This window comes from Neodiprion fabricii, chromosome 3 (genome assembly GCF_021155785.1).
Source record: "Neodiprion fabricii isolate iyNeoFabr1 chromosome 3, iyNeoFabr1.1, whole genome shotgun sequence".
Lineage (NCBI taxonomy): Eukaryota > Metazoa > Arthropoda > Insecta > Hymenoptera > Diprionidae > Neodiprion > Neodiprion fabricii.
Window position 1 is genome coordinate 5,771,933 of NC_060241.1, and position 144,179 is coordinate 5,916,111.

Below are 144,179 nucleotides of genomic sequence, written 5' to 3' on the forward strand. Positions count from 1 at the left end.
TTAAATTGGTTGTCGGTAGTCCGATGAACACGTGTTGAATGTATTAATTTCAATTTCGTCACCGAATTTTTACATTTATACTCAGAAACTTCGTTGTCCGTAGTGCGCTGCGAAAATTCGATTCATTCATTCTCAATGAGAATAGAACGTAAATAAAAAGCAAAACAACTTAGCTGTAGCCACTAGCCACGGATGAATTTTCCCGATGTTTCATATTCCAGCTCCTATATAATAATAGTGAAATAACAAAACAGTGCGAAAAAGTTGGGGTACGATAGTGTTTATAATTCCATTACGTACTTCAACATAAAAAAAACCGTTGCCAATATTCCACATTGGGTCTTGAACAAATCAACATAGGGCTATGAAATTATCTGGGGACCGTTATACGCCAGTCAATACGTACCACGAGTCAGCCGATACTTAACATGTACACCATGCTTTCTGAAACACATTCATTCTTCACTGTGTTACGTGTCCATCGGTTGCTAAATCGGTCGTACAAGTAATACGATTCGTATATACGATATCGTATTTTACAATGTTTCCATCATTACCGCTGTTTCGTTTGTGACATTACTTTTCCTTTTTCTTTCTCAAAGATCCTCAACGCAATTTGCGTTACTATCGACGTTACGAAGAAATCGTATGTCTTTCGATTGTTAATTGATTATGGTTAACTGGCTTGATAATATTATAGTTGGCAGTAACTTTTCTGATCTAAAATGAAAACTCATGGTTAGTTTGATTCAGAAGTCGTACAGCAGACCGAGTGATCAGTGTAAGTCATGCCTCGAGGATAGTGACTGTCATAATTGGGTTATTTGAAGGCACTTGATCATCCAAAAACGAATACTCGATAGATCTTTGAGGAATTTGCAAGTTTTCATACCAGACGAAAAAGATACTCCGTGATTTGTCGCTCCTGTAATCACTCAAAGAATAACAGGCATGCATTTCACGCTGGACTGGAGATCCTCAGTGGAGGACTTGCACCTGGGTGGAGAGGTTCAAACACCTGTTGAAAGATGGCAGCAGAGACACGCCTCAGGACGGTCTCTGCGCTGCTGTATTTATCCGCTATCCTGCATTGCCTTTCCTTTTGCATCGCGGCTCCTGTCGCAGACTCCTGCTAAATCGAATGATCATGCAGCGAAATACATCCTAGCTTACCGCAGACGCACCTGCGAAGCACTTGAAAATTAATCTCTAAACAACTGGCGGGAAATGTCTTGTGTGGAGTGGAAGGAAAGAGCCGTTAGCCGCACGGCTATTCTCGTACTGTAGCAATAAGCGTTGGCCAATGGGGAGCGAGTGCGTTTTGATTCAATCAAGACTGCCGTTGAGGATCATTGTACAATCGGGAACGGTCGATCTCGAGACTCGTTGTGAAACTGCGTGGGGAAATGAGGAACGGAATTATCGATTTGAAAAAGGAAGAGCGGCTGATTTGTGATTCACGAGGAGAACGCGGCGCGAGATATGAGCGGAATAGCGATGAGAGGGGAGCCGAGAGGACGGAACGGTGCATGATGGGAGGGGAACGGTTTCGACGGAGGAATGCCACCCAGCTAAAAATTAATAAATCCTACTCTTAAACAAACAAACTCCACCCACCGTCGATCGGATAAGCCGGAGCATTGATTTATTAATTTAGAGCTGCCCATTCTAAGATCCACGGCCAAGAAAACCCGGCGCTCTTGCCCGGCGAGACCTTCCTCTTCGGCTCAGGAACGGATCCGCTATCCGGCGTGGTATCGGTAATTATAGTCCTCCGGAGCACGCGCGCGTCTGTTATGTTCATTACTGAATTATCGGCTCCGCTTGGCAAACAATGCGCCTCGTCCACCCCGGCTCACCCCCAGCAACGTACCCTTATCTGATGGCCCAGAGGCTCACCCGAACCGACCTTGTCTTCGAGACCCGCGCTCCTCCACCGAACCGGAGCAGTAGGAAGAAATCATCAAAATTCATGATGGTCAGAATTTGGGTTCATCTATTGGATCGAATTTGAGTAGTTGTAAGGGATGAATTGTTCGAATTTCGGAAAGCTTCTAAAGTCAGTTTGAGATTCATTGGTTCGATCTGCACATTCGGAGTGTTCATCACGAAGTGATTTGAACGATTCAAACTCTTAACCACTCCGATTTGTAACGACACTCAGAATGTTCCAATGTCTTGACCAATTCGGGTCAACTGACCATCGGAAGACTAACAATAAGACCATTTAGAGTGTGGACCATTCAAAAATGCTTAACGTTTGGCAGTTTGAGTATTCAGAGTTCTGATCCTTTACACCGATACGGTTCGGAAATGTAGTCCAATTACGAATGTTGGCTGTTCGGAATACCGACCAACGGTCGTTCCCAATGCACAAAGGTATTCTCGATTTCTTGAAAAACATTATGCTCCTTTTTCCAGATCGCCGTGGGCATTCATACGTATCCACCTTGAGGCCAGGAAGCGGCGGTGAATCCCGGCATCATCAGTGCCCGGTGGTACTCGAGTTGTTCAGACCTAATGCGCGTTCTTGCATCGGTTCTGCGCCTGGATGACACAGCAGTGTACGACGTGGCCAGGCACACATGCACGCGATCATTCCGCGACTTCTTCACCAAAGCTGTGCCAGCGTTTGGACCGTTCTCGAACGTCTCTCCGGAGCCTGGAGGCAGAAGTCTCCGTCTCTCTTGGAAGATCCCGTGTCGAAACGGGTCTATGGCAATTCATCCTGGAATGCTAGGCCATGCTCTCGTGAAGGACGGAGAAGAACGCTTGTTGAGAGCAGGTCGCGAGCTGCTCGCGTTTCCTGCAAAACGATAATGTGGAACCGCGAGCCAACCACCCGACTGTAAATCATTCCCCCGTGATACTCAGCTCTGATTTCCACTCCGTCCGCAGACGCTAATGCCGCAATTCACTCCTCGAGGAAGTCGACTATGATACAGCTCTTCGAGTCGTTCCTCTTCGTCCCGACAGATGTGAATAACAATTTCCCCCATCATTCTCATCCTCTTTTTCGATCGTTCATAATCGATTCCTGACAGCGATATCGCGCAGTTTATTTTCTCCAAGGTCACCGGTGACGATCGCTCCGAAATAGCGTTCCGCGAAACCTCGTTCAATCAAATAAATTACATTTTTCAGAACTTGCTCGGAATATGGGCGGGTTGCATATATCAGTTGGGCGTAGAAATGCACGAACGTAAATCATCCTCCGGTGGCACATCATAACTCGATGCAGTCCACTACAGCTACGTTGCAACGACCCATAAAATCGTGGTCTACAAAATCACTGTTTCCCTTCCCAGAAGCATAAGAGTCAACTTTTCAAGGCTCTCATCTTTCGCACGACGATCGTCGATATTCAGTCATCTTGCAGTAGAAACTGATCCGAAACTCTCGTCGACAACGAATTGTTTCTCTACGGTTAGAAATTGACCAACCGCAGAGTCGAAGCACCAAATTACTCTTACACAACGAATGCTCGTTATGCAGCTTTTGTCAACAATGACGTGTATCGAGTCTTGGCTGCAGCCTCGTCGCGCATTACAATGTCCGTGGGTCGTGTTCGCCGCTTGTTCGGCTATCTCGGTATAACAAAGTGCTTGTTACGGGAAGACCTTTCGGTTTATCAGATAAACTGTGCGATTCTGGTTCAGGAACAGCTAGTTTGCCACGACGGTACGGCATGATCGATAATTACAATAATTAGCCAATAATGCGATAATTAATGAAGATACTAATTGCGGATTATACCTTCACCCAGACAATACCGCAATACTGCAGCAGCGGCAGCCTGCATTATCTGACAGAAGACGAGTGTGGGAAGCTCATGGGTCGAGCATAGGCCGTACTAGAAAGTTAAAGGTCAAAATTTCGCACTCTTATTTCTCGTCCGAGTTCCTCGATAGCATGGCAGAGGCGAAAAACGAGAATCGCCGATCGTTGCAGGTTGCAGTTCTGCGATGAAATCATCGGAAAGGGGGAAGAATTTGACTCGATCCTCCCCCCTCTCCAAACCCTCCTTCACCCTCCTCGTTTTGCAACTTATCTGCCGCACTGATTCGCCACCTTACAATAACCGGTATACGTAGGTATACATATTTTATCGACCTTTTCCGTTCAGCCGACTGAATAAAACCACTTGGCGCCACAAAGATTCGATATCTTTTAAGAGCATCATCGCTAGTTCGTTGTGTATGCGCTTTCGTGTATCAGACGATTCTCGAGACTGCGGGATGGCCTGTAGTGGGAGTGGCCGATGGTAGATACGAGGGTCGACCTAACTTTATTGTGTTTAATTAATTACTCCGCCCGATACCCGATCCTGCAATTTGTCCCCTTCGACCCCCCCGTCGAATTATTATAAATTCAGCAGACTTTTCGCATCCAGACGCGTGGTTTCCACCTCACGTTCCGTCAGATCCTCCCTAAAATCCAGTCAAATCTTCCCCTCTCTCTCTCTCTTTCACTCTCTTTCGCTCTCTCGGAGAGCGTATCCGTCGATCTTAACCCAACAACAATGCACTGAGAAAAATATCATTTGTCACAGTAACTAGAAAAATTGAGTAAAACAGGTATCGTTAAAAAAACTGTTTGAACATTGTTGGAATTACGAAAAACAAGGTAGGCGTAAACATTTTGCGCTATTGTCGATGCAACAGTGATCGTAATAAGAAATAATAGTAACGGATACCAGACTCTCCGGTAACAGCTAGAAAACTAATTTTCATTTTTTACCTAGAACTATATTTTCCGATCGTGGTGAAACAATGAAAAAAGTTAAGGACTGAGCGATAACCGGAACTAAAAATTTCTTTCAGTATAATTTCCTTTCGACGCAGCTTGTCGGTATCCTGATAATAATCCGTTACTCCTTGCCGGAGAGTTATGGTTCGAGTGTCGCGGCGTACGTCAGGTTGTCGACTAGTCTGGTGGGCGAAACCATTAGGCGACACACGTGGTAGCGAGTCCATGACCCCCGTGATCACGTGAAGTGAGCTTTCATTTTTATTTCCTCCCTGTATTTCCAATATATATATATATATATTGTTTTTTTCTTTTTGTTTTCTCACCATTCAACTTTCTTCCTCTCTCTATCTCTCTCTCTTTCTCTCTCTCTCTCTCTCTCTCTCTCTCTCTCTCTTGGACGTGGGGGAAAGTTTGAGGCAATAAACTGCGGCGTGCAAGCTGCAACAATAATACGCGTTCGTCTTACATCTCGCACTTACCACGCGGAGGCCGAGCGTCCTGCGGGGTCTGCGAAACATCGTTTCATCGTTTCGCCTACCTATATGCAGAGGAACGATACATACTTGAAACGTATAAATCAGCGTTAGCCATTCCTGATCCTCTCGGGAGGCCTGCAGCTGTTATCCCGCACCATGCGGTGCATAATCGCAACGCGTGAGACGCGTGTTTCGCACTTTTGTAATACCAATCATAATGTGATTCTCATAATGCTAATTGACGCGTGTTAGTCCCGTGTAATAATCACTATTTGATGTATGTCGTACGGACCCCCCCTGCCTATAAATATATATAATAATTATATACATTTTAACTACGAGTGTATGCAAAAAGATTCATCCAAGGAACGGACAATTTTATACTTGTATATATACAAGATTCGCGATCGAGGAATCCTTCTCAATATTTCGGCTAATCCCAAGCTTCTCGATCATTCGAATCCTCCACTTTATACACTTCTGCCCACAGAACGAAGTAGCGTGACCAAGTGCAGGTTATACACTCAGTCACGAATAGGACCAGTCCGAGATGCGTTATTGGAAATCGAAAGCATCAATCAGCCGCTTGGAACCGGTTATGCCAATAACGACTGCGATCCTGTCGTATAAATTTTCGAAATCATCGTATTTGCCCGGTAACGATTACAGTTGTCCGAGAGCGATCCTGTAAAACTGTTAAAATAAAGAAAAAATTATAAATTTAATAACCGAAGCGATGTAGCTTGGCTATGCGTATATACGTATACGTAATATATTAAATACGAATCGGTGAAGAGGCGATCAGGTTGTTTTTCTAGTTTGGAGAAAGAGAGAGAGAGAAAGAGAGAAAAACAAAAACGAAAAGAAAAAAACGTAAATAAGTCTAAGAAATTGGGAATATCGTTCCACGAGTTAAAAGTTACGAGTATAACCGGTGCATATTCAGGTATCGATAATAAATAATCCACAAACCTCCGTGTAGCCGAATGTTAATCCTTTTTTAACGGCTTCATTGCACGCTATATCTTGCAACTCGGCTTTGCCATGTAATCTACCGATCCTATTGAATATCACGTATTATATATAACGTATTCAGCATGTGTCTCCAAGATACTGGAAAGTTTGATCTACCGATTTATCGGCGTTCAATGACGAAGCCGTGATATTTTTGTCGAAAGTTTCTAAAGGCAATCGACGACTCTCACAAGGAAGTTCGAGACTGCTCTGCCATCCAGATTTCAGGTCTAGAAACATATTTACAGTTGGTAGTAAAGTCGTTCGTTACCGAATGCGTGTGAAACAGAAATAACTCCGCTTATGCTGGGGATTTTAACTACTGTTTATAGTCGGTAATCGAGTCGGACTATTATCTGGAATACCTATGATTACCTCAGCTAAACTGTATTCGAAATGACTCGATGATTTCAATAAAATACTATTGAAAGCTCGGGTCAAAACTTGTAAAGCTGCTAATCATGACCGTAATATACGTAATGAAATCTATATAGTAAATGGTTGATGCACCTTCGGAATAGATTCGCACTGGTTCAAGATTACGATTCGAAAGGGTATTTCGAAGTGAACTGGTTCGATACTGTTTAATTGGTTGACAGCTCGCAGATAAAATTTCACTTGCCGATCTCTTGATCATTTATTTTTACCGATAAATTAGTAAACTTAAACGTCTCAATTTGTCAGAATGATGTACGATAAAATACATGCTTATAGTAACGAGAAATGTGTTAACAGCCGATTTCACCGAACGAACACGCTAAAAATAATTACTTGTGCCAACCGTCCGAATTTGTGTGCGCGGTCTTTTTCGATTCTCAAATTCAGTGATCGGTCCGTTATTTAAGTGAGAAAGTACCTCTGTTGAAAGTGCAGTCTTTACTGTTCAAACAATCGGATTGTCTTGAGAAATCAATAGAAACTACCCGTTACGAAGACTTCGGACGTTGGATAACCAAACGGTTGGTATGCGCAACTAATTATGTTTTCTACAAAGAAAACAGTGCAGAAATGAATTCGATACTCGATTGTGATCTCGGTATGTTTTACAGGTTAGACTACCAGTGAAATCACATCCAATAGTCAAACTATGAGCACTGTTTATGAATAAGAATTTTCAAGTGATTGAATTCATTCATGTTTTCGATCCAATCACTCTGGATGAAGGAACCGAATCAACGAACCATGGACCACCATATTGATCACAACTAACGGTCAAACTATGAGTACTGTGCATGAATAAAAATTTTCAAGTGAGTGAATTCCATGACATTTTCGACCCAATCACCATGCTCTAAGTGAAAGAACCGAATCAACGAACTGTAGACCACCATAGCGATTACAACTAATAGTTGAACTATGTGCTCCATGTATGAATCCGAATTTTCAAGTGATTTCATTCCTGGATGTTTTCGACCCAATCACTCTGGATGAAGGAACCGAACGAAACAACGAACCCTGGACCACCATAGCGATCACAACTAACGGTCAACCTATGAAAACTGTGTATGAATAAGAATTTTCAAGCGAGTGAATTCCATGACATTTTCGACCCAATCACCATGCTCTAAGTGAAAGAACCGAATCAACGAACTCTACACCACCATAGCGATCACAAGTAATTGGTCAAACTATAAGCTCCACGTGTGAATCCGAATTTTCGAGTGACTGCATTCCTGGACGCTTTCGACCCGATCACGATGCTCTGAACGAGGAAACTGAATCAGAGGACTCTGGACCACCATAGCGAGCACCGGTCGTCATTAGCACCGATTGACGATCACCCCGGTCCGAGAACGAAGTGCGGCAGTGGATAGTCACGAGTGTTAACGTCAATCCGAGCGAAGGCGACTACCATAAGATAATGAATTTTAAAGCTAGGAAGGCAACGGCACTACTCCAAGTTCCCCGCGTGCAGCGGGCTCTGAAGGATGAGGACGAGATGACGCGGTGCAAGTCACTACACGGTAACCGTATCGTGGGAAATCTAAACATCACGTTGGTCTCTTCGAGATGAGAGGAAAGGAGAGGAGACGAGAGGAGAGATGCAGCGGGACTTCTGCTGGCGCACTCCTGCTTACAGGTGAAGTTTTGAGGAACATAGACGCCTTACCGACTTTCACGTTCAAGCATTCACGCATGTTGAACCTACGTCGTCTTCCATTGGTGGTTGGATTACACTATTGCAGTATCACGTGTCGTGCATGTGGATGAATCAATTCGTTTTAATATTCGGCAACGATTCTAATACCATGCGCCTAAATTAGTCGTTCAGAATTTTATGAGAATAACCGAGTATACGTATCTCTATATCTGCATGTTTAACCATAACATTAATGTGTAATCAGCCGAAATATCCAAAATATTACCAAATTATTCGTCAAACCATTATCGCATTTAAAGCTTTGCGCAACTATAACGGTTACATTTCAACGATGTATACAGTGTGAATGCGTGTATGATAATTTTATATAGTCAAATTTGACAAATGGGGAAATATACTGTCGTCGTTAATTGTTATTCGTTTTTTTGGGAAATCAGTGATTTGAACGATTTTTCAAGATACTTAAATCTCGGATCAATTTATTCATAACCCGTAGTAATTGATGAATTATATTTAAAAAAAGCGTCTACATATTTCCTAGGAAAGTGTAAAATCTTGATTAAAATGTTAAAAATATTTGAAAATGAATCTTGATATATCGTATGCATTTGTATAAAGTAGAAAATTATTTTCGCAGAATATTTTCCCCTGTAACATTATTCAATGTATAAATTTCAAAGTTTTTTACATTTTGAAAAAAATTCAGAAAAATATTCTACATTTCATGGACTGTTTTTAATTCTTAGCTGGCAACTTGGGGTCGTTCGTGACCTAAAGGTTTCAAATCGAGGTGTGACTTATATAATATTACTACCTAAAAATTAAGAATCATATTGTTCTGTCCTATTATCTTGTAAAAGACACTTATAGCAATTTTCGATTCGGGGTCTTCAACGACCCCGACGTGCCAGCTTCAGTTTAATTCGAATCTAATACTTCGGATTCAGTGTTATATCGCGTGTGAATTTTTCTCTTCTATTTTAGAGTCGATAAAGTTTTTCAAAAATAACAACAGTGGTTAAAAAAAATTAAAAACCATATTTATTTTGATTCGATCAAGTCTAATTTTTGTGTTGCATCAGTTTCCACTAAAGCCGCATGTTGATCATTTTGACTGACCTTTTTCGATTCAGGATCTTTTGTTTATTTACTATAAACGATAATAACGATTCATTTTTTTCAGACCAATATCTTAGGTGAAACGAACGAGATCAAACGGTGTAACGAATGCGAATTTAACCGATCGAGGTCCTTCCGTGCGAGGGGCGACACCTGATACCTCGACGAAGGATCTTCCGGAGCGGATGCGCGTCCTTCGAAGACCGGGACGCCTGACTTACGCCCACGCAGGTGCTTGGAGAACGCGTCGCTGGGGGATATTAACATTATAAATCGAGCGGGACGAAGTCACGCCCGGGGCGGGGCTCCGATCGTATCCGTCGTCGATGCTTCTACCCCTCTCCATTAACCGGTCCCCACGGGGTCCGATATCGATTACAAGTCCGTGATTGGCAGGATTCGTAACACGCTTCGCTGGAGTCCCACACCGCTTTCCGTATCATTTTGCTCCTGCTGTGTTCGTAGTTCGATATCCAGTCCCGATTTCTTCACAAGAGCGATAAATTTTCGCATCAATCTATTTGAAAAAAAAGCTGTTCGATTTGCTGAGATTAATCAAAATTATACAGCGATACAAAATTTTTCTTCGAAAACTGCCAACTTTTTAAATTTTCGTACGAATCTATTAAAGAATAATGTTCAGTTTCCTGAGATTGATCAAAATTATACAACGATGTCAAATTTTTCTTTTCAAACTGCTAACTTTTCAAACTTTTGCACGAATCTATCGAAGAAAACTGTCGATTTCCTGAGATTGATCAAAATTGTACAGCGATGCAAAATTTTTCTTCAGAAACCGCTAAACGGATGAGATGGTGTATTTTAGACGTATTGCTGCTTCGTAAAGTAGAGTGAAAAGAAATGTATGTTTGACCTATCAAATGACACGCTAAATTTTGATAAACAATACCATGTCTGCAAAAAACCATAAAATATATTTTTAAACCGAAAAATTCATATTTTCCACGTTTATCAAAAAAAAATCTTACTCAAATAACAACTTAAGTGGTACACTTTGACATATGAAATCCAAATTTTTAACATACTCAACATTAATTAATTCATTCAGCAGTTTCTTGAGAAAGTTGCAGGTCTGTGTTATTATCAATTATTATAATATTTACATGTTACCTTGATCTTTCAATAAATACAAGTACCCTCATTCACTTTACAAAATTTTTAAATCCACATCACTCTTTTTTGATATTCGTTTTATATTATAGATTACGTTGAACAGAAACTTGTCAATATATATAAGAATTTTCATCAAGTACGTATAGTTTTAAATAAAGTAGTAAAATGTGTTCAATAATTGTGAATAATTGCTTCAACCTAAAATTCTGGTAACGGATAAAACTAATTTTTCGTTTCAGAATCATTTTTCAGTTCGAATAATTTCGGTTCACTGTTCACCCTTTGATTCAACAATATTCAATTTTCTTGTTCAAATTTAGTCCAAATTTTATGTCTAGATTTTTACGATATTGCAAGTTAAAATTTGATCAAATTTCACATAAAATTCTGTATGATCTAGTGAAAATATTCTACGCATTTGGAAAACGATTGGTATATAATTCCAACTGGCGAACGAAAACTCTTGTAATTTTTACACACTTCAAACTATTAATGCGCCATAAGATATGACAGTTGAAGATTTTTAACCGTGTGTGTTTTACCTCGAAGAGCTTGCAGAATCGTAAGAGGTTTGAAGTACGTAACTTTGGCATGAAATTATGCATCCTGAAAAATCCTGACGAAGGATGGTCGTAAGGTGACGAAGAATGGCTGATCAGGATTCCTGGGACGGTGGATCAGTAAAACGCTAACCGTTAGGACAGTTGTTCGCATCGGTTGCCGATTTTATAGTCACCGAAGTCCGATGGCGGAGTCGTCGAAGAAGCGCAAGGAGAAATAGAAAACAAAGTGTTGGTATACCGGAGGCTTGACTGACGTTAAAGACACGCGACGGCTATAAAAGTCAGGAATATTGATGCACGCGCTTATTTTCGCCCGGAATGAACTGCAGCCACACATTTGCCAACCCCCTGATCACCGTAATCGCCTTCTAACAAAATTCTGGCCTTCGGCTCGCTTGTTTGTATTCACCTTGTTGTAACTCTTCCTACGAGCGATAAAGTTTCGACTCGTTGACGTGGGAAATAAATGGTAAAAACAAAGCGCAGAAAAAGTCAAATTTCAATTTACAGATTCAAATTAGGGCCAAAGTTCGTTGGATTTAATTTCACAGAGGTTTTTGCAGCGAGTTTGATTATTTTGAGAAACACTTCGAAATCATCGTTTATAAGATAGAAGCAGTTTCAGCCAGTTTAAAAGGTAGAAGTAATTATTTTTTATGGACGAATTGTGTAAATCATCGGATTCCAAATAATTTCTAACAGCAAATCAACTCGCTGATTTTTTTTCTCAATTCGATTGATTTTATTTTGAAATTCAGGTTGAAATTTCCAACAATCTGAAATGAAAATAACACGGTATCAAGGCACTGAACTTTTTTTTTTTTTTTTTTTCTTTTTTCTTTTCTCTCTTTACGAAACGTTCTACCTACGATTGTAAAGACAAGATACGCGTTCCAGCGTCTCGCACGTATATACGAAGGTGAGTTCGAACTCGTATCTGCGGATGGTTGAGGCATTACGGCTTGGCTGGTGGTGCGTTTGCGTTTGCGTTGCTGCCATAACTCTACCACTGTAAATCACACCGGGCGCCTCGTGAGCGCCCATATAGAAATATTCATATTCAGTATCTTCGCGCGTATATTTACGTGTGTATAAAATCGGTGGCCACCGCGACGACGACGCTATATTTTAATAGTAACGATAAATAATACGGGAGAGGAGTGGAAGAAACTAAACCGAAATAAAACTGTTGTGGAGGGGGGGGGGGGAAGAAATGTTAAAAGAAGAATAAAACTACGACTTCACGCACGGCAAACTTCTCTGGGAGAAATTGGAATAATCTGGAAAGATTGTGAAACTAAAGGGAGAAGCGGATGAAAAATAAAACTACGAATCATCCGAATTGCGAAAGGGATGGAGTGTTCGAATTTCAGAAATCAGTTTATGAATATGTACTTTTATAACTTTATGTAATAAAGTTGACTTTACGACGATCAGAAGATGATTATTATGAGAAATAAAAGCGAATTCGTTTATCTGTAATTTTGCACATTACATTAATTTTGCTGTTCTATTTTCCTCATGTTTTTCCCATATCGGAAGTTTATTATGATTTTTTAGGATAATTCATGTACTTGATACAAGTATCAGGATTATAAGAAAAAAAGGTTCGTTTTTTCTTTGTTGCGTTTTCAGCTTCCTCTGGTTACATATTAATTTTTTCTCGTAAAACTTAGATCTTTATAAATATATTATTAGCCTCTGTCAAGTAATTAATTGACAATTTTTCATTCAGACCTAAGACACCGAGAACCTTCATCCACAGAGGAAACTTACATTAAAAAGTTTTCAAGCTCTCGATGTCTATAAAAAATAACTTTGCCGCAAGAATCATTCGAGAATATTACACTGAGAGAAACTTTTAATTCCGGTTGCTATTTTCATTTTTTACCACATTCGAAAAATATAGTACTAAAAAAGTAGAGTAAACCTCACAAACTGATTTTACGTTGCAATAACCAAAAAAGGATCGACGATAGCGCAAAATGGTTAGGCGTACCTCGTTTTTCGTAATTCCAACAATATTCGAACAGTTTTTTTCAACGATAGCTGTTTTACTGAAATTTTCTATTTACCGTAACAAATGAAATTTTGCTCATTGTAGCAATCGGAGCCGCGACTAGCTGCGAGTTCTGCACGCAATTGAAAATCAACGTTGCTACCATGATCTGAACTTTTCCTCCATCCCCACACCATCGGTTCACCAGCCACGTCATAATGCGTTTCTCTAATCCGAGCCTCGTTGTAATCGTAAAGATCTGGTGAGGTTATCGAGGAATTTCGTTATGCCCGGTTGGTAGGTGGCGATGGTGATGGTGGTGGTGGTGGTGGTCACACCGGCGGTACGGTGGCCCGGGCAAGTGAACCCGGTGAACGTGTCCAACGGCCATTATAACACCTCTTCGGGCAGCTTGCGCAAGCCGCGCCCACGCCGCTGCAAGGTGGTCCCTGGTCCTCCAGGCCTTCTTCGCTCCTCTTCGCCTTGCCTCCTCGGCTCTTTGGACACTTTTATGCCCTTAGCACGAGCCACGGCGACACGAAGCGTGGGACGCGTGGGAATTCGTCCCCGTCATCCCGGCGATCCGATATTAATTGTTCCTCTTTCCATAATCGTGCGCAGTCTGCTTTCATTTCCGACGATTTCTTCTATTCCGCCTATTTCTTCTATTTTTTTTTTTTTTTTGTTTTTTTTTTTTATCTTTTATTCTTATAATTAATCAAGAGACGCAAAAGTTTGTGTAAACCTGCAGAATTAACGTTTAGAATTTTATGGGTCATTCGTTTACTCACGGGAAGTTGGTCTTTGAATCGGTATTATTTTTTGAAAACTTTTTTCAGGAGAATATGGTAATTTGTGAGAAATTTTTTATAGTTTGAAATTCAAGTGCCGAAAGGTAGGCTGAAAGAATGTTTGTTGACTCTGTTTAAACCTGGCGATGTCGAGTGTTAGTCGGATCGGATGTGATATTTTACGGTCTAATTGACACGAATTCAATATTTTGTTATTTTTACGAAAGACACGCGATGTCTTTGGAGTTGTTGTTATATTTCGTCGGTACGTTGTTGGGAAGAATAAATTCTCCGAGATATAGAATAAATATAATCGAGTGTTGATTCAACGGTAATCGATATGTCGGAGAGCTTATGTATAAATTATTGTCATGTAAATTTATAGCCACTTGTCTTGCTGGTTAGAAGCATGATCCCGTACCGGAATAAGATAAATGCCTACAGGGCAAAGTTCATTTCAAACCAATCCCGCATTGAAAGTTGCAAAGCGAAATCGGTACTGGATGAAATCACATATGCAAATTTCAGTCAGTGTTGACGTATTTTTTGGTTTCTCTCAAGAGAGTTAAATAGAAATTCGAGTTCTTTAGTCTGGCGAAAAATCTTTCGAAACGCATCAGGCACTAAGAATTCAAAAACTTTCATCCAATTCATCAACCTCTAAATTATATGGAATTAAAATGCCTGCGAAATTCTTAATAAAATCCATGAAATATACAGTATATGTATACTTGATTGCGTGGGAAATTGAGATTTTATATCTTTCTCAGATGAAAAATTCGATCACATTCAGGATTCAGTCACTCTACGGTCAATGGTATCCATTTCTTACTTTTATTTTTCGTCTTTCACTCTTTACGTTTCTATTAGTTTTACTCTACCTGTTACATCTTACTTTAATTCAATTTTGCCTCACCTTATCTTAATCTACCATTGTACTCTCCACTGTAACCTACTTTATAGTTCGTACTCTTTGTTTTTGTTTTTTTCTTTCATTTGATTTTGCCTACTTTAAGTCATTTTTCCTGTCTGTTCACTTGCTCTTTCTGTTTTTGTTGTATCCTGTATTAATTTTCTGCCATTAAGTATTTGTCCAACATCGCTACGAACATAATAAACCTCGATCTATCTATCTATCTACCGTCTATCTATTTATCGTCTATCTATTTGTCGTCCATCTATTTATCGTCCATCTGTGTATCCTCTATCTGTCTATTTATATTCTGAAAATTGAACCAACGATGAAAATCACCATCGGACTTGAACCTTTGAACTTGAAGTTGCAGAGAGGATGAATAAAGGAGGTTAAAGTCAAAGTCGGAGTAGGAGGGCGAAGAGCGGTGGTGTCGAGATAGGTTGGAGCAGTTAAAGATAACTTTGAAGCTAATCCCAGGCATCAGAACCCCTTAGATACCGTCGTAACTTACTCCTAGCGTATCCTGCTCGACATTTTTTAGTGGCCATATATCATCTCTAGGTTACACTCGCCCTTGCGGGTTGTTCTTGTTTTCTGGGTACCAACGGCTCTACGTAGTCGCGATACCGTACATCCATGTTTCCGTGGCCGTTTGAGACAGCGGCGGTAATGTGCAGCGAAGCGAGCGGATCGAGACGCCTAATGAGTGTATTTCCCAATTTGTTCCCGCCAGATTAGCCTTTCGGACCTGCGGATGAAATATACCTTATGCTTTCCAAAGTCTCGGTCTTAGTTTCATTACGTTTTTATGGATCGTAACTCGTCCTCGAACCGTGCCGCGCCGCGTTATACGTGTGTGTATATATATATATATACACATATGTATCCACCTCCTCGAGAAATTTCAAACTAGTTCAAAAGCCGGCCTTGCTCATCCGTACGGAATTGGGAACAGGGGAACCCAGAATCGGGACTCTCGGGCCCCGTTCGCGCTCACGTTCAACGATTATGACCCTGGATGGTTAGAAATTTCCGTTACACATTCCTAACCGCCTCCTTTAACCCCCGTCCCTGAATAATAATATATAGATCTGTCTCCCACCGCGCAACCGTCTCGCTTGCATTTGATAAATCCGTGAGCATTTGAATTACGAGCCTCCGGTTCTCATGCCTCGATATATCGCCCCCGGAGATTAACCGTACGCGGTTTTGGAAACTGGGTAACGATTTTCGGTACGGATTTCGGTGTGAACCGATTTAATGATATTACGGTATATAACGGAATCGCGATGTTTCGATATTGACAGCCGATTTCCATACCGATGCATTTCGAGGAAGGAAAAACGATATTTCAAAATATCACGCACCCTCAACGGAGATCCGACGGTGACGCTCAATTCGCACCGCCAGCTATTTCGCTCAAGCCCTGGAAAGAAAAAAAGCACACGACCCAAGAGTAGAGATCTAAATTTGTTGAATTTATCAAGTTTGACGAAAGAAATATTTTACTGACTCGATAACCCAAATTATTTTCCTGACCACAAACAGTGTGACCTGACCTAACCCAAGGCAATAAAATAGAATTTTTTCTAATCGAGATGAAAAATGTAACTTTAGTGGGGTAGGTTAGGTTGGGTGATACGAGGTTGGGTTAGGTTAATCAATTCATGAAATAATGTATAAAAAAATAAATTGTGTGACCTAACCTAGCCTAAACTAATGTAACCCAATTTCAAAAAGTTGTCTTTTTTTTGTGCATTATTTCATAAGTTGTGTAACCTAACTTAACCTGACCCAGTAACGTAACAGATGTTTTTTAATCAAGAAAAAAAAAAAGAAATCTATTTATCTCCGCATTTTTGATCACCATGTTTGGCGAATTGAAGAAACCCTTTCTCTGCGTGTGGGCCGCAAGATATGATTGACGTTTATTCAGTCGACGCTGTGCAGCGTATAAGGATACAAATATCGGATTGGCGAGACGGCAGGCCGATTCGATTACCCACAGATCGGTGACAGATCCAATAAATCGGGCTTCTTTATCATTGCTTGGCTTAATTTGTTCGGCGGCGAAGGCTTCTTCTCTCATTCGCCGCATCTCCGCTCGGTCGCAACCGGTTTTTTTTTTTTCGCTCGTCTCGTACAAACTCGAGTTTTGACACATTTTGACAACGGGACCACACAACGTGCCCTCCAAGATCGTCAGAAAACATGTAAGTCTCGCATGTATCGTCAAACCATACCTATACCTGCACTTTATGCGGATTAAGCACACGTCTCCTCACCTTCCACTTCTTGCATCCTCTCGGTCTTAGACTCGCAAGAAATGTTCGAGAACGATCGCAGCTTGTTCCACTTCGGTATCGATTATACTCTGTCGCAATAATAATACACAACGTTGTTTAGCCTCGAAACAAAAGTTGAAAAAATGTCATACGTACCCAATTACTGCGTAATTAGTTTCTGCAAAAAGATATGGCCAAATCGTAACGTTATTTTCAAATGTTCGCCATTTTAAACAGTTTTCATTGTAAACAACGCGACGGCAATCGCTGGTTCCAGAAAAACAGACAAATCATTTGAATATAAAATTTTTCTGATTCCTTCAAATTTTGCAACCTGAACGTGAATGAAAAACAAGAAAAAAAAAAAAAACAATTCAACCACTGAGAAGAACAGCTTGTTCATAAAATTGAAAGAATATCGGATCGAATAGTTTCACGGATTAGCATTAAAATTCAGTAATTTCTAAAACACATCTCAGAGGCTGATTAAAAACGTGGATCAGTTGAACGAAAAGTCTTCACATCGAGAAGCTAGCATAAAATTGAGCTACATCTGCGCAAAAATCTGTGATTATTGTATGAGAAAGAATTTCAAAATGTTTTGTCAGCAAGCTCCACAAAATCACAGTTTATTTTCACTTCGCCTATCTGCGATAAATCAGCGACGAATGTGCGAAAATCTTATTCGAGACGGCACGTTATAATGCTTTGACAAATATTGTGTCCAAACTCTGTACAAGTTTGAAAATTTTTTACAAACGTAGAACATGACACGACTCACGGCGTCGGGTTCCATGCAGGTATTGCAATACCCGGTTCGAACCAACGACGCACAAAACGTTTTGTTCTTTAGAAAATCAACCGCACGATTCTACGCAACAATGCGCCTCTCATACATTTGTGCGGTTTGTTGCGGCGATCTTATCTGGATCGATGTGCTTATTATGAACCGTGCCGTCGATCCTTGAACAGGATACCCTCGAGTTCGTTGAGTATGTCTGAAGAGGAGGTAAGAATACACCCGCAAAAGGATAAATAACGAAAATTTACTGTTGCCAGGGGATAATGTCGTCCGGAAGTTAAGCGATCGCTATCGTTAATTGTACAACCTTTTACTATACATCAAGATCTCTGTGATTATACAAAATTCAGCGATGCTTTTCATCCCCGTAAGGTACCGCTTAAGCTGCATGAAAGTGTTGCGTTTGTGCCATTCTTCAGCGCACGGAAAGCGTTGAAAAAACGTTCTGATCAATGCGTGAATTTTAAAAATTGAATGTTGCGCAAATTTCAAACATCTTATATCATTTCTACGTTAAAAAAAAAAAAAAAAAACAAAAAGAAAAGCAGATTATTGACCACATAATTTTCTTAATTTCTGAAACACTGTAAATGGATACGGCACGTTAAGTAAACAAAGATGTCGTATAAAAAAAAACGAAAAAGCTCGCGCACTGTTCAAATGACGCGTCTGAAAGTGTATCTTGATTTGTTCACACAAGCTCACCGAGCGATGAAAAATAGTGAGAATGATGTGTATCGAATCGACGACGGCGTTGGGTTGATCGTGAAAACGGTTTTAACGCCGTATGTGAGTATTTTTATTGCTCGTGGTTGAGCGCAGCAGACATCGAAGCGTAGAATACTGACGTTGGATGTTTTATGGAATGTTAAAGCGCGGATGGATGGATGGCCCAGGAGTAGTAGAAGGAGGAATCTAGTAAATATCTCAGCTTTCTACTGGCCGTAGTATTAATCTGGCATCTTGTACACGTCGACTAGAAACAAGCGCGAGGTATCGTGCCTACAATAGCCGAAGGAAAATCGTTTTGATGTAAAACAGTTTAGCCGAAAGTTAACGCCATAAATATGCGCCCACACACCTGTGATCGGCCAGCCTCTCGACACCCGTTACCAAACGATTTTAACTCGCAATAAAATTCGTATACAAGTACGCGTGTTCGATACCGGGTATAAATTAAAGTCGTAAACAATTTACACGCACTCACCGCTTCCAGGGTCAATTCCATTTTAACAATGATGCAAACGCCGTACAACTGGCAAAGCCATCGCGTGTCATCGGCTCGGATGTGAAAATGAAAGGTGTCAAAAGTCACAACAGCGATTCTGATGCAATTCGATGCAGGACTTGTAAACTGTTCTTCTTCGACGAATCCTTCAGTTCTCACTGCGCATCCTGTCTTACTGAGTCGAAATTTCGATTTTTCAAAGTAGGTTCTATTTAAATCCAACGTCAGATTCTACCTTGACGCTAAAAATGTCCGACATTTGCCGATTCAACAAGTTTAGGCTCAAAGTAAAGTTTGCTTAGAATCTTCTTTAACCCACCACAGTGTGCTTGCTTAAAACCATCCTTTAACATTCCAAATCCTACCCCGCTGATAAAAACCCGTCAATTCTGATTGGTTATGATTGAAATACAAAAAATACGATTAAAACGTATGAAATGAAATTAAAATCTCAATAAATAGAAATTTGTTTACAAAAGCGTTTAATCGTATTTTCTGGATATTCAATCAGTTGAAACGCAACATTTAATTTTCAAATGCTCACTTATTGAGAATACTTGATTATCGCTGTAATAATACATCTATAAAAAAGGAGTTACAGGTCCAATAGAACAGCTGTAGATTGAATAGCGTCAAAATACGTTGTTAAATCGTCTACTGAGAGAGTTTGGTACTTTAATTATTAGGAGCTGGAGGTTCAACGTAGAATTTGTTTTTAAATTTCTAAGAGTTATAAAAGCAATGTAGGATTTCTAGGTTCAGTGTCCCTCAAAGTATGCTTACATGAACCTTGTTATTGTCAAATAGAGGCGCTAAATTTGGACTCGGGTTTGTTCACAGTTTTAAAATTCTGACCCGTTCTCAATCCCAGATAAAAGCCACGAGAATCGACGAGTTACAGCGAAACCAGGACAAAGGATTTCTGTCTATAAGATACGGTACCAAAACCGTAAAAAGCTTGTCGAATCAAATTGAACCTGTTAAACGAACATGTATCAGACGGTATTATGATTGATCTAAGAATAAGATACGATATCGACAACGAGATTTTCGTGCCAAAATCTCAGTGATTGACTGTCCTAATTCGATACCACGTGTCGTTACACGTAGAACATTGATCCGTGGTTCCTAATTATAAAAAGTAATGTGCCTCCAATGGAGGAGGCTGAAAAGGTAATTTGGTCCGGTGTACCTAACGTTTTGTACAAAGTTCTCCGTGGATGTGAAATAATGATTGATACCCTAATCGTTCTAGCATCGTTCGGTGTACCAATTCTGTTAATATGTGGAAGCTTGGACCGTCGGTTGATTGAGCACATGTAACATGTTCTAGCTCCAAATTACTTTTTCGCTGGAATGTCTTTTTATACCATTTATGTTTTCCTTGGTTACCCATTTCTTTTTTCAGGAGCGGACTTGTGTGTGGTGTTGTGTTTTTTTTTTTTTTTATTTTTCAATTTCTTTCTTTTGTTCTTTCTTAACTTTATTCTTCTTCTTCCACTCGGCCACTGCACCGGCAGGATATTACGATTAAGTACAATTCTCACGCTACCATCGTCCGTCTTCCGTTCTTAGGTTGTATACCTTCTACCGAATGACACCTCAGCTGTTACGCTAAATTGCTGCAATTTCGACTAACTGCCGTCCTCTTACTCAGTTTATCCCATTATTACAAACAAACTAACTGGGTTACGGTTCACGTCTTTTTTTCTCTCTTCTTTTTCTTCTACTTCTTCTTCACACTTTTTCTACACCCGCGTTACTGTATAATACTCGAGAAGTCAGCCGTTATGAAAAATGATACTATAATATAACCCAGCATGAGAATCTACTTTGATGCATCATTAAGAAATTGCAATCTGGCAATTTTGAACAGATTTTCATCTCAACTAATAGCGGCAGATTATTTTTCTTCCACATTACGAGATTGTAATTCTTAATGAAACTTCATTAAATTCATTTAATTAATATGCATGTGTAAATAATTCAAAATAATCAGTGTCACATTCTTGTGCAAATAAACGTGAAATAAAATTATGCGAACAAAAGTTGACGGGAAAATAACTCCCTTCAGGCATATTTAGATACAAAGTTTCTAGTTCATTAGCGATGCTTTCATCACTCAGGCTGAAATTGATTCTTATTAATTATTCTCAAGGATTTTTTTCTTCGGGCAATAATTCCTGACGTTGACAGAGATCCCACTGTAACACGAAAGTGACGTATTCTGAAGACCACTTCGTAACGCTTACATTCCAGATGTAAATATAATTTTGAGAAAAATTTTTCGATACAGTGTTTTAAGTACACTTTAGAAACGTCAGTGCATAAATAAACAGTACTCGAGACTGAAGATTCAGGAAGAAAAATTACCATACTCACTGTGTTACAAATCTTGTGTACCCATAGAGCATAATGTAAAAACGAGTCACGGAATGAAAATTAGTACAACAAGATAGTCGAAAATATTACCTAATCAGAACTATGCGCCGCAAGTAACCTCTCGACTTTATTAATACTTGAAACAGTGTGACTCTAAACAACACTTGAAGTAACTAATTATGGAAAGAGTTGAGAGCAGTAGTTGAAAGAGTGACTCGATGATCCTTGAAATAAACTAAAAAAAAAAAGAAAAGTTACTGATTAGTTCAACGATCAGAATTTGAGAATTTAATGAAGAGTTTTCAATATCATGGGAAATCAGTGTACTTTAGAAACGCGAGGAGGACGTCACGAGTACCGAACAAAGTTGAGAATGAGCTTGAAAGAGAAAAGCTGCGCGGATAAAGTGTAAAGACGCTAGAATTGGTGATTGACAGAAGTACCAGAATATTCAACATTCGCAGACGCGAAAATCTTATTCGTAGAATTTAAAAGTGTGGATAGTTCAAGTACAGAAAATTGAAAACATGGAAAGTCGAAATATAGAAAGGGGATCTCTATACGATTCTACGTTATCAAGAGGAATTTCCAAGATTCTACAGTTTGGCATTTTATGTTCTGACCTTTCTAATCTTTTACTTCTCCAATTTTCGACATTTGAACATTTTAATCTCTGTATACCGTGACAATTTCTTGAAACTTGAAAATCAACCGCGCATGCGCCAAATAGTTAAATCTCATTGGTCGGCGAAATCTTTCCGCAGCGATATTCTTGTCCGCGACGCAGGTTGGCCAGCCTACGCGAAATGTGTACGTTTGAATTTTCAAAGAGCATAAGCATTAAATTCCGACCGTTCTTTGAAGAATCAACTTTCCGACCCAATAACAAACGCTTCCGAAACCTTTCCGAGTCACTGTCTCAATTATTCGAGATTCTAACCTCGAAAATTCGTATCAACTGCATCGCCGCCAGAAACATTTTGACGGCTGAAAACTCGGGTTGGCCAACCTGCGCGAACAGCCGATAAAACTCGCGCATGCGCGGTCGATTTTCGAGTTTCAAGAGATCGTCTCGGTACATATTAAGTTTTTGTTTCTTGAAAGATTCGACGTTCCGGCCCTTTGGTTTCTGATCCTTTTCCATCTCACCCCTACCGAGCTACGCGACTAAAACTCTGAAACAAGAAACAAAGACGGAGTGTCTCGAGCGGTATATTTGTCTACAATAGAATACCTGAGTCCACCGTGTGAATCCGTTCGAAGGTATAATTTAGCGCGTCCGAACTGGGCGCTGACTCTTGAATGGATAGAAAGAGTGGCTCTCTCTTGTAAAGAGGGTAGGATGCAACCTGCAGGATCAAGCCTATGGTCCCCGATGGACCCGGCGAGTCTCAATGGGCGGTACTATATTCGTATCGGATAAAAAATTCAATTTATCGGCTAGAATTCCCCGCGATAAACCATCCGGCCGTTCCGATGCAGAGTCCGGCGCGTTTATGGGGAATTTTAAACTCGCATAAGTATTGGACCCCTTGATTAGCCGACCGCTGTCCTTGGTGCCCATTAACTAACGACTATTCTTAACCGGCTCATACGCTCAACTCTCCGCGCATCTCCTACGCGGAACGATGTTAAGAAGATTGTTACATCTTCCGTAGGTTGCGGCCGCTAAAGGCAATCTTAAATTGGCATTTCGCTAAGCGATTTACCCTCCCCCAACCCCTCCCTTCTTCCCGACGTCTACCCTACAGGTCTGCAATCGCTGTGCAATTATACTACTTTTTGGTGTCTTTCGGTAATTGCTGCTATCTTTCATTTATGTACATACCGACTTCTATCTACGGAATTTCGTCGATTGGTTAGGACGAAACTATTGCGAAACGAGGATTTGAAAGGTGGAACTGAGGTTGATCGTGTGAAATATTTGTAAATTGCAAATTTTAACGTTTTCTTACCAAACTTCAGCGGCTGAATGTTGTTTGGCCGAAAATCTGTACTCGTTACTAAATTTTATGTGGAATAGTCGTACGTCTAGTATTTGGCAAATTATTGTATTTCCGTAGTAAGTACGAAGATTTCTTCAAAAGTTAATAAAATAGAAAATACTAGAATTACGTAGAATTATTTCGAATCATTTCAAAATAGTTTCAAGTCTGATAGATTCGTTTAATTTCACTGAAGGACTGACGGCTTATTTTTTTTTCCGAAGATTCCATTCCGTGAAATAATTTTTTTCGCAGTAGTAAAATCAACGTTTATGTTAATCGTCGATCGTGTTCAATATCGGTGTAATGTTGTAAAATTGATTACTCAATGATCCCAACACGAGAAGAAAAAGACGTTGACCATTTTCGAACGAACTCAAAATGTTGTTGCCTTATCATATGGTTGAAATAAATCTTCATTGATTCAGCTGGAACTAAATCAACTAAATGAAATCTTCTTTGATTAAAGAAACGCCGACTACCTGAAGGATGAAAAGATTTCGAATCAATCTCTTTGTAAAGAAAATCTCTAAATAGGAAGTTTGCCACGATCCTCGTTTTAATGTTACGAAATTTCGACGTAAGGTTTTTACACACTGTACGAATGCGGGTAGCTGCTATATACGGATTTGAACAGCGTCAAAGAGGAAAGATTAATTTGTTTCGACGCGCCGACTTACGTCAGTCCTCGAGGATTATTGTACGGATCCGTAATGGATCACGGTACACGTTTGGTTATCTAGACCGCTTCGCCCGGCCGATAGTGATTCATGGTATCCAGATCTCGACTGGCGTGACATTGATCCGAAAAGGTGTGATCTTGATCGGGATCCATTTAATAATTCTACCTGTTGACATCATCGGCTGAATCGTAAACCAGTTCGAGATGTATCCTAGATGTAAGCCGTTTATTCATGGTGAACAGTATAATGCCCACACGTACGTATCGCAGCTCCGTTTACAGATTGGCAATTTCCCGTAAGTCTGGAACAACGATTTTTACTATTTTTTATTATAATTTTATTTCCTCGATCCAAAGAGCACGGCGAATGATTGAAAACACGGAGGACTAGGCTAAGAAGAAGACGAAGAAGAAGAAGAAGAAGAAGAGGAAGGAGAAGAAGATAGAGAAGGAAGTAAAATTGTGTATTCAAAGCGTGTGTGAATACACGTTGAAAAACAAACAACTTGAGCATGAGCTGCATCAACTGACGTGGATCTCAAGAGCATAGATCAAGCCGGACAATAAAACTCGTATTTCATACAACCTGACGTGTAATAGTTGGCCAGGAGTGATTATATGTAGGTGCACCTCGATCGTGAATAGAGTGATTAGTGATTAGACGGGGATAATTGGGTAGGAAATTCTTCCAGCATCTTGAAGATATTTAATCACGATATCGAAAGAAGGATCGCGGGTTGTTGAGCAACTTTGACGAGTCCGAGCTTATACCTTCATGCCCATAGAAGCTGCAACTCGATACGCTGATGCGAGTTCTTTCCGCGGGTGTGTAAATAATCGTAAATTGTTGCAGATTTAATTATCTACGTGTTTTGAAAGGTCACACCTTGCCTGCCAAGTCGTATCTGTACCGTACCCCGGGAACTATATTAATACAGAATTACGATGTCCTTTTACGCTTCTGCTTCTTCCTGTTATTTATACTTGCACTACCTGCCGCAGACTCCGTTTATACGGAGCCAGAAGTGATAGATCGCGACTACAAAAGCTTTAACGCGACAGCAAACAATTACGGAATAACAAATGATTCTGTGCTTGTAGTGTATATACGCATATGAAGCCTGAAAACAGGTTTCATCCTCGGTCAAATCAGGAGTGCCAGATCCAGTCGGACTGTGCAGCATTATCGCTGATTAGTTCTGTACCAGCATGAAATCCTGCTCTGAAACCGAGATTACAGACTTGCACCGAAGCTTCTCTCTTGGCACATGTCACACACTTGACGAAGTGTTTCTGAAGGACCGCGTGGCTTCTCTTGGATAAATTTTCTCAAGCGGCTCAGACACCATCTCAAGTACAATCGGTATCCCGATGTTGTCTCTCGGGGAATTATATAAGACGTGTACGTTACGAGGTCGGAGTAGAATGATTCAATTTGGAGGGAAAGAAGGTGTTGCGAAAGGGGCTAAGGCATCTGTTATACGTTCCGTGAATGGACAAGGAGGACACGGAATTTAGCCCGAAATAATATTGTCGTTGAATATTTGAAAGCTCCTTATGACCACTGGTTCTAAGTGGCCAGATCTCACGTGTGAAAATTTTCTGACTCTAAGATCACAACTGCAAAGACCGACTACCATGACAGTTCAACCAGTGGAGAAGAGATCTTCTAGAAGAGCAGCAAGACTTTTCCTTCGAGATGAATATATGTGGAAATGTAGCGAAGATATTATGGAAAATTACAAATTACAGTTCGCTCATTGGAATATAATAATTTTCCTGTAACATTTTGACATCGCGTGCAGCGCTGTTCATGGTTCATGAAGAATACATACATCGAGCAAAACAGATTCCACCTTGCTTATTTTTTTAGAATACTCGTTCGTCCATGTCCTAAATCCTTGATTGGAAATTCCTGAACTCTTCCCCACCTGTTTTTTTCTCTTGGATAAAAATTTTCCGACCAACACCGTGTCTTTTATATGAATATACTGAGAACTGAGGATGATGTAAAAAAACAAACGAACTTGAATGCAAGTCCGTGTGATTTACAGGTCGGTTGGAAAAAAAAGAGATAGAGAGAGGAGCCGGGATGTTCGCGTCCTTGGTTGTCGCTAATCTCATCTCCGTATTACACACCGCATGCATCTGAATAGAATTGATATAATATGCGAGGTGAGAAGGCGTCGTCGTTTGCACGTGCGAGTTTATGAAGTACACCTAGCATGAACGGCGTATCACAAATCAATGAAACGTAATTAAAATTAATTCCATAGCCACGTCATGCGGATACCTGCATTCGTGTAATGGATATGCTGCGTAGTTATTCCCACTAATTCCCACCATAAACACAATCCAAATCATCATGGGCTACGCTCTCCGTTCCGTTGTCTTAAGTACAGTGTCAAATGCATATAATGTGACATTGTATTCGAGGACGAAACGTCAGCCGGAAAAAGAACCTCATGAATTTTCGTCGGTTGAATTCTTGCAGACAATTTTATACCGATGACTAAATCATATCCAATAATTACTAGCCTTCGAGATGGCTCATGAATCAACCACGAAAAGAATGGACGGCCTGGGTCCATCAGCCACATATCCGTATACGAATTAGCTTGGATCGTAAACCAGGTATTAAGCGATTGTCGCGATTGGCTCATGTCGTTGTTTCAATCCCTTGCATAACCGCGACTCCATTAGTCATGGAATTGATTAAACTCACGCTTCTCGAAGCCCGGTTATCGGTCTTCAACGATCGCACGATGCGCGCCGATTTCGTTGATCTTTGAGAGAACCGTAAGTCCCAGTCAGCGTAACCCAATGCTTGTACTTCCAACGAACTATCCGTAATGATGAAACATGATTATGTTTGTCAACAACACTTAAAATTACCATTATCTTTTACTTTTGACCAGGAATCCTTTTACTCGGGAGCTTCCTACACGTACTTCCATAGATTTGATACATAGCAATTTACGTTATCATCATCATCATCATCATCATCATCATCATCATCGTTAACGTGCTGTCTACGATTCGGACAATCTATCGAGGAAGCAGATGCGAGATATTGTGAACAGGGTTATAGGCAGTTACTTCTGGGGTGGGGTGCGAAAATTCTTCCCTTCAACTAAGGGCAGCCAATGGTGCAACACTGCGGCCAGATGTTCCGGGTGTCTGCGACAAAGAGAAATTGTAATCCCCACCCAAGATGGCGCCGACATATTCTTCCCCTTTCCGGGTAAAAATGAAACTATTCAGTGAATCGTATAATAATATTTTTTTATTTGCTCATTTATGAGTTGATTAGTGTACCGACGTGCCTAAAAAACCTTTTTAACCTACCTGGAGTAGTAAAAATTAAAAGCATCAAGGCCCGACATTTTTTCCCGTTGCTTCAGATCGCAACAAATATTTCTCAACAGTTTGTCATCAGCATCTGTGATTTAAATCTGGCCTGATACTCGGATCAGGTTCTAATTAATTCTGAATTTTTAAAAAAATCACTTTTAAACAGTTCCGGACGCCGATCATACTGTGAAAGATAAAAAAAAAGTATCCACAGACTTCCCGAAGTTGTCAGAGAGTATCGACGGTGGGAGAAAAAACGCGAGAGGAATGAAAAGAGCAGGAATAATGGGAGAAAAAAATGTGTAAAGAACACATTCGAGATGCCGAGAACGTGAATGGACGGTAGAATGGGGAATAATAAGAGCTGAAGGAGATCGTCGTTGCCGGGGCAATTTATCAATAAGTATCTCAGCGGACGTGGACCACTCGTTCCCTCCTCTTTACTGACCGTCCAGAGTCCCTCAGAGACGAGGGCCGGTTGACCGTTGAATTTATTTCTGAATACTCGAGAATTGCTCACTTCTAGTTTTCACAAGGAATTTACTACCGTCGCCGCCATCCGGACCATCCGCGATAGCAAAAATACTGAAAGAAGACTCGCGCTGCAGGCTGCGCGCAGCACTCGACGCGTCAAAGCGCATTCATCGAAACCAAAACACGTCCATTGAAGCAAAACGGTCCATTCAACGAGCTCAATAGGGTCAGCACAGCGCTGAAAGAACCTGCTTGACCAATATACTGACCCTGGACTAGATCAGAGATAAATTTTCCTCCACCATTGTCAAAACTCTTCAGAATTATGTATCACAATGTGGTTTGTACTGGTTTTCAGGATAAATCAAAGCACAAAGCACTTGTTCGGTCCTTTCCACCCTCGCTCTTGAAATATTCGTTTGATTTCCCGTGTTTTGACTCGAGCTGCAATATCGGCGATAATTGGCGAGCGAGACGGTGCGACAGGAACTAAAGATTTGGTGATTTTTACTGACTGAGTCCAACTTGTAATTACGCACTGAATGAACTCGCTTGACTTCTTCATTACAGTCAAAACGATCAACTATAGATATTTTCAAAGTTGACTTTGAAAAGATCGACTTTCCGAATGTCAAAGCTTGAAATTTGAATTTTACACAAGGAGTCTAACCTGCAACAAAAATGTCTAATTGCACACTAAATGAGCTATCTTCACTTCTCGATGACAGTCAATACGATCAACTACAGATATCTAACATGTATAAAAAGTTGTATTTGGCTCAAATTGCCTTCCGGAATATGAATTCCGAAAGTAAAATTCCTCAAGAGTGATTTTAATTCTGACAAAGATGAAACAGAACCGAGTGTTTCAACTGATACCATGGACAAAAGAACATCGTTAGCATGTTTTCGAACTTCGTGGGTACCTAAAACGAAACTTTGAGAGTTGGGGGATTGAAAGCCCTTCCAACTCGGCACGGTCTGCTGCCCGGACTGTATTCAGCGTTAAATTGACAAACCTACCTTCCTGCAGTGCTGATGCTCAAGAGAGGCATTGAGAGGTAGTTGGACCCCCGTCCAGGGTTGTCTGGCACAGGCTATTCATCACGACCTTGTTAATTTGTTGTTAGGAATCGAAGAGCTAGAGCCGACTACCGTCGCGTCTTCACGTAAGCTGCTAGTAGTTTAATATAAAGGCCGTTTAAGTGTGCGGCAGCCTGGAGAAGAGCCAGTACACAACAGAAGTCTACCTCTCTGGTGTACTCGGTGAATACACGTCTAAGCGATGCGTAAGTTTGTACGGAAAACGCATACATTCGTGCGTCCATAAAGGCGAGAGATACAGATTATATCTGATTGTGATGAAGCGAGCGATTAATCAGTCGCGGACGAACAGATCCATGCCCTTCAAGACTTCAATATGCAATCAACGGGTGCATGTATACATTCTCGTACGTGGTAGATGGTAAGAAAACGGCGAATCTTCTAGTTAATAGACAAATGGATTCCTTCTATCGAATTCTAACCCGTACCAACCTTCACGAAACCCGCCAAGGACGGTTCGTAGAGGTGAGATTGTTCGATGAACGCGTAATACCGGATCATTCGATCCTAACGAATGTAGTTCGTTTTGATAACCTTCGCTTCGATCACTATCGTCGTTCTTTATATTTGATTGAATATCAACTTGGGCGTGAGAATAGTTAGAACGGAACAAAGTTACGGAAATTCGCTCTAGCCGCAATCACTTGCGATGCAGAGAATAAGATAAAAAAAGACACTGGTACCAGAAGTTCGTGAGAATGCGATATGGGAAAGTATTCCTTCGCTCATCTCGAGTTGAAAAACCTGGTCACATCTGTCTTCCAACCGAATAAATACGAACCACCACATTGTATACCGTTGGGTACACGGCGATCGCGTAACGATTAATAAGCGAGCTGATGGTGTTGATCTCATTAAGCGTAACCGAACAAACGGGAAATCCATACAATGAAAGGATTGCGAATGAAAAAGAAAAAAAGAAAAACGTTGTTCTTAATCTGACGGAGGACATAAATTGGCGGGAACGAGTCTGTTCTCCTTCGTGTATGCAGAGGGTTACTTTCTACAAAATGCCGAACCGCGACTAAAAGGATTTGCCAGATGTTCTCTTCCGCGCAGCTTTGCGGTTCGCGTCGTTCGCGACGAGGTGAAAATAAAAAATGGGCAAAATTGAATCTCGCGATTGAATTGAACGCTAATTCCGAGTCTTAACGGCGACCAGCACTGCGACCGATCGGCGGTGAATAAATCGGCGAGAGTGCGCAGCGGAGAAAAAGAGAGAGGAGTCCTGGCCGATCGTGGTACCGCATTACATATCTTGCCCCCGACCAACGAGTCTCATCGCCTCGTCAGAGCGATCCGCACTGTGCACAAGCTGCACCGCGGTGGCAAGATCTTGTGCACGAATTACCGACGGACGGTAAAGAGGGCAGAGTGCATCGCGGTCGCCGGCAATATGGCGCCTGTTCTAAATTCAAAACAAGCATCGCTACTTAGCATATACATATCCGTACCTGAGCCTGACCGGCACGCTATGACATTCGCAATTCAAATTCAACATATCTATTACCATTTTAATTTGAGGGGAATTGCGCTCCTTTGGTTCATGCATCTCGCGTTTGTGTTCTGGTCTCAACTTAACCTGACCCGACCTGATCTCGACCCACGATACGTATCCGCGTATAATTTATCCGCTCGATTCCGCGGTACGAGTTCCGATTCGATTTCCCGGTTATTTTTCCCTCCGCGTTTATATCAAACACGAGACCGAACCTCCGGCGGTGTCTCGGACAGATTTGAACACCTGAGGATAATTTAACGTAGGGGAAAACGAAGGGGCCAAACTTTACGGTGCAACGGTCGTAATAACGGGAAACGAAAGCGCGGGTGCAGACGCCTCGGCGCTAAGCGGCGTAACTAATTTCCAGGTTTCGCCTGGAAAAAAGTGACGGCAAAAAACGGCACAATGAGAAACGGAACCGTATCAGAACCGGCGCGACATGTGTCACATTTTTTTTTTTTACTCCCGCTTGATCACGGTGCCCTGTGTACTAAATTGGGCGTAATCTACCCTCGGGGAATTTTTAATACGAGCTTTGCAGCGCGGCAAGAAAAAGGGTTGAATCATGCAACCGCCGGCGCTTCCGGAGGATCCAAAATTTCCCGATTCAGGGAGGTGGACATAATGAGAGCACACGATAGGGCTGAAGAGGAGTTCTTCGAGGCGTTGGATTTCCACGTCCTACTCGTTTGACTGATTTAAAAAATCCGTTGTTTGCTTAGGATCGTCCATCTAGAAAATACGCCTCAAAGTGACGCGTTGGACAGTTGAAATGTCGAGAAAAGGTCCGAGGCTGGAGAGGCGGGACTTACTGCGCAGCCTCTTCTTAACCCAAGAAGCCCGTTTTTGACAGAAATAGATTTTATTTACACGGGACGAGCTCACCTTATACATACACTTACGCCTCTGCTTCACAGCAATAGCGCACCATCTCTCTTACCGGGAACCATATCCTAATTGGCTGAGCCTCGACCGACGGCCAATTTCGAGAAACAATTTTTAACTCCCTGTGTCCAGCCTGACAAAAGTTGGACAGCTTAAGCTCCTTTGGGAGGGCCTAAAAAGGTCGGCAATGCAGCTACCTGTCGCCACCGATGCTGCGGTCCTTTATTTTCCCTGCCCTCTACCTGCTGACGTGTCCTGCGAATAATTGAACAGGGAATCAAGGAGTTAGCAAAGAATGGTTTACGTCAAGTGACCTGATCTCAGTATCTCAGGATTGAACCCTCCGTGATTGAATTTCCGATCCAGAAGTGAATAATTCTTCCGGTAAAAGTCGGGCTGACCAAATTTCGACTCCTAAATCAGCCTGAAGTTATTGTGCAGCCTGCAGAGTTTTTCTCCGAGAGCATGTCACGAATAGTGAAATTTCCTGCTCCAAAGACGACGAAGGTTGGTACTAATACAGCAGGAGACCAGATCCGTCCGCGATCTCCGGGACGCGTCATGTAGCTCCAGTGCAGTCGGTGGGCCCCGTGTGTGGAGCGTTGTTCACGATCAATAGATCGCTGTACGTGAATCAGTGATCCGCTGATCTAGCAGCGGGATATCATGTCCCGATCATTTGTTCTACGAGACTGTGTATACACGTATATACGCATGCGGCGTGTATCCAGGCATTCCCGTTTCGTCCTGGACTTATACGACGATGGCCTACGCGACGTACGGTGACTTGGTACCATTTCAAATCCGTGAGAAATAACGATATTTCTTCACACACGCGTGGTTTCCGATCGTTCCGGCGCGTCAAGTATAAGACTCGCGACTCATATACCGCATGAACAATGCTGCGTGACTTTGTGCGAGTTCGGTCGTCTCTTGTACCGATATTCATCCATCGAGCCATTATTACACAATCGTCTCCACCGCCGCATACTCCTCAAACCGTATGACCCACACAACGAAACTCGGTGATCGCGCGGGATGCTGCAGCTGTTGTTCGCTGATATGAAAAGATCTGCTGATTCAGCACCGGAGCAATACATGTATACCGGTATCCGTACAATGTAGCAGGGATCAACCCGCAGCAAAACATGGAAAGAAAAAAGTCCGGCCTGTGATTGATCGTCGAGGGGGCGGTCCTCGATCCAGATCCACGTCTCGAAATCATCTCCTATGTCACCGAGTCCCCGATTTCCCTTAGAGGATACCAGATCGTAAAATAAATTTATACTCGTTTCCTTCGACAAGGTAAACTAAGGCACGATTTTATTCCTCCACTTATGAAAGTCGATCTTATATCGACTTTGGACGCTCTTGTGAGTCGCGAAATGATCCTGAATTGTAGATTGTCTGTAATAAATCAATTGTTCCGAAGGACAACGTCATCAGAATTTCCTCGATACTACATTCAGTCGTCCCCGAGATCCCAGTCGCACATTCACTCAATCGCTGTCTCTTTGCACCAAAGTAACGGACGAAACGAAGATCGCGATCAAGAACTGTGAAAAGATCATGTGTCGTCGGGTGGTCAAAGCGTGCGAACCCTTACACGCCGATTTGCTTGAATTTGAGTACTTCGGATTGGGTTGAATAAGGACCTTTATACGACTTTCGAATAAACTGGAATCAAGTCGTCGAAAACATTGAACACTTGGAAGTATTCCTCGTCCCAGGAAAGCTTTCAGAGAACGTTTAGCACTTCGTTCGTAACGCTGTTGCAGGTATAATTTCGTTTCGTTATTGTTGGTCGTAAAATTTTAGCGACCTTTTTTTATTCCACGGATATTTCGGCTGTTTATTTTTCTGTTTTTCGTTTTCTTCGAGTGATAACGATGTATACTCGGTGTATTGAACTTTGTACCAACAACACTCCAAGTGGGCATTTCATTTCCAATAACGGGGAACAAAGGACTGCGTATCGCAACATCTGAAACGATAGGAGATAGAAGGATAGGAGAAGTTTGCAGGTCAGATAACGTTGATGCACGGAGTGTTTTCGGAGTGGTAAGGAATCCCGAGTTTTATTGGCCCCCCGATCCATCAATCCGGTGAAAAAGGTGAGCGTCTTGACGCGCGGCAACGGAGTTGGAGAAAAAGGATCTAAAAAGTATCTCGAGCGACTTTCTCAGTCCTGTGTTTTGTTGCGAGGGTGGGTAGTTTTTTATTTTATTTTTTTTTTTTTTCTCTTCTAACCTGTCCTCCCGCAGCTTGCCGTCCCACCTGCTGGGAAAACGTTCTTGCCTCAGCCGGTTATTCGCTTCATCAATCAGGCAAAAATTCCTCCCGCGCCATCCCCGTTCTGTCCCAGCAACCCCCGATCTCTGTATGCTCGCATTGTTGAGGGCGTAGGTGATATTTTATTGACTTTATGACGTCATTAATCTGCTCCGGGACACACCCACGACTTCAATCGAGGTGCGACCCGCAGCTATCCCGCAACTTGATCCCATTTATTCTCTTCTCCGAGTTCTCCTCTGACCTGCGTCGATCTTGTCTTTGACTCGGTGAACTCGTTTCGCACGGAGAAACGGATTTCTTGAATTTCAACAGCGATATTTTTATGACGTGAAAGTAAGGAGAACTGTTACCGAACGGTTCATATTTTACTCGGTAAATGAATAAACCGAACTAACTATGAATACGAATCAGTCGACTATTCGTTCGTTCTTTTTTTGGACACAAGAATATTATAATAGATTCAGCAAATTGGGAGAAATTTTTGTTTCAACTTCATTCGAGTAAAATATGCGCTTCGACTCGATCTCGATTCTTGAGTTTACCTTGGTTGTATCATTCTTCAGTTCACTGAATTTTGATCGGCATTATGATATTACCGGATCGTTAATTTGCCACGTCTTTATCGCCATTTTGTAATAGACATTCATACGTCAGAGTTAGACAGTAGAAACGTTTGCGTCAGTCAATCGGTAATACGAGGTGATTATTTTTAGAACGATTAATTTTCTTCCTGGCCTCGAGGTTTCAGATACCTACATGGACAGAAAGCAAGAAGGAAGGAGATATGCACAGACGGGAAGAGAGAGAGAGAGGGGGGGGAGAGAAAGAGCGAAGCTTTCCGTCATACTGAGAGTAGTACGGACATATACAATGAGGCACTTGTTTATTACAGGTGTAATTATCACGGCCACCGAGCACCTCGTTTCCTCTTCCACCGAGCGGTGGGCTAAGTACTTTGTTAATGCGAATGATCTAACGTTTAATTAATTCCACGGCTCATTACTATCTGGTATTGAGTATAATTATTGGCTGAACAATACAGGAACTAAATTACTTTCAGAAATATTTGTATGAGCAATAAAAAAAAAAAACGTGTTCCTTTTTAAAAATGATGAATAAAACATTAGTCGAATCTGGTTTCGTGTCTGAACTCACGTGTTCGTTACCTATTCTTCTCAAACTTGAGTGGTAGACGTTATTGTAATAAGTGCATTGGTGAAATTTGCGAAATAATCGTAAAAAGTTTTTTTTTTTTTTTTTCATTATCGATACATCTTGATATTGAATCAAATCTTAGGTTTTAATTAACCATTTTTTAACTAACGAGCGAATGCAAGTATGTAAGTAAATTGATCAACGCCGATTTCACTTCACAAGACGATTGCACATCTTTTACAGAAATGGGAATAATAAAAACGTCGGTGTCACGAGATGAGCGAAAATTTTTCACAGACAGTTGCCAGTGGATGTAACATGTGTATACATATAGATGGTGTAACGTAACCGTAGAATCGTGAAAGTTTTTCTTTTTTTTTTTATCGTTAAAGGAAATCGGAGGAACATTCACAATACGAAATTAAGATAGAAATCGGCGACGCGAGGCGAACGGATGGTAGATAATAATAATAGGTGTGTATATTCGTGTAAGCCGCGGCATCAATACGCAATCGGAGATGTATTGACGAGCCAACGCCCGTTTCGTTGGGTAAATAAATGGCTGTGAAGCAAAATGAAAGAAAAAGAAATATTGTAATAAAAATCTAGGGGGTGAAGCGAGAGGAAGAGAAAGAAGAAAATGAACGGGGGTTGCGCTACGACTTGACAAAAGGAATTGAAAAGGGATATAAATAAATTCAAGCATTCCCTTCCTAGGGATGTGAAAATGTCGTCTCGTTACCGGGGCTGCAAGATGATTCGTGGATGCGAAACGGAGATAAACGGACCCTGCCGATTTTACCGAATGATAAAACGAACCAAAGGGTTTCCAAATTATCTCGCTTCCGGGAACCGATCATCCGAATCGAAATAAAGAGAAGAAATACAGGTTAGAAAATCTCCAACAACGTTATTTGAGTTAACTGCATTTTAGTGAACACCGAATGAAGTGATATCTTTACTACATAATTGCAATTTGAGAAAAGATTATTTAATTGACACGTTCAAGATCATTAAATTTTGGGATTCTTGATACGATTCAAATATTTTTTAGCTAATTTTCTTCGCTGATCTTTCTGACTGTACACTTTCAAGAAAATCTTACGATAAAGTACAACCAGTGTCCGAAAATTTAATTTTTCACAGTCATCTGCTATACATTATAAAAAATCTATTTTATCAACTCTGAAGATAACCGTCAAGTTTTTATTGCAAGAGTTCTGTGAAAATTATTACGATCTACACAATCGATTAAAAATATTATAATCTGTTCAAAAACAGCCGAGAGTTTAGTCATTTTCAACCTTCGAATAATGAGACCTTTTCTAAAATCTCCGACGTCGAAAGTTTCTCTGCAGATTTGCAGTTCCATTTTATAGTTGAAGCTCAGCAAGGATATTGTTTTATTAATGTTTACCTTCGTCGATTGGAGTACATATTACGTTGACGACATTTTTTTTTTTTTTATACATATTTCTTTCTTTTTCTAATCTGTTATTCGTACAGTCCGGCCAATTGACCCTCAAGTTTGGCCCCTCGGATAAATTTCTCAAGTGAAATGGCACCGAGGTCCCTTGAAAAACAAAGAGCCATGCAGGCAAGAAAGCATGACGTTTCTACGGAATGACACAGCAGCTGAGAGTGCCAGTCTCGCTTGTTCTTGATGAGCAGGACGCGAGACGTTTGTCGATTCGAGATATCGATACGCCTGACCTTCGACCCTCCATCCAGACACGAACCGCTGCTGCAGGCCTGATTGCGTCATGGGGGTGACAGATATTCGATTGGACGAAAATTTGTCAGGGAGCCGAGAGGCTGGACTGACGTGATTGTACGTGAACGATCTATAGATCCTGCGTGTTTTTTATTCCCCGTCCTTAGCTTTGAAACGAAACGAAAACGAAAATCCACGTTAAACGTGAATGTGATTTCTAAAAAAACAATATATTTATAACTCTTTGTCGAAATGAACCTCATTTCTAGGAGGATTATGTACTGAAACGAATTATCAAAATAAAAAAATACACCCCGTTCTTTTCGCCCGTACCGCCACTTGTAAAAATTCTCGGGCATTTTCTTCCATCAGCAGCTTCTACATAATCTCATCCGTGACTAAGATTTATCGCAACAGCGTCAGACCACCAAGGCGAGAGACCTCAGATCTATAATGACTGTTAATAATAATGATGAATAAATTTATACTCCGCTGCCTTTCACTAGAATTGCTCATATATGGGACCTCGCGTGCCACAGATGTAACGAATAAACCGATTAATTGATCGGTAGTCGAAGCGGAAGATCTGCGGGAAGAAGAAAAATAATTCGAATAACTCCGAGGTCCTTCGATCATAGCCAAGTGTAACGTATGTCGCTTTGTAATTCTTGCGTGTGTTTTGCACAGCCTCAGGTTTCAAAGAATGATTTTATTTTCTCACCGCGAGTGCTTCGTTCCATCCGGCAACAGTAATCGAAGGCCGATAATACACGTTAATTACCGTGAAATTCTGATCATTGTATGTTTCACCCGTGCTTTGAAACACGATTATTATTAAGCTAATTGGCTCAATTGCCTAAACCGAAATCGGGGTTCAAGGTGATATTTTGTCTGATCTTGGCCGTCTTAATTCTTACACAACTGCATTGGAGAATTTTTCGAATATTTCATTGTTGTATGAGGGATTTTTTTTTTTCTACCTTGAAGGATATTTTCAGAGCAATGAAGAGCGTACATGATTAGATTCTCAAGTCTGATGACTGAGTTTTTAAGCCTCGATCCAACGATATGAAACGTCAAATTCTTCACGTTGAAGAAAAGTTTTCTTTCAAGAACGTTGTACATCTAGAGAAGTACAAGATTTCTTTGAAACTCTGAGTAGGGATGAAAAAACAACAGTGAAAGCGCGAAGTGCCCTTGGAACCCCTTCTGGAGTTTTAAAGTTTTTGGCCTGGTGTCCCAAATTTTTTCAAATCACGGAAAACTTTCCCCTGAAAGGAACCATAAATATGGGAAAAATCGTGCCGAGCGTCTCGACTGTTAAAAAAGAATTTACCGTTGCAAAATACGAAGCACCGTTAGCCCCTAAAAATCGAGAGAAATTTTTATGTTTACAATGTTATGTCGGAGCGTTTACAAACACGCGTACAAAATTCGTGCGGGTCGAAGCTAGACTTTGACGTTTTACGACACCCGGTGCGAAAAACTCACTTTCGTAACCGATAATCTGAAAAAATTGTGTTTTTAAGGAATCCCCTACGGCTAGGGGGCGAAAAAACGAACCTCTCACTTCGTCGCGCCTTGTCCCAAGTCTGGTTACCTGATGTTTCGGGTTTTATGACGGGCTGCTCGTTCGGTCGCTGTAAAACTGTCATTAATACGTCAAACAATGAATGACAATGAAGTACTCGATTGGGTCGTTATCGATTCAAATTTTATTGGGTCTTGCGTTACCCGGAAATGTGTTTTAGGGACGATCTTGCAAGTTTTCATATTTTACGCGCCGCAAGTTTACCCGCTTATTAGGGTTAGCGATGTTATTGCACGGTCCTCAGCAGATTGGAATATTAGAGTGTCCGTAAGCCGGGTTCTTTTCGTCCTCGTAAAACAGATTGAATTTTATGTTCCAAAATTATTTTTTAAAACATTCGGTATACGCTTACCTTCGCTTGCAAAAAATTTTATCAAACGAAACGACTAACAATAAGTATGACCCTAACAATTATTGACGCGGGTTTTCCTAAAATCGGGGAAACACCGACCCACGTTGTTTGGACACACCATTTTTTTTCATTTAGTAAAAATCTCAGTTCCCTCGGATGGAAGAATAGAACATCAATAATATACGTACATCAGTCTCTAAGCTATTCTAGTGGTAGATTTAATGGGATGGGGTTGAATTTCCGAAATTAAAAAGTTCCGGAAGCGTCTAATTCCGAATTATTTTTGTGGCGAAAGTTGAAGCGAAGAAATCAAGTTTTACGAAATAACGTTTCGAATCGATGGAAACCCGACGAATCAAACTTACGACAAGTAAAATTCCGACAGAGAAAAATTCCGAAGATTAAAATACACTCACATAGCGTAGTTTACTCAACGAGTGGATGGTAAAAATCAGAAAAACTGAAAATCAGAATGACCAGGATTCCGAAAATGAAGATATTGCAAATCCAAAACAACAGAGGATCAAAATGGTGAAATTTCACCAAGCCAGCAATTCGTTAACCTGAAAATCTTCGATCCTTTTAAATTTAGATGTTTAAAATTTTTGAATGTTCTTATTCTCGCACTTTCGGAACTTTGATTCATTGAAATTGCGTTCTTTTGGTATTTGGCGCTTTCGGAACTTCTTAAATTCGGAATTTCATCCCCGCCCCGACTTAAATTCGTTCACATATACACTGTGAGAAATTTTTAGTTCCGGTTAGCGCTTAGTCCTTAACTATTTTCATTCTTTACCACAATCGAAAAATATAGTTCTAGGTATAAAATAAAAATTAGTTTTCTAGCTGTTACCGGAAAGTCTAGTATCCGTTACTATTCCTTCTCATTACGATCACTGTTGCTAGATTTTCTTGCAACCGTTGCGAAAATTTAACGCTAGTGCAAGAATAAATTGCCGTTAAATCCTTTTTCAACTAAAAAAGTAGAGTAAACCGCGGAAACTGATTTTGCGTTGCAATAACGAAAAAAGGATCGACGATAGCGCAAAATGGTTACGCGTACCTCTTTTTTCGTAATTCCAACAATATTCAAACAGTTTTTTCAACGATACCTGTTTTACTAAATTTTTCTAGTTATAACAAAAAATGAAATCTTTCTCACCGTGACGAATTTAAACCCTGACCGTCGTGCAACGAGATCAAAAAACTGTCGTGGAATGAGAACGTGATAAGATTCCTAAAATTCTCCGGTCTTTCCGGAAGACTGCAATGCGTTATAAATCACGATTTATCCCAGAAGGATTGACGAAAAACTTAAAATACACCGTCTGTACGATTGAAAAATCGTCGCCCCTTTACGAGGGCATGTTCAGACGTTGTACCAAGTGTAAATATAAAGAGGACGGTGAAACGACGAGCTAACGATGGCATTCAGGCCTCCGCAATATTCGGGCCCGTTTGCCCACGTGACACGCAAATTCTTCCCTATCCAAATCGGGATGACTGGTTCAATTTGAGAAAATCTCGACGACGGACTAATTCGAGCAGCTCGTTGGCCGCCGGAGAAGATCGAAAGAGCGGAGGAGAAAAGGAAAGGAAAGGCAAAGGATCAGCACCCGGCGGAGCTGAGGACCGTTTACGTGCTTTTTGCATACTTGCCGAGTCATTCCGTTTTTCGTAGCAAAGCGTCCATTGTACGGCTGGCCCCGACCCGCTTTATTTGTTACCGGGTCGATTTTCATCCTCTTCTTTTTTTTAACATCATTCCCATTCTTCCCGTTGCTCTCGGTTCGAGAGGGCGCGAGCACATGGGACCCCATTGAATTCGTCGGGCCCACCAACTCTCTCTCTCTCTCTCTCTCTTTCTCTCCTTTTTTCTATCTCTCCACGTGTACTCAGCCAAAATCCGAGCAGCTATTTCGCGTTTGGTTTTGGTTCGCGAGATTTTTTATTCATGTGTTTTTTTTTTATTTTTTTTTTTTTGTTTTCACCGATCAAAACCGTAGGCGTAACCGCAACCCGTAGGTGATGTATTACCCTGAAGATGAGACAAAACTACTCACACGCAACGCGAGTCGTGGGACGTTTTTAAAGAGAGTGTCCAACGCCTCTAGCGATCGGCGAGATAATAATTGTCGGTTAACCTCTTCACAGACTTTCTTACCCGTAGATACACGCTCGGGTCTCAGTTTTTAACTGATCGAGTGCTTCGGGCTCACCAGAAGTGAGACGCCCGCTGCGTTTCGACTCGAGAAGAGCCAATCGATTTTTTTCGCAAGTCAAAAAATCCTTACAGTCATTATACTCGGTCTGTCAATCAGTTCTGACGGCTCTCTGTCTTCCTCGGTTCTTATCCGCGGGCAAAATATCTACAGACATTGTTATCCATCAAGATATTAGGCGATTCGATCGTGTAATTTTTTCCTTCCGAAATATTGTCGTGGAAGCCAAAAGACTCGCAACGCGATGCTTGGAGTGCCGGAAGCTTGAGAAAAACGATGAATTATTTATAGTTTCGCAAACTTTCGAGAATAGTCGCAAAACATGTACAAAACGTACCAAAAGACGAATCGTTAAAGCGTGCAGAATTACGCCTGGCATCCGAAAGAACGCGCTTTAGGTATGGTATATGGTGGGTAAAGGTAAGGAGGACTGTCTCCGTGTATAGAAAGTGTCCATAAAATACAGTACAATTAAGACGACGTTGCTGTAGCAAAAGTTTCACATTTAAAAGGAACACGCCCATCGTTGCAACCTAATTGGGGTCGATACATCGGTGAAAAAAAAAATTAAGGTTGAATGATGAATTGGAATTTTTCAACTTGATTAATTTATGAAAAATAAATTTTACACTTTAAATTGTCCTACAAATAACACAAAATTATATTAATATACCGTTGGTTGAAAAAAAGACGATATGTTGCGGTATTTTTCATTTCCTTTTTACTCTTACATACACTCGAGCAACTTTTTACCGCACAAACTTTAACAATATTGATAATTGCGAAGTAAAAAAACTTTTTCTAAAAACTTTGATTGTGTATTGAAATTTTCTTTAAAAACGATGGCGTATCAACAACGTCTAAATTGGCAAGTTCCTATGGTACATTGGGTACATTTTCAGTTTACTACGTTAGCAATTGACCGTGCATTTACGGCTAAAAAGTGTAATAAAATTCAACTAATCTAGTCTTTGCGACTACTTCTAATTTTACTACCTCCCTTTGACATACTTCGCTTCATCTATATACACACACACATATATATATATATATATATATATATATATATATATATATAAATATATATATATAAATATATTTTTCAATTGTGGTAAAAAGTGAAAATAGTTAAGGGGGGGGTACACCATGCAAGCAAAAAAAAATACTGCAACTTTGCGATTTTTTTTTGAAAAAACGGATTTATTTATGAACATGCGGTCTTGAATACATTAATATATAAGTCTTTGAGAACTTTAAAAAATTTTTTTATTGTCGATAAATTTCAAAATGGCGTCGTGACAGTTGGATCCCCAAAGCCGCTCGGAAAAATGGGGTGCGAGATTTGGTGGAGTCGTGGATAGTCCTAGAACACACAAATTACAAAAAATTAGTTGTATATTATGTTTTCTTGTCCACTACGTACCACTTTTTTGATATCTAGTCTCAAAAATTTTTTATGATTGTTTAAGTGACGATTTTTTTTTTTTCAATTTTTCGACCACGTTTTTGCGACTTCAAACGGTCACAAAAAAATTTTCAGACTAGATATCAAAAAAGTGGTACGTAGTGGACAAGAAAACATAATATACAACTAATTTTTTGTAATTTGTGTGTTCTAGGACTATCCACGACTCCACCAAATCTCGCACCCCATTTTTCCGAGCGGCTTTGGGGATCCAACTGTCACGACACCATTTTGAAATTTTTCGACAATAAAAAAATTTTTTAAAGTTCTCAAAGACTTATATATTAATGTATTCAAGACCGCATGTTCATAAATAAATCCGTTTTTTCAAAAAAAAATCGCAAAGTTGCAGTATTTTTTTTTGCTTGCATGGTGTACCCCCCCCTTAAGGACTGAGCGATAGCCGGAACTAAAAATTCTCTTAGTGTATGTTTCGAATCAGTAAATTCAGTAGATTACTTTCTTTGTGAAAATGTGTCAATTTTCGAAGACGACTCATCACGAACACGTTGTGGCAATTATTGGTAATGAATAAAAATTACCTTAAAAACACCTTTGAGAACTTTGGCACAGTGTTTGGTTGGTTAGTCGAAGTCGAGCTTCGGTTCATCCGCAGGTCGCTTCGGGCCGTTTTGCGTTTAGTCGCAGCTATCGTGGAAAACAACGCGTATCACTTTCACAAACGTCGAGTGAAACCACAGAAATTCACACATAAATTTTAATCGTTTGCATCGCGAATCCGAACAACGTGTAATCACCGCGCCGCGTCTACCGATCGACTGACTCTGAATCGACGCTGAATCGTCAGCCCTTATTTACCCAAGATCTCAAAGTCGCTTCGGACGCCTTGTTTCCAAAACAAATGGGTCGTGTCCCGAATAACCGGATACGCAGATTATCTAAGCTTGTGTTCCTAGAGTCGAATTTCGCGCTACTACGTCAATTCCTCACAGGTTAAAGTCGGAACTGATTCGTTTGAGTTAAAAATATGCCTGTAGAAAGTGTCGAATGAAAATGAAACAAAGTGTCATTTTCTGTCACCTGTATTCTGACTTTCGGACGATAAAAAAAAATTTGATCGAGTTTGTAACAGAGAATTGACAAGTGTTTAGTGAAAATCTGTTAGCATGATTAACACACTGAGAAAAATATCGTTTGTTATAGTAACTAGAAAAATTCAGTAACACAGGTATCGTTAAAAAACACTCTTTGAATATTGTTGGAATTACGAAAAACGAGCTACGCGTAACTATTTTGCGTTACTGTCGATCCTTTTTTTGATAATTGCAACGCAAAATCAGTTTGTTCGGCTTACTCTACTTTTTTAGTTGAATAAGGCTTTAACGTCAATTTATTTTTGCACAGGCATTAAATTTTTGCAACAGTTACAAGAAAATTTAGTAACAGTGATCGTAATTAGAAAGAATGGTAACGGATACCAGACTTTGCGGTCACAGCTAGAAAACCGATTTTCATTTTCTACGTAGAACTATGTTTTTCGATTGTGGTAAAAAATGAAAATAGTTAAGGACCGAGCGGTAACCGGAATTAAAAATTTTTCTCGGTGTACATCCGCCTTCCATAGAATGGTCGAATCGAGGATACATAACTCTGCTCGCCATAATTTGAGGGATTGTTTGCAGCGGGGTGAAGAATGAAGCATCAGCCCCGCTGGTCTCACGGTGTGAGTCGGGCTCTCTCCTCTTTCCCTCTCTCTCTCTTCGGCGCAGTAGGAGCCTAATAAGATGTAACTAAATTATGATTGGATTCATCATTGCTGTTCACCGTTCAGGAATTGGCAATCTTACCGGTGAAACTAATACGTCGTAGTTATCGTACCGACGGACAGTAGATTGCCGGCTGATGGGTCATTTTATGTGAAGCGTGATACAAACTGTATGGTAGTCAATGAGTTATTGCTAACTGTACAACAAAACAGAAGTCACAAGCTATGCTTTCGGTCCGACTAACTGCCCCATGCAGATACGTGCACGCGATAAGAAAAAAGAGAGGAAATAAAAAAAAAAAAGACGGCATGCGTGTTTCTTCCATTTTCTTTCTTCTGGTTTTTTTATTCTGCATTTATACTCTCACGCGGAGGGTACGGATGCTGAATTAGCGGACGATACTGCTTTTTTCTGATTCGGTACCGAGGAAGGTGGGAAATGAAGGCGTGAATGTATTGTAAGAAAAAACAAAAAAAAAAAATTTGGTGCGGACTTCTACGGAATATTTTTCTCTTGTCAATCCAACACTATCTGACGTTCAAGTTCTCGGTCACTGTTGGTCAATTTTAACTCGGCTAATTTTTTACAGTATTAGCTTTTAAACAAAAGATGAAAAACCCTGATCCGTTGATCCCTTGATCATAGTTGTAACGCCTCGTGACGAGTGCAAGAAACGAAATAATCGAGCTTCCGCTTCTCTGTTTCGCCACATCCTTTTGTGCGGTTTTCATCCTCCACCCATTTCTCTTTCTTTCTCTCTCTGGCATTACGGGTCTAGTGGTTTTCTATGCAAAGAGACAAAGTGGAGAACGGAGATCGAGACGAGGAATGAAAGGAGAAAAAAAACTTTTCACCCGTAATGATAAGGTTACCCTGAAATCAGAAGCTGGTTGCCAGACCGCAGACGAGCGCAGGGACCACCCCGGAGGATAATTGTCTTCCGTCTGTTGCAGACACCAAGGATGATTCAAACGGCCAAGAGATGCGCGCGGGTTGTGACAGGACGAAGTTTGAGGGACCCCAAATCTTCCACGGCGTTTGACGATAAGAGAACGGGCCGGGCAGGTCCTTCAGATTCTGGGCAAGATTCGCCTTTTCGCTTCCCAAATTTTCTGATCGATCACCCGTCGCGTTCTGGTAGCTCTTTCCCCTTCGTCCAAGGGTTGCCAGGGGTGATGATACCGTTTTGTTTCACCCAAGCCCACCCAGGTCACGACGCGTAGGACAGGTATAAATATAAGGACTCGCGACCTACCGCACATCCCGCCTTTTTTCTAGTAAATCGGGGCTAAGGACACGGAAACGTCGACACGAAAGGTGACGATTGTGAAAGGGCCCCGCAAGTAGGCGTTGACGCTATTAACGGGGGGTTATTTTAATCAAACCTCGCCTCAACAAAGATTGAGGCGAGTTTTTTGGCCTCGTGTTAATTACATATAGAGAGACGATCCTCAAGTGTCGTGGTGTCAATTAATCACCGTCTCGTACGTGTAATGCACGGCTTATAATAATCTATCGTGCATGGTTAACGACGTTATACCGTTCCGCTTGTGTCAATGCGAGTAGGTGGCAGCGGTCATGGTGGTTATGTGAATTGGGACTTGGAATTCGTGACGCGAGATCGGCTGATGGGCTCGATTAGTTCGCCTAGCCGTATTTTTATACGTCACACTGAGAAGAATTTCATTTCGTGCAGTAACCAGAAAAATTCAGTAAAACAGGTATCGTTAATAAAACTGTTTGAATATCGTTGGAATTACGAAAAACGAGGTACGCGTAAACATTTTTCGCTATTGTCGATCCTTTTTTAGCATGAAATTTTTAGCATCAAATTTTCGCAAAGGTTGCAAAAAAATATATAACAGTGATCGTAAGGAGAAAGAATAGTAACGGATACTAGACTTTTTGGTAACAGCTAGAAAACTAATTTTCATTTTCTACCTAGAACTATATTTTTCGATTGTGGTAAAAAATGAAAATAGTCAAGGACTGAGCGGTAACCGGGAATAAAAATTTCTCTCAGTGCATTCATGAAAATCAAGCCGAAAAATCTCTTCACGCTTTTAACCCTGGTACGGTGCCACAAATACGAAAGTTTATCGAATGGAAAGGAAATACGAGTGAGAAGTGGAAGGAATATTAAATGCTAGAAGTAACGTTAGCTAGACCCAAAAATTAATCAAACACAAGGCACAAGACGTTCACTTCTAACGATAAATTGTCAATCATACTCAATGCCAGGTAATAATCATCGAATCGATTTCATCCACACTAGATTCAGAATCAACTGAGTAGAAAATCAATTAAGGATCCGCTTACCTTGTTTCATCGGCGTGTCTAATACGGTTAATGTTTTTTTTTTTTTGCTTGCGTTTTTTTTTTTTTTTTCTTCAATCGATTAAAGGACATTCGAACGATGCCGAGAATACCTTGTGTTCGCCTAATTTCTTTGTCTGGGATATTAAGCTGCAGGCTTTTTCATTTTTACTATTTGCAATCACGGTCATTTGTTATAAATAAGCATATAGGTTAAGATGGTTGAAAAAAAAAAAAAATTTCTAGCTTTTACCACTTCAAATATTGGTGTTTGATAGAAAAAAGATCTTCCCGAAAGATGAACTTTATACCTCAAGTGTAACAGGTCACTTCTTCAATTCTTATTTCCCATAACCCATGAAAGTTAAAATACTCGTAAACTATTTAATATTCTTCAATTTTATGCATTGATCTTTGAAGCCGACCTTCGAAACTTTCCTAACTTCTATAACAAATCATGGATGTCATAATTAGAAAACTACCGATTTTCTCTTTCTCGGTTAAAATCGGTACTTTTCAGATGACCGTAATCAACGTATGTTCTAGCGATAATAACTATGCTTTATTGTAGAAAATTGGAAAGCTTGAAGAATCAGCTTCAAGGACCCACGCATGAATTTGAAAGATATTAAACAATTTACGAGTCTTTCAACTTTTCAGCAAAACGTAAAATCTTACCACGATAAAGGTATGAGAAATTAAAACTAAAGGAGCGACTTATTAGACTTGAGCTAGAGAGCCCATCTTTTGGAAGGATCTTTATTCCATCATATACTAAAATTTGAGAGAGTATGCGCGAAACAAACTGTGTTTTTTTTTTTAAATCACCCCAATATAAGTATATATGTATTTATGTATAAATTCATTACCCAGGAAATGTCGAACGCCTGCAGCAGGTTCAATCCTTGGACGAGGAAGGGGTTCAGCAGGGCACCGATCATCCGGGTTCGGTGAAGCTCTGCACGATCGCCGGGGCACATAATGATCCGAACTGATCGTACAATCATTTCCTCTGATTGATCTGATTAGTCCGTCCGAGGTAGGTCGACCGGTAAATGATCCGAGCGATCTCAATCAGCTTCTGAAAAAAAATCAGATGAAATAAATAAAGCACAATATTACCTTCGCAATCTCGCCCGCACCTCCCACGAAGAAATGAATTTCTTCGGCTCGATACAGAAGAAGAAATAAAAGGATATCGAGTATAAATTTTGGTCAACGATCCAGAGGGAAATTCGCACGAATCAAATCAGTGATTGAAATTTTTCTGATCGTATTTTTGTATCTGCTGACAATCTTGTTATATGATGAAATAATAAAACCGAAGTGAGAATTATGCTATCATATTTTTTCTAATTTTATTAATTCACTCTTCGTAGAACGAAACGGATGGGGGTAAGAGATCAGAAAAACCGAACATCACAATGGCCAGAATTCCGAATTTAATAAACCAGAATAACAAATATGAGAGAACAGATACTGTCAGAAATTTTAAATCCCGAATGGTGCCCAATAAAAAGCTGCAGCTTACCTAAAATGTATTTGGTAGAGTTTTCATTATTATCCGAACCCACTTACTTCAGAAAACGTTGATCCAAGAATTCAGAGATCCAAAATTTAATAATATATAGAGTCAATATTCTAGAGAACGAATTTATATAAAGTTTCATATTCTCAAATGACCAAATATTATAAAAATAAAAGTTAGAACTTGATCATCTAGAAACGGCGGAAAACAGATATCCGGAATGTAGAAGGGTCATTATTCAGAATCGTACAATTCAGAAAGATCGATATTCCGAAAGTAACCGACTAATCTATTTTGACTTGCAAAATGTTTTATATAAAGAATCAAACAAATTCTTAGGTGCATCGGGCGTATCTTTTCATCTGCAATATTTTTGTCTCATTAAAAGATTGAATACGACTTTTGATATGGTAAACTTATATTTCTTGGCTTCCAATACGATATGAGTTATCGACTCTTCCGATGTATTGCGATTCTTCATTCCGACGATTCTGACATACTGCAATTCTATATTCCGAGCCTTCTGTGAGATTACGACTCGGAGTTCTAACCATTCTGATTCTTGATCCTTCGCATTTATGAATTCGAGTAGACGAAAATTGTACTTTATGATCCATCCGAAAGTTATTTGTTTGTGTTTGCCTCATTCCGCTGATGGCCTTTCGGAATTATCACCAGTTGTGTATTCTAAATTGTATAACTTCAAATTTCGATACTTTTATATTCTATTTCCATTATTTCTGGCTTAATGAAGATTCACCATTTTATTCTTTCGCGATTGTGAGTTTTCGATTTATTTATTTTCAGAATTCTGACCATTCTGATTTTTGGTCTTTCTGATTTTTTACCGGCACCCGAATGAAACGTATTTCTAGCGTTAATGAATCGGGCAAAGAAGTATGAATGACGGTTGACGGCTGCCCGTTTGTTTCATATGCGTCCAATTACACCCAGCTGCCCGTATTGCACGCGTGCACGTGCGTGAGAAGCTGGCACGCGATCATCGCTGTCACGCTAACGCCTTCCTCGACGATTAGCGAGGAAGAATCGTACCGGACAAAATTCCAGTGGTCATCGAGGAAGCCGATAGAAAAGTATATTTCTCAAACCACGACGCAGATTTCTCAATAATAATTCACGTAACATGGTTTGTTGGAAGGTGTACGACCGAGCAGAGGTCGATTGTGAAATGGCAAATCCTGTTCGAAGGCCCGCGTTTTGAGTGGGATTAAATTATTAAACGACGAAGAGAGGCGACGCGGTGATTGCCGGAGAGCCTAAGAGCATTTCGATATCTAATTGTTAGCTCTGTCCATCGCTCTCGGCCATCGCACATATATATCTGACATGTTGAACGCGGATAGAAACGCGCGTAGAAGCGCATTGGACCGTTAAAGTAGAAATGGACTATTTACGTACAGGGAGGAGGAGCCGAGGCGTTTTGTTTCACGTTTCCCACAATTAATCATTTACTGGTCCGAAACAATTAGCCCGCTCATTAGGTGTACCAGAGGCGGGCGAACATCAGTCTCTCCGTCCTACGGATAGCCGGCAACTCAACCTGTTCGCGTTTACCACTCGAATTATAAACCGTCCGAGTCAAAGTTCAAATACGAAGTGCAAGATCCTCCTACGCTCTGCCCGAAGATCGTTTCCTTCCGGCGTTTTTCACTTGGTTCGAAATAAAAAACAACAAGAAACTGAACGAATCACTCTGCGGCAATCAAAAGTTCCGTTCGAACATTAGCTACCGCTACACGGTGCAAAACCCGTCAGGATAATGTCCCGCTGCAAAACGATCCTCGACTGATTATTCGCCTTCTTCCGGTCCGCGCTGTTGGTGGTCCGAGCGGATGATACTCGATGGAGAGGAAACAGATAGGCGAGTGGAAGTTCGGCGATATTTTCAGACCCGGTAATCATCATCCGCAGTCGAGAGACTCGCCATCTCACATCTGCTTCGATATCGAAGGTACCGCGACCCAAGGACCAAAAGCTCGAACGCGTCCCGATCAAAGGAAGGGAGGCTTACCTGAGGAAATCGTCGGCCACACCCCCCGCGCCCTGTGGGTCGAAGGGACGAACGTCTCGTGTGAAAGTCCTGGTGAAATGCCTGCTCCTTTGTCACCGTGCAGAGTCGAGAAGCGTTTTTGCCATTCCCTCTTTGCTCGTTCGACTTTCTTTTACCGACCCGAGGCACCGGATTGCTTGTCTAGATTTCGGCCGAGCATTGGAAGTCGAAAATCGAAAGCGACTTCTCCTCCGGATCGAGGAATCAACTCGACTTCTCGAAGATCTCGTGGGTGTGGAAGGCGAGCATGTGAAGGCTCTGGCACACATGCTCCCGAGGTGAACCCTAACCCGTCACGATTCAACCTTATACTTGAAACACCGCGCTACTTGGCCTGGAAACTACTGTCCACCCATCAAACGTCTCGCGATGTTTTTATACGTCGAAGGATCCTCTGGTTACCTCCAAAAGTTTATCCTCCGGTACGGTTTTGCGCGGAGAACGAAACGTACCGTGACTCCGGACCTTGCGCCACCTCGGGGAAGCTCGTGGTGAGCTTTTCAGAATAGAGTTGAGAGTCCGCCGTGCGGACACGATCATGGACACGAGAGTCGAGGTTCGGTCTCGTGCATATATGAGCCACGCCGGTTACAGGATCATTTTGATTGATCGGGCAATATGGCGCTGGAACCCCCCGTCGTTCCTGCATTACTGGCTACGACGTGGAAAAATGATCGGATTGAGACGCACTCATCAATCGCACGCCTCGAGGCTCGACTCCGACCGGCCTCACGTTCACGATCATCGGGACCTCGGTATAACACCACGTATGCCATCAACCGCGTTCCTTCTTCCTCCCTCTGCATCCCCCGTTACCTAGCTACAAATTATCAACTGAGGTCTATATTAGACGAGCCGAAAATCCTTCGGCTGTGAAGCCGTTTGTGCGTCAACTTTTCAACGGAGCTTTTAACATGGTATTATAAATGGAATGACACTTGTAAATACATTGCGATATCCTTGGTCCTGTATTATCGACGGCTTGACGGCTCGAGCAACTATTTAGAACATACAGCAATTCTTAGTCAAAATACCAAGGTATCATGCGAACATTCCATCTTGTGACCACGAGCCACTCTACGGAAATAAGCCGGGGCGATGAGTCGGCTAAATACCTCGTAGAAATCGTGCCATTATATTTTTTTTCCTATCAATTTCTTAATTTCGTTATTGATATTGTACAAAATGTAACCGGTATCAATATAATCAACATCGTCTGCGAACCTTGTGGGAATATTTTCAACAACATTAACTCAACTTTAAACATCGATCTACCGTCTTCGGAACCAGGGAAATCATCGAGAACCGAAATCGGAAATTAACGAATTCGTAATCCTACCGTGTCACTATTCGTTAATTAATTTCATAAAACAAGACGAGGGCCAAAAATCGCGTAAATCACATGTAATTTTCGATGCCTTTTGCTTTTTCAATCAAAATCTTATAAATTTAGCGTCAACAATTTTTTTAAATAATTTGGAATCTCCCGTAGAAAATTTAATTATTTTTTAGAGCTACGTAGATTATTTTCTGTTTCAACTTGTAGGCCGACAGGCGTATTTTATGCATACGAATGGTGTGTGAATGCATGTGTTGTGTCCGTCCTTTTTTCTGTTTTTTTTTTTTTTTTTGATCCTGAAATAAGCAGTATTTCTGCCAAGGCTTTTTGAATAAATCGATAAAACTCATTATTAATAAGATTGTGTGTAAAGAATTTCAAATTGTTAACCTGTATCCCCATTTAAATTATAATCATCTCCTTTCTTCACGGCTTCGCATTTACTCAAATAAAGAACATATCGTTACAAGCTGTTGGTTCTACAGGAAGAGCCAGCGGCTTTTATTTTTTATTCCTACTCCTTTAGCAACATCTGAACTAAGATCCTGGTTTAATGTTTAAAAGACTACAGTGTCGAGTCCGATTGAATTTTCCATGAAACATGGTGAAGTGTTGAACCCTCGAAGTCAAAGGACTTGGAACGCGAGGAGGATTGCTTGGAGGTATGGTAGAAAAATCGTAGTCAGAGTTCTTGGAATGGGGATAATCTCTTTTGCAAAAATTTCGCAACCATTGCCGAAGATTGCTGTATGAGCTATTACTCATAAATTGCAACAAGTTCGCGACACTGTGGAGTACGTAGGATGCCAGGATTGCTTCTTTCATACATCTGAGGTCACGAGTGAGTCGAGTGAGCGAAAAGCGCAAGTTGGTTCCGAGCCCGCGTCCGTTAAGAGCCCTTGAACGGTCTTAATACCTTTTGATTTATCTTAGCTGGGTCATGGCGTTTCGCCCCCATGCGAAGGCAGTCATATGGGCGGGCCAATCCGTTTTTAAATAACCATAACTCGTGTTTTTATGTCCGAAACAGTGTAGTTAGGCAAGTAGAGAGTCTATACTTACCCGTATTGGCCTGAGTTGCACAAGCAACCGGAGTGTAATTAACCAAGTAATCAGTGAAAGCTTTTTCAATAGCGAAGTTGTCGGGTGCACAGATGGTGCGCGTAACAGCCGGTGTGAAAAGCCTCGAAAATTTTTTACTCTATCCAAAGCCATTATCCGCCGCAAGCTCGAAATTCGCATCAATCTCGAACCTTCTTACCTACTCCTATTATTTAAAGGGTACCTTACACGTAATGCACTCCCATGCTTCCCGTCCGTGGAAGCAAGGCTTGAACCAACCGCATGATTTAAACTTATTGGGTGCCACAGTCGTGCATTTATGCACGCGCGCAAGTTCCCGCAGCCCCGAGATATTTATACTTGTATAAATGTGCGTGTGTGAGACTCGGCAGGATACGCAGACACAGTGCACCGGCTGTTTTACACCAATCAGCCGGTGCCTCGGTATTAAAGTAGCGAGCTATTAAGCCGAGTCGTCCTGCACCATGTACGCCCGGCTTCGTACAATTCCAACGTGTATCCGTTCTTCCCTGAGCTTTGAACTTTCCCGGCAGCTGGGTGTTCAGGATGTGCCGTATACCATGCATTCGCCGCCCCGTCGAGGAGAACCTCCTCGAATAGCGTCCTAAACACCGTAAGAGCTCCTCGGTAGTCGAGTGCTCGAGTCGAGCAGAGCGTGCGGCCACACAAATGTGAAACGAGCATGCGGAGTCGTGATACGCACGAACGTTCGCCACTTCTTGTAACAGACGTTGGCAACAGCAGCGGAATGGATAAACCAAGAAATTGACATTATATTCAATATATTATTGAACATCGCTCTGTCATATTGATGGATAAGGTTGTTTTGCGCCCGCAACTGCATCGTCGATCCGTGCAGCAATATTTCAGTAGCTGATCGTCTGTCAGGGGAAATCTATTCCTCGCTTTCTTCAACCTCGGGTATATATCTACACAGCTGTTTGCAGCGTTAGCGGTAGCAGAAGCAGCAGCACCGAGAGTTGTTCAGAAAACGTGATCACAGATCGCGATAAATCAATTAACGACTTTCCGTCGCGTGATATTTGCTTCACGAGCGATTCCGCGGACCAGCCACAAGCGATTTGTCGAATCGTAACGAGTGGGAGACTTCGGGTCTGTGCAGCCTGCAGTTCACAACGCAACGGCCAGCTCTGGCCGAAAGTTCGTCAGGCGAATGGAATCCGGCTGATTAATTGTCCCGTTATGAATTATTCAGATGACCGAACGGTGACCAATTCTTATCCGTCATTTTCAACAAAGGGTATACCATCTTCATTGTCGATTCCGGAACCATGGCCTCGTGACCTTGCCATTGAACCGTGCGATCAAGTCTGGAGTATGGAGCTGGTTTGGGAGCAATGTCCATTTTCGTACGAATTAACGATGGAACGGGGCCGAATGCCCATGACGAAATGGTTCTCCAAACGTGCAGGAGTCGTGTAGCCATTACGGAATGGAAGCTAGAACATTCAAGTGTCGTTTATTTTATTCGGAAGACATTCGGCCTCGTGTTGCCCGGCGTGTAGCAGGAGCTCTCCTGCCAAGCTACGGCATTGTTCTAGGCGCCCCATGATGGACGACAGTCATTTGTTATATGGCCACTCGCGGGCATATATCACGCAAGAAGCCTACTCCACACAAAATGCTCTTTTAGTTACCCACTGTGGCCGCGTTGCTTGGATCATGCTTCGTAGTCACCGTACATGCCTCCTTCTTCTTCTTCTCCTCCTCATCCTCCTCTTCGGCCCCTTTTTTTGACCCGGTAATATCCTATTTAGAATTTTACACGTCTGTCGCGTCACCTTCGTGGCTTGCTTGGAGTCGCGGAGCTGCGAATTCAGCACCCAGCTTGAAGTGCTCCGCAGGTAGGTAATATTCGCGAGGTGAACACGTTCAGGTTCAGAGTTGAGCAAAACCGAGATGTGAACTGCGAGGGGTAGGTTGAGCTGTTAAAATAATATTAAGAGAGTAAGTTAAGTGAGTATGGCAACCTCGATAGCTTCATTCTCCCGCACTTCTTCCTCTTCTTCACGTTCTTCTTCTTTCCTCGTTTTTTTCTTTTTTTCTTACCCGCTTGCGTTGAGTAAGTCGAGTCAAGCCAGTCTACTTATTTCAAGGAGGCCCAGAGGCGCATATAAATAAGTTAGCCTTTGAACTTGAACGCCGTGCACACACACACACGCACTTATACCCACCGCTCATCCTGAAAACAAACAAAACCAGCAATTTGGTCGTTAGTTCGGCTCGCAACACGCAGTGATAAGTTCATCCTAACGAACGATCTTCCATACGCCCAATTATACCTCCTGATCCTGACGTGAAATTCGTTCTAACAGGTATGTTTCAGGGTAATTGAACCGCGAGTGGTAACGGATGATCAAATATGACGTACCCCTTCAATCTGGCCTAGTCGTGGAGGCCAAGCTTATAGGATCGCTCTCGAGTGACGCGTTCTTCCGGTTCTCACCGACCTAATCAGGGTCTTTCCTTAATCCTAATAAATCGAATCCGTAACCGTCGTGATCTCGGTCACCCGTCGAATGGGAGAATAAAAAGCTCTTGCCAGGTGCCCAGTGCGACAGCGAGGAAGAGGACGTCACCGTCCCGTGGTAGACGTCATTAGAGGATGAAAGACGTGACAAATGACGAACGTCGTGGACTGAATGCGGAAAGGCGCCCCATAACGCCGCCGCCCGTTTGTTTGTGGTCACATTGTTGTGACGTTGCGACGGTGCAGGACTGTGATCTTCTCCTCCTCGTTGGAGACTGCCTGTGAGAATGGCCTCAAGATTCAAAATCATTCGGCATGGATCCTCGGGGCGTCCGTCGGGTTGTTTTGACTTCTGACGCACGGTTGACGAGCGATTGTCCTTTTCAAGTGTGTTCGTTTTATTATTATAACCGCTATTTCTCCGCGGTTCGCTTTTCAGAACTACCCCAAGGGATTTCCTCCTGCCCAAAGTGACACGCACGCACATCGCACCATGAGAACGTTGCAAATCGCGTTTAATCAATCACTCCCATGATCGACCGAATTAACGAGGTACCATCCCCGTCCATTCCCCAATACTCGCCATTCGAGTGCACCTCGGGACAAACGATCAGTTCCACCCACTGAGAGAAATTTTTAGTTTCGGTTACCGCTCTGTCCTCAACTATTTTCATTTTTTACCACAATCAAAAAATATAGTTCTAGGTAGAAAATGAAAATTAGTTTTCTAGTTGTTACCAGAAAGTCTAGTATCCGTTACTATTCTTTCTCGTTACGATCAATGTTTCTAGATTTTCTTGCAGCTGTTGCGAAAATTTAATGCTCGTGCAAGAATAAATTGACGTTAAAGCCTTATTTAACTAAAAAAGTCGAGTACACCTCACAGACTGATTTTGCGTTGCAATTACAAGAAAAGGATCGACGATAGCGCAAAATGGTTAGGCGTACCTCGTTTTTCGTAATTTCAACAATATGCAAACAATTTTTTCAACGATACCTGTTTTACTGAATCTTTCTAGTTACTGTAACAAATGAAATTTTTCTCAATACCAAAGCAACTTATTTTCCTAACCATAAGTCTTGAATAAAAGCCCATCACTCGGAGTCCTGATTAATTTCCAAACAATCAGCCGTACTACTGAAATCACAGCGATCGCAACAGTGTTTGCTCAAGGATCGAACAATCGGCCGTAATTCGTACATCCTTCCCATCGGAATCACCAACGCGTCTCGATTCACAGACAGTGTTGGGATTTGATCCCGCGGCTTGGCGTTGGTGCTAAAAACGCGGACCACACGGGAGCCCGGATTTATTGAATTGCCGTCTCAATCTGCCGACATTTTGCAATCACATTGGAGGGACTGGCGCCCATACGGTTGCGGCGTCGGGCCCCGAAGAGACCGCTGGGCCCGTGACTTCCCACGTCGGCTTGGCGGCTTAGGGGCGGATGTGGCCGAGATCCATGTAAACATAGCCGGGTGCTAATCGTTCACGTTTTCGCCATAAGGTCTGATTCACTGCCAACGGGAGTTTCTTTACGGCATTGTTCCCGTCCCGAGTAACCGAGGGATCGCTATCTTAACTAGCCTCGTGTCTGCTGGTAGCTAGAAGATGTTCCGTTGTTTCACCAGGACTGGCATACCCGCTCTCAGTTACACTCTGGAGCCCGTTCGAACGGTTGGGTTGTAAACTAAACGCTGCCCAGAGCAACTCAGAAAATGTTAGATCGAGTCGCGATAGCTGGTAGCCAAGGTGTGAACTGATGGCTCGTCGAGGAGACGCGAGGAATCGATGCTCTAAACTCACTACTCTATACCCGACACGTAACACACACACACACAACCACTTCCACCGCATCTTCTCGTTTTCTCTCTGATTTGCCGCATGTATGTCCTACCTGCGTGCACCGCACTGACTTCCAGCTGTTGCTTTGCACTCCTGCATTTCCCGTTCCTCAAAGCACTTATCACAGCTTCTTCTTCTTCTTCTTCTTCTTTTTATGCTTCCACTTCCACGACTTCTTCTTTTGCTTCATATTTCCGTACATTTCAACTAATTAGTCTCGCCAGCAGAAGATCTCCGGCTATTTTCACACTTTGATTTTTTTTTCGTTTTCTCTCGCAGTTCATGATCTGATAACGCCGCGCCTTATGGGCTGCGATCTTCAAACTAGTCTCGGCTGTCTCTTCTTGTTCTCGAGCGTATGCAATGTATACGCTATATAATACTAATAGTAAAATATCTAACGCTCGTTCCTTTCTTACCGAGCTAAGTAGACTTTAATACGACGTTGTCCGCGCTTCATTCCACTTCTCCTACGTACGAATAGATGGATGGTCCATGGACTGACGGACATCAAAGGCGAACAGACGGACGACGACCGGATCACGTTCACCGGTAAGGCCAGTTTCCTGAATACCTGCGAAGAAGTTGAGCGGACCCTGTGTCTGATCGTCGGTCCTTACGAGCTTTTAACCGTGAATTATCAGGGCTGTTTGTTGACTCAACAACAAAACAAGCCCAGTGAAAACGGAAGATAGATGGCCGCTGAACGTCAATCGATTGAGATCGATACCCTCCGTATATCCGCGTTGAGTCCGGTGTCCCATTCGTGTCTCGTTGTTCGTCAATTTTTGCCTTTCAACACTTTGTGCGGCTTATGGTGATATAAAAAAAGCTTAATGCGCTTGGCATGATGGAAAGCCTGCAGTGCAAACACCATCAGGAATGAAGATTGATCTGACTCATAATTTGAATCGTGGGTTATCCGTGAAGTGGTAACGCAATCTTTCATTTTTTCATAAACTTTCGGTGGAAGTGGTTGACCTTGATTTAGGATCGAGACTCCATCGGCTTCGTATATCCGCAATGTAACTTGAATTAGAGCAACAATTTACTGCCTCTAGAGATTCGCACGTTTAGGTGCGTGCGATCAAGGCGAACGTAAAGACGGGCACGAGAACAAAATGAAGAGTTTCCTGAACTGGCATGTGACGCTGGTTACGCGAAACAGAAGGCAAGGTACCGTTCGCTTTCTTCGAAACAAAATTGGGACCTTCACGCAAGATACGATATGATAATCGTAAATCAAGGTACACTCGAAGCGATTTCAGTAGCTGGAAAAGGGTTGTAAACAAATTGTAACAAATTGTTGCGACCGCTAGAAGTTACCGTTAACCAAACGTCCCTCCACCCAAATCGAAGTGAGCGGATCGGGCCAGGCAATATAGGGTAAAGGACAGAGAGAGAGAGAGAGAGAAAAAGAGAGCCCTAAATAACTGGGTGCGCATGTGCATACATAATGGAATTAGTGTCACAAAGTGAATTTACTGCCTCTGCACGTTGCATCGTTCGAAACTATTGCCGTACCGCCACAGTGCTTAAGCATTACGGTTCATAAGCACTGGCGGTAAATCCGAAAGTGTTCAAGCAGCGTGACAATGGGGTTGACATGGACGACACGACCGCGGAGAACAAGAAACTGCAGTCAGTGACTGGTAGGCGGAGCAGGCCCTCTCGGACTTGCTGGAGTACTGTAATTTTTCGGTATATTTGCCAGTACCGAGGATAATCCCATTTGGGCGGTTGGAAAAATCATGGAATTTTTGCCCCTTTTCGAATACAGATAACATTCCGTTTCCGCTTTGAGACCCGGAAAACCGGTCCACCGATCCCAGGAGAGGCAATTCCAAAGGCGAAACCTTCCGTGCACTGCTGTTTGGATGGATGATATTCTTCCTCTGTTCATGGACGACGGACTGGCCGAGGATTCTTTCGGGGGCGGTAATCTTACTGTACCAAATAATGACAAACGAAACGGGCACGAATAATGGACGGCTAATCGTTCACTGACGATGAAAAACTTCAAGTTTTTAAACCGCTGGACAGACCAAACTATCAGACGAGATGAGGCGTAACTTTTGTATCTTGTGACGATAATACGTAATTTTAAAAGTTTGCGCTAAACTTGACCCATCGTGATAGCTGATGTTGACTAGCTGCGTCACACAGCCACCTTGCGCTCAGAGAAATTTTTAGTACCGGTTACCGCTCACGATCACTGTTGCTATATTTTCTTGTGACTGTTGCGAAAATTTAATGCTCGTGCAAAGATAAATTGACGTTAAAGCCTTATTTAACTAAAAAAGTAGAGTAAGCCGAACAAACTGATTTTGCGTTGCAATTATCAAAAAAGAATCGACGATAGCGCAAAATGGTTACGCGTACCTCGGTTTTCGTAATTCCAACGATATTCAAACAGTTTTTTTTAACGATATCTGTTTTACTGAAATTTTCTAGTCACCGTGAGAAATGAAATTTTTCTCAATGTGATTCAGATGTCAGGCGGGAGAAAAGGCCGAAAATACGAAACAATCTACGAGAAGACGCCTGATTATACACACCAATTTCGTTTCCTCGTAGCAGTGGGAAATTTGATAGGTCATTTCTATAATTTGAAACTAATTTCCATGCTAATTTATGTAAACGAACATCACACGTAAGGAACAATCTAACGAGACGCACATCGGAAAGAAAACTATTAGTGGATTTTACATCGATAACGGAATCTGTTGGGTTAAACTACATGGATAAGTGATAAAACCGTTAATGTAATAACAAAAAACCGTTGAGAATGATTGGGAATTGACAACCAAATTAAAATATAAAAAACAATTGATACAAAGGAATTAATCAATTAACTATAAGGCGTATTTTACTTTCTGTATGATTGCGTGCACGAATGTATGAGCGTGTGATTTTAGCTGTAATGATATAAATTATCTAATGTCCATATATTTATATGATCAGAGAGTTAGAGAAGCGAAATTCAATGAAATGAATGATTAAAAGATTTCTATTGTTATTTATATCTTATTTATTTAATTCAACGTCAGATGTAACTGTCGTATTCATCAATCGTTCTTCTTTTTTTTTTTTTTTTTTTTATGTCCTTGCATTTTATTATGTAATCTCTTGATCATCTGATTCTGTTGTGTTCTGAGTGATGATTTTTTATCGCAAAAAATTATTAATTTTAATTATAAATATATAATTACAATTTTGAAAAATCCTTGATTTTAAACTGCAGTATTTTGAGTAACGATTTATTGCATCGAAGAGTTTCGAACTTCGTCGTTATCGGACGATGGATAAACTTATAAGATTAAGAAAAGGCGTGCATAATCGCTGGAAGCATGTTGTGGTCCGAAAGACCAGTAATGCATTTAGCTAGCACGCGCTAATGTTATGTTTTAATCCGTTGCTTAGCCTTAATCTCGAGGCAATATTGAAAATCCGTTATTGAAAACGAATAGAACAGTGTTATTCCGAAAATCCAGGTTTAACTAGATCACAGAAAGCAGCCTACAGGTTGAAAAGGCCGAACCAGCCAAAGGTAAAGCTGGACTAACCTTAATCGTCAGGATTAGCTTCGGGCACGTTGGACAGAATCACAGGGTGGCCTTAGGCTTGGCCGACTGAATACAAAAGAAACGTATCTCTAAAGGGTTAAGCAAGCCCGGAAGACCCGATTCGCAACTAAAACCTCCTCGGCACAATCGGTGTGTCGATGCATGATAGCAGCTTAAGTGCTCGGCTTGGTAGTCCTGCGATTCCGCAATGAATGAATTTCTCACTTTCTCAACCCTTTCGCGCCTTCACCCGGCATAGGCTCAGCCCCTGAAAGCACCGTCTCCTTGGCTCTACCTGCCGTCCCTTCATGGTTTGTAATTTATGACCTGCCATTTTGTCGAGTATGGCAATAGCACGGCTGTGGCTGACTGAAGTACGCGGCAATATACCGTCTCTGGAAAGGACTGTAAATTATACCAACCATCGGCTCTTCACCGCATCGCGCATCGGCAGGAATTAAGCGTTAGTTCGACGCGCGTCGAGCTTCCGCCCTCGAATCGCGACGCGATTGCCTTGCCTTGCATCAAGTGCCGCCGATAATTACTCACCGCGCTGCGCAATCTGCGCAACCGCGAGCTTGCGGAATGCGATTTCCTACGACTGACAACCGGCGAACTCTCGTGAGTTATTGTGAATTTGCGAATGACGCGCGCTATGTGTGTAATCACTAATTACCCATATCGGCTTATCGGCTTCGCATCTCCGTTTCGTTTAACGCCTCTGTGGAAGTCACTGATAATCCCTGATTACCCGGCGCCCGTCTCATTCCCGGCTTCTAATTAACCCGCTTCGTTTCCCTCTATCTCTATCTCTCTGCCTCTCTGTCGCTATCTAGGAATTTTTCCATCGCATCTCACTCGCCGCTGCTGGATTACTGGATGGGTTGACTACTGTAATAAACCAGCTGATGTAAGCTGCTCTCGCACTATAACGCCGCTTTACGAGCCCAACTCGATATTTATTGCTTGTTTACTTACTTAGTAGACGCCATGCTTCGAGATCCGCACTCTCACGTCGTGCGATATGCCGCGATGATTTCTAACGCTGGTAAATTACCAAATTTTATCAACCCATCCATCGTCCATATTAAAAGATTCGATTTCACAAATTCATCACGATTATTTAATTCGTTGCAATTGATATATTTTCGCTATTTATTTTCACGACTAATAATAAATGATAAGATTTTTTTTTCTCTCGCCATTTTATTACAGAGTTTTGTTTAATAATTTCACGGTTCTTGTTGCCTGATAATTCTCCCATTCGTTTGTTCAAATTTCGAGAAAATTTGTCCACTCCAATATTAATTTTGAAGCCAATGCCTGCCAGCTCACTGAAAAATTATTTAAAAAATTTATTTCGCCGTTTTGATGGGTTATAAATTGAAATTTAATAAATATTATAGATCGATTCCGCAAACAATTCCAAAATTTCGTCTTATCCTTCTGAGAAATCATTATAGTCCCCAAAAGTTTCAAATTCCATAATCGAAGACTGTTTAAAATTACAGATTCATTCCTACGTCGGTTGGATAAATATTTCCACGATGAAGGCAAAATCGTTAATTTCTGTAATTAAGTTGCCAGTTTACAAGTGACTACTGCAGAAAATGATCGAGTCCTTGGGTGTTATTTTTGGAGAAACCCATGATCCACATACGCGTTAACGACTTTTGGTCTTTCGATTGAACGCGATAGCGCCATGCAGCGTGAGCCATGGGCGAACATTACGACATGTCAAAGTTTTAACGACGTGGCTTGTGGTAGAACTGTAAAATTCTTCGAGGACACTCGGGAGGTGGTTATTTTACACGGAGCGACGAGATCCGGTCGAGGTGAAAAAACACAGGCGTTCAGTTTTTAAAAACGTCGTTAAACCACGCAGGAAGCGCGGTAATTTACGAGACGACCAGCGAAGGAAACTGGGCCGAGTACCCAACGAAATTTACTCGCTTTGCAATCTTCCCGGGCAGCAGTCGCCTTTTTCTTTGCACTGAGAAAAATTTCATTTGTTACAGTAACTGAAAAAATTCAGTAAAACAGGTATCGTTGAAAAAACTGTTCAAATATTGTTGGAATTGCGAAAAACGAGGTACGCGTAAACATTTTGACTACTTTTTTAGTTAAATAAGGCTTTAACGTCAATTTATTCTTGCACTAGCATTAAATTTTCGCAACAGTTGCAAGAAAATCTAGTAACAGTGATAGTAATGAGAAAGAATAGTAACGGATACTAGACTTTCCGGTAACAGCTAGAAAACTAATTTTCATTTTCTACCTAGAACTGTATTTTTCGATTGTGGTATAAAATGAAAGTAGTTAAGGACTGAGCGGTAACCGGAACTATAAATTTCTCTCACTGTGCGAATATGTATGCACATATGAATGTGTCTAATGTATAAATGGTACATAAAAGCCGATGAATACAGAATCGTTGCTAGAATTTCATCGAAAATGGCTCCCAAGATAGTCGCGCAAAGGACGAGGGTGAGGCAACTCCCTCAATATTTTGACTAGGTTGCCAACAAGGTTTCATTGAGGATGATCGGTGGCGCGTGACGCTATTCATTCCGCGCTGTTCTCCACCCTGCAAAGATTTATCGAGCCTCGTTGTTGCTCAACTGTGTCCGTGCGAGTTGAACGACTCCGCGCTCTTTCAATGCGGTTAGATTTGTGGCTTCTTGCAGTTTTGTCACCATTGTCACAGCCCGGGAAGACTCTTCCGATAATTAATCGCCGTCATCGGGGATTATTATTACTCCAACTTTCATCATATGTGCTCAGATGTACCCAATGCAACGCCTTGTGATCGTGCAATGGACTCGGCACAGCTGCGCTGTAACACAGGATCGAGGACCCAGAAGTTTCCTACCGAAAAAGTCCTTTTTCATTCACGTTATTTCTTGGATGAGGTGTATTTTTTTACTGACATTTACACTGAGAAAAATTTTATTTGTTACGGTAGCCAAAAAAAATTCAGTCAAACAGGTATCGTTAAAAAAGACTGTTTGAATATTGTTGGAATTACGAAAAACGAGGTACGCTGAACCACTTTGCGCTATTTTCGATTGTTTTTTTGGTAATTGCAACACAGAATCAGTTTCTGAGGTTTATTCTATTCTTTTAGTTGAATAACATCGATTTATTGTTGCACAAACAGTTGCAAAAAAATATAGTTACAATGATCGTAATGAGAAGGAATAGTAACGGATACTAGACTTTCTACCTAGAACTATATTTTTCGATTGTGGTAAAAAATGAAAATAGTTAAGGACTGAGCGGTAACCGGAACTAAAAATTTCTCTCGGTGTAGAAAAAATCTTTTTTTCGAAGTCTGGAAGTTATTTTAAATTTGGTAAAGAAGTTAAAATATTTTGGAACATCAACTCTTCAAAATTATTCTAAAACGGAAATATTACAGTGATTTGTATTTCAACACTCGCGTCGATAATTTTCGGTAGAATATCAAAACGTAAAATTGTGTAAAGGAGACTACGAGTTCAATAACCAAAATCGAAGAAAGAAAAAAAAAATTAAGAATTAAAACTAATCGAAAGTTGTTTAAAAATTATTATTTTCATTCGTTTCGTTAGAGGTAAGTAACAAGTATCGATTTCCGTTCAAACGCAAGCTTTTCAATCTAGACACAAACACATTTTTCCAAAAATCAAACACTCCGAATCTCCTATAGTACGATTAATCGAGACCAAAGGTGGCGTTAACTTTAAAGTTCTCCCACAATCCACAGGCTGCCAAAATCTTCGAGACTCTTTCATCTGATCGATTCCTTGTCCAAATGATTTCACTATTTGATCTTTATACAGGATTCCGATCACAGGATAATTTAGTGATCGTTGAACTACGATTCTCGCAATCATCATTCTCAAAGAGATTTTTATCTCCTCTTCAAAGCTGCAATTCGGTATTCCTGATAGTGTGAATATTTGTACAAGCAGCGAACATAAATTGTAACGATTATTGATATTTACATAATTATGTCTGAATCGATCAATGAACATTTCCCCTAGATTGTCAACTTCGTCGGCAATAAATCCCCCTCCCCAATACAGAGAACGTCGTGATTTATTTGTTTCGACTCTCGTGTCCAAAGTCAACAAACGTTCAAACGGATCTTCGTGACCGCAGAAGCGTCATCGGCTGCGTAACGAATGTAAGGATGTCAGTTAACCCTTGGTTGACCAAAATTTAAAGGCATGACAGTATGATACAAGAACGGGTTCCACAGCAATCGGCTTTCGTCCGGTGGTCAGAAACAATGAACGAGGGGTGTGGCAGGGATCGGAACCCCCAAAGGACCCGGGGTCCCCGGTCCTAAAGTTAAATTTCACGCAGTGCGGTCAATGGCCCGGAACGACATGCACGACTCGGGGTGAAGCGACACGACCGAGTCCGACTGCTTTATCGACGTCGTTCATTTGCGGTTCGCTACAAACTACCTTTATAAACGATCAGGATGGAAGACCGAAGCGTCGAGGACGAAGGGTTGGTCCTGAAAATCCTCCGGAGTCCCGCGGGAAGAAGTCCAAAGCACTGGGACTCGTTGCGTGGCACAGAAGCGTAGAGTACCTGAGATCCCTTGACCCACGGTAATTAAATACCCGGCTACGGGGTCGGAGGGCAGAAATTTATCGACGTAGCCGGTGCCGAGATTTGATATTAAATTTCAGATAGTCCGATCAACCAGGACTGCGGGGAACCAGGTGCACCTTGTGTATTTGGTTTCAATCGGATTGCTGAATCGAGTGTACGTGATGGGATCGTGTAAACGGCGAGGTTCGCGGCATCCTTACCACATCCCAAAGACTGGACCTCGATCCTTCACGTATACTAGTGCCTGTACCTACCCTGACTTCGACTTTGTGTCAGCCTTGTTCATTTCTAATAAACCAGCTCCGCGTCTGAGGCAGGTAATTATATTTGATTTGTGACGCAATGGAGCGTGGTTCGTACGGCTAGACGCTTGTGCAGCCTATCCTCGATGATCCTTATACTCGTCGAACGTTTTTGATTTACCGACTTCGTTAGGGTGATCTTCTCACAGACGCTGGGCGGCAGAACGTGGCGTGGAACTGGGGCAGTATGAGGTGGCTTTATGAAAACCCCGAAGAATAAGAGCAAGAAGAAGAAAACGAACGAGACGAAGGATGAAGATTCGTTCTGGTGAACGGTACGCGAAACCGAACCCTGGATCAATGACGCGTGCACTTTTTACCGATCCTCTTCTCCCCTTGCGATTCTAAAAACTATTTCAACCATCCGATCCACTTGAGCTGTACCGATCCTCCTGACCGCAGAGAGTCTCATTAACGTCATTGAACGATTGTCCACGGTTTCGATTTTCCAAGTGATACCTTTTGCCACGGTGAAACCCTGACGCCTAAGCCTATCGAACGACCGGGGACCCATGAATGATCCCGGAACAAATTGACAGATGTCGAAGTCTCGTTAGAGGTTGTTTAAGCCAATGGTTTTGTCACCGATCATGTCGCCTCGATATATATGGGCTACAAATAAACCGGGGTGAATCACGGTGATCCATTGCGGACCCAAATTGCAACAGTATTGCGGAGGATTATCGGAACTCGTTGAATTCACTTTGATCCATACTCCCGTTAGCGAGTCGTTGTAACCATGGAACTGTGTTTCAGCTGTTCCATTAACGTTGTGACCAACCGCGACAATCGAAGGACATCGTTGTAAGCAATGATCACGATGATCGATTGTCGACCCAAAATGTGGACCCAAATTGCAACAGTATTGTGGAGAATTTTCTGAACTTGTTGAATTCACTTTGGTCGGTATTCCAGTTAACGAGTCGTTGAAACCATGGAACGGTGTTTCAGCTGTTCTATTATCAACGTTGTGACTAACCGGTAAAATCAAAAAAGATCGTTGCAGGCGATGATCTACCAGCAGGTACGTCTAATCCGTTTCCCGCAGCATCTTTGGATCCCGTGAAATAACGTCAGCTCTTCGATCCTCCGGGCGTTAAGGTGAGCCTTAAAATTCCTCGGATAGTGAGCAAGGACAAAGCTCAGGATTCCGAATGCAAAATCGATTCCTGCAGCTGGGGGATAGTCGAGGTTGCCTCAAGTTCCAGTTGTGTATGTATGTATTCCACGACGCGGAAGAGCCACCAACACCCGCGGAGGAAAGGATGTGCCCAAGTTGCTTTGGAGCGGGACGTGCAAACCCGTGAAATACGTAGGTGAGCGACACACTTGCACGCGCAATATCATTGATCATTGAAACAAATCTACGGTGTGTACACCCGGTACCTACTACCTGAGCTGCGGTCGGTTCGCGGCCGAGAGACATAAACCAGATTCGAGATAGGTTCGCTCCCAGTTCCCGCAGGGTCGACACCGCGGGTTGACTCTCTCCCTGCAGCAGCCGAGATCCAAGCCCGATTCGCCCACGCCCCACGGTATATTCCTGGGTGGTGGATTCCTCGGGATATATAATATTCTGCAATTCTAAAATACGCCTCGTGTACTAACCCTGGTGTCTGCCAACGGACCGATCACCGAGGGCAAAGGTCACCGGAGATACCTCCCGAACGTTCGTCTTCGAACGATCAGCTGTACAACCTCACTGATTTCATTTTTTTTTTTTTTCTACTTTTGTATTTTTGTTTGTCTCTTTGGAACGAGAGCTTGCACAAGACTGAATGTGCCAATGCGCGACTCAGGGTTCACCTTTTTCATCTCTTGTTCGGGCAACTCATTTTTCAACTTGACTTATAACCGTTTCTCTGAAAATCAGTTTTTTGAAAGATTAAAAACTGGAGATCGATGTAGAATTTTTACGCTATTGTCAATGGGCTTTGAAACTTCAACGAGCATTTCTATTCAACTTGTTACGCTGTGAAGGAAAATTTTAAAGAAACCTTTAACAACTCGATCGTCACCGTGGTCTTGAACAATTTAACGATAGTTCTTTTATTCTACAGGCATTTGGAGTCCAAAATCGATTTATTCATAAAATTTTTTACCTCAATTGTGTTTATAAAATAGAAAATATTTGCCGACGAGAAAACAAAACCTTCGATCAAGGGTTTAAAAATATATTCACAAAGTTTGGGTAAAAATTTGAAGACTGATCGGTTAAGCCGCTTATGATAAATCTTGTTCACCGCCTTTGAAAACATAGTTTCAAAATTTCGAAAGCACTTTCGAACGCTCTACGGGGCGTCTTTGCAAATATGCGCGTAACTTCGAGAATATTTGTGAGATCGGCATGAAACTTTCTGTGTAAGTACTTGAATGTACGTACATTGCAAAAATGAAATTTTAAAAAAAGATCGATTTTTTTTTACTAGTTCAACGGGGGTTAAGCCTTTCTCAGAGACAACAAAGAATCACGAAATAACCATAATCGTAATGTCATCGTATATAAAAACATGTAACAAAAAATGAGAATATAATGTAATATAATAAAAATAAAGATAGTACAACAAGAAATACAAACAAAGAATACCGCCTGAGAGAAATTTTAGTTTCGGTTACTGCTCAGTCCTGGACTATTTTAATTTTTTACCACAATCGAAAAATGTAGTTCTAGGTAAAAAATGAAAATTAGTTTTTTAGCTGTTACCGGAAAGTCTAGTATCCGTTGCTATTCTCTCTGATTACGATCACTGTTGCTAGATTTTCTTGCAACTGTTGCGAAAATTTAATGCCCGTGCAAGAATGAATTGACGTTAAAGCCTTAATTAACTAAAAAAGTAGAGTAAACCTCGGAAACTGATTTTGCGTTGCAATCACCAAAAAAGGATCGAGAATAGCGCAAAATACTTAGGCGTACCTCGTTTTTCGTAATACCGACAATATTCAAACACTTTTTTCAACGACACCTGTTTGACTGAATTTTTCTGGTTACTATAACAAATGAAATTTTTCTCAGTGCATAAACATAGTATACATACAGGCCAATTAAAAATATAGAGTAGTAAAATAGAAAAAGATAAGAGACACCACATCAAGCGTACATAAGCAGCAAGCTACGAACTTTGGTTGTAGAAGAACCCAACGAATCAATTTTTTTTTTTCTATAAATTTTCCAAAAATTCCGACCTCGTGTAAGCCCTCGAGACCGTTAGAGTATTTAATACACAATCCGTCACGGAGGAAGTGTCGTACCACTTTGGCCGTTGAACTACTTGACCACTTTCCAGTTCCTCCTGCGCCCTGCGCTCACCACGGAAGACGAAATCGCGTGTAGCCTTATACGAGAGCCGAGTTAACGAGCGTGGGTGTGTATCCTCTTTGTCCGGGTCGGTTCCACGCTGAGATTTTAAACGCCTCGCTATTTCGTACGTTTTCAGAGGGTTTTGCTCAGCAGGTAACCCGCTGGTCGCGTCGCATTAAAGGCACAGCCATGATATTGCAGCTTTCTCCGATCTCTTGCATAATATATAGAGTTGTGTCTGATGAGAACGCACATGATACGTTTCTAAATTTCATTACACTACACGCCACAAAACCAAAGTCGGACGTTACCCGGTTATACTATCTTTCGACACGGCTGATCCTTGACCAAGAGAAATACGTTCTCGACTACTTTATCTTTCTTCGCCTCTCTGTTCTTCTCTCTCTCTCTCTGCCTCTCTCTCTGTCTCACTCTCGAGCGTGTCGTCGGCTCGTTATTCCCATTTCGTTTATTTTGCTCATTTTAATAGGGTTATATTTCAGAAATTTTAATCACTGGGATCACCGATCTTCCCGACAGTGAATTTCAACAATGTCGAAACTGGACTTATTATATTCACTCGCGTTGTGCTTTAGCGACGGATGTGCTTGACGACATTCAAATACCGGTGTAATTTCCGTTTGGTACTAAAACCAGGCGATGGGTTTACAAGCTGAATTTCGAGTCACGAGATAAAAATTCAATCACGTTTCGGCCTGATTAAACGTTAGTAAACAATTCTACAATATTTTATGAGACGGATTTGGTCTTATCATTAGTTACGTTATACGAAAACGTCGACTCGCCACATAATTTGGTCGCAAAGAAAATGGTATCGTAAACGATCACTTGAAATTAACACTGAATTTTTCTGTCTTGGTTAAGCTCGTGTCGAGAGGAAATGAGCTTTTGTAATAAACGAGTGCCGTTCGCTTTGCGTTGATTTTTGACTATCCGTTCTAGATTTGAAACTCAAAAACTAAACGTTTACTCAAATACTTGGTTTTACACAAAAATTTACATGCATATGATTTAAAAATTAGATTATATACACTCGCAATAACACCTTTAACTTGATTGAAGAGGGGCGCAAGTTTTAAGTGTACGAGACAATTTTGAACTGCACTATTCGAATGAAGAAGTGGAATTGAAGTTTGTTATTGAACAAGGCTTCCTTTAAAATTTGGAAAAATATAATGAATTCCCTGATTGGCTCCCCACCATTTATGGAAAACTAGACCAATGAAAAAGAAGCAAAAGTGCCTCGCCCCTTTTAATTTGCTCATTCATTTATAACCCCTGGGCTCGGTAAAACGGGGCAAATGATAAGAATCCCCTATTCTCTATTGTTCATACTTATTCTATTGTGCGCCTGCCTACCCGAAACGATGTCTCCTTGTTGGTGGTTTATTGCACTGGACACGGGCTCAAGGTGTCATAATCTCAAAATACTTTCCGTCATTTTCAGGCATTTATTCGATCCTCAGCATATATTTAAAAGATCCTTCTGACGTACGAGGTAAAAAAAAGTGTGAAACAATTCAGAATAAACTGTGGGGTCTACCTGACATCTAGAGCCAGAGGACATCGAGGATGTGACAAATAATAACCCGAGAAATAAATAAACTGGAATTGGTCAAATGTCATAAAAATGGATCATAAAAATGTTATTTTCTTTACAATACAACATGGTTCAAGTGAATTTCGATTCGGAACAACTACACAATCTTTTTATACTCTTCGAACAGTCTCTTTGACAATGAGTATGATAAATATACAAATTGATCACCTGTCGACAAAGTAGTCCGTCGTCTACTGTGATTTAATTGCGCATGCGCTAAGATCCGATAGCAGTTGTTCGCCAGGATGACCAACCGTCACGAACATAACCTAAAAAATTTCAATGCAGTGTTTTTCGCACTGGTAAACAACTGCTCTCGAATTCTAGGGCATGCGCGTTAAACCGAATGATCAGTCCGTGTACTAGTGAAAACAACGATTCCAAGAAAGCGAAAATGGCGATAAACCCAGTTTGAGGAAGACGCCGGTGGCTCGGTATAAAGTTTAAAAAGATACGAGATTCTAGAAGGACGGTCTCTTTCCTGCAGCCTCCGGTACCACGAATGGGAGCATTGAATCATCCTCGTAAGGAATGCGCGTTGCACAACGAGCGCGGGACCCAAGATGCTCCGTCAGCGTCCGCGTCCTCCAGATTTTATGAGTCCTAAATCCTACGGGGGACCAAAACTGGTCCCGGTACCCGGGGGCCCGTATACCTAGTCCCATGCGAAGAGACTCGAATTTGTGCACCAAAATCTAACATCTCATCTCTCGTCTATACGAGCCCGGTTATTTGATCGCGAAGGATCGCGGTTCGAACTGACCATCGTAAAACCTTTCGAGGTTTAATAAAAACCGATAACCACTCGGGGAAAAAGGCTAAAAATATATCCGCGGCAGCGGGAATCCTCTCGGCAATAAAAACGATCCGATTTATTTGGTAACTGGGGCCCTATTTTTGCCCGAGAATATTTCCAGTTCCTCTACTCCCTGAAGGTGTAACCCAAACCTCTAACCATCCACCGTCATAATGCGCGCACCCTTGTATCTGTGATTGGGTTTACACCTTTCGGCTTCTGCGGCACAGGTATAAATCCTCCCGTTGGAACATATTCGTTCGTTCATGGACAAACACCTTCGTTACACACGTGTGGACGAACGCACCAATTTACCATTCACCCCTTTTTGCCGGTGTGGTCAAACATTGTTTGGACACGGTCACTTCGGTCAAATGCCCACTCGGTTACTCGTTGGCCACCACTTGTAACTGTGCTTCACGATTCATCGACCAGGGGAATCAGGGGATCATCTCTTTCGCCATCCCTCTCACTCTCTATTTTTTTTTTTTTTTTTTTTGTTTGTAACTTCCCTCTCACCCACCGTGACGAATTAATACATCCATGCATGTGTGGCGAAACAACAAACAGTGCAGGGGTCGATGGCGATTTCAATGCAAGTCAGTTGCTATGGTTCGTTGAATCTCAAGTGGATCAGGATCGTTAGAAAGTTAGCATTCAGGATTACGTATTGACCGAGCAGAAACGATTTTTCAATTATCACTCGCAACGATGGGCAAGTTTGATGAGACTTTTTGTATACTGTTGGTAAGAAAAATTCGATGTTTCGATATTTCTTGTATGGAAAAATGGATGCGTTTGAAATTTTTTTTAAGATAATTATTTATTATAGAAAAATGTATATTATAAAAAGAGTGTCTGTGGCTATTTTGCAAGAAATTTAATGCTCTGCAAAAAAAAAACTTTGGCAAAATTTTCCTAAATTACATATTTACCACGTTGTTAGCGAAAATTTTACAAAAGATCTTATTTGTAGAGAATTGAATTTTTTTTTCTTATAATGTACAGTTTTAAAGTAATCAACGGTTTTCTTGGAAAAAAAATTTCAATTATATGCATTTTTCCGTATAAATATTTGACTGCTTGCCGGGCGTGTCAGATTTTTCGGAAAAATTCGAGAACTTGGCCAAATATTTTTACAAATATGTTGATAACTTTTAAGGAGTGAGCGCGAAGGTATTCCTACGTGACAAAAATAAGAACGGCTCTAATCTGCAGCATTACTTATACGTTTCAGTATTTACAGCGTTTGCTTTCCAAAAGAATACGATCAAGCAAAAATATTCATCACTTTTCCAATTGCTTCGAAATGCGGAATCACGGTATTTTTCTGAAAATCGTACCACGTCTCGCGGAGGATCCAACCAGAGTATCGATCAGGCGAGAGACCAACAACACGGTCGTTGAAAACGTGGGATTAATGGCAGTAACTCATGCGAATCAGCACAGAAGGGATGTACTCTATGTTATTTATTGGGGCCAGGTCGCGTCGAATGAAAGGGCCCGATATATACACAAATAAATCTATCTCGAGGTTCGAGATGTGTGCCAACACGCAAGTGGCGCGCCTCTCTCGCCTTCCAGATTCGTGGTCAATTGGCCGTGGTTAACACGCCAAGCGCGAAGCTCTCCAAGGTATCCGGGGTGTTTAGTGTTTGATCGTTGATGCAGAAACGGCGTTCCTGAGGGCAGATGGGCCTGATATTGACTCGGCCCTCCGCCGATGAACTCATTCTTCGAAACGCTGCGGCAAGCTAGATCCTCTCTTCCTGTTCACCAGTCCGGAATTTGAGAAGACAAATACTCTCGCCGTTGCGAAAATCGACAAGAAGCGTTGAAATCGATGAGAAATTCGCAACGATCGATATCGCGAATCGATGTGCACCCGAATCTACGCTGCGTTGGTTCACAGCTGATTGTCAGTCCATAGCCGGAGGCTGTGACGCGGGACCGAAACCTGTTTCTTCATTCCGTATAATTTCAACCGGCGTCCCGGCCCAGGACATCTTCGCTAATTTATCACCGGTCCAACATTAAACCCTACCGTTATACCCGGAGTGAACGCATTTCGACATTCTACTGCCGCCGATCTTCCCGTTTGTAATGCCCCAATGGCGACTGGATACGTCTACGTTATATAAACATATATATATATATATATATATACACATATATATTATACTCTGATCACGATAATTTCGAAATTAAATACACCGTCTCCTTTATTCAATTTTTCAATTGTTATACGTAATAACTGAGAAAAATTTCATTCGTTACAGTAACTAGAAAAATTGAGTAAAACAGGTATCGTTAAAAAAACTGTTTGAATGTTGTTGGAATTACGAAAAACGAGGTACTCGTAACCATTTTGCGCTATCGTCGATCCTTTTTTGGTAATTCCAATGCAAAATTAGTTTGTGAGGTTTACTCTACTTTTTTAGTTAAACACGGCAATTATTGTTGCACAAGCATTAAATTTTCGCGACAGTTACGAGAAAATATAGCAACAGTGATCGTAATGAGAAAGAATAGTAACGGATACTGGACTTTCCGGTAACGGCTATAAAACTAATTTTAATTTTTTACCTAGAGCTATATTTTTCGATTGTGGTAAAAAATGAAAATAGTTAAGGACTGAGCGGTAACCGCAACTAAAAATTCCTCTCAGTAATATGTTGATTTTGAATTTTACAATCTTAGGGTTGCGAGTCCCGACTGCTTTTTAAGATGGAGAAAATGATGTTTTCACTTTTCGGAACATCGCTGAGAACCTTCTTCCGCTACAAATAATAGTATGATCGTTTGTAACGCGGTTTGAAATTCTGTTTTTGTTTGCCGGTAAACATACACACTGCATACAACATAGATTAAGTAGAAGAAAAAGGATCAGGGACAATAAGTAGCTTACCAAAGGGGCAAAACCATTTTGTGGTTTCTGACTTTGGCCGGCGTGAGTTGAACCGATTTAATAGATGCGTACGAAATAGGTTTAAGCTGTTATATATCCGGAGTGGTTGTAACTGCTGTCCGCAGATGGTTTGGGGAACGGGCCGTCGGTCCCCACCAGAACGAGGGGTAAGGCCCCGAACCGAGTCCGGCAAAATCGGCACCAACCGTTGGCGGAAAGGCAGCGATCGGCGGACGGCGATTGGTCGATACGATGATGGGCGGTCCCGATGGGCGTGTCGTACCCCCACCACTGGGCCGATTCACCTGGATAGCACCTTGTGCGGCCCAACAGGTCGGCGATCTAAACAAGCCAGTCTTCTCCCGTCCACCGACGTGGTCGCACCGATTCCGCGCCACTATCGGTAGCAAGGAAAAAAGAAAAAAGAAAAAAGAAAAAAAAAAACAAAAAAACAAAAACAATAACATTAAAAATAGAATTAAACCGTCGATACAAAGCGAAACGACTAAACAAAGGAAATAAATCAACGGGAAAGAAAACTCGGGTAGGTCGAATAATGGAACGGTAAAACCTGAACGAGGAAAGACGAAAACACGAGATCACGGATACGGGTAAAAAAAAATCAACATCAAAAAGTAAATTAGATGTACAACATCGATCGGACGCAGCCACGAGAAGTTCGTAAAAACCGAACGGTTCGTTGTCGAAAATCGGATCAACGTAGACACGGTGCTGTTTATTCATCGGTTGGACGTATTCGAGTCGGCGTAAAATTTTTCCCGTTCCGCAACTCGCTCGACTTGACGCGAGGATTACATGCGCTTAAGGATCGTCGCATCCTGCGCGCTTTGGATTAAAATATTACAACCGGAAATCAACGTCATCGGTGCACGCGCACAAACACGCGTGCCCAGACGTGCGTCATCGTGACACTTGGATATTGTTGCACGCACACGCGTGCACGCGGGTCATCTGCAGTGACCACCTGGAGTATCGTCGTTTTTAATCGGGGTGGGGGTGGGGTGGGGGTGGGGGGGAGTGGGAGGGGGGAGGGGGAGGAAATCGGAATTCTCAAACGGAGGCGATATATAAAACAGAGTTTTCACGATTGTACGAGACTGTTTTTTCGTTTTTGCGTGTGTTGTATTTTTTTTTTTTTATTTGTACACAGTTCCGTTGTTTGTTTTTCTAATTTTAAACATTGTTCGCTCTTGTGCTTGGAAGAGAGAAAACTCTTCGAGGAGAGTTTTTAATAACCGGTGAAGAAAAAAACCGTGCAGGGTTGGTCAACGACTGTTGCAGTGTTTATTTAGAATGATATTTTTAAACCGTAACGAAAAAGTTCAACTAATAATTGCTCATTATTTGTGGGTGAAAATCGGGTGATAATAATCGGAAGAAAGCTTGTTCGGAGCTACGTAAGTGGCGGATATTGATGAGGCGAGATGTTTTTATAGACGATATTTCCAATGACTTGATGATTTGGTTGGGTGTCTAATAGAACGAGACAGACTGTTCAGTGTGTTGTTACCGGTGAATATAATATCCCAAGTCAGACGCCATCGGAATACGTGTCGTTAAAGGTCGGTGAAATTGTTTTAAATATCTAATAGTCGTTAGATAACGTCGATAATTTGTAACGACGAAACCAAAAAATATCTTGTAATCCCTTTTTCTCAAGATCGCGACTCGATCGTGCGGCGCGTGTCTTATTATAAGCGAGCATTAAAGTCTCCAGTTTTCCCGATGGAATCCCGTTCCAAGCGAGCTTTTCACCGTCGTTACTTCGAATCGTTCTCTCTTTCGTGTTTTGCGAAATTCATTCTCTTCATTTTCTCCTCATTGTTTAAATAATTTCCTCCCCGCCTCTCTGTCGTCCCAATTTTTTTTTTTTTCTCCATTTTCTTTCTTTCCAACACGTGAATATTCGCGACGCACTTTACACACAGCTTTTGTTCTCAAGACACAATGCCGAATGATTGAAAGTACCGTTCGCGTTATTTCAGCTGAAACGTATTCCACCGATTTACATAGTTGAAAGAAATGTCGTCGGGTGTATAAAGAACTCGACGTAAATTTGGAAAAAAAATTCATACTTCGCAACTTTCTAACATTGTTATTGGTCGAAATTTTCTTCATTCTTTGAGAAAAAAAAAAAAAAAAAAAAAAAAACAAAAAACAAAAAACATTGCATACATATTTGCGAATCGATCGTAAATTTCAATAACATGCAATTAATCGCGAACGTAATTTGTACGGCGTGGCGTATACTTTTCTTTTTCACAATAATTTTTTTTTTTTTTTGTGTTTTTTTTTCAACTCTTTTTCGAAACGTCACACCGCGTAACATATAACGACAGAGACGAAAACGTAATAAAAACATATCGCGATATTTATCACCATCCGCACAACGTATAATCCCCATAATATTTTCATCTTATTCTCACATTGTGGAGCCCCCCCCCCCCCATAAAAGCCCTGCATCTGATGACAATGCAGTCCACTCAACCTCGGGCGTTGCCTACTAGTCAAAACGAAATTGTAGCACCGCACGGATGCTATGAATAAGGATCACGGACGGTGCGTATATAGAACCCCGTAATAAATAAAAAAAAAAAACAACTTGGCGAGGAAATGAATAAGAATAAGCCGTGCATGATTTCGCCGCTATGTAACACAGAGAGAGAGTATTCTTACTACGGCGTCTAGTCTCCCATGTCAAAATATATTTATTGCCCCCCCCCCCCCCCCCCGTTCCCTGTTTTTTGGCGCGCGCCCCAAAGTCTGCGGTATGTCAAGAACCATTGTCGACCTTTCTTACGGTTTATTACGTACCTACCGGTGTTATTCTCCTCCTCGTGTGCTTGACTGCGGATAGAATAATTCCTGCGGCGTTGATACAGACGTTGGTAACGAGTCCTCGGGGCAAATCGGGCGCAGAACAATCAACCGGGTGACGTTTAGGGTCGTGGTACTGAGCAAAGGGCGCCAAGGGTTCGGATACGCCGATTAACTCCTTCGGTCACCACTTTTTCGAGTCAATATTATGGTCGGAATTTTGTTATTCGACGGCTGTCGGGCTCGTTGATCGCGAATTCGAAATCCGAATTTGATCATTTCTAAATCCAAGACGATGGATGCAATATGGCGGATGTGAAATATAAAAAATCAATCGAAATTCGATGATTTTTTGAGGCTATACGGAGTAACGAAGATCGTTTCAAGTTGGAAATAAACTGTGATTAAGGTAGGACACGAACGTTGATAATTCCGCCGGTTTTCCAACCAAGGGTGGTAAAATCGAGGCGTTTAAACGTAGGAGAAACGTGAAGAAACAAGGACGAGTGCGACGTGACGAACGGACAGAGACTCGCCGATCGTTATATCAACTGGGGTTCCTAATCATCATCCACGGGAGAATTCCGTAACGATGCGATAGGTCGGACGGCGATCGCGATTAATCCGGAGATCGATTTCGATTCACAACCGATATCCGATTTCAGGCTGCCGGGGGTGAAGCGATCGGTTTCAGTGGTCGGTTGTTATTTTTGAGAACGTGAATTCGACGCGCCCCGAAATTCGAATTCCTCTCGAGTATTCGGTACGAGGAAAATGTTGCGCGGTTATTCCCACAAGTGAATAAAGCGGCTGAGCTAAAGGGTGCATCGTCGTAGTTTCTTTGGTAGGAGATCGGTTGCGTTAAAAATAGGATCGGTCATGCCGCGCGGATAGGAATAAAGCGGGTTTGTCGTCCTTGCAGCGACGGGAGCTTAAACGGCGGGTATAAATGATCCTTCGGAAGGATATTAATTGTCTTTAGACTCCCGGCAGCAGGGGTATTGTGCAGATTGCGAAAACATTAACTTGAAGAAGTCCCGCGTGTCCCTGGGGAGCTGAGGATCATTTTTCAAGGACTTTGTATGAACCGAGTCTTAGAGATTCTAGGTATAACTTTACCGTACCGAGAAACCGAGGGACCTCTTCTTCTCCGCTCCTCGGAACCCGCCTTGGTCCGCGATCATCAATCAGGCTGATCGTTAAAACCGAATCCCAGAATACAAATTGCGCAAAACTGAAAGTCATTCTCGAGGTTTGCATTATTATCGAACCCGCTCGTTGTACGTATTCACGCACAAGTTCCGTTGGTCCGTTTTACCTTCACGAATGAATTCCATTATTCCATATTTTTTTTTTTTTTTTTTTTTTTTTTTATTATAGGTCAACGAGAAAAACTGCCACAATAATCCTTAGATCCTCGTTCAAGACATTTTCACAATGGATTCCCTCCATTCGCGATGATCCTTGCCCGTTCACCGATCACCCGATTTCGTGCCGTTGGCGTGTTCGCATACCTATACACATAATACTTGCGCAAGAATCGAAATATGTCGCAGGTCGCAATTTGTTTTACCGTCTTTCTCTCCCTCGTATTCTCTGTTCTCTAAACTTTCGTCGCGAATCCTCGAGACGCCGAGGAGTCGAAAGGGCAAAAAGTTGACGAAGGAATTGAATAAAGGGCTCGAGCCCTTCGTTCGTCCGAAGAAAAGAACAAGCGGACGAAGGGCGAGGGAAGGGGGGAGGGAGGGGGGGGAGGAGGGCTAAAAAATAAGATAAAAAGAACAAGTCTTCAACACCCGAAGACAAACCGGATGAACCCACGAGTTTAATGACGCGTAAACAGGGGCTGCTGCCCTTTTCACCCTTCGGCCTCGAGCAGCGGTGTAAAAACGGGGTAAAGTGCATTGTGCATCAGGGCATATGTATATATATGTATATATATATATACAACAAGAGGTATAATAGGATCAGATCGCTTTGCCTGACCCGGTCTTGTATTTGGAGCAGGTAAAAGCGAGGCAGGAACGCGTCGCCAACTTCATTAACGGTCGAGTGTTTGGCAAATATTGACTCGCCTCGAAAAACTGGGCTACTGGGTGTTGTTTGACTTTACGGTTTCGTCTAGATATATACCCGTGAAACTTACGAGCGTAGCTAAGTATATATATAGTTCGTCGAAAAGACTTAGCTTCCACATTTCCACGTCAATTTTTACCGAATCTTTCTTCGTCTGAAATGAAGTCGGGGATGTCGCGGGCGAGGAAAAAAAAAAAAAAAAAAAAAAAACTAACCAAAAAACGTTTCACCGTTTGAATTTCAGCTCGTGCCACATATCGCGCGTTGCGACAAACGCACGAGCTTGTACCGAGTGTGCATAAATGAGCGCTGGCGACGATTCAACGCGAGACCGGATCTCTGACCGAGCTCCAATTACGTCAGACTAATTAAAATAGTTCGGAACGTAGCGTCGGATTGGAATTTTATTCTGGAGAGAGAGCTGGAAGAAAAACAAATTTTTTTTTTTTAATTTGTTTGTTTTTTCTCCTACGTTATCAAATCCATTAGGTTCACGGGTGACAAAATAGCCGGTGATACACGAATGTATCGACACTTTGTTGCAGGGTACCTTTAATATCGAAATAAGTATACTCGTTTGGATCGATCTAAACGGTTAAATAGCAAATGTTATCCTATGCGGAGCGACGCGCGTTTGACAACCACCATGTTTTATTTCCAATTAACTCGGATTTAACGTATAAATTAGCAGTTAAGTTATCGGCGCGTATTTTATGCCCGGGGAACCCGATGATAAATCAAAAGGCATGTATGCGTGTATATGTATATACAGATATATATGTATATATATACATGCGATAATGTAACATCGTTGTATCGGAGCTAGGCGGGAGTAATTAGCTGGGGCAGCGTTAGTTACGCGTTACTTTACGTAGCTCCGATCTTCGTTGTTTTTATTAATTATTTATTTCTTTTTTTTAATTTCGTATTTTATCACCACCATCGAATAGGAAATGAGGAGCGAGGCGCGCGACAGAAGTGGGACAATTTAGAAGAGACGGAAACAAACTGCGCGAGGCAGATGTTTAAAATGTCAAATGACGCGGTTGGACCCGGTAAATTAGACTTATCAGATTCGGGGATAATTTTATTCCACTCTTCGCAAGAACGACGATCGAGTTGCCTCGTAGCTTGCACGCAGCTTGCCGTCATCCCATATGTGCAGCCTGCTTGGGTTTTCCGACATGAGCCGTACATTTTTCACCACTTTCGTGTTGCAGGCACATATTTATCACATAATTGCGTTTTGTTGTTGTTGTTTCCTTCCCCCCCCCCTTTAATGTCCATTTTTAATTTGTTGCAGATGAACCAGCAGTGCAAAGTCTGCGGCGAGCCGGCGGCAGGCTTCCACTTTGGAGCTTTTACGTGCGAAGGATGCAAGGTAAATTATACCCGAGATCAGGTCTTGATCACCACTCGCACTAATTACCGATCGAGGAAATTATTAGTATGCGGAATCAAACTGGATGCAGTGTTTCTTTCTTTTTGAAAAACATATTAAAAAACTTCGAATCGTAATTATAGTCGCCGAAAACTATGGCTTCGTATTGTAACTATATACTTTCCTTATTTTTTTTTACTTTCAAAACAACTCGCAACGCAAATTCCAACGAGATTGCAATCTCGAACAGTGATGAAAGTCACTCACATTATTTAAGCTCAGTCATCGGGTGTTAAGAAAACAGGTCTCAATTCTGAATTGCGATTTCCAATATTCGGGAACATTTCATCGGCAACCTTTAAAAGTTTTTCTTACGCAATAGCGAGAGTTATTACAGTTTCAAGATTCATCGAGTTAAATAATATGTTATGAAAACATTATTGTGCCTCCAAATCAAACCATCGCATAGCAATGACAAAATCGAAGTTATCTTTCTATCTTTACACAGACGCGTGTGAAACTTGGTATATATTATTAGCCTACAGGACGTTTGTTTATGAATGATTTTGAAACTGAGAGAAACTAATTTTGAAGACTCTCAAACAGTTTGTGTAATAACTGATCAGAGAGCGAAAACTTTTAATGTAATTTTAAACAAAACTGATATCGGCAGAATTTAATCTCCGTCTGACTTATTAGTTATAATTTACCGTTTGGCTTCTTGATACCATATTTCTGAATTCAAATTACGAGAAAATAAGTAATCAGCGCCAGACTTTTTACCGTTGCAATTTGATCCTTTGTTGAAAATCAAAAAAACCATGTTTCGATTCATATGTTATTCATTAACGATCCGGCGTTGAGAAATTTCGTTTTCGCGTAAGAGAGGCTGTGTTATTTTGTCACCAATGTTTATCACCTCGGTTAAATTGTCGAGGAATTTCGTGCTTATCGCCAAACCGCGATAGGCGTAAATGACGCTGGATGCATTAATCGGAATTCCCAGTGCCGCACACGTGTACGACACGATTTTGCCACGCGCCGAAAGTGCGGTGTATAAACTGGCCCAAAGTACACGAGTGTTCCAAAATGCTTTTACGTTTATACTCACCGGGCGAAAGAAGGCGTGTTGGAGTTATTCCTCGGTCGGTGTTTTGCCGACGGAACTTGGGTGACGCCGATGAATTTCCATCGATCGATCCGAGCTGCGCCGACCTGCGAATCACGACTGTTGGGAAAAAGGCAAAGAAGAAAAGAAAAGAAAATAAAAGAGAAGAGAAGAGGAGAAGAGAAGAGAAGAGAAGAGAAGATCACCTCGCGGGAGCTAAGCTGGTAATTAATTAAAGACGTTCCTGGAAGAAGTCGGTTAATCGGTTCACCGAAGCGACGAGACAAGTCCCGGCTCCCTTCGAGAAGAGAATATTCTCTTCGAGGCAGTCTGTAGTTAGCAACGAATTAACGAACCACGGGACAAAAGTGCCCGAGCAACAATCAGCCGTCCAATTTTATTATTTGGCCCATTTCCCGCCGGATTGGCGGGTAACTCTTTTCTCCATGAGACCAATCCAGAGTTTATCGACTCAGAAATCGTCCCGCGATTCGTGGCACACATCCAACCAGGGAAGAACGAAAGGCGCCCGGTGATCGGCACGCAGGCTGTTACTCCAGTTTAAAGAACCCGAGCTGATAGGCCAAGGCGAATCGTCAACGTACACCGAGGAAGAGGCCCGAGTCCGGCTCGAATCCGTAAGTGGAATACCGAGGGATCCGAGAGGGCGGATTGAAGGCGTGTGTATGGACACGGAGAGAGAGATTCGACCGCGTCCAATCGATTACCGCTGATCATGCTCTGACCATCCGCAAAAGATCGATTGCATCGGCTCTCGGATCCCACGAAGAACGTCGGCTTCTTAGACACTTGTTGATTCATTGACTCGATGGGTAACGGAAACTCGTACCAGACTGAGAAAAATTTCATTTGTTACAGTAACTAGAAAAATTGAGTAAAACAGGTATCGTTGAAAAAAAAAACTGTTCGAATATCGTTGGAATTACGAAAAACGAGGTACGCGTAACGATTTTGCGCTATCGTCGATCCTTTTTTGGTAATCGCAATGCAAAATCAGTTTCTGAGGTTCACTCTACTTTTTTAGCTAAACAAGGCTGTAACGTCAATTTATTCTTGCACAAGCGTTAAATTTCCGCAACAGTTGCAAGAAAATAGAGCAACAGCGATCGTAATGAGAAAGAATAGTAACGGATACTAGATTTTCCAGTGACAGCTAGAAAACTAATTTTCATTTTCTACCTAGAACTATATTCTTCGATTGTGGTAAAAAATGAAAATAGTTAAGGACTGAGCGGTAACCGTAACTAAAAATTTCTCTCAGTGCAGCAGTTCGTATCTTTCTGACTTTCTACATGAAAATCGTGAAAAACGTAAGCAGACCATTTCGTCCGATCGGAGAGTGAAAATTCCTTTTGAGATTCGAGATGTGAAAGCTGCAATGGTCATCGGTGCAATTCGAAAAGTCAAGAGTCTTTAAGATGAATACCAATGGTCAATAAAGTGTCCCGAACAGTCCAAGTTTCGAGGAAAAATGATATCTCGGTGTTCCTTGAGTAAATTTTTCCCATTCAGGAACGAAAATCTCGATCATTCCGATCGGTGATAACGAAAATTTGGACCAGGACGTAGAGCGAACGCTGTTAGTGAAACGGCGTCGTTGTGGTTTCAGAAACAGGGTGTTCACCTCGACTCTCTTTATATTCAAATACCAATGTATTACACATAGCGAGTCGGATATCGGTTGTGAATACCAAGCGACCGAGAGCTGCCGATAGTAATTGGACCTCATTAGGGCAACAACGAGCAATACCTTACGTCCATCCATTTCCTGGATAGTCGTAGGACTCAGATAACGCGTTTTAGGTAAATTAGACTCTACGCTTCCCAGCGTTGTCCGCCACTCTGGAACCATAAATATTATACCCGCTCCGCGTTCTCATTCGACGTCCCGAGTAGAACCGCGCCGACGACCAACTGCCTCTTGTCCTCTTTCCCTCCTCTGAAAACCCCTCGCCCAACGCCTCACCGAGGGGATATTTTTCACCTCTGCCTTACTCGTGTCCGGACAGTTTCCCCCGGCGATGAGGCCCATTCGTCATGAGCTTTCGAAGCCACGGAACTCCGGAGTCATGAAATCCGAACGGTACCAACCGGAGTTAATCGACTTTGGAGAAGCACTCCTTTGCACCTTCGGCTTGGATAGGTGCAGTGCGTAATCAACCGCTCCTCACAGAACCTCAACAGCCTTGACCATGCGGTGGTTATAAGTGGGAAATATCGTCCATTCACGGTAACTCGACGTCGTTCACAAGGAACGAACCAATCTCTTGAGACATTCTTGGGGCCCGGTAAAAGGGCCGATAGTCGGCATTGCTGCTCCTGCGGGACGGTCAACGCCAATTAGAATGACATTTGAGAATATTCAAAATAATTCAACGAAAATGAACAGCGCGAGCGATGAGGTGAAGTAGCGTTACGCGTTTCATTAGCATACTAACTACTACTCGAAACTGTGCGTCACGCGTGAAATAAGTGCGAGGCGAGAAACGTCCGGAGTGGCTTTCGAAACCTTAACCTTTTATTTGGTAAAGTATGTTCCTCCGGGTTACTTTGTTATTCACATTCCTTCCCCGCATATTCGTTGCCACGTAGCTACCAGTCTTTCCGTTTATGCAGCAGCATATAATATGACGCGAAATGTGCGTACCGCATGAATATTTAGGGGCATGAAAGGAGCCTCTTCACTCTCTGAACCAATTTGCAAGGCTTTAGCGCGGTTCCTTGCCGCGGGTCAATCGAGCTACTCGAGGCAGGACAAAATCCGAACATTACAACAGAGTTCGCATCGGCTATCCGGGTCGCGAATGCCACTTGTCATGCAAATAGCCAAGAAGCTGTGAGTGGACATTGTTTTTCCAGCAACACCATCGGCACCAGCTTCAATGCACGAAATTATGCGCTTCCATTGTCAAAATTCCGGACCACACCCCTGGAGGCCTCGATACGGACGGTACTCGAGCCTCCGGTTGGCTGGTGTGATTCAGAAGATGACATATTCGTCGTACCGATAGCTACCGCGATGAGACAATGCCAACATCGACGGATCGGGGACACTTAACGTCTGTGAAATGTACGTTCGATACAATGAGAAGCGGCACGAAGCGAGGAGTTGGCAAGTCGGGACATGTGGCGCCACGGATACCGATCGTTGGAGGATCGATGCAAATCGGGTATCGTTACGGGGGTCGAACGGTTTTTCCCCTTCTTTAACTTTTCGACGATCGTATTGCGCTGCGATGTTTTTGCGTTGAACTAAGAGGGTCGTAAAGTCGATTACGCCGCGGAGCAAATCTCCCCGTGATATCTTCTCGGTACAATTAGCTCCCTCATAAAGAGACATTAGCGCGAGACGCGTGTTCAACACACGGCAAGAATCTGGGCATCGGATTCGCGCATGATGATCGTTCCTCTTGCGCACAGTGCGCTGTTGCAGGTTGAGTTACCAACTCGAAACCGGCGATCGGCTTCAGGAGGAGCTGCTGTGGCTTAACTGCTGCCATTACGGCTCTAATTGCCCGCCATTTGAATACCCGGAGTGCTTCCATGTGCCCGAGAGCCGTGGATAGATTGACCGATATTTCACGCGCGTGTATTCATGCAACCTACGAAGATCGTTTCGACCAGCTGCTGTTGTCTCGATCGGCGACGGCTGCGATCCGGAGGAATCGAAGAACCCGACGCGGACAGGAAGCCGTTCCGATCGTACCTGCAACAATTTGTTGCGAACACAGCGCGCGGACTTCATCGGTATAAATCGCTCGCCGGTCTCGCTCGCCGATTTATTCCCTCGTTAAACTGTCATAACAGCACGGCGGCTGCTTCTTCGTCGTAAACTCAAAACCACCCCGCCGATATATTTTCCCCGTGTAAACCTCTCCTTCACGCGGCGACCGATTTAAGTCTGAAACTGATTATGCGGCCGCTTCGTTTCACCGCGGAATTTATCAAGGAGAAAAAAAAAATAAAAAAACTCTGGGCACGTGCGCGGGGAATGAAGTTATATTCAATTTAAATATATGCTCAAAGTCGTTCGAGGAATCGGTTACCGATCGGCTCAAGTTTTGAAATCATGAAATTTTACCGAAAAAATCTTACAGAGGTTATCAAAGCTTGTTGTGAAAATTCATCCGGAAATTCGAATCGAATGATACAAATTATGATAATTTTCCGATTTACGATCGAACATACTTTCGATTTATCGAATACTTGTTTAAATATTCCTCGGAATGTTACGAACGAATCCAATTACCTAATTATACAAATTATTCCATTGAATAATTCCACCGAATTCCTGCAACAAGTATAAAATCTGTCAAATGTAAACGGTAGAAAATTGTCGAAGCATTCTTTTCTCACTGACTAATTGAGTTACATCTCCACGAGCAAAAATACTACCACCAACAACAATCTGATTTGCCATGTTACAACATACTCAGACTAACGATACATTGTTTGAGTGGCGTGTAATGACAACCTATTTCGTTCATAGCACCTGCAATTCCACTCGCAACTTAAGACAACGAGGCTTCGTTTCTTCCAAGTGAAAAGAGCATCCATATAAGCTTCAGCAAGGATGCCCAAGTTGAATAGCTGCTGGGAAAGGATGCCAGATTTCAAACCGAGTCGTTCGAGGGACAGACATCAACTCGTCCGTTCAGGAGTTACAAGACACATCTCTCCGAGTGAAAGCTAAATTATTAGACTCTCCTCTCTGCGCACCCATCGGCCAGAGGGCGCCGGTTCACGACGCGGGTCTCGATGCTCGTTTGCGCGCTGCGTTCCGAGATCGAATTCTAACCTAAAATGCAGTTTCAGGCATCGAATCATCGATTCGTTGCCCCCGCGTTAAACGCAACTTGGCTACAAAGGTACCGCGAGTGAAAAATTGGGGTTTGTCAGTTATTGCTACATTTCGATCGCCGATTTTCGGCTCTACAACCATGCGAAGTGACACTTGTGTAGTTGCGAAACTTGCCACCAGGGGGGCAGAAGTGTCGCTGTCGCAGCGCACCGATTTTGAATGACATTTGACGTGAGCAATGTCATTTCAGAGTTCTCACGGCCAATTTCAAATTTGATTCGCATCATTCGCATATTGGGTGCGAATCAAATTTTTTACATTAATAGTTGCCTACAATGATCAATGGATCAATAGACACCTTCAAACTTTTGCAGGATTGATTTTTCTTCTTTCGCTCGTACTGAAAACAACTGTTTTGGTTTTTTTTTTCCTCCCAACAAAATGCGTTATAACGAGTCTGAGTTTATCCACGACGGCTTATGCTTAAACTGGTATTAGAAATTGGTTTCACATCTTTGCTGAGGATGATTTCAAAATTGTAAAAAAAATTCTCCTTCACATCATTCAATTTACGGGTTTCATGTATTTTAAGAAGTTCGTTTGCGAGTAAATGTAGACAAATAAGCTTCTCCTCAGCTTACATTAATAAATATGACATTTATTGTACCTGCTGTGATTTCTTTCCAAGACTTTTATCACCCTTTTCGAGGCATCAAATTTTTTTCTCGTCCTCTCTTTGATTGACTTTATTTTTGCAAACCACAAAAAGTCGGCTATACTTAATTGCAAGATAAACTTTCTTGACAGTTTATATTAAATTCTTCCTTTCAAAACGACTGCTACATTAATAATAAACTTGAGGTAAATTTTTGATAATACCGAGTTCTTCGTTTTTAAAATGACCGAAATCGGTGTATTCAAAAGTTCCTCCCAACAACATTGAGATTAAAATAGTCTTTGTCCTGAGAAAAATAAAAAAAAAAAATCAAATCTACCATTGTGATCCGAATCCTTCCGAAAGAAATATTTCACAACAACTTCTTTCGAACAACATCAAAAACAAACGACTCATAAAAATTTCACCGAAAGCCCTGCTCAACGAATCCAAAAATTCAAAACCTGCCAACGGTTGACCGAATTGCATCTGCGATGATTCAGACGTCGCGTCTATAAATTTTCACCTAAGAGGTTATGTCACACAATGGCGGAAAAGGGAATCTCTATTACGCAAGTGATACGCGGATTATAATAATATATACATATATATGTTTGTGTGTGTGTTACCCGTCGCAGTTTCTCAATATCGTTCTTCTTACCCAACGTTGTGGCGGCACGGCGCGCGTTGATCGTTCAAAGAAAGATCGTTGTTTCGCGTTTGAACCTGAACGTGAGGCCATTAGGGTTGCGCCGCTCGGTGTATCCCGGCGCATTTTAAACGATTCCGAACGGACGTACGCCCTTGGCCGGGTGGCGGCGCGGCTTCGGTTCGCCTCCGATTGTGGCAACAATAACTCATTGAGCGTGATCTAGGGCGCCTACGTGCCCCCCTTTGGGCCCCTTCCCCCACCCCTCCCGGGCCCAGGGCCTCTAACGACGCTCCAGTATTCGGTCCGGCGCACGTCCTTCTCGCCCCCGAATACCTACCGCTTTAAGTGCCTCCGTGAGCGGGACTGATTCGGAAATTAGGTGGCGATGGGGGAGGGGGGGGGGGGGGCAGGGGGCATCACCCTGCCATCCCCGCTCCGTTTTGCCTCTCAGGCCCCACCGGGCCCCGTATTGCGCCTAGTTTTTGGAACGAAAACAAGAGTGAATCGGTGCTGCGACCGATATTGGCATTCGGCTCACACAACACGCGGCATGTCCAAGGTCTCTTCTTTACCGATGACATCATATTGTTATATCTACATACATAGGTATACATAATATTGTGCTATACATATATTATACGTACATACAGGTATGAATAGTGTGATTGGGGTCTTTGAGTTGCGAAAAGATCCAAGTGGTTCGCATCGGTAACTATCGCTTTTTTTTTCGGTACGCTTACAATATCTTTGGATCTTTTTGTTTCGGTACAAAGTATAAAGCTTGTTAGCGAAAAATTTTTCACATATCGTTGGTTGATTTTTCTACATTGCCGAAATTCGCTTCGTGATCTTTCTCTTCGTATCCTCGTAACCCTTTTTTTTTTTCTTCTTCCGATGCCGCCACGCGGAGGCGACTCAAGTCAACGACTTGATATGATTTCTAAGCCGCTCGCGAGGCCCCCGCACACTGTTATAACGCTGTTTTGTACGGGTCCGAAACGAGGAGCGGACCGTTTGAATGGATCGGCAACGCCGGCATGAAAACTGGAATACAGAATCGCGACTAATCCTGATTCTGAATCACTCACGTAGGCTTTTGTCTGACGTGGACCAAGCCATACGACGTAAGATTTTCGAATGCCGGTCGAAAGCTGGCAGCAAATTGTAAGGCGATAAAAATTCCTTGCTAAAAAGAAGTCGAATCTATGTTGCAATATCCGTATTTCGTTGTAAAAAAAAAAAAAAAAAAAAACAAGTTTATCTTCATACGGAGAAAATATTCTAAAGGATTTTGAGTAATCGCTGTTTGGTAGATCGACAATGCACCGATGATTTAAGAGGCCGTATTTCCTTTCAACTACAGTTTACAAGTTAATCGTTTGTTATTTTAATCTTGCTTTGCAGTTGATTGATGAGGGATTTGGATTGTTGCAACAAATTGGCGGTACATACGCGAAATTCTTAAGGAGGAAAGTTTAAACTCTCGGACAGGCAACTCGTAACATCGGGTTAATAATCTTAAGTTTCGCTTCCAATTTGGACATGATGTGAGTTGGCCGTATATTGTTAAGTGCAAAAACAAATTGCGACGTTTCACAACGTGATTCACGACACCCACAGCAACGTTTAGAACGGCCATTCACACGAGCGTTAAAGCTTCAACCAATTACTTCGTCTTTATTGAACCGAATTATTACTGGAACGTTAATTTTCGTATGGAACATGTTTTTTTCTACTTATAATTGAAGAAAGAAAAGGATATTATGAATAGAAATCGGTGGCTTATTTTTACTTCTTTCTCCACTCGTTCTCGACTTACAAATATTTGATTTTTGCTTCAAGCAGCACCGGAGCGAGAAGAATAGGCTATTTATCTTTCGTTTATATATAATCGCAGAATAAGATGAAGAGGAAAAAAAATACTATCCAAAGTCCAGACACGTATGGAACATTTAATCTCGAATCAATAAATATGCGATTCTTTTTTATTGCCGACTGAGACAACCTGAATTGGCGAGCTAGGCGAAGAATTTCGTGATACGTATAATCGTTTACCTATTCGCGAAATTCTCGTTAAATCATTACAAGAATTAATCGCTGCTTACGTATATTTATACCTTTTTTTTCCCCACACCGTACCTACACTGTTTTATTTCTTACCAGGGTATAAAATTACGTCGAGAAAAAAATCCTCGACGCGTGACGTCAACGAGACTTTTTTCTTTCTAATTCGCAAGCTTGAAAATGTTCGTACGTGTAAAAACGTTGTTTCAAATCTCTTTTTCTTTCCCTAATCTCTCGAAAAAACGAAACTTGTTGTAAAAGGCTCTATGTGGAAACAAGAAATAAATACGACTCGGTATTAAAATAATCAAAAACTATAAGGGGAGAAGAAATCGAAATGAAAAATTAAAAATGAAAAATAATTAAAGATCTTAATCAAACGGAGGAAAGAAAACCAAAACCGCTCAAGCAACGCGATTCAAAGCGTTTAAATCAAGACCTAAACGTCAGCGGTGTGTTTCCTCGAACCTTCATCGCGCCAATTATAATAATCATCCAGTCTCATCCTCGTGCACTGATTAATTGTCACGCGGACGTCGTAATCCACGCGAGTTCCCCGGACTAAATGACTTCCGCGAAAGCGTTATTTCCCGCATCTGGATACGTATGACTAAGGCATAATAGATACGCTAAACGCGTCCCGTAAAACGTTCGCACAAATTGACACGGGAAAAAGTTTAATTCGATCGCTGTGTAATGTAATAAACTGAAATGGATTATCAAAAATGAGGCATAAAAATATTTGGTTGAATTTACATTCACCAAGATAATTATAACATGGACTACAGACGCACTGTTATGTAGTAAAAATTACAGTTATTTCGGTGAAAATGACACATTAGCATGTTAAAGTTACATTTACTATAATGTTCTTTGAACTTGTCGAATACCGCAATCCCAGTAATTTTTACTCCGAAAAATCTGTGTCCCTATAATTACCGCCAAGCATGCAAATCAAACAGGTTTTATTCTCCCGCTGTAAAATTTCGCAAAGATTTTACCTTTTTGATTCACCATGAAAAAATTTTCGATTTAATTTTCCATTGTATTCAAATTTTGCAAACCTACGGAGACTGCAGCTACTATTTGATCGAAGCACGCGTTATTTTGTCGATCAGGGAAAAAGTATTTCCGGTTGCGTATAATATAAAACGAAGCGATAAATTAAAAAAAAAAACAATGAAAAGAAACACGAAACTATCAGAGCAAAGGAATGTCGGTTAACGGGCAATTTCTGTCTCGAATGAGGAAAAATAGTGAAAAAGTAGCAAACGAAATATAATGTAATCGATCATGGAAAACGTCATCGTGAATATCCTCATGTTTGACTTACGCAATTAAACGTAAAAACACACAACTTCCACCTACGACTGATAGATCATTACATATTGCTGTGTGTGTGTGTGTGTGACGAAGAGCTATGTGCGAATAGCCGCGCGTATAGGCGAATCGGTGTAATATATACGTGTAGAACGCACACACCGTTCAAACGGCCGTTTCACATTCCCACGACCTTAATATAGATTCTTGATACGCGTCCGAGAGAGAAAGAGAGGGAGAGAAAGAGAGAGAGAGAGAGAGAGAGGATACGGGCGGAACGACTGGTGAGAGAAAAGGACGGAGGCCGCGGGTCCAGCGGCTGAGAAACGCCGGGGATTAAGAGAGACGGAAGAGGACGCCGCTATTTTATCCGGCGTGGGAGGGACGAGGAAAGGAGGCGAATATCTTGCCTGGCGCACAGGTGCCGAAGAGGGAGACGGAGGACTGCGCCGATCTATTAGAGAACTCGGGAACGACGACGAACTTGGGGACAATGAATCTGAGAGGGATCATTTTTTTACACTAGACAGTTATGTTGGCGACACGGAAAAACCTACACTGACAATGAGGGAAATTTTTAGTTACGTTTACCGCTCGGTCCTTGACCATTTTCATTTTTTACCACGATCGAAGAATATGGTTCCAGGTACGAAAATGAAAATTAGTTTTCTAGCCGTTACCGGAAAGTCTGGTATCCGTTACTATTCTTTATCATTACCATCACTGTTGATATATTTTCTTGCGACTGTTGCGAAAATTTAACGCTCGTGCAACGATAAATTGACGTTAAAGCCTTGTTTAACTAAAAAAGTAGAGTAAACCTCACAAACTGATTTTGCGTTGCAATTACCAAAAAAGGATCGAGAATAGCGCAAAATGGTTACGCATGCCTCGTTTTTCGTAATTCCAACGATATTTAAACAGTTTTATTTTTAACGATAACTGTTTTACTGAATTTTTATAATTGTTATAACAAATGAAATACGTCAACAAGTATTCTAAGCTCAGATTCGACGGTCATGGGTTATGTTATGTTTATTGGGATTGAGTTTATTTCCCGCTCGGCCGACTGTGGCGCTGCAGGTTTCTCGGTGTTGCCAACATAACTGTCTAGTGTAAAAAATTAGCCGTCTCAGATTCATTGTCCCCAAGTAAGTGGATGATGCACTCGGAGAGGAGGATTGTCCTTGATGGAAAATCGTGGGATTTTATTGCCCCGTTTGTCGTATCGAGAAGCGATAATTTTTTAAAGTTCTAGGGGGAAAAATTGGTCAATATTCAATGTAAACTTGTTGTTGAATTAGGAATTGGAAGCATATCGTGTGGGCAATATTTGATGTAGCGAAATCGAAGAAAATATTTCACGAACTGTGCTGAGGAGAAGTTGATGATTGATTCGTTGCCTACTTGATAATGTGATACGTGTTCATTTCATAATTCATTAAAATAAATATGACTCAGTCGAACGAAACTCACGTCGGCTTATTCAATCTCAAATCAGTTGTGTGTAAACAGATATGAAGATGATTCGAGAGTGATGACTCAGTTGAATGGATTGAATCATTTTTTTTGATTCATTGTTCAAAATCATTCACTTATTCCGTCTCAAAATCCGACCACTGAGAGTGAGACTAAACGAAATTTCTCGAATATTCTACGTACAATCAGATATTTGTTTTCAAATTTTGCCAAGTGAGGTCGAATCATGGAGATTATTTTTGAAATTTTCGAGAACGTTTTTTGGGAAGATCGGTCAAAGTAGCTGTAAAATTTGACAAAACAAAATCATCGAAAATAGAATGAATGAAATGAAAACGGTCAATGAAACGATAGAAATGCTGTTCGATTGGCGGAAGAGTGAATAATGATTTAAATCGCTTTAGGCGAAGCGCAAAGCCACGTACAGTAAACGGAAAAACGGCTTTGAGCAATTCTTGTTCGATGGTAAAGATACAGACAGATATATAGCAATGCGACGATCAAGTTTCGTGTAAAACGCTCCAAACTTAAAACGACTCTAGTCGCAGGACCATTTACGGATCGGTACTTACGATCGGTACAAATTTGTCGCATTGATCTGGAAAATTTCTCGTGCCCAACCGGGTTGTTGGATTATATTTTAAATCGAACAGCCTGGCTTGCCCGGAATCCTGGACCGATTTGTAACGCCATAAGACGCGATTTCTTGACCAGTATATTTATTGTCCACGGTCAGCCAAGTGCGAAAGACTTTTTCAATTTGCGATTTGATTTTTGACGGTTTGAGGTCGATCAACTTTCAGAATAAAAAGCCTCATGCGGCTGAAATAAATTTTTCAATTTCAAATAGCGGTGAACTTCAAAACGTGCGAATCAAACTTCCGTCCAAATGAGAGGACAATTATTTCCAGCCTCGAGTTGAGCAACGAGTCGGTATTACACCTGCGGATAGCATGTATTCGAGATCTGTGACATTTTCCACGAAGTGAGAAGCTATCGGTTAATAAAATTGGAAAAATGCCTGTCGACACAGGAATTCCGTTGTTTTTTTTTTCCACGAGAACCAAAATCAGTCGGCATTCCACGACGGAAAAGGCGTCTCGTATAGTAGAGTGGAAATTTTATTTTCGCACCAGCTTTAATTTCGCACGTTGCAAATAAACTCGCTTTCTGCTCACTGCACTTTAGAACCAAATACCAAAGTAAGCAATATCTTTTGATTGCCTTGTGATTCTTGTATAAATTATCTTGGCAAAAACTTCCGTTCGGAAAACTGTCTATTACTCAATAGTCCAGTGATTTTTCAAGATGTAGAAACGATCGATGAATCGTTAATTCAAATCGATAATATTATACATATCTGATAGTCGACTAATTCTTTCAAAGAGATATTCGAATATAAATTAAAAAAAAAAAAAAACGAAAACTCCTACATGTCTGAAAGCTTATTTTACTAGCTCAAAAGTCTACAAAATTGTTAAAGTAAACGCAAAGAAAATTGGTTCGCTTTTCAAGATGGAGAAAAATAATCGTCGTCTGGGGTGAAACTTTTGAGATGATATGGAAAATCTTTGTAACGATGTTATTCAAAAAGTGAACAAATCACGACAGAAATCTTGACGCAGGTTCAAATCGCACCGGCTTCCGGAACAAAGCTCTGCAAGGCCTTTCAAGGATGATTTCGCGTCGAGCTTTCGCGAAGCTGTCGGGAAGTTGTGGGTTTCGCAGGTTGCCCGGGAGTGTGTGAAATGGGTCAGCATGCCACGAGGGAACTGCTGCCCTCTTTCGTCTTTTAGCTAGGCTGACGATCGTCGGGCGTAAAACGGGCCCCGTTTCTATCCCGCGGCTTATCTCAATTATATCGGAGGGACAAGCGAGCGCCCGGCGGACCGTGACGCGGCGCTGAAGTCGCGACCCCAGCGCGGACCTCGGGGCCCGGAATCCTTGGGCCCGGGCCCAGATCCTCACGGCGCACCGCAGCGCCGCGCAACGCCGCGCCGCGTACAAAGAGATCGGCTACGCGTCCCGAAAGCCGATCGTAAATTAACCGGCGATGAACGGCCGAGGTCTCGGTTATTCGCACTTGCTTGTAAGCCGCGGTTTATCGCTGCCCAACAACCGTTTAACTTTACGATCGAATTTGCTCGAGCCCTCCGATAGATTAGACCAACCGTCGGGATAGTCGATCTTACCGATCTCAGGCGGTAGCCCGAAGAAACCGAATCGAACTGTCGTTTTCAATATCGAATGTTGCGAGATTCAAAATACCAGTTACCTCATCCTTTACCTAGTTACGGAGCAGATTTTTTTGCTATCGCAGAAACGGTTTTGCTTAAACAGAGGTTTTATCCTCGACTTGCAATTAGCGGACAGACGTAGAGCGTTTGAAATAATTCTTGGAAGTTTGAATATTAAGCATAGGTCGAGAGATGTTTAACACGTCTTTTCTTTGAATACGACATTTCGCTTTCACAGTCCCACGAATTTCACGGTTATGTTTATTTCTATACGAATGCGTTACAAAATCGAGGTGTTAGAACCACGAGCGCCTGCTAATTATCACTCAAACCAGTCCGTTTTTATTTTCTGCGACTCTTAACGATTGCGTAAAACTAATGATCGTTTCGCGCGTTAATTTCAATTGCTTCATTCCGTATCATCTTTCTCTTTACCTGTCTCTCGGTACGGGGATTTAACGGACGTTTTTAACACTTAGTTTTGTTGCTCACTGGAATTATTATTATCATTATTATTATTTGTTTATTTTTAATTTTTTTTTTTTTGCAATACTCGGGAGATTCATCGCATGCGATTAATGTAATTCAAGCGTGCGTAACAACATAGTTCGTGTAACTATCATCATCAAATTTACGTCGGCAAATCGCGGCTGCTATTTTGTAATTCAAGGTGTTAAAACCGGATCTGACTTTCAACTTCCGGTTGTGCAATCCAAATAATATTATTCACGAAAAATGGCATCGAAAGCAATAGCGTGCAGTAAAGTAATCGATACACTGCTTTCACCGATGCAACTTTTGGCCCGTGAAAACTTATGGGATAATAAAAACTTCGCTTTCCGGTGGTTGAAATTACTCGTGAAATTATCACTCGCAACGAATGGCAAGAACGACCAAGTCGGCATAAACTTATTTGAACGCATAAATACCGAAACCGTTAACGCAAGCATCGTAACGACAACTTATATTCCCGATTAAGAACAACCGGTAAAATGAGCCGATTTATGCACTGGTTTCAGGTTTGGTCAGAGTTGTCCTCACGGCACCATTTTTCATGAGTTTCTCGAAACTTCGCTACCGATCACCAATTGGGGACGCGAGTGAAAACTCGAAAACTACAAATATTACGGTGAAAAAAAAAAAAATGTGTACAAGGTTAAAAAAAAAAAAAAAATGTGTAAAGAGATATTATATTTTGAATAAAATCGGCGGCTGACTGAGTTGTTGCGAATTTGACTTCAAAACGATGATATTTGAAACACCGATCTCAGGCAGACGGACAAGAATTAAAGAGAGTGTCATTTTTTCTTATTTCAATTGAGATGAATGATCCAAAAAAATTTTTGTTATTCTACGAATCCATCAACTCTGCCAATCTTTTTTAATCTACTTCATATCGAGTAGAAGTTCCGGGTTGGCCGGACGGTAAAAATTGATTGAGGGTATCCCAATTACGGACCCCCCTCCCTTGTTTTTTTTTAAATTTATTAAAAACCAGTAGCAGACATAACGTTAAACAAATTTTTTTTATAAAATTTGACTGATAAACATAATCAATCGGCATAGAAACTTTGAGTTGGGTCGTAAAAACTCAAATTAATATCGAGTTGGCGAATTTCTCATCACTGGCATAATTTTCATAGCGAAGGTGTTAACGAAACGCACTTAGTAAATCGGCAATTTAAATACAATATTTTTCGAGAGCTGCGTAGTTGGAACAAATGCATCGATTTCTATTTATCTGATTTTTTGACTAATAAGCAACCTTAAAATATTCCAAAAAATTCTTTCGATTTAAAAATCATTATTTCGTAAGTAAGCGATCTGAATCCTTCGTACGAACACTTGTTTTTTTATTTTTTTTTTTTTACAACTTTTGTCTGTACACTTTTTCGACGTGCTCGAGGTTATCAATAAATTATTAAAAATTCAGGGTTTCTTCTCAAAGCGTTGACTACATTATCCAAACGTTGGTAGATTAAAAATTTTTGAAGTATTGTTAATAAAAATTGATGTTTGGAAAACAACTGTTCTTTAAAAGTCCCAGTGTTCATACGAAGGGTTAAAATCACGATGTAACAGATGTTGAATGGAAAACGAAGTAATGAACTACTACGTGTTCCGTGATTGGGTCACCTACCCTACAGCTACTTCGCATGGTTTATGATATTCTAACCTCAAGTTTACGATTTTCTGATTACAGTCGTTCTTCGGCCGGACATACAACAACCTGGGGAGCATATCAGAGTGCAAGAACGGAAACGTTTGCGTAATAAACAAAAAAAACCGAACAGCGTGCAAAGCGTGCCGTTTGCGAAAATGCCTGCTTGTTGGAATGTCAAAATCGGGTTCACGTTACGGTCGTCGTTCCAACTGGTTCAAAATTCATTGCCTCCTCCAGGAGCAGTCCAACAGTACGCAAGCTAGCGGGGCTCACAGCACGGCGCCCTTCGCTCCCAGTTTTCTTCCTGGTTTTCTACCGCCACCGAGCCAGAGCCAGTTGGGCCTTTACGGCAAGGATGCGAAGGAGCGCGCATCGCCGAGCCAAGAGGACTTGGCGCTGCAGTCGCACCTTTTACACGTGGCGATGCTGAAGCACGAACGCGAGAGGGGCAACAAGTCTCCCCACCCTGACGACATCGCGCTACAAAATCAGCTCCGACTTTTGGCGTGGCAAAAGGAGCGCGAACGAGTGAGTCAGCAGCCTCCGGGAACCCCGCCGAGGAACGAGACGCCCCCTTCTTTCGCTTACGCGAAACACCCGGCATCCATGCCCCCGATATTCCCGCCAAACTTTGCCGAGAGGGAGCCACCGTCGAGTCCCGAGGTCTGCAGGCCCTTTCTATCGCCTTACAAACGGGCCGCCGAAACGCCGAGCGACAGTGGCGCCTCTTCGGCCGGTGAACAGGACCAGGACGACTCGCGGAGCAACTCGGCGATGAGCTACTTCAAAACGGAGGCATCGCCACCGCTTTCCGAGCGTGAATTTCCACCCCGAAAGATAAACGCCACCGTAACTCTAACCACCGGCTACCCCCACCACAGTTTGGGCCTTGTCACCCCCACGACTTCCCAGCACTCGCCGAGGGGCGGCGATCTCCTTCTCGTCAGTCCGAGTCCCGGCGGTCTTGCCGTCGAACAGGAGGAACCCATCGACCTCAGCGTCAGGCCCGTTTCGAGGGCCTCGTCGGGACTCCGAGCCTCCCAAACTTCCGCGGAGGACTCGGCTAGCTCGAGCAGCGTAAGTACCGCCAAGGAGGAACCACCCGCCGTCAAAAGTAAACCCCTCGACCTCACCCTCGGGGTCAAGAGGCCCGCGGAGTTACCTATGTCGCTTTAGGGTCCCAGGGATCGGTCCCGATTATCTTAACACAATTTTATTGATATTATTAATATTATTTTTATCATTATTACACCTATCACTATGATTATCATTATTATTGACAAGGTTATTTTATATATACATATTTTTTTTTTATGATACATGGGGAAAAGACCGGATCCCAGTGGAATCGGTGGTCTTTCAACCTCTTATGCAAACATGTGTTCAATTTGTAAATACCGCCGTGTAGTGCGAGATTTATAATTTTATTTCTTGTTTCTTCTTCCTCTTTCGTGTTTTAATTTCTTCCTATATTTTTCTTTCTCGTGCGAGTCCACTTTTAATTTATTATCCCGAAAATTAAAATACGTTATCTAGACGTAAATACGTAGTTGAATATGTATGTGTTTATAATTAAAAGACGTAATATTGAGGAATACGTAATTGGTATGATAATAGAAAGTTATTATGAGAATTGAAGAAATTTATATTGCGGATATATCGGCCAGTATATATATAATAGTTTCGGTGCCTTAATATATTGTTTCTCAATCTAGTATATTATATAAATATATTATACATATATATTACATATATGTAAATGTGTGGGTATGTCGATATTTAACCATTATGCATAAATTCTAACAAATGTATATTTTTTATATTTCATTCTACACCAGGAAAATAAGTTATTGGATTTGATCAATGTTAAGTGATCTAAATAATCCATGCGTTTGCACAGTACTGAGAGTACGTTTATTCAATGCGACCGTTTATGTGGTTTTGGATTTTAAAAAATCCGTATTTCGGACCAAAACAAGCGACTTTAAACTGTCCACGATTCAACCATCGAGCTATCCATTTTCATACTGCAGGTTCCAAATTTGCAGAGAGAAAAAATAAATATTAGTACCTAATTCAAATTTCGAACTACAAATTCAGATTCGTGATTGACGATTCAAAAGCTCTCAGTTGTCGTATTACATGAAATTATCACGATTTGTCTTATTTTGAACGACTATAATGGATTTAACATTACAAATTTTGAAAGTCTGAAGTCGATTCAAGCGAAGTTGTCGTTCCGAAAGTTCCAGTTTAATATTACGAAATAAATATTTACTTGTTTTGAAAACTGTAAACCGTTTTAACCAAGAAGTGGTTGATTTGAATGAGAAATTTTTGGAATCAAATAAACTGAGAGTCAAATAAATTAGCTGTTTGGTTTGATAACTTTATATGTTCTTAGCGTTGGATGTGTATTTTTGATATACGCATATGTGCATTACATATATGTAAAATATTGAATGCGACGTAGGAAAAAGAAAAGAGTGCGCGGTATGAATGAAGGATATATTTGGAATTTATTCTACGTATAGCCTAATTATTATTGTATTTTATTTTATTTTATTGTGATGATGCAAGGCCAGTAGATACCTAAGGTTGAGTGGTTGCAGTTGTAAATATAATCTTCGAATGCTATAAATAAACATATGTATATACATCTAAATATACACTGCCGGCCAAAAGTTTAGGTAGACCGGGCGAAATTTATTTCCGCACTAAAAGTTAGATAGCGAAATCAAAAATAAACATAATCAAAGAAATCAAACGGCGTTTTAAAAAACATAAGTTTATCTTCATTTTGCTTCTGCAGAAACTTCTCTACAATTTTTTTTCACCCCGGTAAGTATTTTTGACCATGGCCATGGAATTATGAGGTCTGAGACAATCTATCGCGAAAGAAAACTTGTTTGTCTTCTCATTTTTAATTAACTACAATTTTTTAAGGTTAAAAATAAAATTATTCCAACAATTTTTCCACAATTTTTCATATTTTTAATTATTTTGTAATTATTTCAAAGTTTTAACGTATAAAATTTACTGAATATAAAGAAGTTCGTATTTAAAAACTAGGCATAATTATTATTCAACGTACTCAAGGCATGTTGTGTTTAATTATCGCGAAAAATTGAATGTATCGATAAATATCGTCTGATCGGCACAAAGGCGATTTTTTTTCTTTAACGAAAAACTCGGATACATGAGGTAAGAGACGTGATTGACAATTTGTTTAAACTTTTTTTTACAACTTCCCATCCCTCCCAACATTTTCTCTGAAACCCCCAGTTATTCAGTCACAGCATTTAAAAAAAAAAAATATCTTTTTCAGTTGAAAATGCAATGCTGGGGCGAACAAAAATCGTACAAAACTTTTTAAAAAACGAACATGTAGGTTTTGATATTCTTTTTAAGTTCATCACAGAAACAACCAAGAAAAAAAAATTTCTACAGGTTGTAGAGTCAATTTTCGGCGTCTAAAAAAGGTTAAAAAATACGTTCTGGGGTGTGAAAAAAAATATCGATAATTTTCTAAGAAAACAAAGTGAAGATAAACTTGTCCTCTTTAAAACGTCGCCTGGAACGTTTGTTTATATTCATTTTTTAGCCAGCTATGCAACTTTTAGTACGGCAAGAGATTTTGACTGGTGTACTCAAACTTTTGGCCGATAGTTTATATATATATATATATATATACATATATCGATGGATATACATATGTAAATAGATTATTTTTTTATACTTGCTTGGTGAAACCGACTTTTTTGATATTTCGTTGCAATTTTTTTTTACAACTATTTCGTTCCCCCATATTCTTATTTTTTTCACCTTCTCCACAACGAATCTTTATTAAATACTTTTTTCTCCAATTAATCCAAGAGCCTCTCAATAATATAATCTGTAAATAGTTAGACATTAAGCGGTGAAAACTATGAGTGGCAGGCCAGTACGTGTATATCAATGGAATAAATATTTTTGTTCAATCAAAAACCGATTTCACGGTGATTTTCATTCAACCCACCTTTCTTACAATTAGATCCATATTATTCTCTCTTCGCATCGAACTGAAAAATCAAATACAACGTTGTCTGTCGGGTACTTAAAATCGAATCCGGTTCGTTCACAGCGGATATACGTTAACATCATTCCTAATCCGCTCGCGAAGCGTTTCGCAATTCAGCGACAATTCCGATTCCACGCGATACAAAATAGCCGAGTGCTTTTTTTTTTTTTATTCTTTTTTTTTTGTCGAAAACGGAATATTCGGTTTCCGATCACGTGTAAAGTACTCGGATCCCGTAGAGACACGTAGCGACCTTGAATAAATTTCAGATTACAGAGTCGTAATGCGTTTACCCTTGTGTGTGTGTGTGTGTGTGTGTTTGTGTGAAAATTATTTCGAATCGATTTATCTCACAACAATTACGTAACATATTTTTTTTTCCCGTAATTTCTTTTTTCTCTTCTTCCTCCTTTTTTTTTCGTGGCGTTATTTTTGAACGAAAACTGGGCGAAACGGGTTTCGGTGATCGGAAGCGTTTTTTGCAAGCTGACGGAATTCACCTCCGGGTAAACGTGTCGCTGGTCACATATGGCAGAAAACGCCTGCGGAAAAACTCGTGCGCATGCATAATCTAGGATGCAAATTACGCGAGTCACGATTTGGAATTGAACGCGCGCAATCGAGTTTCGAAGGAGGAAGCTTACTAATGTGTACGGGAAAAGGTGTTTCCTTGTTTGTTTTTTTTTTTTTTTTCTATTTTTGGTTTTCCCAAAAACTAAGAAGGCCGATCGCATTACTTACCATATTGATGAGCGTCGATTCAACGCTTTGAAACAAATCGAAAATCATTTAAATAAAGACGAAGAGAGAGAGAGAGAGAGAGAGAGAGAGAAGGGAAAAAACACACTGGAAATGCACAACTTGTTCCACTGACTCACGGTTTTTCTTATAGCCTCCGTGCTCCGTTCAGGCACGTACTACTCGAGCTTATAAACGTGTCTCGAGCCTATCGAACAATCGCTGGACGAGAGTCAAGAAAGTAACACATCTGTATCGGGCGCATGTAGTCCAGACGTGTCCGGATCTGGTAATAAGTTTACATTTCAGGTATTCTGGGTTATATATACATGTGTTTTTCACAGGGTGCAAGCTTATGACATTCGTCGCGGTGCAGATGAGGATTACATCGATTAGTAGATGCTTTGCGGTCTTTTTTTTTTTAGCTTTAATTCAATATGTTATCAATAGATCAATTTCGACGGGATGGTGATTAATCCAAATTCGGGATATAGAAATTTCTTGTGATTTCAGTGGTAGAGGTTATTGTTAGTATTGTAGTCAGACAGTGTGGAAGGCCTTAGGCAACCATCTATTTTTTTCCCTTAAAATGCATCTGTAGATTAGGGTATTCCATGAAAAGATCTTTTTTAATTTTGACCTACTCACTGCCTAAATTGGCTGGAAATAATTCAAAAATAATTCCCTATTTTGTTCCTATTTTTTATTTCAATAAAAATCTGTCGAACGGATGTCGATGAAATTTGGTAGAAGAGGTTTTTTTGGGTCACTAATTATGAATCTGAACTCAAAATTCGAAAAATCTAAATGGCGGATCCAATATGGTGGACCAAAATTCAAAAAGTCATCCGCATTCGGTGAAACTCATTATCGAACGGTTTTTGAGGTCACTGATTTTGAGCCTGCACTCGAAATTACGAAATCCAAAATAGAGGATTTGATATCGCGGGCCAAAATCCCAAAAGTCATTTGATGTTGCCATGTTGGATTCACCGTTTTGAATTTTGTGAATTTCAAGTTCTGCCTTGAAATCTCCCGAGCACCGAGTTTTAGCAAGAGCGAATGACATTTTGAATTTTGGTCCGCCATATTAGATCTGGCATTTTGAATTTTTAAATTTTGAGTTCAGATTCGTAATCAGTGACCCAAGTAACACTCCTACACTAAATTTCATCGAAATTCATTTGTTAGATTTGATGTGACCCTAAAAGGGTTAAATGGCAAAAGCCACCCTTTTACGGGCACGGGTTAGAGTTGAAATAAAAATTTAAAAAAATTGATGAATTATTTTTGAACTATTTGGAATCCATTTCATGGGTGTGTTGGTTGACAATCAAAAAACACCTTTTTAAGTACCACCGTACCGTAATCAAGGTACGGTTTTCGATTCAAACACTTTTAGTTTGCAAATTTTACATAAAATTTAGTGCAGCTTAATTGATGGTACTTTTACACTACTCCAAACATATTTAAAACATGAAAATGATCAAGATTTCGATGATATCAGATTAACCAATGACTAATTATCGAGTGAAATACTTTTGCTGCAACAATTCTGCCAGCTATTGTGTACCAAAAATGGATTTGGAGTATTGAATTGATCGAAAACACCATGCCGGAAAACTGGGAAAAGTCAGTTAATTTCATCGCAGAGTAAGAGTCGATTGTAAAGTTTTTAGTGAACGAATGTGAGACACGATCAAGTACAAGCTAGTCTCAAGAATGGATTACGTAGTTTACATCTATACGTAATTCTCATCCGTCTTCTCGGAGACGGAATCTCTCTCTCTCTCTCTGCTAAACTCTCTTCGAAGAATAACGTGCTAAATCATTTCTGCATAAAATATCTATCTGAAATATAATTTGAATAATGATTATCATAACTTTCTAATATAATAATGCCCTTATGAAGTATGTTCAAAATCATAAAATATACGGTGAAGTGTTACATGAAAAATTATGAAACTTCTTTTAAAACGAAACAACTGATGAACATTTCCGACGAACCCGTCACCGTTGTAAATCATCGACAGAAGAGTATAATTCAACTTTCTATCATAGAAACGAATTTCATCTTGACATATAAATTAAGGAGAGATGTTTTTGAAATAAACTATAAAGAAAACCGAATGACATGTACAATTTTAATTCTTCGTACCTTTCATTTAAACAGATAATTTGTATTTGTGATTAATTACTATTTCAATGTGAGTTAATGATCGGATGGATGCATGAATGGCTATATAATTTGATGATACAAAACTGAAAAATTTATAATAAAAAATTGAATATTTACAATCTTCATATTAAACATGACATAAAACAAGCAATACATTTATTTGAATTGAACCGTATCCTTGGTCGTAAATATCTTCAGTTAAAAATAATGTTTTTTTCATTTTTTGGTTTTATAACTCTTCAATTTATATTTAAACGAAATAAAATATATAAGATATTTACACTAGAGTCTCTGAGATGCAATGTTTTCTCGTTCTCTCTTACAGACGATAATTAAAAGCGAATTACTGGTCTGGCAACATATATTGCAAAGACTCTGATCAGGCGCCTCTCGCCACGTGCCAGCTATTGTACACGGAGTCATCGATGTAACGATCTGAGATAATTATTCTCAAGTACTTGAGGTTATACCGAACGATGATGAATTGTGTCTGATCCGTGAGATGTGATAAAAAAAAGCGAGCATAGTGAGATGGCCTTTGATTCTCGACGTGTAAGGAACACGACGTAACGTTCCAATCGATGACGTAGACCGAATAGTTGTGCAGTGTATCTGTAGCAAAATCTTAACCCTTTAGCTGTCATTGCAAAATTTGTAAAAATATCCACAATATCGATCTGAACGTTCTGAAATAATTTGACAGATAGTAACGCACTCTGGAACCAAGTTTTCGCTGAATAATTTCGATAGAAAAAGTTTTTGTCTAGGTATGAAAATTGAGAAAGGCCATTTTTTAAAAAGTATAGTTTTCCGAACATTTTCTTTGAGAAAAATGATTTTTTTCATTGGGATTGAGGCTTGTCCGTTAAAGGGTTGAGCGCGGTTGAAGTTTATCAGCTCATTGACTCTCTCCTTGTAGTGCAGCGGAGTTGAGTTGAACAGCGATGTGTCACTGCCGGCATGGAACCGTGGAGCTCTCCTCACAGCTCGCATCACCGAGCAATATGTAGTCGGCTAAACGCGCGTCATGACTCTATGCATGAAGTTGAGCAATCGGATACCAGGCTGTTATGTATCGGCCGAGCTCCCTTCGTTCCGTCCGCAAGCTCACATGCTGAATTAAACCGAAGCCGCCAGCCTTTCCTCAACTCGAACTCGACTAAATAGCGAACAGTTTGTCGGTTAAAAAATTATTCTTGTATAACGCGAGCATGTTTAGCGTGTTTTCCCGTACACGGATCGCTCGTTTCTACGACGCTGGAGCTAGTCTGCGAATGCGCATGCGCAGAGTGCAGAAAAGACCACTTTTAACGCCTAGGAGTTGAAAGTGGTATTTTCTGTACTGCGCGCATGCGCCGTCGCGATCAAATCTGACATTACGCGACTCTAACCTCAATTTCGTGCTTCGTGGAATACGCGTAGCATACTATTGTTGCATAGAAAATCCTGCACTGAGAAAAATTGCATTTGTTATCGTAACTAGAAAAATTCGGTAAAACAGGTATCGTTAAAAAAAACTGTCTGAATATTGTTGGAATTATGAAAAACGAGGTACGCGTAACCATTTTGCACTATCATCGATCCTTTTTTTGCTAATTGCAACGCAAAATCAGTTTGTGAGGTTTACTCTACTTTTTTAGTTAAATAAGGCTTTAACGTCAATTTATCGTTGCACAAGCGTTAAATTTTCGCAACAGTTGCAAGAAAATATAGCAACAGTGATCGTAATGAGAAAGAATAGTAACGGATACTAGACTTTCCTGTAACAGCTGAAAAACTAATTTTCATTTTCTACCTGGAACTATATTTTTCGATTGTGGTAAAAAATGAAAATAGTTAAGGACCGAGCGGTAACCGTAACTAAAAATTTCTCTCAGTGCACCAGTTTCGACTCTTAAAAACCGTTTCACTGTCAATTTGCAAAAGGAATACGCCAGTTTTCATTACGCATCCAAACAATTGATTAAATTGTTACGAGAATAGGCGCGCATTAACCAAACTGATCGACTTGAACCGAGGCTGATTCGAAATGCTGTAGCGTCGTTTATCCGGACTAGTTTTCCGCCTCAAGATCGCGGCACTGAGAGGATCTCTTCCTACGAAGAGAGTGCACCATCGGCTACCTGAACTCCTCGAGTAGTCCAGAGCCGCCTCGTCCAAGGGGAAACCGACTTCTTATTCCATTCGTGTGTAGCCTAGGTAATTGTGTCGGATCGTTGGCTCAAGTGGCTCCCATGAGGCAGGCATTACGGGGGCCAGGAAACCGATCCCCGGGGAGCTGTTCGCGTGCCGTGACGCATTTCAACAGTCTTCATTCCAACGACTATGGGGTGGTTTTTCATCACGTTATACGTTCTCGATCCTTCCGTTAGTACTCAGTTTTGTTTTTCATCCCATTGTCCAATCGTCCGCGTTTACGATATTGCCGAGCATTCAATGCCGAGTTTTCATCTCTGCAAAACCGCGCGGATGCTAGTTTCGATAATTCTACACCGAGAGAAGTTTTTAGTTCCGGTTACCGCTCAGTTCTCAACTATTTTCGTTTTTCATCACAATCGAAAAATATATTCCTAGGTAGAAAATGAAAATTAGTTTTCCAGCCGTTACCGGAAAGTCTAGCATCCGTTAATATTCTTCATCATTACGATCGCTGTTGCTATATTTTCTTGCAACTGTTGCGAAAATTTAATGCTTGTGCAACAATAAATTGACGTTAAAGCCTTGTTTAATTAAAAAAAACTAGAGTAAACCTCACAAACTGATTTGACGTTGCAATTACCAAAAAAGGATCGACAACAGCGCAAAATGGTTAGGCGTACCTCATTTTTCGTAATTCCAACAATATTCGAACAGTTTTTTCAACGATACCTGTTTTACTGAATTTTTCTAGTTACCGTAACAAATGAAATTTTTCTCATTGTACCTCGTCGAGTGCGGTCGATGAGAAGGAAAAACTAACCGAGAACGGGGAAACGTTTCTAGTTCGCAGGCTCTGGCACGGTGTCAATACCGTTTCCTCGAGCCGATCGGTAGTCGCGTGGATGTGCTCCGATTAAGACCGTCAAGCATGCACCATTAAGTGCACCGATGTACGGTGAGGCAATCGCTCTGAGCCTGGGCACGAGCCTCCGCAGTCCAGAAGCAGGCTATCGTCCTTGTCATTCAGCGCGTGCAGCGCTTGGATATATATGCCCATTCTCTAAGTGGGCACACTGATAACCATACTCTATACGTGACGACGAGGCATTGCAGTCTCTGAAGAGACGTTTGTTATGCCCGCTCTTCAGACCGTCTCGTCGCGTCAATGAGAAAAACTCGACCTACTAACGCGCTTATCGTTGGTGCATCGAATCGATCCGTCGAACGTTTATAACAGCGATGCAACAAGGCGCAGAAGAATACGACTTTTGTAATCGTTTCAACGAGTTCAAGGAGCATCTTGAACCAACGGTCTGCGGGCATTGGATTATTATTGACTAGGAAATTGGAAACATTCCGTTGCAGTTGCAGCTTTTCGACGTACACGCCGTCGCGAACTGTCAAGATGATTCCAGCATTTCTGCATCAACGAAAAGACGAACAGAACCATCTTCGGATCTTTCGAAACTGGTTTAAGTTGACGGTAATTGGCATTTGCTACAAGCTGTTGAATGGTATGAAGGTTTCATTCACGTAGCCCACTCTTTTGTCCAGACAACCAATTAAGATCCCGGTGGATGAATAGTACACGTTTATTCTCCTAATCCGTCAAAATTAGCTGACTTACTGTAATCCCTAAAGAAATCGAAAGATTTTATGGAATACAGAAGCGGGTAGGATTAAGAAGCGAGTGAGTGACACGCGGTTAAATGAGGTGAAATCATCAAGGCTGCGATTCGTTGGTTAATCCGTCCGAATTAAACTCCCGCACGGAGCAGCCAACGAGACCCGAAAAAGAAAGGCGACGAGTGATTTCCGTGAGAACTCGGTTAATCAGAGACTAACCGATGATGACGGTTGAAGGCGGCGAGAGCCAATCGGTTCGAAGCGTCAAATGAAACGGAAGCGATTGAACATGAGCCGAGAACAAGCGACCGACGTACAAGCTCGCCTAATCATTCGATCTGTATATTAATTAGGGATAAGGAGTTGTACGAGCCGTGTTAATGATGTAGGCACGTCAAATTTGTCACCAGCTAAGGCTGCCGTGGTGCCGATGCTTCTGTTGTAGATAATACTTGACGAGATGATTTCAGTGGTTATACCGGCACGTCAATATTATCCCGATGATTGCTACCTTCCACCCATTGAGTGAAAGCTCACAAGTGTTGGTATTGGGTACGTCTGCAGACATTCGTACAACGTCAGTCTCCCTTTGACATTGGCTCGACGATTGGACAGTTTCACAAACGGATCCAAAGTCACTTTGTCACTCCGTTACGTTACTGTTCCAATTTTAAACACTCGGGACAAGATGTAAGAACCAACTCGTTTCGCGATCTAGATTGATGAAAAGCTGAGATGATCTCGGGTAGGGGTAAAAAGTCAGAAAAACCAAAAATCAGAATGGTCAGAATTCCGAACATGAATATATCGAAAACTCACAATCGCGAAAGAACAAAATGGTGAATCTTCATTAAGCCAGAAATAATGGAAATAGAATATAAAAGTATCGAAATTTGAAGTTATACAATTTAGAATACACAACTGGTGAAAATTCCGAAAGGCCATCAGCGGAATGAGGCAAACACAAACAAATAACTTTCGGATGGATCATAAAGTAGAATTATCGTCTATTCGAATTCATAAATGCGAAGGATCAAGAATCAGAATGGTTAGAACTCCGAGTAGTAATCTCATAGAAGGCTCGGAATACAGAATTGCAGTATGTCAGAATCGTCGGAATGCGGAATCGCAATACATCGGAAGAGTCGATAACTCATATCGTATTGGAAGCCAAGAAATATAAGTTTACGATATCAAAAGTCGTATACAATCTTTTAATGAGATAAAAATATTGCAGATGAAAAGATACGCCCGATGCACCTAAGAATTTGTTTGATTCTGTATGTAAAACATTTTGCAAGTCAGAATAGATTAGTCGGTTACTTTCGGAATACCGATCTTTCTGAATTGTACGATTCTGAATAATGACCCTTCTACGTTCCGGATATCTGTTTTCTGTCGTTTCTAGACGATCAAGTCCTAACTTTTATTTTTATAATATTTGGACATTTGATAATATGAAACTTTCTACAGATTCGTTCTCCGAAATATTGACTCTATACGTTATTAAATTCTGCATCTGTGAATTCTTGGATTAACGTTTTCTGAAGTGAGTGGGTTCGGATAATAATAAAAACTCTACCGAATACATTTTAGGTGAACTGCAGCCTTTTGTTCGGCACCATTCGGGACTTAAAATTTCTTATAGTATCTAATCTCTGATATTTGTTATTCGAGTTAATTAAATTCGGAATTCTGGCCATTCTGATTTTCGGTTTTTCTGACTTCTTACCCCCTCCCATGTAGGCACCGTTTGGTTTCGAATGATTTCTCAACATCATCGAAGTTGGCACTTTTTATTTTGCCATGCTTGATTACGTCGCCATAATTCACCCGAACAGAAGTGAGCAAGCTCAATTGGAGTGAATTTACGATTTGCGATCAGGTCAGAAGTGCTGAAACGGTGACTTTGGTCCCTTTTCGCAATAATACGCGTCGATGTGCCTACATTCAAATGTACGTCTAAACCGCCGCGGGTAAGTAAAATATAACGAGGGCGCGCGTCTGCCTATTCAGATTTCATTCAAATCACCTTATACGTATTCCGATCGCATTTTCTTCGTGAGGAATGTCTCAAGTGCTTTTAAAACGTTCTCCACGGCTGCTTCGACGAAGACCCGAGTGTAACTGAATCGGTTCTTACGGGCTATTAGGCCTCGCGTTGATGGATAAAAAATACTTCGAGACCAACTCGAGCCGTGCTTCCTTCAATGATTACTGTTATTCCGCCTGAGCATTCAACAAATGAATTGAGCAACGCTATGATAATATTCTAGTCTTGGAACTAGTTTTTCATATTTACCTTCAAACGAATCTGTTTATTTCTTTTATTTAGCCGGCAAACGGAACTGAATTATCGTTGTTGTTTATTATTTTTTTTTACTTCAGTCGTACGTAACTTCTCGTAATTTTTAGTCACTGACTTACTGACTCGTCAGTTTATCAAACAGATACAAATTGTACGATCATAATTCTGCCTGATGAACTCGTCGATAATTTGTGAGAAAATAACTAAATTAGAATAGTTATAATGAAGATTGAGTTCTTCCAGTACTTTTGAAATTCCATGAATTTCAATCGAGTATTCTGATTTCTATTCAAAAATATCAGAAACCACTGCGAACAAGCTTTCGAAACTCAGATCCTTAATTAAAATCAGTTCTACACGCACTGTCAAAAAACTCGTACCTCGAGAAATTCGTTACGCAGTTTATGAGGCAAATTGATCATCGCACGATATATCCAATTCAAACTTCACGCAAACATTACAACGTAAAAATCAGATTGATAATTTGTGTGTTACACATATGCATGTATAAGTAAAAGCCCAGTTAAACGTACACTGAGAAACATTTCGTTTGTTATAGTAACTAGAAAAATACTAGACTTTCCGGTAACAGCTAGAAAACTAATTTTCATTTGGAACTATATTTTTCAATTGTGGTAAAAAATGAAAATAGCTGAGGACTGAGCGGTAACCGGAACTAAAAATTTCCGCGTAAATTTTCATATCTCCTGTAGACAGGATAGAGAAGACGAAGATGAATCATCGTAGGTAAATTTAAGTAACATCTTCCTAAATTTTTCTATAAATCTCTATTGGGACGACTTAAAAAAAGCGAATCAAACTTGTTTCAACAAGTCTTTGAAAATCCTGGAGCAGAATAACTTTCGAAGTTCCGAGTCTCTAGCAATTTTCCCGGCGAAGATAATCCCATGGAAGATGGTGGAATAACAAATTCATAAATATTAATCGTACAAGCTGCTGCGAAGATGAACGGTTTCCACAAAAATAAAGAAAAACAGCAAGGAAGAAAAAAAAAAAAAAATTCCGCAGGAAAAAAGGCCGGACGGAACGCATGTAACACAGGCGGCACGATGTCGTTGGAACCGATCGATCTCGACTGACACTTGTGTAAAACGCACCGCATCGAAGCATCATGCGCGCGTATAACAGGTGTCGTCCGACATAACGATCGGTAGGGTGAGATTAAAAAAAGTCTCGAAGACATTACGCGACCAACACCCGCAGGGCTGCACGTTCACCGAGATTGTACTAAGGGTACCGCCCAATCGCATCAAATTGAGTTATAACCGTATCAAATTGCCGATAATTGGCGATCGCATAGCTCAATCTCGAACCGATCTCATCCATGGTCGGTGTATAAAGTTATTTCACAAAGTGGCCGAGGACGCGGTTATCGGGATTGACCGATTTTAAAAATTTTTCCTCGCTCCAAGTCGCGGGATCGGTACCGATCTTTCCTCCCTTCCCATCTTCTCGAACCGATCGCCGATCTAACAATACAAATTGCTGATTATGCGCCGGTTTGCGCGCCCGGTTTCTAATTGGATCGGGTTCACCGTGCGATCGTTCCTTGGGAAAGATCGTTAGAGATCGGTGCATGATGATCGTTAATTGGAAAAATATGGGTTGCTGCGCCGGACGATTACTCGACTGTTATTATATTGAGGATATTTATTATACAAGTACCTATACACGCAGTTATACACACATTTGTTATTCATGTATCGACGAAATGCCGCGTGCAGTTTTGAACCTTTCGCATAATCGCACGACAAGGGGAAAGAAGATGCAACCGATATCTCGGAGGTTAACTTCAAACACACGAACACGCGTTGAAGTAAGAGCAGGACCTCGATAATATTATACCCAGCGAAACATTGTATTAGGCATCGTGCACAAGTCTTGCGTCTCGAAAATACATCCTCGCGAAATTTAACCCCAAGGCGTAATTCGGCGTTGCTTACGCGTAGTAAATAGCATTTCGATTCCCATAGTTAAGGCTTGTCTACAAACGATCTCGTTACCGCGGCCATCGTTGGCAACCCGCTCGGTTCGCGCAATTATCCAATTCCAGGTTCGTGCCGCCGCCTTTTCAGCCACGATACTTTTTGCCCCTTATGTTCCATCTCTCTCTCTCTCTCTCTCTCTCTCTCTCTCTCATAGTCGCTCGTTTGCGATCTTTCTCCTTTCGTCATCTCGACGGGACGCGCATCTCACACTTGATGCGCCAAATCAACTAGGATCTGTCAGTCGAATCAAACTTGTGCTTGGTCATCTATTCTGGAGCAGTCTTTACGGTTCTGTATTTGGATGTTATAAATCATTAGCCGAAAGCAGGCACTCGAAAGACGTCTCTATTACCGACTTTGACCAGAAATCATTATCCACGTATTATATACACGTATAATGCTTGTGGCAATGATGTGAAATTCTGCAGCAGTTCGATTCGAGTGCCGGTTAGTTAGACGGTTATTCATTCGGACGTTGGTCCGAATCGATTGCTCACACATTGTTCGAGTTTCGAGTACCAACGTCGTTTTCTAATCGAGCTGAACTTCTGCGATCTTTGACGTTACAGCTGAAAATTATCAATTTTTCACCAATTCGGAAACTATAATCGACCCTTTGCACGCAGGTGCAAATTAGAAATCTGGGACGTTATAAGAAGCTAGTAATACGATTTTATCGCATGGCTTTTGGCCGTTAAGAATACTGTGTGAAATTTGAGTTTCTAACAGTTGCCTCGATCAAATTATCATTTCCCATTATTATATGTATGTTAGGCGAATAATGAAACGAATCAACGTTTCTTTTACCACACAATACACAATTTCGTACGTATGATGACGAAAATTAATTTTACTGTCAAAATTTTTACAAATGAAAGATTTGAGATACACGAAATTTAATTTCTCTTTAACCAAATTATTGAATAAAAAAATCTAGGAATAATATAAGAGACTATTTACTCTGAAACATACATCTCACAATTTTTAATCGTGAATGTTACAGTTTTAGAAAAAATATAAGAAATTCAAACATAGAACAGATACGCATAATTTTTTTCGAGTGAATTTAAGCTCGCGTCAAAAGAAAATCGTCATTCTTCATTATTGAGCGTTAGTGACATTCGAATAGTTTTTCTCACAGTTTCCTTCGATCAAAAGCAATTTTGATTTTGGCTTTCTGTAATAATCGAAGTGAAGAAAAACTCGAATGATCCTTACGACGAACATCCTGTTTCGTATAACCTAGCTGGGTACGAAATTGTGAGAAATCAAAATTGTACAAAATCAGTCCCGTGCCTCTGGATCATTAATTGACTCGGTTTTTATCACCCTCCTTGACCTCCGGATACAGAGGTAAATTAAAATTATATTCCTATTCATCGTCCATTTATTATGGCAACCAGACGATGTTGAATCTTCGGCTCGTCTAATCACCGCCATTCTATTTTAAATCCACCTAATAGGAGAAAAAAAAATAAAAATAAATAAATAAAATTTCTGCAGTCCAATAAAGCGTGCCCACCGAATATTCGTACAACTAAAGTCTTCTCAAGCCGTACCGATTAACACGAGCAAAACACGATGCGGGACAGATATAATTGCAGTACGTGAAAAAAAAGCTAATGAAAAGGAAAAGAAAAACATCCAGTCAACATTGAGAGCAAAAAAGCACACGCGGTGTACCGCGGTTCAAGGCTTCCAAGTTATCTTCCCACTGATTCTGAACAAAAAAAAACAAAAAAAAAATAAATAAAAAAATAACAGAAAAACAAAAAATCCAACGATGCCTGTTGCGCAGGTTCAGAAAATTTTTATACCGTTAATGTTTGACGAACTGAACGATTAAATTTTTTCTCAATCGTGTCAAAGATTTTCTTCAATAAAGAAATTGATAAATCATTCGTTTTAGTTACCGCAATTAAATATCTTTGATATATTCATGTGACTGTGCAATGGTTGTTTTTTTTTTCTGTTCTGCGCTACCCGAAGTACTCGAAGAAACGTTCAATTTCTTTCACAGCATTTGGATTAGGACTGTGCAAATTCGGATGATGATTTCTCTTCGGGTCAATCTTGTACGCTTACCTATAGCATATATATATATATATACATAATAGACTTGCGATAATTTTATTCGGCGCCGGCGGAGTCGCGAACAGAATCTGCAGAAGCTTGCGTCACGTTTTAGCCGGATCACCTTTTTACACATCCGAATCGATGGAATATAGTCCTACGGTTCTCGCTCTGTAAATGAGATCCCTTCGAGGTCGTAACTTCTGTCAACCGTGAATATAAATTTTTTCTTTTTCCACGAATAAATATACCTATATTATGCAAGCACGGTTTGCGTATCTATAATATCATATACACAAAACACAGGATTCGCGTATACCCGTAATATCATCAACCCGTGAATTTACAGAAGCGGAGGCGAGATCGTGTCTGATCGTATCTTTTTTTTTTTTTTACTTGTCTTCGATCCCGACTCCTTTTTTACACTTTTATTCAGCTGCGTTTCGGTCGCGATCGGTTTACCATTATACAGCTACAATCTTTCAGTGGCGGGACGACCGTCTGAACTTTTTTTTTTTTTTTTTTTTCCACAACCGAATCTTCTGCACGCTTATGTCGATTTTTTCACCGCGTTGCTTCTTTTTTTTTTTTTTTTTTGGTTTTGTTTTTTTCTCCCGGCACTCGAGGCTCGGCGTGTTTTGTAGATTGATACAAGGCAAAAAGAAGAAAGTTGTGCAGTTAGTTAATCGGTACAAGATATCGTTTCCAAACTTCTGCGCCTCGACCAAGATTATTAATTTGAATAACACGCAGACGTCGAACACGTGAGCAATCGGTGAGAATAGCCAGGATCTTTAACTTCTCTCTCTCTCTCTCTCTCTCTCTTTCTGTTTCTGTCTCTTTTTTTTCATTTCGGTATGTATATCATTGTGAATAGAGGATAAATAATTGGAGAAATAAAAGAAATAAAAATTTTAATCCGATCGATGCAATCAAACTTATGCAATTATTGTGCTTACGCGATGATTGGCAGCCTCGTTTTTTTGCCGCGCTCCGTGTTATTGCTGTTTTATTACAACGGTGCAAGACTATCTTTGATTTTATTCTCACACATTCCACGTAACGAGACTTAAATTTGTATTGCAAATTGAGCATCATTCTACTTTTTTCATCACCACGCGGATGATCAATTACTCCCACATCGATCGAACAGATGGTCTTGGAGAAATCCAGATTAGACGTTTACTTTACGTTAACGAATGCCGCGCAGCGACGTCGAGACGGGGATCATCCTGACCTCGACATTACGTAAGGTCGAGTCTAGTTAAATCAGAGATAGAGATAGAACCAATTAAAACACGCGTATAAAATGCTTTGACGCGTTCCAATCTCACGCGGGTTTCCTCAGGAGTAATGAAGTTGGTGAAAAGTGTTACGCAAGGATTTTCAAGATACGTCGATAGATATTTTATTTATTCGTAGTATCGAAAATTTTTTATTCGTTCGTGGAAAATTTGATTAACGATTGAATTTTCCGAAATTTTGTTGAAATGGCAACGAAGCTTTCCACAATCATTACATACTTTGATAATGTTCGAAACTCTGAAGGAAATTTTTCACCCAAATAGTTGAGAGAAAAATAGATGCTCTCTTCGGAAACTTTTGGACAAGAAAAAAATTTACTTCGAGCCCGTAATAATAAAAGGATTATTCATTCAATGAAACGCTTCTAACAGACTTGTGGATAAAAATTTTGAAACAAAACACAATGCCGATAATCAAAATCGAAAGTGATTTGAATTGAAAGTTTTTCTCAATATTTCTACCACGGCGTATGAAAGCAACAATTCGTGAATACGGAATAATTTTGTCGACAGATTGAAATTCGAAGATCGGACGGTCGGCTAAAAACTTCAAAATTTAATGATACGTCGTGTGTATGAGAACAATTAGCGGTGATCAATTACGCGAAGTCTTCTGAACGCTTCTCGTTACATCCCATATAATTTTCTCCTTTGACGATATTACACGCGCTCGTGAAATTGAGCGGCAAGAAATTGGTGCGCGATGATGAAGTGAGTAAGAAGAATAAGAAAAAAAAAAAAAAAAATCAAAAAAGAAGAGGAAGGAGTAGAAGCAGAAATAAAAACAGCAATTGAGAGATCGTTGGCTCAAAAAGAAGAAGAATAAAAAGTGAGGTTTATTTTTACGAAATATGGTCTATTATTTATTTATATAATTTTTAATTCAATCCAACAGAATTACTGCAGCAGTTGGATAATCAATAGCGGTCAAGCTGTGCAGAAGTTCGCGTGACTTGAACATGTTCCCACGTTTATGATCCTTCCAAGAAGATTTCTCCGCTTATAACCCATATATCAATTGCACATACGCGTATGCATGTAATAAACCATGTAATTCTATACATACACGTATGTGTAGATTGAAATTCCGAATTTGAAAAGTTCCGAAAGCGCGAATTTGCCATTTTTTTTTCGTGGCGAAACTTTAAGAGAAGCAATTAAACTTTGACGAAATATCGAAGTTTCGAATGGTCCGAATCCCGAAGCTCAAAGTTCCGAAAGTGCGAAAATGAGAAAATTCAAAGATCTGAAACATCGAAATTCCAAATGATCCAAGATTTTCAGTTCTGTCAATTTATGGATTGGTGAAATTTCATCTCTTTGATCTTTCTTCGTTTTGCATTTCGATATTTTTATATTCGGAATCCTGGTCAATCTGATTTTCAGTTGGTCTGATTTTTTACACCCACTCGTTGCGTAAGCTCAGCTGTGTGAGTAAATTTTAATATTCGGAATCTTACTCTATGGAAACTTCATTTTTCGTAATTTTTCTCTATCGGAACTTTACTTTTCGGAACTTTGAGCCGTCGGCTTTCCAACCATTCAAAACTTTGTTGTTTCGTCAAGGTTTGATTTCTTCATTTTAAGTTTTCCAACACTCATAGAAATTGTTAGTTCCGGTTACCGCTCAGTCCTTAAATATTTTCATTGTTTACCACAATCGAAAAATATAGTTCTAGGTAGAAAATGAAAATTAGTTTTCTAGCTGTTACCGGAAAGTCTAGCATCCGTTAATATTCTTTCTCATTACGATCACTGTTGCTATATAAACTGATTTTGCGTTGCAATAACCAAAAAAGGATCGACAACAGCGCAAAATTGTAACGCGCACCTCGTTTTTCGTAATTCCAACAATATTCAAACAGTTTTTTTTTTAACGATACCTGTTTTACTAAATTTTTCTAGTTACTGGAACAAACGAAATTCTTCTCAGAGCACCAAATATTTCGGAATTAGGCGCATTCGTAACGACATTTTCACACCGTTATGATAGCGATACCGACATTGTTATAGAACTTTTCAGTCTGCTATATGAAATAAAATTTTTCTCAATATGCAAATATTCATGGGGACATAGACTAATTAAAAAACGTGGAATATGCGCTGCTTCAAGACCATCCGAAACCGCGCATAAACTCGGCTACGACTTTTACTATTTCACAGATCGATGTCTGGTTAGCCCACACAGATACGAAGACAGATGCGTGTGCAGGCATCGGCCTTCCAAGTTCTATTAATTATAGTTCAACTAATGATCCGGTCCGGGGGAGAGGCGGCGGACAAATAGTAAATTGATTGCTTAATGACTCGAGTAATTAAATGAAATTGAATTACCTAAGCAGCCGAGCGAGATCGCCGTGATCTCGGAGCTGTAGAAACCGCTTATATACTTCAACGACTCGATTCTTTTCTCAACTTTTCTCTGTCTCGCTCTTTTCTACGACCTAATTTTCTCAAATTTTCTCAACTTCTCTATACATCTTTAATTACTTGCGCCTTCTCGTTCTTCTCACGCTCATCTACAGCCGCTCCTTCGAATCACGAACAAATTAGTATAATTGTTGTTGTTGTTGTTAAAAAATAACGGAGCTAATCATTTCGGTCAGAAATTACTGAATTGATGTTTGAAAAAAATTTACTGCGCTTCTTTTTGCACATCACGAACTATACGATGAGTTTATATGCACTTTGTTTTAGCTCATATTGTCGTAAGCGACATTCTTCAATATTTCAAACTAATCAAAAATGACAGAAGCTCGTATTCTTCAAAGAACCAAACATTGATATCGGTATCAAAATTTTTCATCACACTATCGGTTTGTTTTTCATACAAAATATCGTTTAAATTTTTTATATATTTTGAAAATGAATCACCGATGAAACTGTAAATAACTAATTACTAACACGTCGACAGAAATTGATATGAAAATTACAACTTGTTACACATGTACCACAAAGAAGCATAAATTCTTACCCATCAACTGCATCAACTTGTCCGACTTTCAAAGTGTTCTTTTTTTTTCTTTTTTGCCCTACGAAATAAATTTGAAAAAACGAGTTTCCGGGTAAACTTTAAAAATTCTGCGGAAACGAACAGAACCACTCGTGTTTTCTTTCTCGACGGAAACTCTTTTCCGCATCGGTCAAGTATCGACGTGCAGGAGACGAAAAGAAGCCCTGTTTCCAGGTTACAAATTCCGGAGCATGAATATTTAGGCGGTCAGCTCCTGAGATGGTGAAGTTGGTATTTATTCGATGTGACGCTATTATATCACTCTAAGAGAATCGCCGTTCCTCGAGATCCACTCGCACGGCTGTCTTCTCAGATCCTCGGCTCTGTCTTCGATTCAATGCACTTCAAAGCGGCTCTATAATACCTACCGAAGATACGGTTATGTTGTACCAATGGCCATTTCCATCAGCTTCTTCAGAATGCGGCTTCGCAGTGATAAGTATCTTTCGCGTTTATTGCCCTCCGCGTTCCTTGAGAATCGAAATATGACGCTAAATATTTCCGTTTTTTTCAAGGCAATGAAAAATTCGTTTCTATAACCGTGAAGATTCAGAAGAATAGTTTTCACTGATTATGAGTGCAGAACGATTTGGGGTGGGATTGAAGCACCGAATTTGGAAAGCTTCGAAAGCGCCTAAATACGAATTATCTGGTGGCGAAACTTCAAGTAAAGAAATCAAACTTTGACGAAACTTCAGAGATTCGAATGGTCGGAAATACGACGGCTCAAAGTTGAGAAAATTCAAGTTATGATAGAGTAAAATTCCGAATATTAAAATATCGAGGTGAAAAACAAAGAAAGATCAAAGTGGTGAAATTTCACCAAGCCAGAAATTCACAGACTTGAAAATCGTTGATCATTCAGAATTTCGACGTTTCAGATTTTTGAATTATCTCATATTCGCACTTCCGGAAATTTGAGCTTCCGGAAATTTCCGGATTGTTCGAAACATTGAAGTTTCGTCAAAGTTTGATTTCCTTACTTTAACTTTCGCCGTCAAAAAATTCGGACCTCGGCAATTTCACAATCTTTTAAATTCGAAATTTCACCTCCACCCCAACGATTTTCTATAAAAAGGCAAATAGTTTGGAAACCCAGCCGAAAAATGTTGTCAAAAGCCTGAACTTGAGAATTTTGTTGAAAAGAGCAACATGTTATCATTTACATATGTTTATTTTTACTCAGCCAACCTTTTTTTCTCACACCACATGTGCATTTGCAGCCGTCGTTTACTTTACCTTTTCTTCACAATTTATATAATGTATTCGCCGAATCTTCAGCACGTGGCGTTGTTTAATTCAAGTCTTCCAAATTTGGCAGTACCAATTACGCTTAATTAATTACCCAGCTCCGAAAACGGTGCTTATAACAAGTTCTAGGTGAAATAATTTCAGTCTCTTTAACGTATACGTCTGCCACTTAAACTCCGTAAGCATCGTGGGCAGCGAAGATTTACAAGTAACGCTTTAATTACCGCTGTAAATTTCACCTCGCGTACACTGTTTTTTTATTATTTCGCTGAAACGAGTCCAAATTCTCAACAAAACTAAAGCCTCAAATTTTCCTTGCACAGAGTAACAAGTTCTTCCAAATTCTTTCCAAATCCAACATCTTCTCGGTCACTTCTACGAAGTGGTAAATTTAACCCTGTTATGTTCTAAAACATTTGCAAAGTTTACAAATACCGACGAATTTTCATATTCGGTGAGAATTTTTTTCCACACAGAGAAAAGATTTTTTTGTTAGAAAAATTGTTAGAAAAATTCAGTAAAACGGGTATCGTTGAAAAAAACTGTTTGAATATTGTTCGAATTACGAAAAACGAGGTACGCGTAACCATTTTGCGCTTTTTTCGATCCTTTTTTTGGCAATTGCAACGCAAAATCAGTTTCTTCGGTTTACTCTACTTTTTTAGTTAAATAAGGCTTTAACGTCAATTTATCGTTGCATAAGCGTTAAATTTTCGCAACAGTTACGCAAAAATATAGTAGATTTTGTCACGTGATAATTATTTTACGAAGTGAATGTTTATAGGGAATTTAGGCTCTCAGTGACGGAATTATCATCGTCAAGTGTACCTCGAGTTGTGGTTACATACTTACATGGGGACAAAACTTTCTTCCCAACATTTAAACATAATAAGAACTGAAAGTTATAACGAGGCTGACCGGTCTGCGTGTCGTACATTCAGGCGGCGAGTTTATTATGGAATATATTGTAGGTAGGAATATGTATACACGAATACAGGATATATATCTGTACACATAACATCGGTACGTACACTAATCCGCACTGTCGTTAAGATCGTGCTAAATGTGTCCTGCAGTTCCAGGACACCGTTTTTCGGATCTCCTTGCCGCTTGCGGAAACGAAGATTCACAATTTGACATTAAAATAATGCACATTTTTAATTAATAAAATATCTCCGAATTCAGCGCGCAATTCGACCCGCTTCCTTGGACTTTTTTTTTTTTTTTGGGGGGAGGGGGGATCTCGCAGTCATATCTTAGGCCTTTTTGACTTGCTGTTTTTTGTTTCGAGCTTACTAAGGAGAAATTATTTGCTGCATCTTGGAGTTACAACTCGGTTCCACCGGAATATATTCTCTGATTTTATGTTAAGTGGCAATTAAGGCCTCTGAAGGAGTGTCAATTTTTATTTAATTAGATTACCGGTGTTACTTGATTGTGAAATTAGTCAAGCAGGGCTGGTGAATAGATGTCGGGATAAGCCGTTGCTGCGTTTTCAAAAATTTTTAATTCCTACTTCATCTCTGTAAAAGATTCTATTCCTCTTTTGATGATTAACCAGTGTAATGACAAATCGATTTTTTCATAATATAAGCTAGTAATTCGATTGCGGGTATCGAAAACTTTTGGAATTGATTTGCTGTCTGTGATCGAATGCCTGATTTCAATACTAATACAGAATTATTGGAAGACATTAATAACCACAAAATTGAACGATTACGAAACCGTCAATTACGTAAATTTGTAAAAACTGTTGACGATTCCTTATTCAAATTTAAGATTCTACTTCTTTTTTTACACCAAACATTAATTCAAAATGAACTTCGACATTTCACAAATAAATAACGGTAAAATCAACATGACTACAATAATTTCAAATTTTTTTATGTGAACACAGAATTTCTTATATTTTCACGTCAGGTTTACGAAAATCTTATCTCATTTCAATGATTTTTGTTGTGGATTTCAAGATGTCATGCGGGACTGGCAGATAATTTGGCTAAATATTCATGGGACTTGAAAAGGTTTCAACTGATTTGAAAATATTTTACGTTAGTTTAATTATTTTTCCTCCTCAATTAAAACAATCACTATGCATTCGAAGACACTTTACTTTTAACGTGATTCCCACGAATTTCACTGACTTCTGTACGCGACACTTTGAGGATCGTTCACTGACTGTGAGCTGAAACTTTCAAGTCGTATTTCAAAATAAAGTGAGAGTTTAGTAAGGAGTTTGTATTTAAATAAATACATTTTGATTCTTTACATCGAATAATAACGAAAATCTTCATTTATTACTTATAAAATTTTCTTTTGTCTTTCTTACGTTGCTGAATGAGTTTTGAATTTTTTGGCTGAATATAATATGGGTGCCTATTCAGAAGAACAAGGAAAACGTTTTCGCCAAGATGTGATGGACTCTGAACAACATTATTAACGGCAATGTAATGAAATCACGATGGAAGATTACATTTGAGGTTTGATACAAGAAAGTCCATACGAACGTAAAAGAAGCACGAAAAATATTAATTTGTGAACTTTGTTGATCAATTCTTCTACATTTTTAGTATGTTTTTAATCATATTATTTTTAATAAAAGTCATTTAAGTGCGAAACTGAAGTTTGTTTGATTGTTATTTACAATGAATCTTTGAGAAAATGGGTTATTTTTTTTTAAATCCGAAATACCGTTCTGGTTTCCAAAAAATCAAACTTGATCCAAAACACCATTTTTTCTTCTATCAGTTACGTGGAAGAAATCGAAATTTGTAATCCAGAACCCAGACTAAAAATTCCTATTGACCTGTGCAATTACAGGATACCTGAAATTGTCGCCGACAATAAATATTTGTAAAAATGGATAATTTTACTTAAAATTCCAAATATCGTTCTGGTTTCTAAAAAATCAAATTTGATCCAATAAAACCATTTTTTCTTCCATCAGTTACGTGGAAGAAATAAAAATTTGTAATCCCAAACCCAGACTAAAATTTCGTATTGACCCGCGCAATTAAAAGATACCTGAAATTATCGTCGACCCGATCGACTCGCTCGATGATCTCAGCTTAGGTGCAACCTGCATCACGATCGTTACGCGTTACAGCCGGTAGGTACTGCACTTTATAATCCAGGGACTTGGGAAATCGCGTATCGTCCTTGGGTTAAGAGGATTCCTCTGAGAATAAGGCGCGTACATGTGTGTATGCACAAGCGGAGAAAAGATCACGATGTTTACAGCCCGAGGTATTATCCACATCGCGGTTATTATACACACATTCATGCCCTCCCCCCCCCCCCCCCCCCCTTGTACACAGAGGTTTAAGGTACACACATGGGGCTCCGTAATAATCGAGAAACGTGTTGCGTCCGCTAAGCGAAGCGATCATGCTCTCTCACGGCGCATCTCGGTCCAAGATTACAGGGTTAGTAATTAATATATTGACCGGTAATTAATATATTGGTCGGCGGGCGGCAGCAACGTGTTATTAGGGGTACATACGCGGCCATACGCGGCCTCGCGCATTTAAGCGCGAGCTTTCTTTTTTGCGACGACACATTCGCCCGTTTCTTTTCCCCGTTTTTTTTTTTTTTTTTGTTTCCATGATTTTTTTTCTCCATTCCTTGTTTTTTTTTTTTTTATTTTTTTATTTTACGCTGCCGCCGTCTCGCGAGCTTTGTCCTCACTCTTAAAGATCGCTCGGTCCACGGAGGTGAAATGAGGATGCGGAACGGGCCTCTTCGATTTATCGATAATAATTTGCACCCTGACGACGCGCCGTACTGAATATACCTACAGCTGTAGGTACCCGCGAGGTGTTTCGAAGCTCGCTTCTTTCGCTAAAACGTTTAACGCTAAGTTATTAGTACCGGAAGGCAGGACCGTTATTTTCATCCTGATTGTTATTTATGGGGTTAATTTCGCTGCGCGCTTACCACCCGCGGTGCGGTTTTTGTAACCGATTTACAAATTCGGTGAATCTGAGGAGGAAATACGCGTTTCCGATATCGGAGAAATTGGGAAGACTTCGGGAAAATCTTCGAACTGTTGAATTGAAAATTTTTACTCCCATGTCCCTAAAACATTTTCGGGGTTTGAATTTAGTTTGACTCATTCGATTTTTTGTACAATATAGTTTACAATCTTGATTTTGGTTCTTTACGATTTTTTCGAGACGAACTGCGTATTAAATAATTGTCGAATACGTGAAAGAGGGGTGAAAATTTTCTGAAACATCGATTGCCGCTATTTGTTTTGTAGAATTATTCTCACGTTGCGAGAGAAATGCAAATTTTGTAGATTAAAAAAATCAATTTTTCAAACATGTCCGAAACATTTCAAAATCTTCCAAGAGGTTTTAGAATTTCGGATTTTTCATACCTATGCCATATGCAATCCACAATTTTGAACATTTGAATTTTAGATCGAAAGCTAATGAACTCCAAAGTAAAAGAAGAAGAAAAAAAAAAAAAAAACGTTAATTGACCCTACGAATTTCAAAAGTTTTGTCATGCCACGTCGAATTTTGAAAACTTCTCAGTTTTAACTTCCAATGTCAATTCGTAAGCATAAAATAACCTGGAATACCAATTTCGGGCATGTATCATGAGGTAAATTATTATCTGCTGCTAAGCGTTTTTTGTAATAACGAAATTTTTGTTTTTTATAAACTTTAATCGCAGAGAATCAATATAAATCTCAAAATGTTTACACTAAATTCGAGCGACCAGTGATAAGAAGAAGTGAGATTTTCGTTGCGATAGTTCAAGTAAGGAAACGGGTGCCAAGAAAACTGAAAATAATTTTCAAAAAAAAAAAAATACAACGCGGTTCTATTTTTATCCACGTTTGAATGTTCCTGCAAAAAATTTTATACTCGTGCATGACGTGTTGGTGAGAATGAAACGAAGCGTGTATAAGGTAAGTTTGGTTTCAAATTACCACCAGGATTCAATTTAAACGATAGTTCTCCGCGAGCAGGCTAATTATACCGATAATTACGAATTGATTTAGTATGGCGGAACAACGTGCGAGCATGAATACTCATCTTCGAAAAATATTTACAGACATACATACATGCAAGCTGCAAATGCTTGTATGTAAGCAGAACGTAACAGAAACGGTATAGACCGAGTATAATTATAATCCGTGATTAGTGGCTGCCGCTAATTAACCGAACTGTTCTTGCGCAGGGATATCGAAACTTCCCTGTCGAAAGTTACATAAATATGAATTATAACTCTATATCGCTTGGCTGCGAAACTTGAACTTTGTTACGTCTCCTCTTCGTCGTTATATATCGCTGAAAATAACTACAATTCTATCAAGATCTTTCTTCGTTCTTGTATTATTTCAACAGAGATCTAGAAAAGATTGGGCAATGTTTACTCTCGAAACTTTTCTGCCCCTTAATACCTACATATTAAACATCTTGTAATGAATTCAATTATTTCCGTGACAGTGTCAATGATACTTCGCTTTCTTTATTTTTCGAAATCTGATGAAAACATCTGTCAATTTTGAACAATCCTCACATTTTATGAAAGTATAGAGAAGATGAAAAATCTTTTCATACATTTTTTGAGCAAATATTTTTATCGGAAAGCGTTACGTTTATAAAAAGTAGTATAATTTTAGGTTGAACTTGAATTAAAAAATGTTCGGTCTAAGGAAGAAAAAAAAAAAAAAAATCCTTCCTGATCACTTTGGAAAGTGTTGAAAAATTATAAACCATCACAAACTTTGATATTTGAAATAAAAAATTGGAATGAAAAACAACCATCAGTATGCTTTTGTTACTTTCAGTGACAAGATAATCACTAAAGTGTCTGTTATTCAACTTTTTCTCTAAAATCATTCATATTGACTCGTTCCTAGGTCGTCTGATGAGAATCGAGCGACTTGAAACTAGTTTCAAACGAGTCCCTAATCAATCTATTCACGCGTCTATTTGTCTGTTATTCCTTCGCCGAGATCCCGGGAATTTGGGTCCGAGGTAATGAACGAAGTGTCGACAAGGCGTTGATTCGAGGAGGAGCGAGGTCTAACCCTTTGACGCGAACCAACTAAAATAGGATTCAAACGAGAGGGATCGCGGCTACAATGCGTCGTCGACTTTATCCAGTCACGCGAGGAGGGACTCACGGACAGAAGACGTCCCGTCGCCTCGGAAACGTCTACATTATGTCACGCTCGCGCTGGGCATTATTAAATCAAAACCTGATCAGTGGGCCCGATAGACCAACAACGTTGACAACGCGATTCGTTCTCCAGGCTGACCGATCCGGCCCATCGTACAACCGCTTGATCTCCTCCACCAAGCAGACCTTATCGCCTATAGCCGTGACTGATTATACGATCGGCGAGATTGAATCACGGGAATGTTGAAATTGTGCGATTCGTAACGGGCCTTGACGCTAATAATTATCTCCACTCTTGATCTTTCGGTGGAAATCAGACTTCGCTTCCGTTTTCACGGCAATGATCGATTCGTCCGATATCGCTTGGAGCTTGCAGGTAATTTATTGTACTTGAAAATTTTCTAACACAAGACACCGAAGAACGACTGGAATATGATTTTTCAAATAATTTTCACCGCCCAATAGCTTCGTTTATAGTTTTTACTGAGGTAAGAAATTTCACAATGTTCGAAAAGAATCTGTTTTCCAACTAGTAAAGAAATACAACGATATTGTACAAGTGTAAAAAAAAAATAAAGAGTATAAATTCAGCGAGTAAAAAAATCTCTCACGCGCAAAGAGATGAAAAGACAAATTTACTAAACGACTAGAGGGAAGAAGAAAATGTCTATTGTTTGAATAAACGTATTGCAATTATTATTCGTTTCTGGATGACGCGATCTTTCGTATATTGAAAGTAGTTCGGACCAAGGTGCAGAGATTGCAGAGAACGTTTCAAGCGGCGAACAATTCCGCAAGATCTGGAGAAAGGGTCGTCCAAGGTATAATCTCGAGTTGGACGACCGGGGCGCCCAAGTGGTTTAATTTATTCGGAACACCTCTGTTATTAATTGCCTGCATCTCGGATGAGGTGATTCCTCGAGTATAGTTATATACGCTCAGGGTACAAATAACCAACAAGCCGGAGGAGAGGAGCAACGGGGCAAGGGTGAAGGAGAAAATGTGTACGAGAAGAAGGAGAAGCGAGGAACTCGAGGCACGCGGTGTGTGACTGAGAAATATTTGAACTCAAGCACAAGGGGGAATTCGCCCACGCGAAAAACGTCCGAGATCCGCGAATCCTCCCGGCTCGTTCCGACGATAAATTATAACGCATCGTCACCGAGAGACGCGCGTGTGTGTGTGTGTAGCATGAAATCACGTATACCTGTGATAATTGCTGAGCTTGTAACGCGCGAACTATAAACGAGAGGCAGCGATTTCGCGACCTTCAAGATCTATGTAGATCGATCCCGTAAACGTTTTTTCGCGAATTTCAGTTATCCTTAACACTGATCGCGCAACAGTGGAGTTTATGTATGCGTAACTGGTTACACATCTGTTCACCCGAGATTGGAGAGAGGCGCAGCCTTGGACAACGAAATTATTAACAGCTCTTGACACTGACAAGAGAATTTTGCGACTGAGGAACGCTTTATTCGTTTAAGTTTTCCAATCGAAATCGAGATTAGCGCCCCGATCACAGAAGCCTTTAATCGATAATCGTGTCCAATTTTATCCGAAACTGATATTAAAAATCTTAAGTAACAATTCACAGGTTATCTGCGAAACGAAATAGGGAATGAGGAGATCCACGAATGTTCCGAGGATCAAGTCGATTTCTATTTGTTTCTCATCCGTTGTTCGGAATTTGTTTCTTTTTCAAGTTTCAACAGGTTATACGATACGACATCGGGGGGAGGCGGAGGAGTGAGGTGAGAAAATAATTCGTTGAAGCGAGAGAATCCTCGGTTGATTTTGGACGCAGGTACGGAGAGCCGTGAGTAAATTAGGTGATTTAAATGTATTGAGGATCGCCGTGGATCAACACGATCGGTATCGAGCACCGCCCCCACTTGCATTCCGACCTTGGCACATTGACGGGCCACAAATATTAAACGGCCCTCCCGGTGCGCTCTAGCGAATGAATTAGTACCGAGAGAAAAGGTAGGCAGCGGATAGATGGGCACATGATGGGTCTGAACGAATATTACATCGCCTTGAGCGAAACCTGGTCTTAAAACTGCGACCGCGAATAACACGCGAATTAATTAAGCATCCCGGTCACGTTGCCGCCGAACGATGACACGCTGTCACTGTAATACGTTTGTGTTACACAGCTTTTATCGCAGCGCGGAATACAGTGCCGCGCATTTCTTTCACAGTTCCAATTTTCCGAACCTGAGCAATATCGTGAACTTCATAGAGTCGAAAACAGCCTCTGGCTTTCTAAATGTACTGACATTTGTACCCCTTTTATGTGGATGTAACGATATGCAAACCGGCAAGAGACACTGGGGATCGTGAAGAAGCACCAAAGCCCCAGCTGGTGTAGGAAAAGTGAAAGGTACCTACCCGAAAAGTAGTGGGAGATACGCTCAATTAGCTCTGCACACACATGATCACGGTGGAAAGGGACCACGAGGATCCATTTATGACCGGGTCACAGAGTCGCGATAAACCGACCAAATAATGTCATCTCTGTCATTGGATGTCGACTGTCGTTGTTCCGATGGTTGGACGACACGGTCATCGGACGAATCTCCATTTGGACGGACAGGAACCGCCGCAATGCACCTGTGAATTTGGTTTGATCGGTGATAAGTGCTCGTTTAAGTACGTGGTTGCAGGTGCAGAAATCGCCGATACGAATGAGCGTGAATCTCGTCGTGATTCGCCGTGCAAAGAAGTTGAGATCTCATGGCGCGGGGGACCTTTTGCTTTCTAATCATCAAGGTTAACCTGGTGAACCTGCCTCGAGGTTAGGACCGACTCTTCCGCTCTTCCCTCCATCGCCGCTCAGCATTCATGGAGCCGGTCGTCTCCCGCTGCTACTACCGTGACTCCCGGAGCAGTATGACCTTAGGCAAGAGTAAGTCGTGGGTGTCTTTGTCAAGTGTACCGTTAGTGATCGGAATACCTCATGCCTCGCTCCCCATTGTTCTCTTGCTACTTCAAATCGCGGGGGGCTTTATGGGTTTATTAGAAATGCCTATCCACCGCCTGGACAAAGTGCTTCTTCCTCATAGTACCTACTCGATATGCTCGCGGAGATGATCCGGTTACAACGATCCAGTTATGGTAGTCCGTATATAACCCGTTCACCTATTCCGCGATCAGATTTTAACGGAGATCAAGAACACGAATGGTCCCATCGGTGCATGTAGAATTATATCGAGAGCAACAGATGCTTCCGATTATATATGTCTTCATTATACGTGGATGATACTCGCTTTCCTCACGTAGTTGCCACATGTTCCTCATGACTGAAATTTTCCCGGTTAATCAGAGTCCAGACGCAGGTTTAATCCGTTCAGGAAATTGATCTGAATGAAGAAACCAATCAGTCGACTCGACGACCGCGTGGATCCCGAAAGTAAAAAAATACTCGACCTCGACAACGTATACATGTATCCGACTGTAAATCCTTTCCCCTCGAGAGTGCGTTGAAGGAAAGAACGCATCGCAGCCTCAGAGGCTTGCCGTTGCATTTTTGGTTATGATGATGAGCGAGTATAAATGTCACGTCGAACGTGTATACAAGTGGTTTATACCGTCCTGTGCATCCGTTTAGAAGTGACGTGTGCATGTATATCGTAGGCAAGATGCGAGAAACAACGAGACCACGAATAAAAATAAATCGTTGAAAGTGAATCGACGATGAGTTCAAGAGTGAAGGTCTCATCAGCTCGTTGTACGGCAGTTGTTGCTTCCATGAGTTTGTAGTACCTTCGAAGCGGACCGCGCTACGCGGTCTACCGACACAGATACGAGATGCGGGAAGAAGACAATAGGTCAAATGAAAATGCTCTCACCGGTACGAATAACGTGATCGTCCTATCAACCGATCTTGGACACGTGACGCGTTCTACAACGCCGAGTCGTAAAAATTCACAAAGAAATTATTTACCGAGCGTTCAACCCACCCGCCGTTTAAAAACCAGGAGACGCCACCGGTCCAAACCCTTTCCTAGCCAAACCCAATTGAGATTCGAGGCCCAACAGGTGCAGGCTCGCCTCGAGTTCATCGCGCTGGTCGGCGACGCTCAAAGCTCCCGGACCCAAGACGGGGTGAACGGCTAGCTGGTCCATCCTGGTCTGTCCATGCATGTCCATGCCGGTATGTTTCGTGTCCTCGGGCGACGCAGATAATGCGCCAGCTCTAACCCGTCATCAACACAGTTCACGTTGTGGCGGGGGCTTCCTCGCTTACACGATAAATTCCCGGAGAAATCTCTCCTCCGCATCAACGACCGGGGACCACGCCCCGCGAGGTCTATCCCACGCATACCGCACGGCATGGGCACGACATGCTGATCCAGAGGTGAGAGTGGCGAGGACACTTTCCGTTGGATCGACGATGGCGGTTCTCGTTTTTCCTCCGTTTTTCCTGCGCCGATCATCCGGCACGCTGTACGGAATGAAGTGATCACATAACAAACCAAGAAAGGCGGTTTCAATCCGACTGACGGGATCAGATGACTAGGCGAAATCTAACGCACCAATGCTCTACGCGTAGGTCCCTCCAACACCCGATGCTCGTGCTGGTGGTAATTATTTGAGCAATAACTGCGCGCAACATTACGGTCACCGGCAAAAGAGGAGGAGGATGAGGAGGAGGAAGAGGTGTGATATCGATTGAATTTTCAAAGCGAAACGCGTCAATTAAGGCTCTTCTAATAGAGACACGTACCAGGCTCTTCTGAAACGGAGTGCATGGTGCGGTTCTTAGAACCGCGTGGATCGAATGCGTACTTTTGTGCTCATTGAAATATCCTTGCCATTCAAAGCCCGGACTGTACGTTTGTAACTCTCGACGCGACTCCTGTCCTAAGCAACATTTAATACGCGTCTTTAATAGATTTATTTCCGAGACTGAATACGGGCACCGAGGAAAAAACCACTAACGCGTCGGTAGCCTGATGATACTAACGACGCTTTGCTCTACGGGTCGAAGAGATTATCAAACATCGGCGATGGCGCTTAAGGATGCTGGACTCGCGGCGTGCAGGCTCGTTAAAAAATTACTCTCATACGTCTACGTCGGGGTGCAGAGAGCGGATCAAGCGAATGGGCACATTTGATGCCCGAATAGCCATGTGGATTTCAGGTCAAATATGATTGATAAAATGTATGTTACCTTGGTGACGCAACTTTGGATGTTGGCAAAGGTGGGAACCGAACAACGAATCTGTACGATGATATTGGAGCCAGTTTTCGTTGGAACGTCGCACTGCACTGATGAAAGATTTACCGCTACATTAACCTTTATCTTAATCGTTTTCCGCGAGAAACTGGCCTCTCGACATCGGCTGGATTTCGCGCGTTTCCAACGCGACCTGCACGCTCGCATGGTTAGGCTCACGGCTAGGTGACACTCGCGGCGAACCGGCCATATGCAAAGCCCCCGATAAAATCAGGCTCCAGGGTTCCCAGGACGCGGCTGACAGCCGAGCCTCGTCACCCTGGGAGACGAGATAACCATAAGAGAGCCCGGAACGCGTAACAAAGTGGTTTGGAAAGGACGCGCGGAAACCCCGGGCGCATATATACCTTATACTCCGGATAATTCAGCCGCGGCAGCTCTTTTCTCTCGCTCGCCGCCTCCTATCTGCGCTTCCATCTCTCTCTCTTCCTGATCTCTACCCTCGACCTGCATCATGCCGCTGCAACCTTCTTGTCCAAACTTAACGAACAAGAGATCCCAATCTCGTTGTTGCGGGTGCAAAGTTCGCGATGGTTCCCCGTTTGCATACCAGATTTTCTCTTTTTCGAAAAGGATGCAACGATATTTGCGTAGACTGAATTTCGAAATCTAACTCAAATTTGTCCCACGTGGTCGGGTATGGACCAATTGCTCGTGACGATGTTGTTCGACCCGTTTACCATCGCATTTATACATCCGCGTAAGAGATTCTCACAATCGCTAAGGCGCTGTGGCACGTTGTGCTCAGAAACGTTAGCATATAAGAACCTGTAAGGTCAGGTTGATCGCGTAATTAACACGCCTCTTGATTTACGGGGTACAAAAAACAAGATAAAAAGTAGTTAGGAAAAAGAAAAATCGTTCCCCCGAGAATTAACCGTCGTGGTTAATAATCGATTTCAACGTTCATTATGGGACGATCTTGAAGTGGTCTTACGCTTAGAACCTTGATACAACATAAACACGACCGACAAAGCTTGCGGGACTTTATTGCCTAAAGTAAATTTTCTCCTAAACTTGGTATCCAAGAAGGGAATTGCAATCACATTTTCACCTCATACTTTCGATCACTTGAATTTCACCGCGAATTCAGCATCAAAAGAACAGCAAGCTTTTTTAAGAAGGCCCGTATGAATTGAACTACACTATAGGCATGATGGGTCCAAATGTCGTGCACAATTCACTGATATGATATGACTGTTTCCTTGTTTGTAAGGTTTCCAGTGTCTGCCACTGAAGTCGTTCGACTACATGATATGACGTATCGAGTCACGACACCGTTTTCCATGATCTAGTCATCGGCGCAATATCCTACACTAGCGCCTGTATAGATGCGAATTGTTTTCCAACGCGGTGGATGGAGGTGTCCTTCGATGATGGAAGATGATCCGTACGATAAAGTCGGTATCTCGAGTATGGATCAGGATGCTTCCCACACCACGGTGAATCATGTTATACACACTTCGCGGTGTCACAGTACTTCTCCTCGGGCCAGCTGGTCTTCTTTATCCTCGTATACCTATTGGCGTCGCGACGACGTAGCGGTTCGTCGCCACTCGATATCGACGCTGAGACCAAGCTGCAGAGGCCTTATCCACGTTACAACTCTCTGTTCGCGATCAACCTCATTATCTCCAACGTGAATTACAATTATTATTCGATTGTGCAACGATCATGTCTCGCGATCGGCCACAACCATTCATTTCGATCCATCCTCGATCACACCGATCACCTACCCACCACCGTCAATATTTGCACCGTCACTCCGTTTGGATCGTACATATCCACAAAGCAGGTTTGCGTCTCGCTTATAGCTTCGGCTTTTTTGTAATTAGGCATAACAAAATCATCGCTCCCACTCTGACGAGGTCGTCTCCTCTTCCGTCTCAAATCTCCCATTCATCATCGTCGATTGCTCTTCGAGTGGCATGAACGTTAACTGAATTTCACTTATGGACCGCGATTCGTTGCTCGTAGTGAATTCAAGTGGTTTGAACAGTAACAATTTTGATGGATTCTCAATGAAATTTTCACGATAATAAATTTCAGCAGACGTATTGGTTGAAACCTCTTCATTTGAAGTTGATTGCAGTCTTCGTAAGACCGATAGAAATCTCGAAAAGGTTTTTAACTCGTCGGTAATATTAATTATGAAATATTTTTGCAGAGATACTCGTTTGCGATATTCTTCTGATCGAAGAACTATCGCTGTCGGGACGCGAGACCTTTCCGTTTGACATTTGTAATACTGTGGCTGTGAAGGGAGATCAGCTTGATGACGTTCAAATCACGGATTAAATTGCGCCTTGTTTCAGTATAATGATGTCCGACGAAACGTACGGTAACTTAAGTAACTTATTAAATTTGTAGCTGGGATTTCCGGTTGCAGTTTACGACTGAGGGACAATTAAGGATAGTGAAGCAATCAGCTACATATACGTATAAAAGCGTCAAAAGAGTATGAAACGAACGGCTGCTATGAGGATCAGAAGCATTAACGTTGCATGATGTTATATTCCCACGGCATTGAAACTGCGCGGGGAGATGAAGTGATGAGCAAATACCTAAACAGTGGTGTATGTGTATATATATATAATATATGAAAAAGGAGAAAAGGGAAGAACAAGCAGCAAAGGAGGAAAAAAAACAGAAGGAAAAGAAACAATCCATCGGCTGAAAGTGAGAACTGAGCAGCACCGCCGTGGCAGGTATATCAGTAATTATCCGGTGATCGGAATATAAATAATAATCTGTCGTAGAATCACGGGAAGTAGAAGAGAAGGAGGAAGGTAAAGAGAGAGAGAGAGAGAGAGGAGCGTTGCCGATTTATCTTTCAATCAGCAAACAGGAATCCGGAAAATCAGGATTGCTTACGATGTAAATTGCCTTAGCTATCTAGCATGCGACCCCCACGTTATACATACATGTATACCAACTTCGATTCCATGCACACACATTATCCGTGCGCCTAGCAAGCGACCCGCACGCGGATACGTTATGAGTCAGATATCCTCCAGGTTTCAGCGTGCCAGGTCATAGGTCGCATGCATCTGTTTCTCTGGCTCCTTTCTTGCGCGCATCCATCGCCATCGCGAGTCCTTGATATTAGAATGGCCCCGTCGCGCGATCTCGCGCCTTTGCTACACTGACCATCGACGTTGTTTTGCTGCACGTATGCAGCCATCTCGAACCAACGTCGAAAAAAAAAACGATACAAAAAATAGGAAAGAAACGTTATTGGCAGGAATAAACAAAAGTAAGAACCGTAACGGCGGGCTCAACATAGCGCAGTTATCAGTTCGTCATCTCCTGGTAATCGTTTTGCGCCTACAAAATTATTCTCCTATTTCACAGCTTTCTCACGTTCCTGTGATCATTCGATTTACCGTTTAAGCATATTATCTGATGTATCTGAAGCTATTTTTTAGTTGATGAAATTGGTCAACGTGATTAAAGACCATCGGATGTAATCGTCCTTCAAAGATGTAAAAAAGTCCTCGACACTGGAATATGTATATATACATATATATATGTTACATGTGTGCTTGTCTGATTCACTTCTGATAGACGTAATTTTGTTACAGACACAGAAAATGATTGATACGAATCAAAGATCCATCTAACGAGTCGTTCTGCACATATTAATGGATGCATGAACAATTTTACCATAGAAGATTGCTGCCACCAAATCCTAGAGATATTCGAGGAATGACACGGTAGTCATCATTAGACATCTGTTTGGATCTCACCTGGCTTTGGCCGTAACAAGTGTTCATGTGTCCTGAATTCAGCACTTTTGCACTTGGATGGTTCGAAAGAGACGTGAAGAATTGGTGCAATCGTCATAAGAAGTCATGGTGTTACGAAGATCCCGATTGGACAATAATTGCCGATGGTGGATGGTTTCTTCAATAGCAGTTGTAAGACTCCCATAGTTTTCGATAGCGCTATCGATCAGGCATTGAATCGGACTGTCCAAAGGCAGTTATCGATTTCGCCACAGGCCGTCCACCTAATGGGTTATAAACACCGCGTCACTTGGTGTAGTTACATCATTCATGGTACAAATAGAGTTTCCACGTTGAATCGGTATAGGATGCTAATCATACCTCTGAAAGCGTCGTTCATCCCGGCCGTTTAGCAACGGAATCACTTAATTATAGGAAACGGTTTGATTTCAATCCCACCGAGTAGAAGCAGAGCATCCCTCATCCTTTACCCAGCTTGTATCCGACACCTTGGACTCTTTCCACGTTAATTTCCCGGACGTGAAATACGTGCCAGACGATCGTAGCACCTTGCTCGAGCATGGGCTGTAAATCAGCCTATCGGCAATTTTCACCGAGCCCAAAACATCGCGAGGAGCACTCCCATTTCTATCCGCGAGCAATTCAAGCCGCGTTGCGCAAGTGAAGGCAGGTTAAGAGTCGAGCATAGCCTAGGAGACCCAGTTCTCATCTATTAATATACAATTACCATCAAACAATGTGATTACGCCGCGTTTAAGTCGTAACAAGAGCTTGCCGCTACACTCCAAATCACTTCCGCCTGAATCACCTGTAATTCGACTTACGACTCACGGCCGTCCCACACGAGAGGCGTGTCTCCCGATGGTCTCTCACGTAGGGTATGGATCACAGACCGAAAACGTTCAGCCACGGATCAGCGGATTTGAAACGGCATTAACGAGCCTTGTGTTACACATTCATTTCGTCGTAGGTATAATTCTTTTTCATCCTCCTCCTCCTTCTTCCTCATCTTCATATTCTTCTTGGTCTTTTAGTGTTTGTAATTTCAAACTGCCGAACTAATTTTTATGATTAACCGAAACGGTAAGAATTACGATGATGAGAAAAAGAAAGAGAGAGAGAGCGAGAGATAGAATGGGGAGGGGGGATCAAATGAGTGAGTGAAAAACTTGTATACACAAAAAGAGGAGTGAAACCGAACGTGTGTACCCGGGCTCAAAGTGTGCAAGGAGTAAAAAGGTCAGGCCAAACACCGCCTACGAGAAGGATAGTGTATCGAAGTGCTTGGATCCCAGGCCATTAAAATTAAACCTCTAATTTTCGATCTGCACCAACAAATCAAGGCGTCAGTGGCTGACCGTGCGTTGTGTACAAGTGTGGAAGGTACGATGTTTCGGTAGGCCGAGGTCCGCGTTTCAAAAAGGTGTTACACATACACATAGAGAGGAATTGGGGGGCTCCAAATCGCCTGCCGACATCGCGTTGTGCTCGAATCTTCGCCACACCGCCGCGGTTCTAGGTAACAATAATGAAATTAACGTTTTTTGCTCCGATTGTTGAGGAGCGTTCGGCCTGGCGAGGTGCTGCACCGATCAGGATAAGAGGATCGTCTCCTCGCTCCCAGCTCTCACGGCAACCGATCCGTGATCCAATTTTTTTGCCCTCCATCTTCCGCCCTCGGCCCCTCTAAATTTAGAAACGATTACCACTGATTACCGGCTGAGAAAAGTTGAGATCAAAGATCACCATCCCATAGCCTGGAATTCAATAGCGAAGATCGCAATCTGCCCGTTTTTGACACGTTGGTATGCATTAAGATTACAGGTTCGCGCTTCGGACATTGTACGCGTTACGTACCTTTTACATGCATGCGGGATACACACATATATATATATATATTTTTTTTACGTCTACACTTCGGGCGGTTTAAATATCGCCCGTAGATTATCTACCTCCGGATACGTGTCGATTATTTTACTCTTACGTATCGGTCTTCACCCATATACCTACATATGTACACTTGGAATACCGTTCGCACTTTTGTCGTAGGTCGTTATATTTTGCCTAACTCGTGTTCGATCTCTGACGCATAGGTTACACTCGTGTCGACACCGTTTCAGCTGTTTAGCGATCAAGTGGTGCCTACTTGATGTTGGTGTGTTTATTGAACGAAGAAAACTATTCGACTCGTAAGACGATATGATCGATTTTGACGTTTGAAGTAGGTTTCCACGTACAGATGGTTGAAATTATCGATATCAAAATTATTTTTTTTGTCATTAAAGTAACTTTGCGGAAATCTTCTCAAATTTCGGTTACCGTCAATGAAATTCTTATATTGAACTGACTGGTGAGTATAAAATCATAGTTTTCGCTTCATCACTGAATTAGATTGGTGCTAGAAAATCAACGTTTCTTTTTTCAATATCTTTCATTTGCAGATTGGTATTAACGAAGAAACAAAAAATCATGACCGCGATGAGGAAGAAAAATAATGAAATCGACGAACCTTAAGAACCTACGACAATACTATACTTTCAGGTATATCCTTAGTCTCGCGTGAAGATAATGCACGGTACGCTTTGCAGCTGGCTATATTCTCCGACTAGGGATAATTCTCCGTAAAATTTAAAGAGAGACGTAAATTCTATGAGGCATGATGATCAAATTACAGGGAGTACGAGATGCGGTTAATAGCTTGCTGGTACACTTCATCAGAATATCATAACATAACAAAGCGACGTCTTCGTTAGTAGTCGCGTCGTGTTTTATAATTTTTATTTCATTTTTCTAATTTCTACGCCATTTCGGCTTTCTCTTGAAATTTGTCAAACGTTTTATTTTTTCTTCTCAACTTTCCATCGGCGTATCGGACGTTGCATGACGCTGAATTTTTACCGACCTATTATCACAGGTGATTTTTAAAACGAACGGACAATAGCCTCGGTTTAATTACACGTATCCGCAGAGCTTCTTTATGTGTATACCTGATCATTATCACGCGGGTACCATAAAAATCTTGCCGTGATAGACAGTCTCGACGTCGCGGGTTATAGGCGGTAGTTAATTCTATTAGGGAAGAATACATACGCACCTCGGTATCGGGACTTTCACCCAACCCAACCCAGCGTCAATAATATATCGATCAAAGCGGGCATACAGTCAATGCCGATCCTTGATCACCGCTAATCACTATTGTCTCACTGTCGATGAGGTAGAAATCCAGAGAGCCTCCGGCCTTAGAAAAGGCTCGAAACCGGGTTGGAGACAAAAACCGGGCACCGATCACGGTCGGCTATATCGCACCGGTTCGTCGTCACCGATCAATCGTCAACCGCGTATTTTGTTACATACACACAGGCGACGTTCGCGCAAGAAATATCAGCCTCGGGTATCGTGTGGATAAATTAATTAGTGTAATTAGTGCATAAATCTATGGAGAATGCCGTACCCGTCATGGTTAATTACAGGTAATGGCCAAGTCCAAACGCGGCGGCTGGCAGACTTCTTCAGGAATCATCGTCAGGTGCTTTTGTACTTACAGAGCACATGCCGCCACCCATCGACTTTTACATCCCTCGTATTGTTTCGCGGCCACGAAGTGATGCTTTCATCAGCCAAAAAATTCCCTCTTGGGTTACACAGATTATAAGTTACTACGCATCGAAATCCGCGAATGGATTTCAAGCAAGGATAAAATATTCCGAAAAGCTCGAGTTTCAAACATGCGGAGGTCATCGGACCAAGCTTCAAAGTTCTGTTCAAACCTGTCGGCGAAAATATGTGATTCTATTTTCTTTTTGTTTTTTTTTTTAATCATCTTTCTGTTGTGAAACTGCGTTATGGCTGGTGTGAAGTACAGGATAAGGATTTAACGATCGTCAAATGTAAATGGGACAAACCCGTATTTAGGAAGGTAGTCAAACAACAGGTGAATCTAACGGTCTCGATTAAACATCGAAGGAGGACCATATGAAGAGAGCAATAAAAGAAAAAGGAACGAAAAACAAATTAAAAAACAAAAAAACTGTTAATAAGATTCGTACGAAATAAATCATCGATGCCCTTGTTTCGCATATTGTATTCTTGAACAGCGACCCCATATTACGCGTCTCTTTGCTTCTCGTCTCTAACGGTGCCTTGAGCTATTGGAAATTAATTGCAAGCATATATCATACCGGTTCGTACAATGTGCGGAAAAAGTGTGGGTAAATAGGTGTCAGGTGTTTTTAACCTCCGGGTCATATTCATCGGGTTATAATTTTGCCTAAATTATGCTGACAATAAAAATCGTGAGTTTGAAAATATCTGCAGTCAACGTTTAGAGCGGTAAATTTTCGACGTATTCTCGTGTTCGTGGACAAAAACCTTGCTCCAGTTACGCTGGATTCACGATCCATGAGAGAAAGAGAGAGAGAGAGAGAGGCGAACATGCGGGGGATGAAAAAGTGCAGCGAGGAGAGTAAGAAAACTAAACGAAATAAATGATACATGGTGAAAAAAAGACTATGGAAGGAAAAAAGTTCGTCGAATTGCCGGCTTTCACCCTCGGGGATAAATCACCGCTCGATCCTTCGCGTGTATCCAGAGACAAATAGTGTTTCTCCGCGCGTCCCGCGCCCCCGATCTCGGCGTATAATATGCCAAACAAGGCTTAATTGCCTTTCATTGACATGCACGTGTGCCGCACCGCCTTTTGTTTCTGCATTTGTCCCAAGGGACTCCCGATCTTCGCCTCCTACGACTAAGGAAAAATTAATCTTGTTCCCCCGCGGCTACGGAGGCAAACGGTGCGCAAGAACGCAGCAGAGCTTTCAGTTTCATCCGCACAGTTTGCTTTTATTTGTGCTTCTAAATATTTCGTTTCTGTTTGAATCAATGGTTTGGGGTAAAAGAGAATGGGGCGTATAAAACCGATTTCATCGGCGTCGATGATCGGTTTATACGATAAAAAATGGATTTCCGGAAGTAAACAAAGCAGAACCAAAAAGTACGTGAAATGAGAAATCAGTGAAAGGTTGAGAATAAAGATTGAATATATTATGCGAATTATACTGAATTTGCGAACTAAGATCACGCGATCGGTTTTCAATACTTTTTAATTCAAGTGTATATATATGTATACATATATGAGTGTATAATGCTGTTGATCGGATAGATCGATATGATCATGGGACTGTGAAGATTAAATGAATTGACACGATTTCATGGCTTATCTTTTATTCGTATTTTCTCTTAACCGAATTCTACTAATTCCAATTTTAATGGACAGAGATACAGTTATAATGTTTGAGCCTCACATGTGACGCGTTGTCATAATCGGCTGAATGTAGCGACGAGTGAAAGTGAGCTATTTAGTGTATATTATATTCTATTACGCAAATTATCAATATTGCGACCATTTCGAATAGTAGAAATCGAACGTTAAAAATTCATTACAAATATCGAACGTAACGCATCGGTAATTGCCGATGGTAAACTTGTAAAAATTTATGTCAATTTTACGGTAAAAAATTAACTCCGTGCATAAGATTGTACGTGCGATACCAGCATCTTTTCGAACCTAAGTTGGTCCACGAAATCTTATGTTATTGTAAGTTTTTTTTTTCATCTTTCTCTGCCAATACACCATTCGTTTTTACGGTCCTACCGCGTACATTTCTTGCTGAGCTATGCCCGTTCAGTCGAATGATACGTAAATCTTTCCCCTTGCGCAACGGTAAAATCACTTTCAATTCCACCCTCAATAGAGACCAGGAAATCAAAAATTGTAATTGAAATACACGAATGGAGTTAGATTATGCCGATATAAAAAAATTAATCGCTTAGAGACAAATTACTCGTTACAGAGTCAAGTTATCATTCCGTGATCGATGAAATATCCATTACGATGACAACTATGTACTCGAGTATGTCCATGTGTACGATTGGCTGGGTGTCGCGGAGTATAATTATCAATAAATTTATTCAGTAATAACGTGACGAGCAGATTAATAATACTCGTCAACGTTCGTGGTATTCAATCACCGTGCCAAAAAATTGTTCTTGTTTTTTAAATATTAATTCAGTCACTGAATCGATGCAGCTCAATAAGATTTGTTATATTTCTTAAGGGCAGATGCACGAATAGCTGAATACGAGGATCTTCTCAGTATCCGTGATCTCCAGGATTTTTTTTAAAGGGTATATTTAATACTGCGATATAATATAATAAGCACATGCTGATCGTTCTTGACTTGAGGATCTCCGGTCCTCAAGATCGAGTGCAGATCGTTACCTGAGATGAATACCGCGGTAATCAATGCCGCTAACAGGCATGAAGGGACGCTAAACGCAGGGCGATTCGCTCCACATGAATGTCGAATGAAAACTGTTTCAACTAGCTTATCATGCGTTCCCATAGCCTGTATCCTCGGAATTCCCCATTATAAGTGTTGCCGTAATTCGACCCCTCACCCTCCAGCGTAGAAAAAAAATTGACCCCAAAAAAAGCAAGCTGAATAAAAAATTGGTGATACTGTAACCGAAAGCTCTCTTCGTGCAAGTAAATCAATTTCTACATTTTCGTATTTTCAAGTGAAACGTGCCGTTTTAACAAGGAAAAAAAAAAATTCAAACCTAAAGGACGAAATTTGATCCACACAAAAGTCGTCGGCAAGTGTGCAATTCGATAATCTGTCTTGTGGAGGGAAATCAGTCGCGGGAATTTGGAGAATCCCGAGGGCAAAGTTCGCCGCGAGTGAATTGGGATGAGAGGAGGGGATGGTCGGCTTTGTCTTTCGGGATGTAGATGAGATCTGGCGATACATCCGTGAGTGCTGAACGCGTCTAGTGCAGGGGGCACCGCAGGAGAGAGGCGAAGGGGCCCCGTACACGAGGGGCCCGGTTCGAAACGTCATTCCACGCCCTGCGCGCGTCGTGTAAACGTCCAACCGACCGTCGGAGCGAACGAGCGTCCCGACGTCGTAGACGTCCAACCGTCACTCGGTTTGACGGGAACAAGTCTCGGGGCAACACCAGCGAAGGCTCAGGCAAAGTTGGCCGCGGGTCGAACGAATCGCGTCGAGCATAATCACGAAATATAACCGGAGTGACTCACGGCGTTTCACACACACACGTACGAATTCCCCGCACACGCACGAAACGCGCGTCCATTCGGCACAAAAAAAAACCCCCTTAAAATACTTCCCACGTCCTAAAATGCTCTCGCTTTTCAATTCTATCCCCCCTCGTTTGGCTACGCGTTATGTTTACTCGTGATCGTTCACTTGTATTCCTGCAGAGGACGTAACATCACTAACTGCCAAATAAACAGTTCTCCGTGGACGAAGGTCACAGTGGCGTCTCATCGCGAGGATATCTCGGGTCTCCGCACTCGCGGTTGTGAGAAGAGAGAAATTGGAGCGAATTTATTCAACCCGTAGATCAATTTTGCTTTAATGGACATTTGACCGCCAACGCGGATTCCGCTGTTCCCCGAATCCTCGGGATGAAATGTCGATAAGTGTGGTTCGTTTTACCGAGAAACGTCGGTTGAGACAGACCTGGCAGCTTTGCTGCTGTTCGTATACGTCATACCAGCTCGGATCCAGGATCGCGTGACGCTAATGGTTTGTGGACCAGTTAGTTAGTCAGCTGTATGGATCGTCTCGCTAAGTATATTGTAGCGTATACCTTATACAAGCCACGGATCGGAGGAGCCGTGTGAACTGCTTCGTGATCCGGCAAAACTTGGCGACATTTGAACCAGGTCCACGGATTCAAGGCACCGAATACTTTGGTGATTGTGACGGTATTCGTCAAATTCGAATCATCGATTCGTAGGCTGAAAATGTCAGGAAATGGATTTCACATAGGAATTCAACGAACGTATTGTGGTTGAGTCCAGAGCTTACCAAACTTTTGTTGGATTAAGTCATTCTCGATATGTTCAAATCCTAGAATAGCGCGACCATCGGTGGCAAAGTTCAAGACACGCTGCAATGAATCGGATAAAAAAGTCAGGTTTATTGGGATAGTTTTCAGGTGACTTGGAATTGATGAAACAATTATTATGGTGAGACCGTTGAGAAACATCCTCATCACTTTCATCCGAAGGTGAGATAATTGCAAAAGAACAGGTTTTAGCTGGGAATATTTTTCCCTGCGTAAAATAAAAAGTACGTACACAGTTCTGTCACAATTGCAATTCCTCCGTCTTGACAGGTAAAACATGTTTAACGATTCATCGATATTAATGTTTGCATTCTCGAAGTAACCGAATCGTGGAATAAGGATAACGTACTGTTCGAAGTGAAAGGAGCTCGAGAAGCACTGTCAATATACCTGCGCAAATTGACTATCAAACATTAAACTCAGGTGCACGAGGTACATGAGAAAAAAATCAGTCCAAAACTAAGCATAACGTAACACAACGGTGTCGAAAGTAACCCTAACCAGTAACCATAGCGTGACACTATTTCACATCGGACGTTTGAAGTCTCGATCTTTCCGCGTGTGCTCAGTCGAAGCAAACCGATTTCCAATGAGAAAAAAAAGCGTTTCCAAGGTGCAGTTGAAAAAATAGAAGCGTTAAATTGCGATTGCGTAACTGCCGAGCTCCCTGCAAGAGCCACGGGAGGAAGGATCGTGGTCAGAGGTAAGAGGGCGGTATTTGAGATAAGGCATAGCGCGGAGATCGGTCGGCGTCAGTCGTAAAGTGCGCGGCGTAGAATGGCGCTGCGGTAACTAGCTGTTGGAAGGGTTGGAGGCGGGCAGGTATGTGTGACCGGCGCTTTAAAGATCGGTAAGCCGAGCAAACGGGGACCGGTAGTAGTGGGTGCCGCGTGGACACGGTCACGATTAGCGAGTCCCGATAAGGCTATCGCCAAACAAGTCTTTACACCTTCTTAGCCCATCGCACTAAGTTAGACGCGGCCCGAGACCGATTCCCGTCGGCAGATAGCGGTGGCGCGACGCGGCGGGAACTGGAAGCTCGAAGTTGGTCTAAGTTCCGAACCGCGGCGCTTCGCTCCGCGCGACCAGGTCTACTAAGATCGCTCGATCTCTGGATCGCTCGCAAAAATCCTTAGGATTGTCGCGCCCGCGCTCCTAGCTAGGCTTTCGCCCTTCCGATCGCGCAACGTACGTCTGTTAATTAACGACGTGCTGGGAGCATCCGCGCCCTCGCACCTTTGCCGCGAGCCTGGAGAACTCGGGCCGATCCGTAGACTCGATAAGACCAGATTGCTCGGACGCCGAGCTCCCGATACCTGCCACTACCCCTACGATAAATTTCGGAATCGGTTTTAAACCTCCCAATTAAGCGGTTCGCGAGTTGTAATTATACCCGATTAACGACCTCGGCTCAACTCGAACGTCCCCTGCTTCTGTGCTGAGATGTTTTGAAAAATTTTATCGAATACTCGATCTGATTTTCACTGATTATTAAAGAAATGTATACGTAATATGGTTCTTCGTTTTGCGAATTTCATAAAGTTCGAGAAAGTTTTGTTCAGCTCCTCAAGTTGGCCGTATTGCCAATTTTGAAGAGTCATGTTTCTTTTTTGTACATGAATTGGAATTATTCTGTGGGTCTATTCAGTAGTTGAACAGAAAGAGCAGTGATATCGGTTCAGAATCGAAGAATGACAAAAAATTCGTTTGAGCTAGGAATTTTACTTTCCAATAGACGAGAAATACGAAAAAATCGAGGTACGAAGGTA

The 144,179-nt window shown here is 41.3% G+C and overlaps 1 protein-coding gene across 2 annotated transcripts; it reads left to right on the top strand.

Moving 5' to 3' along the window:
* Positions 1 to 74,907: 74,907 nt before the first annotated feature.
* LOC124177805 (protein embryonic gonad-like) lies at positions 74,908 to 100,252 on the top strand. Of its 2 annotated transcripts, none has more exons than XM_046560633.1 (3): positions 74,908 to 75,427; positions 80,062 to 80,139; positions 96,680 to 100,252. In XM_046560633.1, the coding sequence occupies exons 2-3, from the start codon at positions 80,062 to 80,064 to the stop codon at positions 97,814 to 97,816; spliced, it is 1,215 nt and encodes a 404-aa protein (XP_046416589.1). In that variant the 5' UTR covers positions 74,908 to 75,427; the 3' UTR covers positions 97,817 to 100,252. The 2 variants fall into 2 exon arrangements, with proteins under 2 accessions (XP_046416589.1, XP_046416590.1); XM_046560634.1 differs by lacking the exon at positions 74,908 to 75,427 and adding an exon at positions 76,197 to 76,424.
* The last annotated feature ends 43,927 nt before the right edge of the window (positions 100,253 to 144,179 follow it).

What these genes read in the sequence shown, in the direction of transcription:
- LOC124177805 (XM_046560633.1), top strand. Translation starts at nt 80,062, where the DNA reads ATGAACCAGCAGTGCAAAGTCTGCGGCGAGCCGGCGGCAGGCTTCCAC. An exon ending in TTACGTGCGAAGGATGCAAG is followed by an intron (nt 80,140 to 96,679) that starts GTAAATTATACC and finishes TTCTGATTACAG; the next exon opens with TCGTTCTTCGGCCGGACATA.